Source organism: Podarcis raffonei, chromosome 5 (genome assembly GCF_027172205.1).
Source record: "Podarcis raffonei isolate rPodRaf1 chromosome 5, rPodRaf1.pri, whole genome shotgun sequence".
Classification (NCBI taxonomy): domain Eukaryota; kingdom Metazoa; phylum Chordata; class Lepidosauria; order Squamata; family Lacertidae; genus Podarcis; species Podarcis raffonei.
The window spans coordinates 73,760,063-73,881,958 of record NC_070606.1 but is presented as its reverse complement, the minus strand read 5'-3'; the positions used below and the strand labels follow the sequence as shown (position 1 = coordinate 73,881,958).

At 41.5% G+C, this 121,896-nt stretch overlaps 1 protein-coding gene across 1 annotated transcript; it reads left to right on the top strand.

Moving 5' to 3' along the window:
- The first annotated feature begins 360 nt into the window (after positions 1-360).
- On the top strand, positions 361-110,104 carry DNER (delta/notch like EGF repeat containing). Its single transcript, XM_053390130.1, has 13 exons — positions 361-765; positions 55,916-56,212; positions 59,042-59,136; positions 62,393-62,559; positions 69,069-69,214; positions 76,601-76,754; positions 79,782-79,895; positions 91,044-91,268; positions 99,295-99,417; positions 101,145-101,258; positions 105,037-105,168; positions 107,682-107,928; positions 109,031-110,104. Exons 1-13 carry the CDS (start codon positions 502-504, stop codon positions 109,140-109,142), a joined length of 2,190 nt encoding a protein of 729 aa, XP_053246105.1. The 5' UTR covers positions 361-501; the 3' UTR covers positions 109,143-110,104.
- The last annotated feature ends 11,792 nt before the right edge of the window (positions 110,105-121,896 follow it).

Genomic DNA, 121,896 nt, shown 5'->3' with positions numbered 1-121,896 from the left:
TTCATTATTCTGCCCTCCCTCCACCGGGCTCAAAACAGCTTACATGGGTTTTCCCCCTTCCCGCCCTACCCCATCGTCACAACCACCCTGTGAGGTGGACTCTGGCTCCAAGGTCACCCAACAAGCTGGCTGAGGATTTGAATCCTGCCCAGCTGGCCCTTTCGTCCTATTACCCCTCAGTGGCCTAATGGCGCCCAGGAGGTGAACTCTCCCACCAAGGACCCAGCTTGCGCGCGCGCGCGCGCGCGCCCCCGCCCTGCGCCCCTCTTAGCGCCAGTGCGCTCTTCGCGGCGCGGCGCTCGGCGGGAGCGCCCTCTTCCGGCTGCCGCCGCCGCTTCTCCATGCCGGCCACTCCCTCCCCAGTCTCCGCCCGCGCGTTGCCAGAGCCGGGCAGCAGCTGAAGCGTCTCCTGCGCCTCGACTTCTTCTCGCCGGGAGCCGGAGAACCGAGACCCGGGCTCTCTTCTCGCCTTCGCCCCGGGAGCCCGCGGGAGCCGCCACCATGCCCCGCGCCGCCCCGCTCCTCCTGCTGCTCCTCAGCCTGGCCCAGCGCCAAGCCTGTCTCGCCGGGCCGACCGCCGCCGCCGCGCCCCTCGACAGCCCCGCCGACCCCTGCCTCAGCCAGCCCTGCCGGAACAACGGCACCTGCTCCTCGGCGCTGGCTAAGCTGCCTGCCGTGCCTCACCGCCTGCCGCTGCTTTTCCTCTCGCCTCAGCCTGCCTATAGCTGCGCCTGCCCGCCGGGGGTCACCGGCAGCGACTGCCAGGTAAGCCCGGCGCGGAGACGTGCCTCGCCTGCGCCTTGCTGGCCGCCCGTCCGAGCCCTTCGGAGGCGCCCCGCCTGGCGAGCCTCCGGCTGCCATGTCTCCTTATCCCCCTCGCGATCTTGCCTGCTCTTTCCGCCCGTCTCATCTCTCGCCCTCCCTTCTCCCACCCGTTTCCCTGGGTTTCCATCTGCTTGTGGATTCGCCGGATCCCCTCCTCCTCCCCTCGCCTCCCCTCTTATCTCTGTGCCATTTCCCCTCTTGGCACTCGCTTGAGGAGAGATCTCCCTCTCTCCCTCTCCCATCTGATTCGTGCAGTCACGTCTGGTTGCCTTATTAAGCCCCTCCATGCAGATCTCCTCCCTGACCTCCTCTCACTCCAATTTCCATGTCGATCTGGCGTTAAACAACTGCTTCGATGCCCCGGGCCGTTTCTCTCCAGCCCTCTCTAGTAGCGAGAGGGGTCCTCGGGCATCTTGTCTGCGCGCACCCGGGCAGACCAGACGGCTGGGGCTCCGTGCGCCTGTTCGTCACTGCGGATGCGGGTGGCGGCGCCGGGAACGAGGGCAAAATGCTCGAGGGCTCACGACGAAGGGCATGATGGGCACCTTGAGTAGGTGCGCCCCCCATGGCTTTCGCGTGTAGGTTATTAGGCTCGGTAAAGCTGAACTTGGTTTTCCCCTTCAGCGATGATGGGTTTTTGTGGTTGTCAGAATCGTAGGTCTCGTTGGGTGAACCTTTCAAGCATTCTGCTAACTGTTGGTTGACTTAAACCAGAGCGATGTTTCTGCTGTCCTCAAGGTTAAATCTGAATATTTTAGTGTTGCTTTCTCTCGCCCGCCCCCCTTCTTTTGGAGAGCAATTTCGGTACTTTTATTTACAGATCCTGCCCCTTTGCTTAATATACCAGTGGGTTTTTTTGCCACTGTTGTCAAGATCAGGGTTTGTTCTTAGACTTCAAGTCGTTTTGTGGTTTGACTACCCGTTTAGCGGAATCGTAATGGGTTGGTAAAATATAACTTGAGCAGCTGCGTTTTTAAAAAAACCAATTTCTTATTTATGAAGAATACAATGAAGGCTGAAAACTGCTTTGAAAGGCTTTACTAATAATCCCCATTTGCTCTGGTTTTTATTTTTTTTATTTTTAATATACAGCTTTTAATCATTTCCACTTTGGTAAAAAAAAAGAAGATTATTACTATGTAGACTTAAAAATGGTGTACTTGCATCCCTTCCATGGGGGGAGAAAGGAAAAGAAAAAGTCAGTTTGGTTTTCATTGGATACAATCGGTGGAAGCTTCAGTCCTGTTCATACTTACTTGGAAAGACTCACTGAGCTCTGCTTAAAACATGCTTGGACTATTATGGAGAGGACAAATTTTTCTGCATTTTTTTCTTCTTCATTTTAGGATGAATGGTAGAAGGGTCTGTGACCTTTCTTTTCTTTTTCCAGAGGGGTAGCTGTTGCAGTAAAAATATCAAGAGTGTCTTGTGACACCATAAAAACCAACTAATTTATTATGTTACATGCTTCTGTGTGAACTACCTTCCACTTCATCTGATACATGAAGGATTATCCTGAGACGGGTGCCATGATACTCTTTCTCATTTATTTATTTAGTTAAAAGAAACACACCAGCACCAAAGCTGTAGGATCTGTGGATGCAGGGAGGATGAAAGCGTTGGAGATTTAAAACAAACAACCCCCTGCAACGCAGATATTGCTTATTGAACTTATTAGGGAATAATTCTTGAGAGAGACTGAAAGAAAGTTATGCGTTTTGTTTTAGACAGCATCTCTTGCCTCTTTTCAGCCATGCAAGTCCACCACATTGTGTCAAATCAATTAGATTTAAGTGAATTAACTGGAGTATTGTTTTTTTTAACCTAGCTTAGCAGTCTCATTAACAAGAGTTTGACTGTTCACAGGGTGTCTTGTGTGCTAGGAGAGAGAGAGACCAGTGTGGTTGGTGCTGCCTGCTGATGGCTATATACTGTAATATGTGTGACACAGATAAATTGTTCTTCTAAATGCCAGAACAGCCTAATGCTGATTTGCAAAGGCCTGGAGCACGGCTGGCCCAAAACATTTTGGCACTGGAGGTGAACTGTGAAGAAGGAATGAGTGAAGATCTACAATGAGAACGGGTTGGGAATCAAAGCAACCTTACCTGACAGTTGAAGTGGGGATTGAAGTCCATCACTGCAGGGAAAGGGGCCTACTCTGAATCATGCCAGCTGGGTGCAGAGCCCAAGAGACTCCAGAGGGCATCCTCTAGTGTTGGGAAAAGACCAGCAGTGCCTGCTATTCACCAAGAGGTCTCTAGAGGTTTCATTGCACAGCAGCCTCTTGGCGAATAGGAGGTACTGCTGATGGTCTCTCCCTGGAGACAAGCAGCATCTCCTATTAGCCAAGAGGCCACTGTAGAGGCAGCATTGTGGAGCTGCCTAGGGGAAGCAGATCTGACCTCCAAGGATTGTGCCATAGCTGTCCTTGCCCCATTGCAGAGGCAGTAGCAGTGGGTGATTCGTTTTTTGGAGGCCTGATCTGTTGCCCACTTGCTTCCAAAGATGCTTGCAGCCTATTCAGAAGCGCTTGGATAAACATCACCATGCAGATGGAACATGGTATTCAGATGCTCACCTATTTCAACAGCATAAGTAATGCTTTTGCCTGTAGATCTCTCTTAAATGCTTTTAACTTTGGCTGTATAGGGTCCAATAAGTTGTTATGGTGTGTGTGTGTGTAGAAACATATCAGACAGCTTTTGTTTGCTCAGGCTAAGTTTGTCCATAACTAGTAAGCTGTAAATCCATAATTCAGTCATCATGATAGTTTACTTTTGAAGGTATTGATGGGACAGCAGAAATAATGACAAATTTTTATTTAGAAGAAGATGGAAACCCCAATATAGGAATTACAACCACATTGCAATAGTTAGATGGCATCTCTAGGACAGATAAATGCTTAAATGCACATCTCTCTTGTCCCACCACAATATCTGTAATAGTATCTGTAATAGTATCACAATAATTGTATCTGATTGCAGTTTACTTTTTGGGAACTGGGGTTCAGAGTAAGAGGCAATTTCATCTAAAAATTTTGGTAGCTAAAGCAAAACACTCTGCAGTAGGGTAGCCACAGTGTATAACAAATTTGGATGCATTTTATTTTTTTTTATAAATATTTTTATTACACAGTTTTTATAATCACACAAACAATACATAACAACAACAAATACATAAACAAACAATAACAAAAACAAAACAAAAGAAAAAACAAGTACCATTTCGTATCCTAATTTCTTAAACCTTTCTTCCTCGACTTCCTCATGCCTCCCTTTTCTGTATTCCAAATTCTAATCAATTACTCAGCAAATCTTCCCTTATTTTACTTTGAATTTAAGCTAGTCTTCCTTATTCTCCTTGTCTTAGCCATTGCTAATAGTAACCATTTACTTTCCAGTCCAACATCATTCTAACTTTCATTAATTTTGTAATATTTCTTTAGATAGTCCTTAAACTTTTTCCATTCTTCTTCCGCCGCTTCTCTTCCCTGGTTTCGGATTCTGCTCGTCATTTCTGCCAGGCCCATGTAGTCCATCACCTTCATCTGCCATTCTTCCAGTGTGGGTAGATCCTGTGTCTTCCAGTACTTTGCAATGAGTATTCTAGCTGCTGTTGTAGCGTACATAAAGAAAGTTATATCCGTCTTTAACACCCCTTGGCCGACAATGCCCAAGAGAAAGGCCTCTGGTTGGATGCATTTTACAGCACTGTTGGAAGGAGAAACAAGAATGATGACACAGTAGATGCATTCAATATATAAATATTTTAATAGAGATTGTTATTGGTTTTCAACAAATTATAATCACAACACAAAATTCTTCTTTGTACCTCCCCACTCCTTTCTGGGACAGATGATAAATTTATCATGTCCTGCCATAACCGTGTTTGTGAACTCTGTGTATGCCAGTTGCTGGAATGTTTGTTAGAAAATCCTATGAACGGCTACCATATATTTCAACAAAGTCATCTGCATCATGTGTGCTGTTCCAAGGTGTGCACCCTTTTTGTCAGTTTTTCTGATATAGCAATTGTCCATACAGTCCGTCTCCATCATGTGATTTGTAGATGTTCAAGTCCTTTCCAATTCTGTGTGCCATGTTGGGAGTCATGCTGCCACTGAAAGAAAAGTAGTAAGTTCCTTGTATTGTAAATTGAGCTGGTCTTCTTTGAATATTGCCAGTAAACCCAGACTTGGATTACAGTGTACCTGCTAGTTTGTAATATTGCTTATTTCTATAAATGCTCTCTCCCAGAATGGCTGCACGTGTTCACATATGTTCACACTTATGGAATGTCATACCAACTGTGCTACACCCTCTTCATCACATTGGCGAGGATGCTTTCTTAACAGAGTAAAATGACATCTATATATGAACTTAAAAGTGTGTTCATAATATTTAAAAAGTACGCAGCTCTTTTCTACCAGTATGGCCAATCTTGTCTGACTTTTTTAAAAAGTTGCAAGCAATCAGTTGCTGTGGCAACTGGTGTCTGTCTAGAGCAGAAGAAAATCCATGCAACTTGTTGCTGTGCATCTTTTTTTGGGGTACATGTATTAGGTAGTGTATCCTTTTTTTAGCTGTGTGCCATCAAGACAAATCCAGTAATCTATGCTTTTTAGGGGTGTGTGTGTTACTGTTTTTCTTTGTTATTCTGTGATACATTTTTGTATTTTTATGTTGTAAACTGCCTTGTGATCCTTGGATGAAGGACTGTATAGAAATTTAATGAATAATTAAATAAACATAAACCTATGTGTTACATGGTAACATGTGTGAGGAACAAAGCCACCATTTCCTGCTGTACCAAATTACAGTGGTACCTCGGTTTACAAACTTAATCTGTTCCGGAAGTCTGTTCTGAAACCAAAACCATTCTTAAACTGAGGCACACTTTCCCTAATGAGGCCTCCTGCTGCCGGTTCCCTTCCACCGTTCGGATTCCGTTTTTAGACTGAATCCACTTTTCCCGGTTTTGTGGAGTTTGTAAACCAAATTGTTCTTAAACCAGACTGTTCTTAAACCGAGGACCACTGAATATGCTTAAACTCCAGTGCAATTATTTACACGTATTTCCCTCAGGAGGAATGCTTTTAAAAAACTGCTGCTGTGCAGTTGAGATGAGCAGCCTTAGTGTAAAGGCTGTATCCTGGAGGGAAAAGGCTGTGCTTGAATTGGCCCTAAATGATCAAAAAAAGCAATTATTATATACAGCAGCTAGGCAGCTGTGCATGGAAGCCTTCCTGAGACCAGCCTTTCCAACTCATGGTGTATAGGACAGCAGTCTTAATGTGTTGAGTTGGGTGACCATGGCCAAATTAAAATGAGTTGCTTTTTCCTATTTCTGATTTCTTGAAATAACTCGATTAAAAAAATAATCATTCTGTTGCGGTTCATTTCAAACCCATCACTGAAACTTTCAGATTCATTTTCATGTAGCTGATTTATCAGTTGTGTTTTGATTTTATGCATAGAAATAGGATGCGCAATTAATTGACATCTTCAGCTTTGTTTTGCTGAATGCCTAAACCCTCTCTGCCTTCTGTGGTTTGGCATTGGTACAGACACTGAGGAACTTGCCTCCTGTTCTGTTTCAGAAATAATGAATTCCTGGAATGGCTTTCTGTGTCACCAGCACTTTTCTTTAGCGCTGTAGTCCTCCAACCACTTACTCCATGCCACTGAAGCTTGGCAATAATATTTCAAGTTAATGGATTTGAGTACTACCATGTATTACCATTCTTATGCCCCGCTGCAAAATGTGGCAGCCCCTGTTTCCTGTTTCATTCACTTCTATGTGCCATGTCCTACTGACAGATGCTATGCCATTTTTTTTTGTAGTGGAATGTGTGTTCTGCCTTGTGCTGTTTGTGAATAAGACTCATATACTACAAATGTACTTTTTTAAAAAAAGTTTTACGTTGCCAACCATTGCAAAAAAAGTTTTACGTTGCTAACCCAAAACACGGTACTCCAGGTTCAAATTCAAATTCTTTCTCCTGGACTTCCGGGTTGGCGCCATCGTCTAATGGCGGATTCCCTCCGAGCTCCGGAGGGAATCTGCTCAACAGGGGTCGGGTTCTGCCGCGGCGGCGACGCGGGGACCCTTAGAAACCACAGGCGCTGAAGCCTGTGGACCTGGTGACTCGGTGGGCACCATTTGCGCGCCCCCCGACCCGCAAAGAAGCCTTTTTAAAGGCTTCGGAACGGGGGACGGAGGGAGGTGTGGTGCTGAGAGTTCGACTGCTTCCCCTGCTGAGTGAAGCCGCATGCCATGGGCGGAGAGCGTTAACTTCTTCTTTTGAACTTTCGGATCAAAGTAACGACCCGTGAGTAACACGGTAATTGGACTTAAAAGGGAAAATTTTTTCTGGGAATTCGGCAAGATCGGGTAAGGTGCTAAAAAGGAAGTCAACCTGCCCGCCTTGTAAGCATTGTAAAGCAAGGATTTTATTACTAAGGTTGTGTGAATGTCTTTTGTTTTTTGTGGAAAAGCGCAATTAACTTTATATTGGGCCAATTTAAGTGACTGTGCTGGAGGATAAGAGAACGGATTTCACCCCTCCCCCAAAACCCGGGAGCGATCGGGCAGAGAGCCTGTGGAAGAGGTTTATAGACTTTGACAGCTGTCAAATTAGCTGTCAAAGCTGGAAAAAAAAAAGGAGAACTGTGTCTTTGCTGGTTACATTTGATACAATTTGGTAACAAATTGTTAAAAACAAAGAAGAAAAGGTTAATTTGTCATTAAGTAACTAGAATCCCTCTAGAGGGGGCTCAGGACATTACAAAAATGGCTGTAAGTGGAAAAATACTGGCTGAACTGGAAAAGACCTTTCGTCTTCTGGGAAATCTACAGAAGCAGACAGATGCTTTGACTATAAGTGTAAAAACAATGAAGGGAACAGTAAACAAAATTGCTGAACCTGGAAAGGATATGATTCAAGCTCCTGCAGATGAACAGGGAAGTGTTGCTGCTGATATAAAAATCCTTATAGCCAAACAGGAGAAAGAGTCTGAGTCATTTGAGATGATGGCTAAAGAGAGCCAGAGGCCTATTAAGTTGGAAACAACTGAAAATAAGATCATGACAATGGATGTTTGGCTGGAAGTGAAGAATGGAATCTGGAGAGATCTCCTTTTATGGGGATCGGAAGACATATGGAATATAAATATGGACAGTACAGAGTTTGGAGTCTTTGGGACATTTGAACTTATGAGAAGCAAGAAACAAGATTTTGGCTCCATTGTTAAATTTAAAGGGGGTAAAAATATGATTCTGTTTTAATTAAGTTGGCTTTTGCCACTAACATAAAAATGGGGAATTTGGGGAGAGATTTGGGGCCGACCTTAGCAAAAGATTATCAAAAATAAGTGTTTCGTGTATAAAGATTGGGATTTTTAAGTTTAAATAGGTTAATTAAATTGATGGAGGAATTTAGGGAAAGTATGTTAAGAATAAGTTTTGAAATATAAAGATAGAGGTTTAGAAGTTAAAATTTGTTTAAGATAATTGAAGTAGAGGAAATAAGGTAAAGTGGGGGGGATAAAAATTGCTGAGCTAAAAATTGGAATTGGAATACAAGAAGGGTAGGTGTGGGGAAGTCAAGGAAATTGGGTATGGAATATAATTATGGTAAACTTTTAAATTGCTGCTTTTCTTTTTCTTTTCTTTTTTCTTTTTTGCTTTTTTTTCTTTTCTGTTTTCTTTTGTATTCTTTTTTGAAAATTTTAATAAACATAATTAAAAAAACAAAAAAAATTTCTTTCTCCTGTTAGAACTGAAACATTGGTTATCTCTCATGTTGTCAGTAACGTGCTAAGTATCCGGCTGTGGTTGCCTTCCCATGGAATGCATTTCTGTTGGCAGTAGAGATCTTCTTTCCTTCCCTCCCACACAGGCCCCTGTGCACCAGGGAGAAGCATTCATGAGAAGAATGGGAAGTCCCATTGTGGAAGTCTGCTTGGACGATGCTTGAGGTCTCCCAATGTACTTAATGCACTGTATATTTAATTGTTTAATTCTCATTGCCACCCATAATGTGTTCTTCTGCTTTCGGGTTTTGATCCTTTCTGACTCCTGCTTTCAAGTGCTCGCATTTCCTCATAGGAACCTAAGTCCATCTAGGTCAGCATTGTCTATCCTGGATAGCAGTGGCTTCCCAGGGTTTCAGATGGGGACTATCTGGAGATGCTGGAGACTGAACCTTGGACCTTCTGCATATAATGTAGATGGTCTACCACTGAGCTACGCCCCTTCCCCTTCTTGACCATCAATACAGTGGTACCTCGGGTTACATACACTTCAGGTTACATACGCTTCAGGTTACAGACTCCGCTAACCCAGAAATAGTACCTCAGGTTAAGAACTTTGCTTCAGGATGAGAACAGAAATCGTGCTCCGGCGGCGCAGCGGCAGCAGGAGGCCCCATTAGCTAAAGTGGTGCTTCAGGTTAAGAACAGTTTCAGGTTAAGTACGGACCTCCAGAAAGAATTAAGTACTTAACCCGAGGTACCACCGTACTTTCTTTTTATTCTATGTTCCACATTTTCTTTTTTTTAAATATACATTTTTATTAGTTTTTACATATATTTTCCAACAAGAACATCTCATCTCATCTTATACAACATTTTGGCTATTTTAGCCTGAGATTTCCATCAACCGCGTCTAATGATTTTCAAACCTCATCTCTTAATCTTACATTTGTTATCCTAACTATTACTTTTAATAATCCATAACTTAAAATCCATTCTCATGAATCTTTTCTGCAATATTTCATATAGTTCTCCTTACAAAACTTCTTGTAGTCCCACAAGCGTAGTCAGTTGGTTACAATTGTCTTTCAAATAACTCATATATTTACTCCAATCTTTCAAGAATTTCTGGTCCCTCTAGTTTCGAATTCTCCCTGTCATCTTATCCAATTCTGCATAGTCCATCAATTTCATCTGCCATTCCTCTTTCGTTGGTAGTTCTTCCTGCTTCCATTTCTGTGCCAATAATACTCTTGCTGCAGTTGTCGCATATAAAAACAGTTTTTTATCTTGTATTTTGATGTCAGTGCCTATAATACCAAGTAAAAATGCTTCTGGTTTTTTTAATACATGTATATTTCAACATATTTTTCACTCATTATAAATCATTTCCCAGAAGCCTTTCAATTTCTTACATTCCCACCATAGATGATCAAAAGTGCTTTCCTTTTCCTTACGTTTCCAACATTTATTACTTATTTTATACATTTTAGCTAATTTCACTGCTGTAATATACCATCTATACATCATTTTCATTACATTTTCTTTCAAAGCATTGCATGCAGTAAATTTTGTTCCTTCTTTCCATAATTTCTCCCAGTCTTTTAGCTGTATATTATAACCAAATTCTTTGGCCCAATGTATCATAACCGACTTAGCCTCTTCATCTTTCAGATGCCATTCCAACAGCAATTTATACATTTTTGACAATGTTTTAAATTTGTTATTTAATATTTCCATTTCAAATTTCAACTTAGTGTAACCAGATCCATTTTTCTTTAAATCTTCTTTAAACATTTCATTAATTTGGCGATAGTCCAACCAATCATTTACATATTATTTTACCTCTTCATAAGGTTTAATTTTCCAATTATTTCCCTCTTCTATCACTAACCTTTCATATGTCCCCCAATTTTTACTCATATTTATCTTTTTTACACTCATTGCTTCCAAAGGTGACAACCACCATGGTGTTTTTACATTCTAATAGGTTTTTATACCTAGCCCATATTTCATATAGAGATCTTCAGAATATGTGGTTTCCAAATCCTTTATGCACTTTTGCTTTGTCATACCATAAATATGCGTGCCAACCAAACCTATTATCAAATCCTTGTTCCACCTTTTCTGTCAGTATCCTTTAACTCACCAACTCATAGGAACATGTTCTGTTTATAGTCATCATCCCTCCACTCTGTGTGTTCCATTCATATGCAATACTCTGTCTTCTGCCATATGGATGGCTTTATATTTGGGAAACTTCATTCCCAGGGGCTGAACACAGACCTCTCTATGCTGCCCCTTGGGATGTGCCCCTCCACCGGCCACAACTTCTCACTGGCTATGCTCCATGCCTTGCTTTTGCTTGGCTGGAATGTGTTCCTGAACTGGGATAATTCCTCTTGCTTGCTTGGATGGAAATTCGTGTGTGTGTGTATAGAAACTAACAGACTTGGTGGAGATGGCAAAATTAACATGTTTAATCAGAGAAAAGTAATTGTTAACTGTCAGGGAACTGCCATCGGAACTAGAGGAGGAGGCGAGGCTCCACAGCGATGCTGGAGAGGGGCCAAGCAGGGAGAGAGGAAGGTCTCCTGTTGGGGAAGAAAATCAGTGCAACACCAGGGATAGAGGGGGGCCAATGGGGGAAGCAGAGAGCAGGCTCCGGGACTCTTCACTGGACACCAGCAGGGAGAGCACAGGTCCTCCGCTACCCACGCCCTCCCTGCGCAGAAGACTTCTGTGCAGGGAGGCTAGGAGGAGACTGGGCGTCAAGCAACTTTTATGTTGGAAAAGGTTTAAGAAACGCCCACTGACGGATTCTGCCAGTGACTGAACAGCCACGGAGTGGATGGCTGTCCAGCGAGAAATGGTTTAACCAGCCAAACTAGCCCAGAGCGGCGGCAACTTACGCACAAGCAACCCCTAAAGCCATTACATTAACATTTGTTAAAGACTCGAAACCTCTCATAGATTTTTTTGTGTGAAGAAGAAAATGAAATAAAGGTATCTGGATTTGAGGATTAAAGATAATGTTTATTTATAGAAAGTGGCTTTGTTGGGTGTTGGATTGGATGAAGTGAATATTGTTTTTAAATAGCAGACAGATGAAGAAAAGGAAGTTCTTTACTTTCTGAATATTTTTTCTATCTTTCTCTTTTAACTTCTTTTCTACTCTTTCTTTCTCTCTCTCTCTCTCTCTCTCTCTCTCTCTCTCTCCCTTCCCCCTTTTATTGTATTTAGATAAAAGTCTTGGTTTGGTTAAAAATGGGAAACGATATTAAGTTTTGTATTTTTCTCTATAAACCTTAATAAAATTAATTTGTTTAAAAAGAAACCTCTGACCTCTTTCACATTGCTGCACCCACTTTTGCTTTGGGTTGCACCCACTTTTTGTATCTGGTTCCTCCCATCACTGGTATGTGGCCCTTTGAACATCAGCCAAAAGGGAACGCAACCTTTGGACTGAAAAGGTTTCTCAAGTGTTGGTTTAAAATCAAAGGTGTCCAAACTTTTTTCAAAGAGGGCCAGATTTGATGAAGTGAAGGGCCGACCAAAGGGCCGACCAAAGTTGTTGAGCTCTTTTTACATTTGAAATTGTTGAGGTTTTGTAGAATTTTACCCCAGGAAGTAGACTGCCACAGGGGACAGATTAAACCAGATTAGGCCCCCGAAATGGACTTTAGACATGCCTGGTTTAAATGAACACTGAAGACACAACTCTTTTCCCCTCAATGTTTCCCTCTTATCTCCTCCTCTATTTCTGTACCCTTTGTTACACCTTCCTAATTTCTGTCATCTTCACACTTTGAGCAGAGTATTTTATGTAAAATGTTTAGGTTTTTTAAATTAAAAAATAGTTATTGGTGGTTGTTTTTTTTAAAAAAAGAAGTAGTAGTACTGTATAAATCATCACATACTCTCCCCCTTCTATGGTTCGGTATTGCATCTAGAGATGATTTCTGATAGTGGAGTACTGTTTTCATTATAAACCCTAATTTAATTTTTGGATGATAATGGGCTTCATTTCTATTTGTACTTCAAGGTCAGATTGTATTCAAATATTTACACTCTTGGGCTATTCATGTAGAAACTTCTGCAGACTAATGTTCAAAACCCCTAATAATTTAATCTTATGAGAGAGAGAGAGAGAGAGAGAGAGAGTATTTCTGGATTACTCATGCTTTTCTATATATTATTGGACACATCACACTCCTACCAATTGAGAATAGGAAGGATTTAATTTCCTGTACTGCCAGACGGGCTGTAATCTAGGGGGCTGCTCATTTAACTCCATGGCACCAGCTTTTAAAATAATTTGCAATGCAGTACAAACAGCTGCTGCCAGTGGAAGAGTCAGAATACCCACCTTGCATATCTTAGCCCTTATGTATGACTGAAAAGAATCTCATGGCTTAAGAAATTTGACTACATTCCTTAACTTTGATGGCCCAATTCTCACTTTATCTTCCTCTGCTGAAAGACCATAGATTTATTCGAGCTGAAATGGGACCTCTTCTGTTGTTCAGTATCCAGCAGGTATTTCCTCATTAGGTCTTTTGCATTATTGAGACCTAAACTTAGTGGTGAAAAGCCAAAATTCCTCTTCTTCTTTCTCCTCCTCCTCTTCTTTGGCAATCACTCATAGCTGAGTAAGATTGTCTTCCATGAACACAGTTTTAACAATGAATCTGTAAGTGACTGGAGGCCAATTCTGGATCCACATGTCCTTCCACAGTGGGGACATAGGTTTCTGGGTGGGAGTTGATCACGGTGAGGGTTTGTCAAGCGTGCCTTCCTCTTAGCACGTTTCCAAAATAACATAAACTTAACCTCATGGCTTTTATTCAGTGGCTTTCATGTGAATCAAGCAAAACTACCAGCCAGCCAGTAGGGTCCAAACTGAACTGTAGCCAGGCCTGTGTGAAAATGGAGTGGAGACCAGCTTCAAAATGCAGAATAGCATTCAAAACACATCCCAGCACAGAGAAAAATTGTCTAAGGAATTTGCGTGTTCAGACCCAGAGACCTCCCCCCTAAATAAACACACATTTGACTCAAATTTTAGTTTTGATTTTTGCCAGAATTTAGGCCACAACTTTATTGATTACAGAAAAGTGAGTGATTGCATAGGCTCTGGTTCGACTAGCTCCCTGAACGCTTGCAGGTAGCGCTGACCCAGGGCACCAGTATAGGTCAGCCAAGGGTGAACACCTGAGGTAGGTGAAAAGCCCGGGAACAGACTATGTTCACTCCCCAGATGCTCCCCTGGACTCAGGCATGGGCACAACCCTCTCTCAGGGGTTGACCAAATCAAGTTGAGTCCCTGGATTCTTCTAACGGAATACCCTTCATATAGGGATGGCAAGACCGTTCTCCCATCCCTATCACCTGAACCAGTCCCTATCCACAACCTTACAAGTTGTGACGATTTGCTACGCGGCAGGCGAAACCCGAATGGCAACAGCCAATCAGCCGAGTGAGGAAAATTCCTGCCGTGCCCCTGTCCCAATGTCAGTTGGCATACGACGACATAGCAAGGTCAATCGTAAAATGCCCTAAATATAGGGAGAGGTGGGCGTGTGTTCTGATGCAGGAACCAAAAGAGGAAGCTCTGGGTCATGTTCATAGGTGTATATATAGGTTCCTCAGTCTGTTTAGACTGCACCCCATTGGCCATATTAAACCCAGCAACGAGGGACCTACCAATTGGGTGCTGTGGCTGTCCAATATACCCACCCACAACCTGGAGGTCAGTCTCCAGGTCTCACCGCAACACATGCCCTCTTTAGGGAGGACACGATTTAGATTAGATTACACAACTTCCAGTGGGCTTAAATTGGCATCAACCTAGATTTGAATCTTGTAAAACAATTGAGCTAAAATAATTGATCTTAAAAACTTTAGGCACACAGGTCTAAAACTATGCTCTTTTGCTTGGAAAAGGGACATTAAAATTGTGGTGCTTTACATAGTTATCCCCCCCCCCATTTTTTTATTAGTGAATCCAAAGTGTTGTGTAACACATGGATAGGAGACATGCTTCAAATAAAGTGCTCTGAAATGCTAGACCCGTGTGCCATCATAATGATTTGTGATTGTGATCTGCCAGATTGCAATTTTGATGAAAGGCTACTGGGTTTGTCACACTTTACCAGTACGTTGATCTCTGGCTTCCAAAGCACTCATTGTCTAGTGGTGCCAAGCTTAACAATTAGGTTTAAAATGTGATTCTGATACAGTACATTTACCAGTTCCAGCCCAACTTAGATTTAAGAAGAAACGCTGTAACTGTTGTGAAAAAATGTAATACAATTTTAAAGTAACATTCACTTAGGTTTTTTTCTCTTGGGAGCTCATTTTATCAGGCGTGCCCAGCATAAACTCAGTTCCTTAATTCTATTTATTAGTTTACATATTGTTTATTAAACTTATTAGTTGCTTGTCACCCAAAGGTGTGCATGCAACTTATATCAGAGAAAAAGATATGCAAATACATTATATCATTGGGGGGGGGAGCCAGGGGGAAGAAATCATTTAATATGTTAATATTCCATACAATGTATTGGGAAAATAAAAAGAGCACACCAGTTCCATAAACAGGTATAAGAAAAACGCTAGCAATATATAAAAACAAATACAATAATTCTCCCACTCATTAACTAGCAGATAAACAAAAATGCAGTGCCTCTCCCTAGCACTCAGGCCATTCACACTGACCTGACACGTCCCCACCTGACCCAAAGGTATGGTGTCAAGACCAGCTGCTCCAAATCAGTGGTGGATGGTGGTTCTAGGGTCCTTCAGGAATGCTCTAACATCTCTCTTCTCCCTTCAGCGGGGAGCAGCAGCAAAAGCAGAGCAGTAAGATGGTGACAAAAGTTTTACCTGCTCTGCAGTTGTATCTACTCAGTTCCATTAAGTTCACAATGTGGCTTACTCCCAGGTAGGTATGTAGGAACTGTCAGCTCTGTTCTTTAGATATTTTAGTGCAGCTTTCCCCAATCTGGTGCCCTCCAGTTGTTTTGGACCACAGCCATTATGTCTAATAATTAGGGATGATGGGAGTTATCGTCCAAAACATCTGGAAGCATCAGGTTGGTGAAGGCTGCTGTAGAGACTTTCCAGTCCTGTGGAACTATGGTTATATTTTAGTATTGCCTTTCATCTCTGGATAATATTGAATTTCTGTGAATTGTAGCAGTGGCATTTGCTTCAAACTCATTCAATTTTTGTTCAGATTTGTTATCTTACTCATTATTTATAGTTGTCTCAGTTCAGGAAGACCATTTCTGTCATTGAAAGATGGAATTCCCCCCCCCCCCCCCGTGCCTGATTAACTTTTAAATGCACCATTTAGAGGGGACAAATGTAACAACTTCTTTGTTTAAATAAATCACCATCTGATAGCACTGTCGATATCATTCCCCCCCCATGTCCATCCTTTGTCAAGGTGTGTTAATAGCTAAAGGAAAGCTGTGCCCCAGGTATGTACTTGCTTAGATTCCTACCCCACCTAGCTTGCAAGACTTAAAACAAAGAGTTAAAAAATAGGTTCTAAAAACACATTATTTTAAGTGCAAAAACTTAAATTTTCCCAAAAACACTTTGAACCGAACCATGGGTACCAAAAGTCAAAGCAGATTGATTTTATTATGCTCCCGAAGGATTATTGGGCTTGAACGATAGTGAAGAGAAGGAAATTTCAGCAATGAGGTACAACCATCAGGATCACCTCGTCTAGCATCACTTCTTCCTCATGTACTGAGTTTATTTGAGTGCATGTGTGCACGTGGTATGGACGAGGACAAATTTTCAGTTGGCTTTAGAGATCAAAACATGGCTTGGGTGAGAAGCAATGTCCTTTGGCTGTAATGCTCCAAACCTATTACAGCCCTGCCAGTCAAAACTGAGTTGTGCTGGGAAGAACACAAGAAGAGCTTGTTGAATCAAAAGCCCAACTTGCCCAGCATCCTGTTCCCACAATGCCTAAGCAGATGCCTGTGGGAAACCCGCAAAGAGCGCCTGAGCACAAGAGCACTCAACCCACCTGTGGTTTCCAGCAGCTGGTATTCAGAAACATTGCTTCATCCATTGGCAGAGTCAAAGCATAGTCATCATAGCTAGTAGTGATTGATAGCTTTGTTCTCCATGAATGTGTCTAATCCTCTTTTAAAGACACCCAGATTGATGGCCATCACAGCCTCTTGTTCCACAGATTAGCTATGAGCTGTGTTAAGAAGGACTTCGAAATATCTGTCCTGAATCTTTGAACATTCAGGTTCATTGGATATCCATGTTGTTCTAGTATGATGAGAGAGAGAAAATGTGTCTTTAGCTCCTTTCTCAATGCCATGCAGAATTATATAAGCTTACATCATGTCCTCTCTTCCTCACCTTTTCTCCAACTGAAGAGTCCCAAACTCCGCAATCTCCTTCCCCTTGATCATGGATTTGTGTAACTATGGTATCGGCAGTTTTATTTTCAATTTCTTTCCAAATGATCCCTTGCAGGGAATTGGCCTTTTTCACAGCAGCTGCACACTGGGTCAATAGATTCACTGAGCTATCTACTAAAGCCCCAAGGTCTTGTTCCTGGTCAGTCACCTCCCATTAAGACTACATGGGCCCTGAGATGCATCACTTTACACTTGGCTCAGATACAGATTAAATGTAGACACCTCTCCATTTTTAAGCAAAGTGTTTGAAGCGATATAAAAGGATTGCCAGTTAACCTGCCACAATCACAGAAGGCAGACCCTCACAATTAGCCTGTGACAAGGATGGAAGAATATAATTAATCAGTATTTTTACATATACCCCTGAGGTTCAAAAACCTGTATTCTTATTACAAAGCTTACCATTAAATTAACTTTGATTGAGAAAAAATATTCAGATAAGAGCAGCACCTCTTTATACGTGCTGCCCCCTAACAATTATACTCATAAATGATACCAAAAGAATGAATTTGTAAGCATTTGTGGCCATTCATTAGCTGGACAAGAGTCACTAAGGGCTCTTGAGGTTTTTTCCTATTTGATTTTGTAATGTTCATCATTGCTTAATAAATTCTACAAGGGTTGCATATCTATGAGCTAGATATGGTAAACGTGAGAAAGCAATAATTAACGGTATAGAAAATACAGTGCTTTTTTGTACTAGGGTAAATAGACTGTATCTTAATGATTAGCTAGAATTTGCCAGGCATAACAGATTTATCTAGACAAAGAAGGTTAAAGAATGGTTGTTTTTGTGGTCAGGGGGAACAAAGAGAATAGAGCTGAAATGGGCATTATTCCATATATTTATGGATTGATTCATGTTGGATTGAACCCTGTTCTGGAGGGTATCCTATATTCAGGAGTGGAAAATAAGCTTCGGCAATGTGAAACGGGAGAGAAATCAGAAAAGCTGTACAATTGAAAGTTTCATAGGAAGATGTCAGAAAAGGAAGTGAAAGGACCAACAATAGGTCCTTCCTACAATGGAAGGACTAATTTCTGCATAATTCAGTTTAAGTGCAACAGAAAGATTTAAGCATTGTTCTGACAGCTCAGTAAACCTGTCTTTGCTCTGAAGCAACAATTGTAAATGTAGTGTATATTTGAAATGATAAATATGTATTTATATGAGTCAATATTATACTGCTTAATGGCTTTAAATGAAGTCCTTTCTATATATAAAAAAATGTAGGGAAAGAGATGGACCAAAGGTGGGTCGTGAGGAGTACAGAGAAATATGCAAGACCATAAGACTAACCTATAGAAGGGATGCAAATTATGCAGTTTGCTGTAAGAATGCAGCAAATAATTAATGGTAGATTGACTAGTCCATATTGGTAGATGAGATTAAGTGGACCTGAAATGCAGTGAATTAAAAATAGCTTAACTTCTTTGTCTAGCCTATAAATCCATCTGTCAAGATGTTTAAAGCTGAAAGGTTAGTAAAAATAAACTCGGCTGAAGCTCAGGTTATACTTTTAATTTCATGTATCTGTCCTTTTGTCATGTTACTGCTGTTCTCTGGAACTCACTGCTTCCTGAAACATCAGCACCACTTCCTTGAAAACTAAATGACATTTGAAAATGTACCACCTTCTTATCTCTCTTCTGTCACTTCTCCTTCCACCCATTTCCTTTTATGTCCCCCCTTCTCAAGATTGTGAGGTTGCAGACAGGTTTGTTCTTTAATTAGTATTAAATGCTAAGCTTCTGGAGAAACATTATTATTATTCATGCTTAAAATTATAATTGGTAATTTAAGCATGCATGCATGCATGCATGAGTATCTTATACACATCTGATTCTTATTAATTAATATTTTCATTACAAAAATGAATTAAACACATATTCAAACCATAAGCCAATCACTTCTTCTAGTAGTTTTTATGAGAAAGCATCCTTATTTGTTTTTCTTTAAGAAACACAGAGGCCAAGTTCCCTTAGGCCCAGATTACAGAGGCCACACCGCCCTCCCTCTTTTGGACTGAAGGAATAAGAGTTTTCTAAAGGGTAGGCACCAGTTTGCAAGAGGAACACAGAGCAGATTTTAAAGGAATGTAGGGAGCTGTCTATGGTGCTGAAATAGTGCTGGGGTTCTGTTCTGTGAAGGAGGGAGCCACTTCTAACAGAGAATACTTATGTGCGCTCCAGCGCTGGGTATAGAGAAGAGTGCACAGCTTAGTACTAAAACTGTAAGCATTTAGAAAGGTTTGAAAGAGGAGGAATCCCACCAGCAGCTGAAACGGTGGCTCGCACTTTTGAGGAGTGTGTATGAGGAGTACAGAAGGAAGAGGGACTTAAACTGCTTAAAGAAGAGGAAGTTTAATTTGCAAGAAGTGATGTTCTACTTGGGGAGAAGGAAGTGTTTTGAAGTAGTTGGAGCTTGTGTGTTCCAGTATATCAAGATGTTATAGTTCTTGTTTTTGGATTGTAATTTCAAATGTGGTCCTAGCAATATGAAGCCTCTTGGACAACCCTAGTATTGTTGACTTTTTACCCAAAGAGAGTGCTTGTGCTTTCAGCAAGATGTGTATGAGATATTTCTTCAATTTCTGCCGCATTATGATGGGAAATACTTCTTAATTTATTCTGGCTCCTAGGCTGCTATAGGCACATATGCCCCTTTGGCTCAGCAGCAGGCAAATTTTAATCAACCCAGAGGTCTGAGAAACATTTCTGGTGGGCGAGAAGGAATTTTTGCACATTCCCCAATGTAGCAGAAGTAGAATCTTCCCCAAAAAGAAAATTGCCACATAAGGCATTGAGTTAAAAAATGAGCAAACCCCCCCCATAATATTAAAAAAGCTTATTGCAGAAATATTGTATATACCAGTTGGGAGCTTCACCTGAATGGTAATCTTATGAAAATATAGTAAATGCATGTGGAGATATTTCCCACCCAACTCCTGCAAAGCAATATCAGGAGAAAGGACAAACAGGCCAACTAGGAAATGTATGCCCTGGATTTCTGAATCCCTCGTTATGATAAACATGGCATACATTCATCTACTTGAGTCATCTTGATGTCCTAATCTTCACGTACCGTATCCTCCATCTGTTGCTCCTAGTGCTGACTCCTGCAGAGCGACATCCTATACACTAGAGGAAAAGGGGAAAAAAATATCAAAAGTCAGTAGCCAGTTGGGGAGCAGGTCTTACTGAAAAATACTTATTGACCCCTAGGATGATGATCAGTGACATTGAAGGTCCCTGAGAAGGATTAGCAGGGATTAGTACTGTAAATGTTTAGAGCTCTGTAAATGAGATTGCAACTGGTTCTCAGGGAGAAATAGAATCCAATTTGTGCTTTGTGATGAGTTCGCTTCTCAGTGCTAATATGGGTACAGGTCAGTGTAAACCTATGCCCATCATTCTGTTCAGCAAATGGGATTCAGTGTCAATAGTAAATAGATCTGCAGAGTAAGATGTACATTTTATGTGATTATTTTTCCAAAGAGATGTGCATATAAGGGGGGGGGGAGAAACTATTTTGTAAAGCAGACTCTTCAAAAGTCCACTCAGAGTTATGTTGCCTGAAAATTGGATGATGCTAGTTATGTAGTCACTGGAATGGACACATCTTTTAAAGATGGTCATCTACCTGAGGCTAAATTTACAGCCCCCCACATGAGCTATTGATAGAGGAAAATAGAAGGCTGGCATTTAAGATATGTGGGTTTTGATGGAGGCAGGCAGAGCAGTAGAACTCTGTGTGATCACGATGTAGACTGTTGGAAAGCCATGGAATTTGATGAGGCTTTCAACAGGGAGACTGCCGACTGCCAATAATATGACTAAGCTCCACCCTTTAGACCAGGCTCCATTCAGCTGGGAAAAGGCTGGAGGGAGTTTTCTGCTAGCAGCAGCAAAAGCAAGCACATGTTTTGGAAGAGCTGTGGTGTCTTGCTTGGTCAGCCAGCGTTGCCCATATAACTATCTATCGGTGGGGTTCAAAGAACCCTTGAATGTACTCCATATATGCAAATTCTACTCTTTCCATACTGATGTCCTAAGCAGTTCAGCTTGTTGTTTGCACGCTTTTAATAATTTATTGCATCTCAAACTAAGCTTTGTATATGTGGTCTCTAATTTGTAAATAAAATATGCAATGAAGATGGTTGTTGCATTGGAGAGGGAAACCATTATTTGGCTGTTCATGAATTTTAATAAGCAAGTTGCCCCTTAAGAATTGGGCAGCACTGTTAATCCTTCCACAAATACGCTATCATCCTTTCCTGCAGTATATGTAATTTTGAAAACAGGATATTTCTTTCCTTGTCTCAGATGGATCAATGTGGCAATAAAGTGTAATGAAAACAATTGGGTTTCTCTGTACTATTCCCTCTTTACATTTTTTTCTATTGCACTTGACAAATGAATAATAGATACCTTGCATTGTTGTCTTTATATGTTTCTTTGGGGAAATTACTAGTGTTAGCTAGCTTCATGGCTGAAAGCTTCTTTGATTTCTTTTTTTGTTTTTTTAAGTAGGGAATGATATTTTTTATAGTGGTTACAGACTAACAATGGCCAAACTTTCCATGTTAAGAGACCTGTGCCTTTAATAAATGCAGAACAGGGAATTTCAGTAGGTACAGCGTCTCATGTCAGTGTTGTCAGGATTTTGAAAAGAGTTTTCCTAACTTCCTCTACAGTTAGAGCCTTCACGGTGCAATGGTGGTGAAGTAGGATTTCTTCATGGCTATTACTGGCACATGGTATTCATGATCATGTGCTCCAACCTGCTTCAGCCAGCTTCACTGAGAGTTTTGCACCATTTGTGCTCCAGTCATCACCCAACTTCTTTTATTGCCTGAAGCTCACTGGGAAACCAGTGTGAATTCTAGTCTCTATAGCAATGGAGAGAGAACTTGGGAACAATCCTATTTATGTCCTTTTCATAGAACCATAGTATTGTAGAATTGGAAGGGACCACAGGGGCCATCTAGTCAAACCCCCAGCAATGCTGGAATGTTTTGCCCAATGTGGGGCTCGAACCCACTAGCCTGCTATTAAGAGTCTCATGCTGTAGGGAGACCAGGGCCGCTACAGCAGCTATACCATCTGTAAAATACCACAGATCATTCAGAAATCTACCAGGGCAGACTATTGCAATAGCCCCCACATTCCTACAAAGAGAAATGCCACCCAGTTAAAATATCACTGGAAAATGATCAACCATTTTTATGGAACTATGGAACCATTGCCACAACGCTCCATTCAAAAACCAGATCAAGTGTGTGCCCTGCAACAGCTATGTATCAGGCCAATGATGTACTGAGGCAGTCCCATGGTTGTCACCGAGACCAGATTCAGTGTGTTTAAGTCTCCCATTAAAATTGTTTTGGGGTCCTCCATCTCCACATTAAGGAACACCTAAACCAGCCCAGGCAAACAGGCTGTTGGGTAATGGGGTGGGCAGTGTGCAGCACACACAGGATCCCTGTTCTGCCTCTATAACCCAGCCACACCAATGGAACAAGATCATGAACATTTTTACTTACCTGTGTAACTACAAATGTGTTAGTCATCATGTGATGGCATGGAAGACAACGCACACTCTTCCAGTTAACAAAAACTACTTTGCCTGTTCATGTAGCAACATTCCTTGCTCTGAACATTCCTTGTTCAGACAACCTATTCTTGGGTGTGGGGTTCCATCTACTGGCCCTGCTTCAAGCCTCCACATGTTCATAACTTTTGGAGTTGTATCCACTGGCTCCATCTTGCACCATCCCATAATCAGGCTTTGTTCAGAAGTTGCAGTGAACGTGTTAAGGACTAGGATTTGTCTCCTCTTAGGCGTATTCATTGTTGTCTGAAGACTGCTTCTGTTATAGATTTCCTGAAAGCAGAAGAACACTTAAAAATGAAGTTTTGAAATGTTTCTCGCCATAAAATACTTTGAAGTGCTGGCATTATTTGTTGTGCATTGTTATTTAGTGCTAGACTATGGTTCTTAATCAGGACACTGGCTCTGCAAGCTATATATAGTTAAGATTTTTACTTGAACTAACAAGTTGAATGAGAACAGTATTGCTTTTATTTAAGTAGATTTCCTTTGGCATTTGTAGAGCAGGAAACAATGAGGAAGTCAAGTAAATAGGTTTAAAAACCCCACACAATTGTCTGTGACACAAACAGTATAATTAAAGTAGTTGGGTGCAGTTAACTAGAGGTGACAGTCTGCAGGTTTTGCAAATATGCTGAAGTTAATGTGAATTGAGCGGAGAAAGCATTTGTGCACATCTACATTAAGACACTGAAAGCTTGCAAACTGACAGTGAATATTGATGAATCAGTATACATTGCCTCCAAGTGAAGCTGGCGAATGGGATACATACAATGGTTTGGGTGCGTTGCTTGATCAGTAAGTATTGTCTCCAGTCAGAGATGATGCATATGACCGAGTGACATTCGAAATTCTGGTCTTATACAGTAAATTTGTACGCATTCTTCATGCTATCTCACACAATCACCACCATTTACACACTATCTTCATTCAACACACAGCAGCCATACAGCTTGCATTGCAGCTGGATCCCAAAGAAGAATGATTAATTTACCACGGGCCCCTTCATTGCTTGGAATTCCTATTGAATTCCCGTGTTTAATTGATTTTTCTTTTTTACACAAGGAGGCTTTCAAGATCTGGCATCTAGCTAAAATGCTGCAAAAGGCATTAGTCAGTTTTGAATGAAGGGCAACAACCTCCCTCCTTTTCTTGATTTTCCTCTCTTTTGGCACGCACAAGAACCTTGATGTCTCTGAACAGAGCCTATTAATTAATTGCTGGTTTTCAAACTGACTTATTAGTATTCAGAGAAAAGGCAAGTGATGGTGATCCTAAGGTGACTGGCTGCAATATAGGACACATCACCTTACATTTAATAGTTGCATATCGATTGTATGAAATGTATGAAAGTCTTAATTTCCCCTTCACTAGATTTGCATTCATTCCTTTTGATAGTTTGTAGGAGATGAAATTTCAGCAGCTGTAGCCTTTGTTACTGCAGTTCATTCTGACATGACCATCTTCAGTGTAAATTGTACCGAAAACTCTGAACAATGCAAAACACTAGGATTTGAGCTGTGCTTGAATACCAGGCAAGTACTTTCCCCTTTCATTTTATTCTAAGACATCACTGGTTGCTAAGCAACAGAGAGGCTGAGTTCTTAAACCTTCCCCTCCCCTCCTTCATGCTACAGCTACTGTCCCATGGGGACAGGAGAATCTTCAGAGAGATAAAAATATTACCAGACACATTTTGATGGTTACCAATTTTAGTGAATGTTAAGGAATAATTCCCGACTACTCAGCACTGGCAAAATATAGGAAGTGAAAGACAATTAGAAACATGCTTTTTCTTTTACTCAGCATGTAATTATACATGAATCGAAGATACAACGGTAAGATAAAAAGCAACTTTGTAAATTACAATGAATGTTGAAAGGCAGAAAATGGCAGCAGAAAAACAAAACTTTATTCACAATACAGCTCTGGAAGGACCTATGTTCTGACTTTATGTAAGACAGTTTCTCTCCCATATCATTTAGAGCTATCCTGCTGCTGGACTGAGAAACTTGACAGACAAGAGTGGTTGATTTCCTCAGAAATGTCTGCCCAGGTGGTAATAACACATGCCAGATCACTAAGTTATCCAAGGCCATAGCTCAGAGGTAGAGCATCTGCTTTGCATGTAAAGAAATTTCCAGGTAGAGCCAGGAACAGTTCCCTGTCTGAACCTTGGAAGGCTGCTGCCCATCAGCAAAGGCAGTGCTGAGCTTGATGGATTGTTGGTCTGATGTAGGATGAGACAGCGTCCTATGTTTCAGTTGCTGAAGACAGTTCAATCACACAGTTTCCTTCAGTGGCGCATTTCAATAGGTTGATTAACTGCTTCAGAGTTTACAGCATCTTGGTATATATTTTATACTGGCGATGGTGTGCTATGAAACCAAAGGGACTAAATGTCTACAGGCACATACAGGATGGCATTTTGCCCATAAAATCTGTTTCACACATGGACTGCTCGCCATGTAATTAGATACTGGGAGCTGATCTAAGAGAAGTAGATTGTACAGCAGTTTGCAAATGGTTTATAATGTACAGTCACATCTCATGTTGCGTTTGCTTCAGGTTGAGCGTTTTCAGGTTGCGTCCCGGAAGTACCGGATTGGGTTACTTCTGGGTTTCGCTGCTCGCGCATGCGCAGACGCTCAAAATGACGTCGAGAGCCAGCGTGGTGTAGTGGTTAAGAGCGATGGACTCGTAATCTGGTGAACCGGGTTCGCGTCCCCGCTCCTCCACATGTAGCTGCTGGGTGACCTTGGGCTAGTCACACTTCTCTGAAGTCTCTCAGCCCCACTCACCACACAGAGTGTTTGTTGTGGGGGAGGAAGGGAAAGGAGAATGTTAGCTGCTTTGAGACTCCTTCAGGTTGTGATAAAGCGGGATATCAAATCCAAACTCTTCTCCATTGCAACCTGCACACGCGCAGACACGGGTTGCATTCTGCTCATGTTGTGAACGGGGCTCCGGAACGGATCCCGTTCGCAACCAGAGGTACCACTGTATGTGAAGTTTGGCATTTCATAGGGGTTCCGTAGGGGATTGTATGACACTGCCAACATGGGCTACCATACGTCTGGATTGTCCTGGACATCTCACCCATTTCCACCTGGACACTGCTTGCGGTTGCAGTATTCTGGATATGTCTGGGAAATTACGGACATATGGCAACCCTAGATTAGTTTTGTATGGCATCACTTGGCAGGACTAAAAGCTTTTTCAGAACTAGAACGCTTGGAATCCTTATGCTGCCTTTTAACTTCTCTGTGTTGCTGTTGTTGCTTCTTTCACCATATAACGATAGCGACTGCGGGTTCAGCAGTAGATCTGAATAGATGTTCCAGAAATTGTGTCATGTTTACTAAAGAATATTTTAGCCTTGATAGACTGTGCACTGGGAAAGCGATGACGAGAGAGTTCTGTAAGTTAATTAGCTGAATAAACAATGTGAATAGCTGCAAGAACCTCAGGTGTTCTGGGTAGAATGAAAAGGGAATGCAACAAAAGACAAAATATTTAAATAGCTGGTAAGAAGTCTGGAGGAGCTTGTATCCTCTGCTGCAAAATGATTTGATTATTTCTGCAGCCAGATGCCTTTCCTAAGGTTATAGAAGTAAAATTTAAAATGGGATGGCTTTAATAAAAGGCAACTGAAACCGGGATGTTTTAGCAGTGACTTTACAGCAACTTTTGTTAACACTAGCTGGGTCATTTTTTTATTTTTATTTTAAAAAAGCAAATGTAAACCTGATTGCAAAGTAGTTCGGTGTGACATGGAATTCTGTTTTAGCAATATATTTAAGACCAAATCACACAAAGCTAATACAATATGCTGGTATAAAGTAGTATAAGGCTGTGTGAGCCAGTGTGATATAGTGGTTAAAGTGTCCGGATGGAAGCAGGAAGAACCTGGTTTTAAAGTACTGCTTAGCCGTGAAGCTAAACTTGATTTCTCTGTGTGGTTTTCAGCCATTGCCGAGTGTGTTAAGTGTAGTGGGTTGTTAACCTGATTTTACTTGAAGGGTGATAGGACATTTGGCCAGTGCCTACTGCCTACTCCCATATACAGAAATAGTTTATTAAATACAAGGTTGGCTTCATCCACAAAATATGGCTCCTGACCTGGGATGGAAATTTAAATGACTGAGTTAGGCTTGGATTGGACAGGCATTCTGGACCCTTTCAGATGGAAGTCATCATGTACCATCTACTGTTCAGCTAAGAGCATTTTCCATACCTCAGTACTGATAAACCTAGAATGCATCTCTGATTGCCAGGCATACAACTCATACCTAGTGCAACATCTTCTGCTTTCCTGAAAGTATTTTTCCTTTCTCTGGTCAGTTTCACCAATCCCCTAAGGACTGAGTTCTTTGCTATATTCCAAAGCTTCCATAAAACAGGATTAAGCCTATCACATTAATTGATGTAGATATAACTGAGTGAAAGACACTGGTTTAAATGAATAACCTTCTTGCAAAAGTGATAGCAGAAACTAAGAAGCAAGAGTGTGAAGCTCTCCTAAATTCATTTTACGTTGAACAATACTGTGTTGGAGTGTCTTATGGAGAGTACATTCTCATTTTGAGTTATGAGTGGTGTGATAAGATGTTAAATTAGGTTTCACTCCTTAAAAGCATATTTATAGTTGATGGTACTGTTGCTGATGACAACATTCTACATAGGAGGATGTTGTTGAAACACTACCTGCGCTTGTACAGTTTAAGAGCACTGTAATTAGAATCCATTTTTTCAGCAGATATAATAACTAGGGGAGTCATCTCAAGATACTGAGCTGGATTTTCTGCTTATCTTGTAAGCACAGTGCTGATAATTATTGTCACCACCCAAAGCTTACTTAGCACTGTGTGGGTTTTACAAAGAAGACAACTGCCACCAGTAGGTTTATGTTCTAAAAGACATGACACAAAAGGATTGGGGAGGGAAGAAGAAAATATGCAAACTCAGGGCACCAATTCCTAAAATTGCAGAGTTTTTATAATGAGTAGCTTGAATATAAGTGGGTCATGGGAGTGGGACAAACCCTGACTACTTTTGCCTATGCTTGACAAACTACAATATTTCTCGTCCATCACCTACAAACCTGTAGATAAATATGTGAAACTTTTTTCTTTCCTCCACTCTAGTCAGCCAGAATCATTTTCTGATTTTCCTCATAACTGCAGAACAACTCTTCCTGAGCAACCACATTTCTCTAAATTTAAAGCAACATTGTACATTACTGGCATAAATGGAATTGTTTCTCATGGCACTATTTCAGGTTGTGCTAACAGTGTAAATTAAACATTTAGAGGTCATTTCAGTACCTACTAGTGATAGGACCTTCGTGCCTTGAAGAGCTTTGCAAAAGACTTCCAAAATATCCAGCTTCAGATGTTGTCTCCCCCGCCTCTCAATACCCCATATAGCCATACATGTTTGGCTATTTTATTTTATTTTTTAGTTGTATAAGAATCTTAAAAACCAAGGATAAATACCTAAATAATATACTAGAAAATGGACAAAAGAGAGGCAGCAATGCTGTTTTATGCCATAGCCCAGTTATGGATTTTCATTTTTATTTAGAATAATTTTAAAGCCCCAATCAAAAATTCCTAAAGCGATGTGTATATAAAAATATACAACTAAAATCAATAATATACAAATGAAATCAGCAAGATTGAAAGACAAGTATATATAACTAGATTATATGTCCTGGCAGGCTTGTTGAAACAAATAGGTGTTTAGCAGGTACCTGAGACAGTACAGCAGTGGTGTCTGCCTGATAATGTTAATAGGCAGGGAGTTCCAAACCACAGGTGCTGTCTCACTGAAAGTTCGGCTCCTCACAGATGTGGAGCAAATCGGGTCCTCCCTTAAAGAGGGCATGTGTTGTGGTGGGACCTGGCAACCTAACCCTGTGTTGTGGGTGGGTACATTTGGATAGCCACAACACCCGATTAGTAGGTCCCTTGATGCAGGGTTCAATTGGGCCAATGGGACGCAGGCTAAACGGATCAAGGGACCTATATATACCTATGCACGTGACCCAGAGCTTCCTTTTTCGGTGTCTGCATCGGAACACCCGCCCACCTCTCCCTATATTTAGGGCTTGCGCACTTGACCTTGCTATGCCGTCGTCTGTCATCTGTTATTGGGACAGGGGCATGGCAGGAATTTTCCCCACTCGGCTGATTGGCTGTTGCCATTTGGGTTTCGCCTGCTGCATAGCAAATTGTCACAACTTGTAAGGTTGCGGATAGGCTCTGGTTCAGGTGATAGGGATGGGAGAACAGGGGGGGGGGATTCTCTTATCATGCATGGGAATGAACACCTAGACAGATTTTTAAATGACAGTGTGTGAGGGTGAGAGCCCATCAATCTGAAACTGTTACGATCCAGCCGCGTGCCTTGTCAGTTTCAGTTTTCCCTCCTTGTATCATGCTATGGACATGCTAGCAGTTATAAATATCTTTACATTAATTATTTGTTAAACAAATTTATTTATTTACCGTATTTTTTGCTCTATAAGACTCACTTTTTCCCTCCTAAAAAGTAAGGGGAAATGTGTGTACGTCTTATGGAGCGAATGCAGGCTGCGCAGCTATCCCAGAAGCCAGAACAGCAAGAGGGATTGCTGCTTTCACTGCGTAGCGATCCCTCTTGCTGTTCTGGCTTCTGAGATTCAGATTTTTTTCTTCTTCTTGTTTTCCTCCTCCAAAAACTAGGTGCATCTTTTGGTCTGGTGCATCTTATAGAGCGAAAAATACGGTACTTGGAATATGCCAGCAAACAGTTCAGTTTAATGACCCAATCTCCCAGTATCTTGAGAATAAGAGAAAGAGAAAGATTTTCTTTCTGTGCGGAACTCTTTTAAAAAATGCTATATTGTTCTACACACAACTCAAAGGGAGAATGAGTGCCTGTGATTTTAAAATGGAATCTTAAGATCTGTGCTATCTGGCACGGTGCAGATTTGAGGCAGGACCCTCCTTAACTGATAGGCCTTAAATAAACAAGGGAAAATAAATACAAGTTTACCTGTACTAATAATTACTGTTCAGAATCTCAAATCCATTCTGTAGAAGCCAGACACACAAATAGCTTGAAATTCATTGACAGTTGACCAAAAAAGTAATGAAAAATGTGTCTTGACTACCAAGGAGGAATGAAGGCTTTATAGATGGATATTTGGTTCTTACTGAGCAGTGATTTATTGAAGAATGAAATAGATGAAGTTTGTTAAATAAAGGAGAGCCTTTTTGTGAACTCCTACTGCTTAAGAAATGATTTTAAATGACAGAAATGTCTGTGGTGGGGAGCACACACACACATACACACAAACATATTGTTAAATTTTAAAACAATCTGACAGTATTGCTTAGATGGTAACTTAATCCAAAACGAATGGGTTTGTTCTTATTAACTATTTGGTTTTACTTTGTCTTGTGACTGCTTGGATTTTTATAATAATAATGATAATGATGATGATGATGATGATGATAATGATAATGATAATGATAATAATAATAATAATAATAATAATAATAATTATTATTATTTTATTTTTTTGTACCCTGCCCATAAACCGCTCTGGGTGGCTTCCAACAAAGATTAAAAATACATTAAAATGTCACACATTAAAAACTTCCCTAACCAGGGCTGCCTTCAGATGTCTTTTACAGTCTTTTAACTGTGTACACACCGTATACTTTAAACACTCACCCCAGGAATCCTGGGAATGGTAGTTTATTCCTCACAGAGCCACTTTAAATGTGCTTTAAATGTATGGTGTATACACAGCATATATCTGTGAGAGGGACAGATTTATGTAGAACAAGTTGTTCCTTTATGTATCCAAGTCATGCAGACCTTTAAAGTAAGCATTCTCTGAAGTGTATTCAGGAGAAGCAAAGGCAGCTCTTCATGTATAAATGTGAGATTATCCCAAGATCTGACCCCACTTACTTATATCAGCAGCTGCATTTAGCCAGCAAACAACATACACACTGCCTTGGGTTCAATGACAGAAGGAAGGCTGAATAGAAATGTACGGAAATAAGGTTTGTACTAATTTCAGTTTCTGGCAGTCTTCAAAATGAGCTCCACTAAGAGTTCAGTAGGTTTTGGGTAGGAGTTAATGGGGGTTGCAAGCTCCTCAAGGTGGTATAAGGATAGAAAGGTTAGTGTTTGTGGGTAAGTGATATGGGCTTCTGGAAATAATATGTCCAAAGCTTGAACTCTGAATAGTGAATAGGGTTATTGACATATGTAAGCTGTTTTGCTGTGAAATGTTGCTGTGAAACGTTTCTCTTGTTGGGGAGAAATAAATCCTATGATTGTGATTGAACTTAGTCGGATAGCTGTAAATGGAGTCTCATAGCTGTAAATGGAATCTTAGTTTGGGGCAGGTGACCTTGAAGTATATGAGTCAGTGAACAAATTGCATACAATACACAATTTTGTTTTGCTGCGTCTAAAATTATAAGCTATCTGGAAAGAACTTCTGCACTGTTAGAATACATTTGCTGCTACGCATGCACATGTGCTGATTCATAGTGGGATAGCAAAGGAGAGGAATACTACAAAACTGTTAATTTCAGGGCCAGGGATATGAAGGCAATCTCTTAGAAGTTGATGTCTTAGCTAGAGGTTGATAGAGCCATTGATTGGGTCATGCCATTTTCGTATCCACATAATTCCTAGCATGCTATCAAAGCAAAGTAGGGTGTCCCCCCCCCCATGTTGAGAGCTGTCTGAGAGATTTAAGTGATTCAGATATTTTGTATGGGTAGTAGCATAAGGTAGGGAAATAGAAGCCAATTTTAAAGCTTACCAATCTACTTCATGCTGGTATAGTAGGGTTTCACATTCTCAAACACTCTTTTCAAAGCCCTTAGAAAGGACACCCCATTCTTCTTGCCTTTGCACACAGGAACACATTTCTGGTCAGCTTTCAAACTTCAGGGTGCCTGATGCAGCTATAGTTTCTGTTTATCAATTAATTACACCCCCTGGGTGCTGTAGAATTCTGATAATGTGTCATTTCTACACCACAACCTAAAGAACAAAAATCAGACCTAAGTTAGCCTGGATCACATTTTGAAAAACACACTGAATATTTTTTGTCTGCAGGATGGAAATGGCAACATATGCTTACATTTGATGTCCAGTTGGCAGTACTTGGTACAATGCTTGCTCGGATGAAATGACATCAGGTCACTTGTTTCTGTTCTGCAGGAGCGCTGCCTTTTCACACACAGGAAAAACATACAGCACCTTTAATACATGAGATTTGGTTCCAGGCACCAGCTGTTCACATTAAGTACATGAAAAGGAATGCTGCTGGCTATTTCCAGGGAGCTTTTAAAACTGATTCTACCAAATATGGAAATACTGGCCATTATAGGAACACCCTGTAGGGAACTGATTTGGTGAACACAGAATGGATTTATATCCATATGCAGAAGTTTTAATCCCCGACCCTGACAGACTGGATATGATAGCCATGTTCAAATATATAAAAGGATGTCACATAGAGGAGGGAGAAAGGTTGTTTTCTGCTGCTCCAGAGAAGCGGACACGGAGCAATGGATACAAACTACAAGAAAGAAGATTCCACCTAAACATTAGGAAGAACTTCCTGACAGTAAGAGCTGTTCGACAGTGGAATTTGCTGCCAAGGAGTGTGGTGGAGTCTCCTTCTTTGGAGGTCTTTAAGCAGAGGCTTGACAACCATATGTCAGGAGTGCTCTGATGGTGTTTCCTGCTTGGCAGGGGGTTGGACTCGATGGCCCTTGTGGTCTCTTCCAACTCTATGATTCTATGATTCTATGATTCTATGATTCTATGGATAATGCTAATGCTTCATCCTTCAGTAACTCACTCAAGTGTTATTCAATCTATCTGTGGCTGTTTTCTCAGGATTCTTTCTAGCAGAGTTGTAGCATCTATAACTTCTGATAGGTTTGGGCTGGATTGTAAGCAGCTACACTCTCAATGCTCAGTTGCTTATTAATAAGGTTGATGGCCTTTTTAACAACGCAGTGAATATCTGCCGATGGTCCAGATGTGCCATCAGATTTTCTTATGAGCTACAGTATAGGGAAAGATAAGCTGTGTGCACCCATATGAAGAGCCTCTGCTAGATTAGGCCATTGACCCAACCAACCCAGCATCCTGTTCTCACAGTGGCCAACCACTTCTTTGACCCCCACCCAGTGGGGCTTAGTGGGAGAGTCTGAAGAGAGCCTCTGGCAAGGGAGTGATAGCCAAGTCTCTCTTCTCTGGAAGTTGGTTAGCCAAGCCAATGAGATATGTACATGTTTCAGGGGGGTACTGAACCAGTGCAAACAGGAATTGAGCTGAAAGAGGAAACAGTCTATCATGCATTGTGGATTTTTTATGGGGACATTTCATAGGCATAATGATGCTGGGCACACTGGTACCTGTGGGTACCACTATGGCGACTTCTGCAGTCGACTATTAGGCCACAAGAGTCAGGGACTGGACTTTCACCAATGTACAGAAGATAGTATGCAACCTTCATTTCTCCTTTGCATATGCCTACATACTACATGAAGACTTTTTGTTAGTTTTCCCTGACAATATTTTTTTAATTGTATAGATAGCATTCCATTTTGTTTGAATTCTTTTTCTTCCTACGTCTTTTTTAAAAATGCATGTTATTCTTCCAACCTTGCCTTCTCTTCTAATCCTGTTTTCTTTCAGCCGAGGCTTTCGCCCTCCTGAATATGATCACTATAGCTGTGTATGCAATATGATGGCTGGCTTTCCCTCTGGGTTAATATTGACTTTACAGAATGTTCTGTTTAATCCGATATTTCACTAGAGGAAGGAAAAGGGCAGTACTAGAAGCAAAACAGAGGCCAAGCTGATGGCTGTGCCTGAACCCATCATTGTCAAGCCCTTGCTGTTTTTCATAGATTTCCTGATCAGTCCATAAATTCTTTGGAAGAGCTACGCCACACGGCCTCTTGCTTCCTTGGGGAGCATCACTCATCATCTTTTATTGTTTGTTTGTTTTCTGTTTCATGCTATAGGGGTGTGATCTCTCATATCATTTATGGCTCAGAAGCCTTACTCCATGTGATTCTGAGTGTGTGGTAATGAAATGATGGCCCCAGGAGTGTCACTGAATCCGCAGATGTGACCATACTCTTTCATTGATACAAAAGGAAAAGTGAAAAAGGAATGTTTGGTGATGTAAGATTTGCCTTTGATCTGCAGCATCTGTTTCCGCCTTTTACACTGTGCTGTTCAGTTTCTCTTCTCTCCCCCAAATAAAAGTGTGATGGAAGTTCTATGAAGTCACTTTTCAAAGTTTGTTAGAGCTGCTGAAGCCAGTTCTAGAGCAGGATTGTGTAATAATGGAACATGTGCCTGAAGAATCAGAGTGGTAGTAAATGCTGTTCTTACACAGGTACACCCATTGAAATCAGTGGGCACAATTAACTTAGGTTCATTAATTTCAGTGGGTTGACTGTGAGTAGGACTTTGTTGAATGCATTCCATAGTGTCAATAAAGCTTCACTATAACTAAATGGAGTGTCATATTCTAAAAGAGGATCCATGTTTAATCTGTTTAAGCAAAAGAAAAAAGAAAAAGTAATGAGACTTAAAACATCTTAAAGGCTTGTTAATTTAGGCATCATCAAGCTGGTGCCTCTGAGTCCACTTGTGCCTGCCAAGGCCTTCTGTGGTGCCCATAGCAGCACCCTCCTCCCCTTGGGGGGAAAACCCTGTTGTAGCCAATGGAAGGTTTTGTTCAAGTTTCATTGAATGGACGGATCACAGCTGAGGTGGGAAGGGTTAACACACTCTTTCCAGCTGCATACCCTCTGCCATAAAAAATACTCCCCTCTGCCACAATGAGGTTTGCCCCTCCATCTCACATTTGCTGCAATAAATGGTTTCACCCAAGCATTATTACAAGGGGAGATGGGCAGAGTGGGGGTCGGTTCTGCAAATGGCTGTGTCAGCTTACTCATTCCAAGCTGTGCCCCCCACTGCCAAAAACTCTGCTTTTTACGCTTGAAAAAAATTGGTTGCAATATAAGGCTTTTTTTTTTAAAGCCTAAGGGTTCATAGCTAGGGGATGAAAAAGTTAGCTGTTGCCTCCCCAGTTGCAAATCCTGGAATTGCTGTTCTCTGGCTACAATTAGGCTTGGGAAAAAACACACATTGGCTACAATAGAATGTTTTTTTAAAAATCCTATTTGCTGGAGTAGGAAGTGTGGGTGGTGGAAATGCAGGGTGGGTAGTACCCATTATGGTTTATCAGATTTCCAAATGTACTGATGGGCCCAAAAAGGTTGCCTAATCAATTTTGTCATGAGCTATCATTGGTTGGGCCTACTTTTAATAGGCACAGACACTGAATGAAGTTAGAATATATGACCTTGAAATTAGCAGTTGTCACAGCAGTATTTGTTGTGCTTGCAACAAAAATACAATAAATGCATTATCCAATCTGCTGTTGCACATGAAGTCTCTACCCTGATTTTATTTAGATACACTGCCATTTTGTTGAATATTTTCACGCATTTTGATTCAGCAGTTCCATCTCCTATCAGTCCCCTGACATATTTTTGCTGGGAATAATAAAAAAAAGAGACTGAATTGTTCACCAGATAAGTTTTGTAAGTTGCCAATGTGTGGCTTGTGTCTATGACATTAATGTAGAAATGGACTTGGTTAACCTTATAAACTGGAGTAGATCATTGTGGCAGAAAATTGCATTTATGACCTTGAAGAATGTGCAGCTGAATTGAGAGTCTGGCTTTGAATCTCTTGAGCACAGTAAAAGGGTTGCCAGGATAGAAATATTGTCATAGGGATCCTCTCCAAATAAAGAAAGAAAAACCTGTCCAAGTTTAAGTAAAACAAGAAATAATATGGTTCAGCACATCTTGGCAGAAGTCCCAGGTGTACTCTTTCCAGGGACAAGTTGCATGAAAAGCAACAGAGAGCGGGCGGAGATGTCCAAAGGAGAGACGAGATTGACACTCCTCCCTAACTGAATCCGGCTCATGGAGCAGGTATATCACATCAGAGATTCCTGAAGAATCTAGCCTTCCACAAGCTATAACAAAGCACACCCAGCCACAGACTTAAGATATGCATATCATATACAATATTATTTCTTAATATTTTATGTCTCTGTTTTGTTTGTAAATTTGCATCTTCTTTATTTGGTGCTGATGAAAGCAAAACAAAAACAGTAGTATGCTGAGTTGGTCATTTTGTGTTAAGCCTCAAGTTGTTACCTGTAGAAGTATGTTTCCTCTGGGTGAATTAGGCCTACAGTTCTATAAACACTTAAGCTGGAAGTAAGTCCCATTGAGCTCAGTGAGGCTTACCTCGTGCTATAGGATTACACTGTTAAGCACACACAACTCTAAAGAGGGAAGTCAGCATTCTCAGGTGAAGGAGTTTTGTCCATGACAGGGTGGGGGTGGGGGAGGTGAATGCAGTTTGGAGGAGAGGATGGGAAATCTTTTTGCAAACTTCCTCACATTAGCTTATCAAAACCACTTGTTCTATTTTGTTCTAGTGTCAAACCAATATGGAACATGCTTTAATCTTTTATTATAAATTAGGCACCTAGTTTGGATACTGAAAATTCCTGTTTTCAGTCTCCTAATTCCTCACATTGCCTTGTCACCCTTAGGTCTTTCTCCTTTTCTTGGTTATTTAATTAATGTTTTCATTGGTGTTATTATAGTTATTTTATATTTTCATTTACTTATTTTCCTTATTTGCTCTTCATATTGCCAGTAGTTGACATTGTCATGTAAACATCTTCAAATAAAACAAAATAAGCCCGCTAGTCTGAGTTCTGACTAATGACATGTTGGGAAACTGTGCTAACTGGGTGTTTGAGATGCATTCCAACTGAGAATGTGGGAAAGCTATCAGAGGCTTGAAGTACATATACAAACCTTGTTTTGCTAAGCCAGTGGGAGTGAACTTTAATTTGCATGGAGAGGCTACAACTTCTGATAAAGAGCTGTATTAATGAGGGAACATGCAACATGTCTGTCTGTCTGTGTGTAGGTTACACAAGTTAAAACATTTATTTGTAGTCAAACATAATTTTCTCTGCATGGATAAAAATGTAACAAAATCAACTGACTTTGGGATTCCATAACACAGTGATAATCTTTATGGATTTACAGTCGCACCTTGGAAGTCAAACGGAATCCGTTCTGGAAGTCCTTTCGACTTCCAAAACGTTCAAAAACCAAAGTGTGGCTTTTGATTGGCTGTAGGAAGCTCCTGCAGCCAATTGGAAGCCCCGGAATCTCCGTCGGACATTAGGCTTCCAAAAGAACGTTCCAAAACCGGAACAGTCACTTCCGGGTTTCAATCATTCGGGAGCCAAAACGTTTAAGAACTAGGCTGTTTGACTTCCAAGGTACAACTGTACTAGGAATTGGCTCTATATAGTCTTTTTAAAAATTTGCTTTGTTTGATTTGGGTAACCTTACTTTTAATATTTCAGAAATGTCCAACAAGGTATTAAGGGCTCATTTGGCCTTTGAAATATTCACTACTTAGATAAGATTTATTTACAGAAATGTGTTTCTGTCCTTTTCAACTGAAATACTTACTTGCACTTAATTGTGCAGCTGTAGCTCATCTGCATCTTAGTATCACCAACCATTCTTCCCCAAAAAAAGAAATCAGAGAAACATAATGCCTCTAGAGCTAGATAAGCTGGTTTCAATTTGTGTTTCATTCTTGTTTTATACTGGGAAAATGTTATATTTTATCCTTTAGTATTACTAATCATCGAGCTACTATTTTAGGCTCATTAAAAGTTGCTGAAGCAATAAGCTCATTTTTATCTTGATGCGGATATGCAAAAAGTGACTATGAAAGTTTAGGCAGAAGCGTGACTGTCAAGGTTGGCCTGCCCATGAGGCGAGGTGATACAGCTGCCTCAGGCGTGCTCTTTTGCTCCCCTCCCCCCTCCCCCTGTGCCAAATGGGAGAAGGCCAGTTTGGCAGCAACATCTCAAATCTGCGAGGTGATGATAATTGACGCAACTAAGCTAGGGTGGCGCTGTGGTCTAAACCACAGAGCCTAGGGCTTGACAATCAGAAGGTCGGCGGTTTGAATCCCCGCGACGGAGTGAGCTCCCGTTGTTCAGTCCCAGCTCCTGCCCACCTAGCAGTTCGAAAGCACGTCAAAGTGCAAGTAGATAAATAGGTACCGCTCTGGTGGGAAGGCAAATGGCATTTCCATGTGCTGCTGTGGTTCACAGAAGTGGCTTAATCATGCTGGCCACATGACCCAGAAGCTGTCTGCAGACAAACGCCAACTCCCTCAGCCTATAGAACGAGATGAGCGCCGCAACCCCAGAGTCGTCCGCGACTGGACCTAATGGTCAGCAGTACCTGGGATGGTTATAGTTCTCCTTCATGTCTACAAATGCACTCGTCTGCTCCTAAACTTCCACTTGGCGTTTCTCCCAGTCCTTGCTCTGCCTTCCCCAGCTTCGCTTCCTGGGATCTCGAAACAGGAACCCACAAAAGTGCACAAGCCTCATCCCCTCATAAGCTTTCTCTCACTCACACAAACAACTCCCCTCTGGTGCTGGCAGGAGCTTGGGAGCACAGCAGCAGGCAACGTTTGGGTGATGTCAGTGGGCCCGCGTGGTTCAGACACCAATACCTTAAAAGGGTGTGCAGACTAAGATGCTGTTATGAAGAGCAGCATGCAAGCAGTGGCTCGGGCTACAGGAGCAGATGATAATGCCACAACAATCCCTGCAGCCAAAGTGCCAGTTCTGTGAGCAGTGGCAGGTGGTGCTGCTGTGGCCCAGGATGGCATTGTGTTAAAATGGGAGGTCCGTTTTGTGAACATTTCCCCTGCTTTTGGTGAACTTGTATACAATAAAAATGTTTGGGGATATCTTTGTAGAGCAAAAATACACCGCACATGCTCCTGCCCCTGAGCATCTTTTGAGCATCTAGGTATCTCCTTGGAACAAGGTATTGCAGCAGTGCTCTAGGCTGAACCCACTTGGCTGCTGCTTCAGCACAATTTTTTGTTTTGTTTTGAAATGGCTGCCTTCATAGCAATAGTATCCTGTAGCCAACCAGATTTGGTTGTATGAAGACATCATTGAGGGCAAGCAGAACTATTTCAGAGGGCATTGCTCTCATGCTGTTGGCCTTCAGCCAGATCTAAAGGACTAATACATGACAGCATAGTTCAGAGGAAGAAGGCTGCTTTGAAACACAACAAAATGGTGCAGAAGCAGCAGGGAACAGCAAACCAGCACAAAAACTAGTGAGGTTTTTGAGAATTTTTTGGGCTCCTGTTTCATACCCAAGGTAATCACTGCTGAATCTCTGATGCAACCCTACATAATATTCTAGTGAAAAGATTTAAAATTCTGGGCCTCAGGTATGCACATTAATCACCTGAAGGCTTTGCACATCAACTTGCATGTTTGAATTAGCCATGGCAGTTGTAGTGTTGCAGAAAGAATTTTAATGTCACCCAGTGTCACTTAGTTTGTCAACCTCATGGTCTGCTAAAACAGTAATGAGGAACTCAGCCAACTGAAATAAATTGACAGGGTATGTTTAAACTTGGATCAGATCAGTCACTTATAAAGTGATGGGTGACGTTTAGGATAGTATGCTCAGTAGTTGGAGTCCCCGAGTCTCCTGGGATGCGAAAAATCTTGCCACCTAAGACCAGTGTGTTTCTCTCCTTTTCAATTTAAGACTAACAGTGTAGTCTCAACCATATTTGTTCAGAATTCTGCTGAGATTAATGGAAATTGTGTGTTCTGAGTTGTGACCTTAAATGCCCTTTAAAAGTGTGTGTACTATGTATGTATCCCAGCGGAACCTGCATTTGTGGGTTGGCATCCTATGGATTTCTTAATTACCCATTACAAGTCCATTAGAGCTGGCTTAAGAAGGAATCAGATGTGAACAATTTAAATATGCTACTTTCCCAAAGAGCATTACTACTTCAGAGAGCATGCTCAGAGTAATATTGTTCATTTTTGTTTCGTTAAGGGAAGTAACATTAGCATTTAGTACCTGCTGTGCTGTGCTGTGCTGTGCTGTGCTGTGCTGGGTGGCGCTGTGGTCTAAACCACAGAGCCTAGGGCTTGCAGATCAGAAGGTTGGCGGTTCGAATCCCCGCGATGGGGTGAGCTCCCATTGCTCGGTCCCTGCTTCTGCCAACCTAGCAGTTCGAAAGCACGTCAAAGTGCAAGTAGATAAATAGGTACCGCTCCAGCGGGAAGGTAAACAGTGTTTCTGTGCACTGCTCTGGTTCACCAGAAGCGGCTTAGTCATGCTGGCCACATGACCCGGAAGCTGTACGCTGGCTCCCTCGGCCAATGAAGCAAGATGAGCACCGCAACCCCAGAGTCGTCTGCAACTGGACTTAATGGTCAGGGGTCCCTTTACCTTTACCGTGCCATTTTCTTAGGATGGAAATGATACACATCTAAGCCCCATTGTATTTCCGCTGTGACCTTTGTATTCAAATTCTAATTTTCAAGACTCATACTAGTCAGGGCTTGCTAGATAAATTGCATTGGTGGCATTGATAGACGTTCTCTATATCTGCAGCTGGACACAGTGGTTCTGGACCTCTGAAGGCAGGATTATGTAACACAAGCAGCCTTGACCTAGAGACTTCATGCTGCTTATACGTTCAATTCAGTGGCATCTTAAATACGCTATGCAGTCTTATGCAACACGATGTACAGGATATGCCACAACTAGGCTTGAAATGCTCTCCACTCCTTTTGGGAGGAAGGGTGGGGTAAGAATGTAATAAACAAACCAAGATTTCTGTTTTAAGAGCATGATTTCTTTTAAGAGATAAAAGAAGTTGCACTTTATGTGTTGCTTTCTATTCAGCCCTTTTCAGTTTTCGAAAAAGCATCTTTGATTTTGATCACCCCAAACAACTTTTGACGGTCGGTACCAGGATAAAATATTGATGCTGCACTCATGGATGTACTTTTCCATAGAATCTATAAATAGCTGAGTTCTGAGAGCATGAGCTGCATTATCACGTAGCCCTAAATCGTTCCAAGGTGTCCAGTCTGTATTTATTTTTGAAATCAGATGAGCCCAAGAGAGCCACTTTACTCTACAAAACGTACTGTCTTATGTGAACAAGGAGAAATTGTTATAATGGTTTAGACATCTCCAAATAGGTTGCCATCTTTCTGTCCTTGTGAAGCTAGAGTAAAAAGGCTAAGCTTTTGAATGATGAAGGTCACTTTCTGTAGAGCTATACTACTGACTGTGTTTTGGAGTTATTTGGTCTTATTCTTTTTAAACAGCCCTGTATGTGGTAGCGGTACAACAGAGAGGGGGAAATAAAAAGAAACAATATTAAAAGTCTTTCTGAAAGCATGCAAGCCCAGGTGGTATTTGCCCACAGTTTCTTCATAAGAACAATGGACTTCTGAGTGTGCAGTCAAGTGGATGCATTGCTACTCCAACATCCCATAAGCTGCTGCTTTCCCCAGTACAAGTGTATGATGAACAGAGATTTTGCAGATATTGGGGCACAGATTGATAAAGAACCTTGCCCTACCCCTGATGGAAAAAGCTCAACCTCTTTGTGCTGTAGTTTGGGATTATGTCTTATACAGAAGAGAGTCTCATACAAAAATGTGCAGGGTAAATTTGTCTACCTTAGGAAAAAAAGTTCTTAATAATTTGTATATTGCTTAATTGTAAAAACAACTAAGTGGTTTACATAAAATGCACATTAAAACTAAATAAAAAGTCAGAAGCTTAAATAAGCAGGCCTAAAAAATTCAAAACGTAAATGAAATCAGGTTTTAATTTTTTTTAAAAAAATGATTGTATTAATGGAGTCCGTAGCAGTTCCTTATAGCATGGCTGACTCTACCATTGGGTAATGTAGACTGACTGCCTCAGGCAGCTGGTTTTTGATGATATAAAAGGGCAGCAGATTGTTAGTTTTTTAGTTTATTATCATTGTATTTTTACTGCCAATGAGAGGGCAAGGTTCCTCGGGTGCCAAAATAACTTCATCCAGTCTCAAGTACTATGTGCCTTGACTTGGTGGTGGTGTCATCTGATGACCAAAAAAGTTTTGGGCCAGCCCTGCCTTGCTTGGCAGGATATTACCATGCATATTACCAGGGAGTGGTAGGTATTTGTGACCAAGAAATGCATTTGGACAACCCCACCTCAACATGTGGGCTCTGACCAAACATCAACCCAGACATAGAGGTCACCAAGGGTAAGGAATGGATTTAACACAAACCACCCCTCACCCACACAGTGTGTTCCTGTACATATAATTTAATTTATATAAATGAATTGCTGCCATTCATTCAGCATAATGAGAAGACCAATACCAACGTTTTACAAACAAGCTGGGCTGACTTAGGAGGCATGGACTTCTATTGGTCAGTTTTCATGTGAGGTGCACCACAGACATACCCATGTGAAGTAGAAGGCATTAAGAGTGAGTGATGTCCAGCAGCAGCCAGTTCTGGCTACGGTGCAACACAGGTAATAATAATAATAATAATAATAATAATAATAATAATAATAATAATATTTTTACCCCACACATCTAGCTGGATTTCCCCAGCCACTCTGGGCAGCTCCCAACTAAATATTAAAAACCCAATACAGCATTAAACATTAAAAACATCCCTAAACAGGACTGCCTTCAGATGTCTTTTAAAAGTAAGATAGTTGCTTATTGCCTTGACATCTGATGGGAGGGCGTTCCACAGGGCAGCCACTACTGCCAGGTTCCCTATAACCTCACATCTTGCAGTGAGAGAGCCACCAGAAAGCCCTTGGTGCTGGACCTCAGTGTCCAGGCTGAACGATGGGGGTGGAGACGCTCCTTCAAGTATACCTATCATAACTCTCTATTAGTGGTAACTCCTTTAGGCTTTCTTCTGTTTATCAAGTATATATTTTGTCATCTTTGACTGTCTCTTCTGAATTGCTCCAGTTCACGTGTCAGCCTTCTTAAAATATAAGCCAACTTGTGAGGGCCCAGGTGTGCTGAAAGGAGGGGTAAAATGTTTAAAACAAAAGCAAAAACTTGCAAATAGTTATAGTAGCATATTGTGTTTTCTTGGAAGTTTTGAATGGTCCATTAGACTCATTGATTAGGTCATAAGATTGATGGTTGCTGTTTGCTTTTGCTGAATCATACGTGTCTCCAGTAACGTTTGAGCCAGCATGGCAGAAGCCGCCCAGGTGGTTGCAATAGTAAAGGTGGCTAGTATAAGAAGAAAACATATAACCAGTCCCTCTTATATGATCTTCAGGTCCAGATATTACCAGACATGTGTAGGATTGTGCAAAAGGGTAGATGATAATCACATCATCCCTAGATGAGCCTTAAACTAATTCAGTGACGCTGTTCTTAGCAAAATAGTGGAGATTAGAATGGCACCGTTGACATCATGGATTCTTTTGCTAATCCCCCTGAAATTTCTATGATAGAAGAGGCTTAGGTCTAAGGTAATGAAGGCAGATGAATTGGTAAAAGCAAGTCGTGGCATTACTTGGAAGGGTAAGGAAATGATAATTCGGTCAAGGCGGTGTAGCAACCATTTGAAAGGAAATAAAATATATTTAAGTAAGTGAAATTAAGAAATTCTTCACAGCTAAGGTGTTACTAAGTCAAATGATTTAAGATAATAGAGGGGTAATTTTAAAACAAGTCTTCCAATTATGGATGGAAGGTCTCTGATAATATTTCTTAAGCATAAGAATGTACAAATCCTTAAGAAAGAAGATATTATGACCCAATTGGCAAGATTAGCAATTTTCAAAAGCATTATTCTACAGTGTAGCACAAATGCGGTATACATGAACGAGGGAGATATACCAGGAATCCAATTTTAAATGCTGTAAAACAATTGGATAAGTTGCAGCGTATTTTTAAAAAATAGACTCAGGAGTTCCTGTTTAAGGCTCATCTGCTGCACTACTGTAGGTCTCTCTTGTGCTATAAATGATGCTTCAATTGCAGTACAACAAAAAAGGTGATACATATACCTTTTAAAATGCTTTTCTAATTCCATTATCTGCATCTGAGAAATGGTTTTCTGCTTGAAGAATTGGGCATATCATATTTTGTTGGATCATGCAAATGGATTGTATTCAGGTGGGTCCATATACTCATGTGAGACTCTTTGCTCCAGTGGAGATGTTTGGGAATGGAAGAGGGAGGGAGATGATATTTTGCAAACTCCTCCTTCTTCCTGCAGTCTCCCATGCTGTTCCAAAGGGTCTCCAGGGAGGGATCTAGACACATCAAAGAAGAAATTCAGTTAAACGCATTGTAAACTCATACAGGGAAATCCAGTAAGGAAAGACAGGTCTCCACAGCGCCATCTGGTGTCACAGTGTTATATCGCATATGCAACACATATAAAACACCTTTTTTTTGCCAATCTAGCTGAGTCCCAGTTCTCTGAAGCAGATCTGGAGGGGTGCAGGGGGCTAGAAACATAGAAAGTTCCCTTATACTGAGTCAGACCATTGGCCCATTTTGTTCAGCATTAATGGATTGAAGAGCCTTTCTAAAATACAGTGGTACCTTGGTTCTCAAATTTAGTCCGTTTAACGGTTCAAAAATCAAGGCACGGCTTCCGATTGGCTTCAGGAGCTTCCTGCACTCAATTGGAAGCTGTGGAAGCTGTGTCGGATGTTCGGCTTGGCTCCCAAACAAATCGGCTTCCGAAAAACACTTCTGGGTTTGTGGTGTTTGGGAGCCGATTTGTTTGGGAGCCAAGCCATTTGCCTACCAAGGTACCACTGTAAAGGATACAATTGAACACATAGGGTTTGTCCCTATGTGTTTACTGTTGCCACATGCTGCTATGAAACTTACAGGGCTGTAGGTTCTGGGTACTGTTTTGCATTCATATTTGCACAAAAGTTCTTGAGGATTTTGATGTGTAAGTTGCATAAATATTTTTCTCTTACTTACAAACAATGGGGGGGGGGAATCCAGGAAAGTACATCCTGTTAGTGCAACAACATTTGCTTTGCAATGGAATTTATCCCTTCTATGTACCCCACACACTGCCCAAAATCTGTTTTGGCAGCAAGTTCCACTGGTAAGTGGTAGACTCACTTCTGAGTAAAAAGAAGTAAGTTTTAGCTGCAAGGGTTACTTCAAACCTGTGAAGACTTGGTTGCTCTGACTTTCTAGCTTGCTGATGTGAGATTTAAGAACAATCCTATACACGTCTATTCAGAAGTAAGCCCTGTTGAATTCAGTGCGACTTGCTCCCAGGTAATTGGTATAACATTGCAACCTCAATGAAGCAGAGCATTTTGCTTTACATGTGTTGAGAACTGATGTCACGCCAATAAATCCTTGTTCTCCCACCTCCTTGTCAACCATCCATATTGCCCTTGTGTCATGAGATTTAATTACAGTTTCTAAATATTTCATCCGCCCCTTTTTGTCTACAAGTCTAGAGACTTCTACTGATGTTAATATGGCACATGAAGTGAATGCAAACAACAATAGCCAAGCATACAAAACTATTTTTGGAAGGAAAACAAACATCTAGTAAACTTTAATAATTTCTTTCTTATTGGTGGCTGTGCAGTTTTGGAAACAACTATCTGGTGAGGCATACCATGCTCAGCATAAGGATTCAGAGGCATAAACACCCACCTCCCCATGTACTTTAAATGTAGGCGGTGGTACTCACTAGGGATGCCTGGGAAATTTCCTCTTTGTGAATTCCCCTATGAAATGACATGATCTGTACTTCTTGGACTTAATGTTCAGATAATTTAACTGGGTTTTGCACTTACCTGACTCTCATGACACAGTTATTTGCAATTTAAACACATCGCAAATGCATTTAAATAATATTTTGAGAGAAAATGCATATTTAAATAGTGCTGAGAAAAAATGCACATTTTAAATGACATATTTACATATTTTGAGAGGATTTTTTAATATAAAAATTGCAGATTAATGCAGAAATGGGATGGAATGAAATTATGGGCAAAAACTTACGACAGTGGCATGGACTGGATATAAGGATTTGTCTTTCCCTAATACCTTCTGCCGTCTGCTGTATTTTTCTAAGTCACTATCAAAACACTTGTCCTTATGACGGGAACAATATGAGTGAAGGGAAGAATCACACACGTTATGGAAATTACTGGGGATGTAATGTACATTCTGTGAACATAAAAAGACCCTTTTGGATCAGGCCAATGAGCCATTTAGTTGGGTATCCTGTTTTCATAGTGGCCAGTCAGATGCCACAATGGGAAACATGTAATCAGGACCCAAGCATAAGAGTACTCTCACCTCCTGCGGTTTCCAGCAACTAGCATTAAGAAGCATTACTGCCTTCACCTGTGGAGGAAGAGTATAGGCATTATGGCTAGTAGCCGCTGGTATCCTTATCCCCCATGAATTTGTCCAGTCCTCTTTTAAAGAAATTGAAATTGGTGGCCATCACTGCCTCCTGTGGGAGCAAGTTCCATAGTACAGAGAGAGGAGAGGGAGGGGAAGTTCTGTTTCAGAACGCTACCTCCATTGTTCAGCCCGGACACTGAGGTCCAGCTCCAAGGGCCTTGTGGCGGTTCCCTCACTGCAAGAAGTGAGGTTATAGGGAACCAGGTAGAGGGCCTTCTCAGTAGTGGCACCCGCCCTGTGGAATGCCCTCCCATCAGATATCAAAGAAATACAGTGGTACCTCAGGTTACGAACCGTGCTGCTTACGAACGCTTCAGGTTATGAACTCCACAAACCCGGAAGTAGGTGTTCTGGGTTGCAAACTTTGCCCCGGGATACAAACGCAATCTGCTTCCGGGGCCGCGGAAGGCCTATGTAGGGGATGCGGATCTTGGGTTAAGAATGCTTCGGGTTAAGAACAGACTTCTGGAAAGAATTAAGTTCGTAACCTGAGTTACCACTGTAAATAACTATCTGACTTTTAGAAGACATCTGAAGGCAACCTTGTTTAGGGAAGTTTTTCATGTTTGATGTTTTATCGTGTTTTTAATATTCTGTTGGGAGACACCCAGAGTGGCTGGGGAAACCCAGCCAGATGGGCAGGGTATGTATGTATGTATGTATGTATGTAAAGGTAAAGGGACCCCTGACCATTAGGTCCAGTCGTGGCTGACTCTGGGGTTGCGGCGCTCATCTCGCTTTATTGGCTGAGGGAGCCGGTGTACAGCTTCCAGGTCATGTGGCCAGCATGACTAAGCCGCTTCTGGCGAATCAGAGCAGTGCACAGAAACGCCGTTTATCTTCCCACCAGAGTGGTACCTATTTATCTACTTGCACTTTGACATGCTTTTGAACTGCTAGGTTGGCAGGAGCAGGGACCGAGCAATGGGAGCTCACCCCGTCACGGGGATTCGAACCGCCGAACTTTTGATCAGCAAGTCCTAGGCTCTGTGGTTTAACCCACAACGCCACCTGCGTCCCATGTATGTATGTATGTATGTATGTATGTATGTATGTATAAATAAATAAATATTATTCACAGCTTGAAGCCTTTGTGCTAGCAGAACTGCCTAGATGTATTTTTATATTGTTGTAACCCATCGTGGGACTTTATGGTGAAGACTGGGTAAGGAATCCAGTAGTCGTAGTAGTAATTTGGCTTGGGTGATTTAGGTGCTAAATAAATATAGATCCAAGGACTTATGTATCACTGAGCAAAGAAACATGGCAGTGAGCTTCTGAGCGCTTCCTCTGGAATAAGCACCTTTGTAGATCTGATCTTGGATGTCCAAATTTCTGCACAATTCTGTTTGCAAATTTCTGCGATACAGGATAAATTTAGATGGCATCCTTAATAAAAACCAGTGTTGATCAGTGTAAGAATGTTCAAGTGGGTCCAATTTTTTTTTTTTGAAAGCTCATGAGCTACGAAGAAAAAACTAGATGAAAATAGTTCACAGCTTAACTTGAGATTTGTTTTGGTTGTTTTTTTAATGAATGGATTTATGTATGCTAGTGCCTCAGATGTAGGCCATTGTGCTTTAGTTCTCAGTTAAATGGAACATTTCTTGAGGCACTTTTTGCTGCTTCACTAGAGTAAGGGAAATGCTTTATGTGCATCTATTACATTTCTGGCAGATTTTTTTTTTCATGGAATATTCAAAACTCGTAGAAGTGGAAGCACAGCCTGGAAAGAGCCCAGAGTAGTTGTCATATTCAGCTAAAATTGATGATTTAAATTATCTCATGGGATGTCGATCTTACACTGGATTAAGTTAGTTATTTTAGTTCTTAACAATCTTCAGTTATATAGTAGGAAGCTGATTTGATCCTTATTGTAAAAGGCACCATGATTAGGTTAGCAGGCTCAGTTGCACGCACATGCGTGTTTCAAGGCAGCTGTAATATATATGTTACACTGACATTCATGCAGCAATTGCAGTTGTCAACTATAATGTGTAGCTGCTAAAAATAATGTTTGGTTTAATACAATGCCAGTATTTTCCTTAAAGTACAATCTATTATACTCAGAAGTCAGCCACACTAAGTTCAAGCTGAAGATCAATATATATAGGACTGCAGTCTAAGAGGGTTTTTTGTGCAGTGAAATATAGGCAGGTTGCAAGATACAACATATGTCTATTGGAAAATGAACCTCTATTTATGGATGGAGATGGATATACAGGCAACAGCTGATTTACGCATGTCCAATGGACCAGTTAGATAGAAATGACTGGGGAGGGGTGAGGAACAGAGAGTGGGGCAAGGGTATAACAGGGTGGAGTGGGCTGATGTGTGCTTCGCTGTTGTGCACTGTGACGCAAAACACAACCCCTGTGCACATTAGGGGGCACACCCCTGGACAAGAGAGAGGTGATGGGTGATGTTGATCCCAAAGTGGTGGTTTATCATCATCATCATCATCAAATTTGTATATCACCCTTCATCAGAAGATCCCAGGGCAGTTCACAACAGAAAAATACAAAATGATAATCAGCCAAAGGCCTGGTTGAAGAGAAACATTTTTCCTTGGTGCCTAAAGATATATGATGAAGGCATCAGGCTCCCTGGGGAAAACTTTCCACAAACAGGGAGCCACTGCAGAGAAGACCTGTTCTCATGTTGCCACTCTTGGGACCTCTTGCGAAGGAAGCACATGAAGAAGGGCGTCATATGATTGCAGGGTCAGTCCTGAGCCATTTAAGGCTTTATAAAACCAGTATTTTGAATTGGGGCAGGAAACTACCGTATTTTTCCGTCTATAAGACGCACCCTATTTTTGAGGACTCAGATTTAAGAAAATGGGGGAGATGTATCCATGTATAAGACACCCCCTAATTTTTGACATTATTTTTTAGGGGGAGGAAACCTAGTCTTATACACGGAAAAATACGGTAATTGACAGGCAGTGCAGTCGGACCAGGATCAGTAGGACTGGAACCACTGCAAAGCGGTGTTATCCACCCCAACTCAGGAAGCTACTCCAGAAGGACACCATGGTTGATGGTACTGAAAGCCACTGAGAGGTCAAGGAGAATTAATAGGAACACATTTCCCACCTCTCTTCCAACAGGTGTTATCATACAAGGTGACCGAAGCAGTTTCTGTGCCAAAACCGGGCCTAAACCCTGATTGAAACAGATCTAGAAAATCAGCTTCCTTCAAGAGTGGCTGAATCTGGTTCGCAACCACCCACTCAAGAACCTTGCCCAAGAAGGGGAGACCCTCAGCAGCCTCTGCTTTTTCTAGCTCCAGTCAGTCTGGGCCCTGCCCTCCTGGACCAGGTGGAAGAGCCGACAAGCCAGGGATCAGGGCCTTCAGGATTCACAGCCAAGATGGTTTAGAGCAGTGATGGCCAAACTTGGCCCTCCAGCTGTTTTGGGACTACAACTCTCATCATCCCTAGCTGACAGGACCAGTGGTCAGGGATGATCGGAATTGTAGTTTAGAGCATTTTGGCCATCACTGGTTTAGAGCATTGTTGATTTCTTTTTTTAACATATATAGAATTCCTAGTTCTTTGTTAATGTAGAGAATTCCTACTTCTTTGTTAGGAGATATGGACTATTTAATAGCACTGCAGCAGCAAGGAAGTTTGTAGCATTGCACCTCTTCTTTTCCATTGCTGCACTGATTACCTGCCTTTATCTCACACCTGCTGAGAGGCAAAATTGAACTAGCTGGCTAAAGCAGGCAGGGGAGCAGAATGGACCAGAGGGATGGCAGAGCTTTTAAGAAGGCTGACTGACCATACATTTTTATAGGAAGGTTTGGCAGAAGGATTTTTTAAAAATTGATTTAGACTGGTCGTCATTATTCACAGGCAGAAATGGCTTTATAGTTGGTGTGTGTGTGGTTTATGTAATAGTAATGCTGGTTACTCTCTCTTGTTCTGGTTTTTTTTTTGGGTGGGGTGGGGGGTGGGGAGGTTAGCCAAACCCCAGACCCCACATAGAAGTGATGGAGGTAGCACTGATGTGACTCACTTTAGGTTGGGAGCTTTGGATTCTGACTCATGAGCTGAAGGCCAGGAGCTCAAAGAAAAATAACTTGAGAGTATTGGTTTACCACATTATAGGTGTGAACCAGCATAACTGCCTATTTACATCTTTTTTCATTTTATTAAAAATAGAAAGGGAGTGAGTTCACTTAAGACTTTTGGACCTGCTTATTGGTGATGGATCAGGAGTTTTCATTCATGGGAACTCCATTGAATTCAGGTTCCTTCTATCCTGGAAAGGGATCATTTTATGACTATAAGAGCATCTCTGGCTCCAACTCAGTGTGAATAGCTAGAGAAAATTGCTATAGGCAATGTAATTGTACTTTACTCCTTTTTTTTGCATTCTGTCCACCTTGGAAAAAGAACTTCTTGTGCAGTGTAAGGTCACATTGGTGTACATTTGTCTGCAAACCTCATATTAATTGGGGTGAAACTTGTCTTGTGATTCTTCCCCCATCCCAGTTCTTGCTTTGTCAGCTAGATTCTGCAGCTGCTGCCTTGTACCTCCGTATCTATTAAGTAGAACATGCAAGATGACAGTCAGATGACCCAGGGATAAATACAGAAACAGACAACAGAGCACATGCTGCATCTATTTGTACTTCTGAAAACTGTTACGTAGCTGGACTATACGAACATGATTTGCTAATACATTTTGCTCAAAATGTCTCACAAACCATGCCTTTTGCATATACTAGTGCGACATTGCCCACTTTGAAATGTTTTGAAATGAAAGTCTAAGCAGAGTTTCTAAATGAGCTGAGCTTTGTAATTGACTTGCTAGTTTGCTGGCATTGTGCACAAAGTCAGCCTTGCAAATAAACTAGTAGCCCAAATATTTGTAAACTATGCAGCCTGCCCCATACTTACCTACACATCAGTGACTTGTACCATATCTGTGTCCTAAAGGAACTGAAAACCCAGAAAAGTCAGTCTCAGAATACATCTCAGTAGCTTCTCTGCTTGCTTGCATGGAGGCTGTGCATGACCAGACTAGATAAAGAATAAATAACCTTGGCACAGGTTCATTTTACCAATGCCCTCCCCGCTCAAGTAAGTAAAGAGTTATGAATTAGAAGGATATGCTCTTTGCATCCTAGCAGACATTTAACTAAACAGAGGGCACAGTTGTGCTTTATCAGCTAGTAAAAACATTTTCTTTCCAGTAGGCTTTTGCCTGCTAAGGTCATTTTTACCTGAGATCACTGCCACTGGTGCTTTTAAGTGGATTTTCTCTGTTGTGTACTATATACGGTATATATTGGTCCCCCCCCCCTTTTTGTATTTTAACATTTTTTATTGTATTGTAATTTTAAATAGTTGTAAGCTGCTCTGAGTGGTGCATGGTAATATTATTATTATTATTATTATTATTATTATTATTATTTATACTCTGCCCATTTGGTTGGGTTTCCCCAGCCACTCTGGGTGGCTTACAGCACATATAAAAACATAGTAAAACGTCAAACATTAAAAACTTCCCCATCTTGTGATGCATGTCATCCTCTCACCCTTCTGTCTCCTTTCCAATGCTCATCAAATCACCCTAGGATCTCAGACACTAGCCTTAAGCCACAAGCCACCTGGACATACCCGATCAAAATGAATGGGAGTGGCTAAGAGCAGTCAAGTAAGCTCAGCAGCCAAAAGCACACCGACTCAGGCTTTAAGGACAGAAAAAGTTGCCTTGTCTGTCATATGGTGGAGAAGTGGGAAAGGGATATCAAGAGTCTGGTGTCATGGCTGGCTGATGGGTGGCAAATGCAAAGGTTGATATATATTCTTGTGTTTGGGGCTTGTGTGGCTGGTAAACGCTGTGCCCAAATGTGTTATACACATCTGGGCATCAGATTTTGAGGTGAAAGCAGAAAGAGGGCTGTGCCTCAGAGCACATGGGTTAGATGAGGACAAGAAGGGCAGGTGTGTGTGTGTGCCTGCGTGCGATGCTTGAAATGTATTTGGTCTACTTAAATTTGTGAAACGACAGGAAGTGTTTATATAGGCCATGAATAACTTTCTCATGACAAAAGGTGATGCGTTGGAGGGACAAAAACATAAGAAAAGCCCTGCTAGGTCAGGCCAAAGGCCAACCAGATGCCTTTGAGAAGCTGTAAGCTGGACGCGGGTGGCGCTGTGGGTTAAACCACAGAGCCTAGGACTTGCCGGTCAGAAGGTCGGCAGTTCGAATCCCCGCGACGGGGTGAGCTCCTGTTGCTTGGTCCCTGCTCCTGCCAACCTAGCAGTTCGAAAGCACGTCAGTGCAAGTAGATAAATAGGTACCGTTCCTGTGGGAAGGTAAACGGCGTTTCCGTGCGCTGTTCTGGTTCGCCAGAAGTGGCTTAGTCATGCTGGCCACATGACTCGGAAGCTGTACGCCGGCTCCCTCGGCCAATAAAGCGAGATGAGCGCTGCACTCCCAGAGTCGGTCATGACTGGACCTAATGGTCAGGGGTCCCTTTACCTTTAAGCAGGACCTGAGTGCAGCAATACTCTCTCTGCTTGTGATAACAGGCATTCAGAGACCTGCTGCGTCTGACTATGGAGATAGAACATAGCCCTCATGGCTAGTAGCTACTGGTGGTCTTATCCTCTGTGAATTTGACTAATCCTCTTTTGAAGCCATCTAGGAAATAGGATAGAGACTTGTGGATGATTCAGCTGTTACTTAATAACTGATTTGTGTTGAGAATAAACTGCTCAGGGGGATATGTGATTAATGCACAGCCATGCCAAAACAGGACCCTGGGTCACGTGACTTTGGAGGAGCATTGGGGTGCTACGTGCAAAGGAAGAAGGATGGCAAAGCAGTATGGAGAAGGTAGGGGATGCATTGCAGCTGGTAGAAATCCTCAGAAATGAGGCTGCCTTATACTAAGCAGCATTGGCAGAAACTGTACTATTTGAGAGAAGTACAGCTTATTATGAGGAGGCTTTAGGTGGACTGCCTAAGCATATTGTACCCTGTAAAGATCTGCAGCTCTTACATGAAGAAATAACATTATTCATTTTTTTCATATTCCAACAGATCATTTTCTTCCTGTAAAATTTAATTATTTTCTCCTTATCCTCTTTCTTAAGCTCCGTAGCCAGGCATAATATTTCCTAATGTTAGCATTTCTGTTGAAATATTATTTATCAACGTTTGTGAAATGCCCTGGTTCAAAAAGCCTTATCATAAGGATGTTAATGATAGAAGTTTCCAAAGTTTCATGCTTACGAGATGAAAGCTGCTGCCTCCTGAATCTGAATTTATCTGCTTTCTCTTGACATTTCCAACATTTATTACTAACTTTAAACATCTTTCCAAGTTTCACTGGAGTTATATACCATCTATATAGCATTTTCATCACATTTTCTTTTATCGTAGTACATGCGGTGAATTTCATTCCCTCTTTCCATAATTTTATCCACTCCTCTAATTGTATATTATAACCAAAATCTTTGGCCCATTGAATCATTACCGTTTTTACTTCCTCATCCTTTGTATGCCATTCCAGTAATAATTTATACATTTTTGACAATATTTTTACATCACTATTCAAAATTTCTTGATGAAACCTTGATTTTTTTCCTAGAAAACCTTTCTCTCGCATCTCTTTTTTAAACATTGCATTCAATTGAAAATAATGCAGCCAATCATACACCTTTTCTTTAACCTCTTCATATTTTATCACATGTGGTGGGAATGTAAGAAAGTGAAAAGCTTTTGGGAAATGATTTATAACGAGATGAAAAAAATGCTGAGATATACTTTTGTTAAGAAACCAGAAGCATTGTTACTAGGCATATTAGGTAATGATGTTGAAAAGAAAGATGTGAAGTTATTTAGATATGCAGTTGCAGCTGCCAGAATCTTGATGGCCCAAAAATGGAAACAGGAAGAAATGCCAACGAGGGAAGAATGGAGAATGAAATTGATGGAATACGCAGAAATGGACAAATTAACATGTAAAATTCGAAACCAACGCGATCAGAGATTCACCAAGGACTGGAACAAATTTACAGAGTATATCAAAACTGTGTGTGATCAGGAAATAACGCTTGTTGGATTTCAGGAAGCTCTGTGAAGAGAATAGATAGGAATGTCGCTTAAATGAAAAGATAAAATAAGGATTGTTAAAGTGCAACATAAATTTAAGGAATGTGAAAAGTTGTGAAAAATATGGAAATTGTCAGATAGGCTGATGGAAGTCTACAAGATGTATAAGTTAAATTGGATGTTAAATTGTAATTGGATTGGCTATTGGAAATTTGAATAAAAATTAATTATAAAAAAAAAGAATCTGAATTTATCTGCAAATTACTGAACCTGTTTCTGCTCACTGTGATTTTGTGATTTTTTTTTAATAAATAAAACTAAAGCAACAACATCTTGAAGTACTTACTGGATTATGATAAAAAGACAGAAGCAAACCACCTTCATAAATCTGGATTAGATCTCCTTTAACATTTTTTTGTTTGTTTGTTTTCTGCATAGCAATTACATGGTCTCCAGAACATTAAAGACAATGGCATCTGCTTGAACATTGCAAATTTGAACTTTTAAATCTCTTAAAAGAGATCTCATGTACACAGAAGCAAAGTTGCAATGTTGAACAGTTGAATTAGACTTTGGTTTCATTCATCAAGAGTTCCATTTATTTAATTATTTCAAAAAATTCATTGCGATGATAGAACGATTGAAAGAAAGGAAAGCTTTCACCTTTGATGTGAGTATGGAGAATGGATTAAGAGAAAGAGAGAGAGAGAGAGAGAGAGAGAGAGAGAGGGAGAGAGAGAGAGAGAGATTAGGATACGTGTATGTGGGTCCTACACAATGAGAGAAAGTGGGGGAAGGTACCAAAATAAAGCAATTGGTGGGATGATGCAGAATGGTGCACTGAAAACACTGAAAACAATTTCTTTGTTAATTGGTCCCAATGTATTTTGAGAGCTCTTCCTTAGGGATATGGTGCCCTATATTCTAAACATTACTAGTGAAATTGCTACACTATTTAGAAAGAAGTACATAGATGAATGGGTTTCTTGAAGTGTGTACTGGTGTTGATTCCACAAGAGGGATCAAGTGGCTTCATGACCTGTAAAAACATAGATGAATCAGCTAAATGTACAAGCATTATCCTTTCAGCTCTAAAAACAGCTTTTATTTTATTTTTTAAAAAATAGCTTTTTAAAACATAGCAGTGCTTTCCATAGAAAGAAATACGAAATTTAGCAATTGTTTCATCAGCACCAGTTTTGAAAATGAAATGCAACACAAGGCCATTATTTATTTATTGAATTTCACGCCAGGCAAGGCCGTAACTAGGGGCTGTGGAGGGGAGAGTATCAGTGACTCGGTAGAGTCATATCAGAAATATCACTGTGACCCTCAGTTAACTCAGCCAAGAGCGAGAGGGAAGGATACCTAGATGATTTTTCCTTTGGTTCATACAACCAGCACACTACATTTTTAGACATTGAAACCTTCCTAATAGTACACGATTCCACAGCATTCCTTTCTTAGGACTTTTCTACCTATCTTAGCCAAATCTTTGTTTGTTACTTTGCCTTATGGCACCCACTAGAATATGGCAATTGATTCACTGAAATGTGAACAAAGAACCATATGCAATCTCTAATGCAAAGCCTCTGAAGTCCTTTAGGCTACATAATGAGTATTAGTCAACTACCATTAGTGGTTGAACATGCAAAGCTGATGTTGTGGTATTAATTGATTCATTATATTGTTTCTCTTCAGTTTGTTTCAGATCCATGTGCCAGCAATCCCTGTCACCATGGCAACTGCAGCAGTAACGCTGGTGGATATCTCTGTGTTTGTAATGAAGGCTACGAAGGTACAAACTGTGAGCACTCGTTTTACAGTCCTCCCGTCTCTGGCTGGACAGAGTCAGAGGCACCAATCCAAAACAGGCCAGTATTGGCCACTGTTGAACCTGACATGGTCTTGCCGCGGTCGCAAGCAACAGTGATGCTGCCTACATGGGAACCAAAGGAAGGTCAGAAAGTTGTGGATCTAAAATGGAATGAAGTGGAGGTAAGACCTTTTATTTCAACAAAAAAACATGCCAAGTCGTTTTGGAAGTTGCATATAAATGACTTTGCATATGGAAAGAGTCTGGAAAGTAGCACAGAAAGCATCTTCTAATTAATTCATTTTAATGACCAGGACACTACCAAATGAATGGTTGTTAAGTTATGTATATATAAATTCCTTAGAATGTTTTGTTGCATTATATGAAGTCCAGAGTCTTGCCAGGCAAGTGATGGGCTAGGAGTCAAGCAACTTAATGCTCACAATGTCATATGGGTGCAAAGAGAGCGACTGGGACCAAGGGAAAGAGAAAATGCCATTCTACAGAAAATGCACACAGCTCTGATAGTTATTCATATTGTAATGGCAAAGGCCTGTACCTGATTCAAGTCCAATATATATCCAAGATCATGTACCTGATTTGAGTCCAGTATGTATAGAAGTTTTTCAAAAAGCAAATTAAAGGAAACCCAATTAAATTATCCTACCCCATTCTTAAATCTCTCCCTTGGTATAACCTATTGATACCGCATAGAGCAGTGGCTCCCAGTTAGCTAAGTACTGTCCCCCCCACCCCCATTTTTCAAAAGCTAAGCCACCTCCTACTTTTGAAAATGTGTTTTTGGGCGCCACAATCTGTACCATATTGCTACTACACCTACAATCTGATTGATCAGCTAGTTTTGTAAAATCGTTTTATGAGTAGACGGAGACTTTGGTAATCTTTAATCATATGGTGCCCCAAGACAGGAGCGAGCCAGCAGTAAATCACACCAAGCAAGTTGGAGTTACGTAACTCTTTATTAGCAAGAATAGATTCTGCACAGGAGTGTCGGACCTAATGAGCACAGCATCTCTGGCAGATCTTGCCCGACATGAAGCAGTTGCTGAGGCTGAAGGTCCTCACCTCCCCACAGGGTCCCCTCCTCTCCAGGGTTTCCCCCAAGCATTCTGAGACGGTGCTTGTGTGAAGCTAACTTCTCCTCTGCCCTCTTTATGCCTCTCCTGGTTCTGGGAGACAGGGGGAGGGGAGCTGATTGCAGCAGGAGAGGAAGACACCCAGGCCTCTTGGGCTCCCTCTTCTCCTGCTTCAGCTTTTGCCCCGGATTCTGGACTTCTCTCTGCCACAAACATTCCCTCCACCCACTCACTAAGCCCAGTTACCTCTTCAGATTCCCCGACACCTCCTTCCAGTCATAGAATCATAGATTGTAGAGTTGGAAGGGACCCTGAGGATGATCAAGTCCAATTCCCTGCAATTCAGGAATATGCAGCTGTCCCATACGGGGATCGAACCTACAACCTTGGTGTTATTCACACCTTGCTCTAACCAGCTGAGCTATCCCTTCTCCCTTCTCTCCCTCTGACCACTCATCATCATCATCCCACCACCAGTCCCCAGGCTCTGAGCCTTCTTTCCTTAGGGATTCCCCAGGTTCCTCATGCCATCTTCTGTATCCAACCAGTCCATGACACCCTGTGCAAGGTCAAAATTTTGTGTCCCCAAATGGATCTTCTCAATTATGGATCTTCTCAATTTTGCGCCCCACTTGGCTCAGCACCCTGTGCGGGGGAACCATCCGCATGCCCTAAATACAGTGCTGTTTGGAGGAACAGACTTTTGCCTGAAAACCTGCCTTGCAATGAGATGCACTCATAGGTCATGGATTTATTTCGTTGGCAGGTTCTCTTGGCTCCATTTTTTTCCCTGGTAGAAAGCTTTCTGTCGCTGGGAAAATGATAACAGGCTTCTTTGTTGCTGGGATCAGGTGGCAGAGCATAGCTATCTGTGATTTGTTGAAACTCTATGCGATAGTAAGCATAGCTGAGAGATGCTATCAGCTGTTCCTGCTACAGTTCCTGAAATCCCATGAGCTTCTATTACCTGCTGTTAAAAGGGCTGTGCTGCAATCTCTTTGGTATCTAGCGTATTACAATGTGAAAATCCATTTATGCTTTTCTAAAGGACTGACTGATACCTTATAAAGGCAAAGTTAAAGTTTAAAGGCAATCTGTTAAAGCACAGAACTTTAGACATTTTTTTTAAGGTAATATTTCAGGTGAAAATAGTAGTTTCCAGTAGGTAATTAAAACCCGCAGCCTTGCTTCTCTCCCATATCTATCTAGACACACACACAGAGAGACAGAAACAGACAGACAGACAGACAGACAGAGAGAGAGATGAATTATATTCACTCAGTTTCCATCACATCTATCTTGGCCCTTAGACCAGAGGTGGAGAGCTACTTTCAGTTAGGGCAGATGTAGAAGTGACCAGTCCTCCGCAGGCCACATTTACAATTGGGTGAGGTTAATCCTGTGACAGCATATGTCAGACATGGACTGACATGACTGGCATTTGGCAACAAATTTGAACTGCATCAAAGGCAAGTCACATCTGAAAGGGAAACGTTGGGGTAGACCATGCTCCTGATTGTTCTTCTTCAGCCGTATCTTCCATTCAGTGCTGTTTCCATTTGTTAATGAATGTGCACTGCACAAGGGACAACTGGGAATGCACAGAAAGGTTTCTACTTGTTCCTTTGCAGCTGCAGGTTTATCTGTCCCATGTCTGTAGTCACATGGTATCAGGTGAGTGGCTGGTGGGCATTGGCTGGCCAAATGGCCATGATGGCCAAATTGGGAAGGCTGGCAAACCTAATTAGGCCCATGGGGTGGAGATTCTCCATCACTCCCTTAAACTGTAAGACTTTGTTCAATTTGTTTATGTTAGTGAATACCAATTTCAGTTTTTCTTTGTATTATTTTTACTGTTTAAATAGCATTGGGCATATGAAAAGTCCTGATAAATACTCTTTCCCCCCCTTCCAGATAATCCCTGATGTGGCTTGTGGCAATGCTAGCTCCAATAATTCTGGTGGGGGGCGCCTAATCTCTTTTGAAGTTCCACAGAATACATCTATAAAGTAAGAAATTGCTGCACCTTAGAATTATTACACAGATATGCTTAAAGCAATTTTCATTGTCGAACTCATTACTCTCAGGTGTTTTATCCAGGAGTGGTAACAAGTAGGGGTTTTTTCCTAACTGTTTGATCAGAATGCTTGAATACCCTGCTTTATTTTTGAGGTGGGGGATGAGCAAGTGTTCTACTGCTATCAGTACTGCAAGATAAGGATATGTTGGAGGTAACAGGAAAATTCACAGAAATTTAGGGAGCAAGCTTTGTGGTATCTCTGATGTAACTGGTAATAGAAGACTTCTTGCTCACCCCCAGATTAAATTGCTCCAGTTAAATACTAAAAATAATTGTTGCTACTTGCTTGTCCCTGCTATCTCCCTTCTTGCTGAAGTCAGAAGATTCTCACTTCCGGGGAAGAGGGGAAGAGGTTGGTGGTAACAGAAAGTAGATAGCTCTCTTCCAGGCAGAAAAGAGCCAGTGTGGTGTAGTGGTTAGAGCGTTGGACTAGAACTTGTGAGACCAGGGTTCAAATTGCCAATTGGCCATGAAGCTTACTGGATGACCTTGAGCTAGTCAGTGCCTCTCAGCCTAACCTACCTCACAGGGTTTATTTTGAGGATTAAACGGGGAGGAGGAGGAGAACCACAAGCTCCTTAGGGGAAAAAAAGTGCGAGTTAAACACAGTGAATGAATGTATGTCTTTGTGGAGCACCTTCTCATCTGCAAATTACATGTTCCACTACTTTAAGAGGAAAGGAGGTGAGCAGGTTACAGAAGACATCATTTCTAGCTAGGGGTTATGGGATTTGTAGTCAACCAAAAAGGGAAAAGAAGATGGGATCAAGTCCCATGATACCCAGCAGTACTGTGCATGGGGAACTCTGCCATCTGTCCCCCCCTTTCCCAATGTAAGGGGTTTTTGTTTGTTTGTTTTGTTTTGGGAAGGGGGGAAAGGTGATGGAGGCAAGGTGCATTGTTAGAATTTGCTTGAAGTGGCTGGATCCTACTTGAATTAAGTCCTCCCAATTTGAGCAGGTGGGTTTCACCTTTTGTAGATTCTGCTTCTTGAGTACTTGTCCCACCTCTTAATTCTAACTGTGTTTGCAACAGAACCTTCCAAAATACTCACTGATGCACTCATTGTTGTGGAAAAAGTAGAGGAGGAAGGTGAAGTGAAAGAGACAGAGACCCATTGAAAATGAGGGGAATGATTTGATCAAGAATGTCTACAAAGCCCACTTGGCGTAAAAAGGCCGCTGGGTGATGAAAGAACGATCAGTTTGGAGAGGGAAGAATGATGAAAAGCAAAAACATTCTTTTCACAAGTGAGAAATTTGACCTTCAGGAAACCTAACAACAATGCAGATGAAGAGCGATTGCTTTTTATAAAAAAACCCATAAATGCTAAATATTTGCATTCAAGCCAAAACAGTATGATTTAATTAAAGCTGTGTTCTTAATCTGCTGTGATTGAGTGACTGTGGATATTACTGTGGCATACTATTGCTACTCCGGAAAAGATGGGCCATTAATTTTTCTGTGCTCCTCAGAAAGTAATTAATTAATTATTAATTGACAACTAGGAACTTAAAAGGAAACATTTGTCAAATTTAGCCCTCCTTCCTTCCTTCCTCTCCGGCTCTCTTGCCTACAGTCCTCATACTTCCAAAGCTTCCTTAACTTATTCATTAATTTCCTAAAAATAGCATACGGTCCTTCTGTACTTAGCCTGATGTGACTTCTCCCAGATTCTCCCCTTCTTTCTACTTGGCGCATGGAATTCATTGTAGCGCTAAGGAGATCTCGGTGCAAGCCTTGCTGCTTCCTCCTCTCCCTGAGTGCTGTTCCAGGGCTTCTTTTGACTCCCCCAATCCAATTTGGGGGCAGGGTGGGATAGGGAGGAAGGTGAAGCCCTGTTGCACTTTCAGGACTCAATATGTTAGCTGCCACATTGGTTGAAACCTGCCTCCCGGCCTTCTCCTTCATTGTCCAGGCCTTTGCTGCCTCTTTCCCCTGAAGATTCTGAAGGCTAGAATACATATTACATCATCCATGCTGCCTTTAAAGAGTGCACTTCAACTATTTTGAATAAATAAACAGCCGCAAGGCCTTAAACTGGAATGTGGTCCAGCTACAGTTCAGTTGCATGTTGAGTATCCACATTTTACTGTACACAGTACAGTGTGAGACTGTCTACATTGACTGGCAGTGGTTCTCCAGGGTTTCAGACAGGATTCTCTCCCATCCCTTACCTGGAGATTCTGGGAACTGGACCTTGGAGTTTCTGCATGCAGAACTGATGCTGTACCATTGAGCTGCAGTCCTTTCGGTGTAAGCTGCCCCTAGAGGTTTGGTTTACTGCAGACAGCACCTTTTGGGGAAAGTAGAAGCTGCCAGAGGCCACTTTGCAGCTGGAAACTGATGCAGCTGGACCCTGATCCAGTTGAACTGTGAACGATGGAACATGTAGTTTGGTACTAATTCTCAAATTAACTCCCATTGTCTCCCTCTTCTGTCAGCCTTTGTTTTAGCTCCTTATGCTGTTTGTTCATTCAGCTCCTTTAGCTCTATTTACCAGTAGGACCTCACTCACTCATTCGTTTGTTTATTACACTTATTTCCCAGCCTTCTTCAGAGGAGCTCAGGGCAGCTTAAAGCATCCAACCACTTCCAACATCCAAGAACCCTGTGTGGTAGGTTAGGGTGAGAGACAGTGATGGGCCCAAAATCATCCATTGAGCTTCCTGGCTGAGTGGGGCTATGAACCCTGTTTTCTAGCTAGTCCAGCACTCTAACCACTCACTCACTCTCTCTGTTGAAAGAAACCTTCCCGGGGCGTACTTTTTAAATAGTCCAATGCCCACACAAATGGGCCTATGATTAGAGCTGGCCTAGTTAATTCCCTTCCATTGGTTGGAACAGGAAGAAACATAAACAAAGGAATAAACTGGGTGGTTCACCACCCTATGGGCAAGCAAAGCTTTGGAGGCAGCAGCGACTCCTCTGTAGATCTTTCTCCTGCCTCCAAGTAGGTCGATTGCTCTGTTAATGTTTGCTTTGGTTTTCATCCTGACCTCTTTCAGGACTCAAATGCTTGGGGAAATGCATTACAAATACTTGTTGTATCAAGTTAGCCATCTTTTGATTCTGGATCATTATTGCCTTTTTATATTATTGAGTGATATACTGTAAGCGCAGACCCTTTTTTTTAATTCCATGTGTTTTATTTAGTGTTTTGACTCTTTTTCTCCTCTCTTTAGCATAAGACAAGATGCCACAGCTTCCCTTATCTTGTTATGGAAGGTCACAACAGAAAGATTCAAGCAGTGCTCCCTTATAGATGCCACAAGTGTCACTCTTCTGCAAGCAATGGGCGGACTTGTCCTGACAGAGGAAATGCTTGTGTTAGGAAACAACTATTTCATTGGTGAGTTTTGATAACACTGTAGATTTCATATCCCACCTTCTGATCTGCTCAGGATGGATTTCAATACAAATTAAAATAAGTACAGTGGTACCTCAGGTTTCATACACTTCAGGTTATGTATGCTTCAGGTTACAGACTCCGCTAACCCAGAAATAGTGCTTCATGTTAAGAACTTTGCTTCAGGATGAGAACAGAAATCGTGCTCCGGCGGTGCGGCAGCAGCGGGAGGCCCCATTAGCTAAAGTGGTGCTTCAGGTTAAGAACAGTTTCTGGTTAAGAACAGACCTCTGGAATGAATTAAGTACTTAACCCGAGGTACCACTGTATACACTAAAGCAATTAAAAAACCAAACCAAAACAGCACTAGCTGTCATCAAAAGGCTGTAGGCTGAATTCCTTGAGCGTCCCTTACAGACAAGGTGCATCATCTAAAGTTACAAATCCAAGTTATTTATGTTTATGCCAGTTTAAGGTGCTTTTTTAAAAAACATATTTTCTTTCTTAAATCCTTTCTCTCCCATATCATTTTTTTATTTGTGAAAGTGACATGGGCCAGAAACACATTGGTTTGCCCAGCTCTACTGCAGGTTATGAAGGTGGTCTTCTGTCTGACTCTTGGCCTGGGGGATGCTGCCTTTGGAATTTGAAGTTTGTTCCAAAGCTTGGAACCTGTGTACCTAATTTGCAGAGCCTGTGTACCTTTTACTCCAACAGATAAAGTGAACTCCTAAGAGGAAACTGTAGCTATTTCTGCTGACTATCAAAAGTCAGCATACCTGTAGTATTAGCTATGACGTTCATGGTTGCTCTGGTAGGTTGTGTTGTCGAAAATGAGTTCAGGTTATGGGTTCATACTATACCTTAGTCTCAGCCTATTGTGGCTCCCTCTCTGTTCCTTTATCCTCCTTTGCATGCTGCAGTATGCAGTATGGAGTTATGCACACATCAGCAAAGGGGGAAGAAGGCGGCTGCAGAAACTCTCATACGGCAGAGAACTAGAGCAACCTTTCAGCATAGGAGCTCATGGTATCTTTTAAAGTCCAGGAATAGCATAACCTTATTCAGGAACACAAGCCTCTGACCATATAAGAATGCAATTGCTCTACAGTTTTGGATCTCTGCCCTCTTCCAAAAAACGCACATAAAGGTGGCAATGAATGAAAAAACATATATTTTTCCTTAGCACAAATGAATTTTGAAAAGCATTTTGCAAGATTCTAACAGTAATTAGTTGATTGTGTAGGAACAGATTTTATTAGCTACTTTTAATCTTTCCCCTCATTGAAATGAGAAAGATGCAAGAGATTAATGCAGTTTTTTCTTTGATCATTGGCCTACATCATCTACTTTCTGATCTATTGCTGCAAAATTTAACCTTTTCAGTCTGATAACTCTTTTGCAAGTTCTTCCAAATAATTCTCGTGTGCCAAACACAAACCATTCAAGGAAGTAAATTATTTGCTTTAGTAGTGCCTCTTGGTATCTAATTAACTAAATTAGCAATTGCTTAAAGATGCTCAAACACCACTGCAAGAAATTCAACAGGCGTCTGCACCAAGATGGTAATTAGCCAATCAAGTGATTCAGTGCACAAATAGTATCTGTGTAGGAAATAATGTACTGCATCTAGAAATTACCAGCAAGCATCTTCTGATCTGGTCATGCAGCGTGAACATGTGCACATAACCCAGCTAAGCTACGTGTGAAGTTAGGAAAAGAAGGAAGGAGACCACAAACGTGAACAAGGTTATTATTAGTTTTAAGATTGAGCCCAACACATTTCAAATAAGTTCTTCCTCAGCGGTACTCATGAACAACCTGGTGGCATCTGCACACTGTCACAACTTAATTACAGCTTTTTTTGCTTTCTTTCCTCCCTATGCAAAACTGACACCCGTTGCTTGATCTTGGAACTTTTTGTCAGAATGAAGTACCGTTTGTACAACACCTGAATAGCCCCTTATCAGAAGATTAGGCTGTAAAAAACAATAGTTATGTCTATGCAGTGCTTCAAGTTTTAAAGATATGTATCTGGCTACACACGTCTTCAGATGAGGTAGCTTGTTTCAGTTCAGTAAGTCATAGTAATACGTTGTCACAATCTGGTGGCGATCGGTGCACATATCCCTAGCTAGATTGAAGATTGCAAACAGTTTTGCACTGGACAAACTATGCGTCTCCAGAGCTATATGTGAATAGCTCTATAAGAGAAATAGGAATTGTGCTTAATGAGGGTTTGGGAGCAGCCACAACTCAATGGAGGAGTGCATTCTTGCATGCAGAAGGTCCTATATGAGATTTTTGGAATTTCAAGGTGTGGGTGGAAAAAAACCCTGTCTGAAATCCTGGCAATCCACTGAGATGATACTTCAGAAATGGACCAATAGCTTGACTTGCTGAAAGCAAGACAGGCTGGGTCTGGTTATTTACTATTTACAACAAATACTTACATACCTCTATTCATAAAAAAACATTAAAGCAGTACACAATAACCATACATAAAAACATAGAATAAAAAACATATGTTTGAAATCAGAGATCAGCTATTATAAAAGGATATGTTCTTAATTAGGGATGCGGGTGGCGCTGTGGGTAAAAGCCTCAGCGCCTAGGGCTTGCCGATCGAAAGGTCGGCGGTTCGAATCCCCGCGGCGGGGTGCGCTCCCGCTGCTCGGTCCCAGCGCCTGCCAACCTAGCAGTTCGAAAGCACCCCCGGGTGCAAGTAGATAAATAGGGACCGCTTACCAGCGGGAAGGTAAAACGGCGTTCTGTGTGCTGCGCTGGCTCGCCAGATGCAGCTTTGTCACGCTGGCCACGTGACCCGGAAGTGTCTGCGGACAGCGCTGGCCCCCGGCCTCTTGAGTGAGATGGGCGCACAACCCCAGAGTCTGTCAAGACTGGCCCGTATGGGCAGGGGTACCTTTACCTTTACCTATGTTCTTAATTGCCATCATAAGCTTTGCAGCATAGGAAAGTTTTCAACAGGTGCTTAAAGGTTAAAATAGAAGATGCCCTCCTAACACTGAGGTCCACCTCCGAGGGCCTTCTGGTGGTTCCCTCACTGCGAGAAGTGAGGTTGCAGAGAACCAGTCAGAGGGCCTTCTCGGTAGTGGTGCATGCCCTGTGGAACGCCCTCCCATCAGATGTCAAGGAAACATCTGACTTTCAGAAGACATCTAAAGGCAGCCCTGTTTAGGGAAGTTTTTAATGTTTGAAGTTTTATTCTGTTTTTAGTGTTCTGTTGGAAGCTGCCCAGCCAGATCATCATCATCATTATCTCAATCTCAATTTGCAGACCAGGCTCAGTTTCTGGTTGCTAGTAAATGAGCAATGCCAACTTGGAGGATGAGCAATGGTTCTCCTGCAGATGACCTCAGTGATCAAGCTAGGATATAAAGGCTTAGGAGACCCTGAAGATACCCTGGACCTAAGTTGCTCAGGGCTTTGTGAATTAATACAACGACCTTGACTTTGACTTAGTAGTAGATGGGCAGACAGTGCAAATGTTTTAACAATAGTGCCACATGTTGTCAACTGTGTGACTCCATCAGCAGTCTAGCCACTCCATTCTGCATTAGCTGGAATGTCCAAACTAGGTCCCACATAGAGTGCATTGCAGTAATCCAGCCTTGAGGCTACCAATGCATGGACAACAGAGGTCAAGTTATCCCTGTCCAGAAACGACCATAGCTGGCGAACCAGACAAAGTTGGTAAAAATGTACTGATGACACCTTCTTCCAAAACTTCATTATCACTTGCACAGGCAGAAACTGCTGCTAAATTTTATTTTCTTTTTGGAGTAGCAGCAAACATGATATATAAAATATTAGATGAGGTATGGGAGTTCCCAATATAGCTTGGGACTAATAAGTTGTAAAATCTCTTCCACTCTGGTTCTGTCTAAGGGAGGGTGGATATATTTCCTTCCCCATCCCTCCTCCTCAAAATCCGACAGACTCAATCACATATTATTTTATGGGACTTCAAGTGTGCAGCCAGCACATATAGTTGGATCGGGGCCTATGTATAGAGTTTTAGCAATGAGAATTATTTTGTAGGTCACGTTTAAGGTCCTTAGTAATGCAAAGAATCTCATACTAATAACTCATGAACATTCCCCCTGGCAATGGGCTCTAGGCTAGTTTTGTAGTAAACGGTCTTAGGATAAATGATAGAGGCAGATAAAAAAGAGAAAGTGTGCGAATGGCATTTATTTGTTGAATTCAACGGGGCATTAACTGCAAAGTTAATAAAGCAAAGTAAAGGTAAAGGTAAAGGTACCCCTGCCTGTACGGGCCAGTCTTGACAGACTCTGGGGTTGTGCGCCCATCTCACTTAAGAGGCCAGGGGCCAGCGCTGTCCGGAGACACTTCCGGGTCACGTGGCCAGCGTGACAAAGCTGCATCTGGCGAGCCAGCGCAGCACACGGAAACGCCGTTTACCTTCCCGCTGGTAAGCGGTCCCTATTTATCTACTTGCACCTGGGGGTGCTTTCGAACTGCTAGGTTGGCAGGCGCTGGGACCGAGCAACGGGAGCGCACCCCGCCGCGGGGATTCGAACCGCCAACCTTTCGATCGGCAAGCCCTAGGCGCTGAGGCTTTTACCCACAGCGCCACCCGCGTCCCGTTAATAAAGCAAATAGTTGCTTTATTAAGTGAGTCAGGCGCAGAAGAAAGCATGTCATGGAAAGTAAGATGTATTAGCTTCTTTTTTCAGTTAAATGAATTGCCATTGTGGTCAGCCATATATTCCCACTATACACACACACACACCCCACACACCATGGGACTGAATCTGTATCATGACTTGTGATGTTCCCTTTGGGCATTGTGTTCTAAATTAAAAATTAAATGCTGCTGGGTTGCTGAGGACAGCCAAGCTACCTCTTGAAGTGGTGGCAAAGCTTCCCCACCCCCATTTAAAAACTGAGAGGGGATGGGCGAGAGGGAGAGGGGAACTTTCAGCCATCTTATCTAGAATGGCAGGTCCCTCCCTGATTTCTTAGACTTCAACACACATACCCTGACACCAGATCATAAATTTAAGCAGCCATTCTGTACTTGGAAGCCTGCCTGCTCATTTATCCTTCTCCTTGTCCTAGGATATGGCTATATATTGTGCTACATATTCATTACAGGCACCACAGCAAATACAATATTCCAGTTATGGAGCAGAATTTCCCAAGAAGTTGAAACATCTGAGAAAATATGGTCTAACTCTTTAAAAATGGAGGTGCATTTCCCATTAGAAAAGTTCAAGAATAATGGGGTTCAGGATTAGTTCTACTTACCTTACAAATGTTATTTCTTTGGGACAAAAGCAACATTGGGATTGAATTTAGAAGGGAAGCTAGGGTTTCCCACTCCTCTCATTCAAATGCCTCAGGAGGGGGGAAAAGTCCAGCTTATATATTTTTCTGTCTCACACTTTTCCGTAATTGTGGTGATTTGCATAAAAATGGAACATTTGTTTCCTTAGAGCACTGGCTGTTAAGTCTGAGAGAAAACTTAATCTCATATGCATTTCGGCGGTATTCAGCACTGCCAAGAGTTATGTTGCAAATAGGTTATAGCTTCAGGTGAGGAAAAACAGCGTGAGCAACAGAATTGCAAATTCCGCACTTGGTTTTCTTTAAATGTACACAGAAAGGGGAGAGAGCAAAGGAAACATATTCAGTATAAGCAGCATGATTGTTTTTCTCAGCATGGCTACTGACATCATGCCATCGTGGGCTTTTAAGAGTTGTGCTGGTGCAGCACAACTGATGTGCTAAGTTCTAAACTGTTCCAAGTCGCAGTGTAACACATTTCAAAATGTGTGTATTCTTGCTTCTAACGCATCTTGATTTCTGTTTGAGGAGCCATTCACCTCACACAGGGCAATCCACAGTTTCCCCCTTCCCACCCCAACCCCCCCGAAGACCAAGTGTGCTTAGTCTTCATTGGCCTGTTACTGTGTGTATATGAGAAATATTTATACTTCTGCAAACTTCTAGGGTTCCACCAAACATCCCTCTTGTTTATCAGTGATCCTCTTTCTTGAGGGTGTGTGTGTGTGTCATATTCCCTGGCATTCACCACCTCAGCTTGCTACTAGTGTGACTTCTAAGCACACATTTCACATTTGCTGGTATAAGAGAGCTTGGACCTAATCAACAGGGATCATAGGAAGATAGAAAACTGCTTTATACTGAGTCAGACTATTAGTTCATCTGGTGTTGTCTACACTGTGTGGCTGCAGCTCTCCAGGGCTTAACATGCATGCACTGAGCTCTAGGGGGTGCCATCTCAAAGCCTGGTAAAAGCAGCCATTGGAGGCCCCTGATTGTGTCATGGTGCAGGGAATTAACCCTTCCCCTGTACCTACACGACATCTTAAACACATGCCTCCCCCATGTCTGGTCTCCCTGGTCTAGTCACATGACAATGATTTGGCAAGTTATTATTTTAAAAAATAAAAATAAATCACAATATTTTAATAATAATGTATTTGGTCTCTTTTCCTTAGGTTTTGTGAATGATTCTGTCGCCAAATGCATTGTGGCTTTACGCTTGACTGTGATAGTAAAAGTCAGCACATGCTTGGCAGGAGAAAGCCCGTCAGATGACCTTCCGTGTTCAGGGAAAGGAAAATGTATCACAAGAGCGTCTGAGGTAAGAGGCATCATTATGCCTGCTGCATGGAGTGGGACAGCAGCTGGAGAGGGCTGAGGAAGGAAGGAAGGAAGGAAGGAAGGAAGGAAGGAAGGAAGGAAGGAAGATGGATCAGTATCCCACCTTGTCCATGAGAGGCTCATGGGGACTGATGGATGACTCACATTGGGCAGGTACTAGGCAACACAACTAAATGACTAAACAACAACAACAACAAAGGCCACAGGAAGTGGCAACTAGCTGGTGGATGAACTCCTAAAGGGCAGCTGGAGAGCAGCTATTGGGAGAAAACTAGTAGCAGAATACAGGATACCTGTTGGCAAGTTTATGGATAGTTCTGACCTCAGCCAGGATGAAACTGAGCCATTTATATAATTATCTAGGCTCCAGTGTCTGACGTGAACTCCCTTTTACCCTTGGTGAGAAGTGACCTGTTAGAGGAGCTGTGCTCTGGGCTTAGGATCCTTCACAGCTTCCATTCACTGTGATTTCTTGGGAACTACTCATCATGTCTGGCAAAAAGGACCAGGTAATTGGATGGACCTGTGTACTTGGGTTGGTTCCTCAGAGGCTCTGGGTGCCTGCCATGGGGCACTGGGCACTTGGTTTCAGGTATATTAGTACCATTTAATTCCTGACCTTCTGCTCCTGTTTGTGAAGCTGGTTTATTGCAGGATTGGGGGTCCTCTAATATTGCATCTCCCAGTTCTGCATTTGGATCGCCTATGAGTATTTTCTTCTTTATTTATTTTTCGGCAAGAGTTCTGCTAATTTTAAAGAGAAAAGAATGAGAAGAAGCCAGAAATTAAAGCCTTCCCTACCCAGACAAGAACAGAAACTGAAGGGAAAGATGTTGCAGCAGCTCTGCAAGTTGTTGGATGCCTTCAAGGCCTTCCACCACGAAGTCTGCCCTTAATATTGCTAATGGTTATGCTAATTGTGGATAGCGTAACCTCAGTAATGTGGAAGCAACTATAGTATTTCATTCTAGGAAGCTAATTTTACAAGCTGGTGGTGAATGAATTGTTAGAAAATCAGTATAGGGGCAGTCATGTTGCTGTACTCATCACAAAAATGTTTTATTAATTTTTCAGTTTTTGGAAGACACTTGAATATGCTCCGTGTTTTCCAGATAGTTTTGCGTGTTGTGTATGCTCCCTATTATTATGTTGTATTGTGTCAGGCCTGGTTCTGCTCCCAGACTTTGCACAGTTCAAAGCATTATACTTGGGATCTTAGGCTTAATCAAGTCAGATAAATGTTATGTGCTATCAGCCTTCCTTCGCACACTAGAAGGGGGAAAGGTGCTGTTATTAGTGCTCCTGTCACATAGAATAGTTCAGCTAGGATTCCTGGCACAGCAGGAGATTGCAGACATTTGAGGTCTTTGCAGTGACCTTGCCATGAGGATTGAAATTGTTAGATATTCAGAGGTGGTTTAGCCTTCAGTGTCAACATTTATTAGTTACCGAAACTACAAATCTATGAAATCCCCAAGTATTTGGGTAGAGGGGAAAAACCTAGCAACACATTCCTCATATGGGATTTACAAGGACATCTGTCACTTTGGATTTGGAAACTGAAAATGGGTCTTATTCTTAGATGCCAAAGAGATTGAAGCTGCACTTCTGTGTCGGCTTGCCTGAGGACACACTGAATTCAGTAAGACTTGCTTATGAGTAAGCATGCATAGGATTGCACTGTGATTCCGAACGGCAACTAGTTAATTCTGTTGAAAGCTAAGTCAGGCTCCTCCTGCAAGCAGCTGAATATTCCATCAGGCTATAGGAGAGTAAAAGAGATGGGACCACAAGGTCTCTTCATAGTTGTTCCTATGACTTGCATAGACCCCACTCTTGCAAATATTCATGCGCAAATTCATGCTACTGAAACCTCACTTTTGCCTGGGTTGTGTTCCTCCTGGGTCTTACACTTGACAACTAGTTACAAAGCCCTAGAGGAACAATAGCTCAACAAAACTGCTATTAGCAAAGAGCTCACAATATTGGTACTTGGAAATGTCATGTCATTCTTTCTGCCATCAAGATGTAACCAGTCTCCAGTCTCCTTTAAAGTACCTTTTGAGCTAGCATATAAAGAGGCTTGTTTAAGATGATCAGTTTTATAAGTGCCATCAAAGTACTGCTAGGTTAGCCACCCAATCGTAAGTTCGCATAGAGCTTAGATTGAATGTTAGTTTTGCCCAGGCTATTGTTTCCTTTTCCTTAGCAATTCCCCCCACAATTTTATTTTATTATTGTATTTTTTGGTCTGCTAGTTGCAGGGCAGAACTTTAAGCCAATAAAACTTGACGCAAACAGTGCAATTTAATCAGTTGGCTCATGGGAAGTGTAGGCTTAATTAGGTGTGAGATCTTTTGCCACTGTTTTTTTTCCACCTGGGGGGAGAGATGTCCAGAAATGGTAATTTTCCTACGTATTACAGCAGTTGGCTGCCCAAACAGTATGCTTAATGTGAATCATCCATAGCGTTGGGTTCCTTCTTTCTCTGATTTTATTCACAACCCCTTCTCAAATGCTAAGCATGTTCCTAAAAAAGAAAACCCAAAAGGCATTTTGCCATAAACAAGCATTGGTGGCAGTGGCTGGTGCTTCCGCTGCCAGAACAAAGATCATTTCTGGGATCATGATCTTTATAATTTTGGTTCAAAGGTATCAGAGTGCACAGTAACGGACCACCTCTAAGCTCTGTTTACCATTCCATAAACAACTGTGGTATTCTGTAATGCTGGAATGGTCAATAAAAGAATTGCTGGACTGCCTGTGATAAAACATTGCAAAATGTTAAAAAGGCAAAAAAATTAAATCCACGCCTATCCTTATACAGTTTTGTTTATTTCCTAAATTTATTTATCATTTAATACTAAGTCTCTTAAGTGGCTTCCAAAATAACGATCAAAACTGAAAAACCACAATGCAATGCAACGCAATATAAAACAATCAAATCCCCCCTAAACACAATATAAAACAATCAAATCCCCCCTAAACAAAAACACAAAACATTGTGAAAACATCTCAAGAGTCAATGATCCCTTCCTTCTTCAGCCATCCTCTTTCCTAGTCATATATTGACTCACAATATACTACACTCACCGCACTAACACCATGCCCACACTCAAATTCTGTTGTGGATCTATACAAATCGTGTAGTAGCTCCTCCTCCTCCAATACCACTCATTCTAATCTAGTCCCACATCTAACACACATCTGCCAATACACACAAATACATCATTCACCTAGCCACTCCAGTATCTTCCTCTCAGTCACCAATCTATTATCATTGATCACTCCTTCCACTGTATGAAAAATGCAATGCAATGTTTTTGTTATCTGCTCCTCAGGTGCATCAGTGTTGTTATATATACATTTAGTAATGTTACCTTGTGGTTTACAGTTTGCAATGTGTTGCCTGGATGGCCTTGCAAGGCTGAAGGAGATAAATAAATGCAGCATTCATTCATTCATTCATTCATTTATTTATTTTACAGATTGGTAAACCACTTCACTGCTGGAAGCTATCAAAGCAATGTACATTAAGATAATAAGAGTTAAATTACAAAAGATGCAGACTCTTAAAAAGTATTTAAACCATATTTGCAAATGTGCAATTAATATTCCATGAAATGATTGGCTCACACTTTAGAGAAAGCCTTAAACAAAAATTGACTTAAGTAGTTATCTAAATATCAATATACTAGGTGTCTGCCTAATTTTGTCTGGTAACTGATCCCATGAAACTGGAGAGGCAACTCTAAAATTCCAGTTTCTAGTGGAGGTGGGTTGTGGAACCTACATGAGCCCCACTTTGAAGTAGGCCTACTCAAGAGTGGGGAAGACTTCCTTTCCCTTGAATTTGGGCCTGCTAAATTTGAGGGAAGCTCATATTGTTGAGCCTCCCCTTTTTGAATATTCACACCATGCCTGTTAAAGGAAACATGAAAGTAGTAAGTAAATAGCTTTATAAATATTCAGTTATTTGTAAGCAGCTGTTCAGGTTGCCTTTTACAAAGGATTATGACAATCGGTAGTTTTCTTAATTCTTTGCTCTTCAAATAAATGAGTATATGTCACCATAAATGTTAACTCTGTGATGGGAGGAAGATGACAGCTGCTTAGCTAATAACTACTAATGGTACCTAATCATCTCTGCATAATAAGTTGTCTAAGTCCCAGTGCTATTACCTGTCTGAAATATTTCTCTGGAAGTGTTGAGACATGCTTCATTGTCAATATTTTCTTAAGAATAAATTGTTCTTTCCATTTCTTAGTAAATTCTTACAATGCATCATCTTTTGACAGGAGCACCGCCCTTTTTGTACATGTTGAATTGTCAAGCTAGTTTTGTTTCTTACCTTCTTTGTAGTTCTCTAATTTATATTTTACATCATCCTTAGCTTTAATTGGAACGAGTTCATATGCTATACTGGTACAGTAAAATAGGAAGCCTCTTTGAGATGTTGCTTAGAAGCAAATAATAATACAGTGGTGCCCCGCAAGACGAACGCTTCGCAAAACAAAAACTCGCAAGACGAAAGAGTTTTCTGTTTTGGAGGTGCTTTGCAAAATGAATTTCCCTATGGGCTTGCTTCGCAAGAAGAAAGCCCATAGGGAAATCTCCGCCGGCCTTCAGAAGAGGTCCTGGACCTCTTCTGAAGGCCGGCGGGGGGCAAAAGTCTTTACTCCCCCCCGCCTGCCTTCCCGGGATAGCGGAGAAGCGCAGCGCGTTTCTCCGCTATCCCGATGGCTTTTGAAGGCAGGCGGGGGGGAGCAAAGACTTTGGCCCACCGCCGGCCTTCAGAAGAGGTCCTGGACCTCTTCTGAAAGCCGGCGGGGGGCAAAAGTCTTTGCTCCCCCCGCCTGCCTTCCCGGGACAGCGGAGACTTCTCCGCTGTCCTGGGGCGATCTGAAAATGCTGGCGGGCGGCAGCGAAGGCTGCGCTGCCGCCCGCCAGCATTTTTAAAGCCCCCGGACAGCGGAGACTTCTCCGCTGTCCCGGGGCGATCTGAAAATACTGGCGGGCGGCAGCGAAGGCTGCGCTGCCGCCCGCCAGCATTTTAAAAGCCCCCGGACAGCGGAGACTTCTCCGCTGTCCCGGGGCGATCTGAAAATACTGGCGGGCGGCAGCGAAGGCTGCGCTGCCGCCCGCCAGCATTTTAAAAGCCCCCGGACAGCGGAGAAGTCTCCGCTGTCCGGGGGCTTTTAAAATGCTGGCGGTCGGCAGCGCAGCATTTTCAGATCGCCCCGGGACAGCGGAGAAGTCTCCGCTGTCCGGGGGCTTTTAAAATGCTGGCGGGCGGCAGCGCAGCGTTCGCTGCCCCCCGCCAGCATTTTCAGATCGCCCCGGGACAGCGGAGAAGTCTCCGCTGTCCCGGGAGCTTTTAAAATGCTGGAGGGCGGCAGCGAAGCGTTCGCTGCCGCCGGCCAGCATTTTCAGATCGCCCCGGGACAGCGGAGAAGTCTCCGCTGTCCGGGGGCTTTTAAAATGCTGGCGGGCGGCAGCACAGCGTTCGCTGCTGCCCACCAGCATTTTCAGATTGCCCCGGGACAGCGGAGAAGTCCTTGCCCCCCCCCCAGCCTTCAGAAGAGGTCGGGGGACAGACTGTCCCCGGACCTGGTCTGAAGGCGGTTTCCCTAGGAACGCATTGATTGATTTTCAATGCATTCCTATGGGAAACCGTGCTTCGCAAGACGAAAAACTCGCAAGAAGAAAAAACTTGCGGAACGAATTAATTTCGTCTTGCGAGGCACCACTGTAATAATAATAATAATAATAATAATAATAATAATAATAATGATATAGCAGTGCTATATTATCATGTCTACTAAAAAATAAGTCTGACTCAGCTCAGCGGGACTTATTCCACATCATTGGGTTTAGGATTTACAGCCTAAGTGGATAAGGCCATGGGTTTTCTCTATTTAGTTGGTTGCTTGTTAGCAGAAATCTGAAGAAATTATAGGTAGCATAGCCAATATGATGCCCTCCATGTATTATTGGACTTCAGCTCCCATCAGTCCTACTTTGCCTTGGCATGTTTTTTCTGTGGCACAGCAGGAGAGGGGAGAAGTGTTGCAGGAACTATTGAGCAGTGTGCTCTAGCACATTCCCACCAAACTATGGTTTGTTTCAAACTATGGTTTGATGTGATGAGTCGATTGGGCTGCTGTGTTTCCCCCTTTAAATAAGCACATATTTTAATACATGTTATGTCTTCTCAGAAAACTTTTTCCATTACCTAGTATTTCCCATCAAGAATAGTTTAAAGACTGAAGGAGAAATGTCTCTTTGATTTGCATAACGACCATTTCAACGTTTTTGTGAGGTAGCACAACAGAAGGACAATCCTTCTAATTCGGCAGTCAGAAAGACAGGTGGAAAGGATGAGAATTAAACATTGGGAAAATGTGACTAGAACAGGAAAATTAAAATAGTTTAATTTGAACTATTTTTTTTGACAAATGTGTATGATAGTTTCAGACAGGACCAAGAAACTGCTTTGGAAAGGCAGATGCTTCTCATGAGAAATAATCTATATATGCAAAATATAGGACACTCCTGTGATGTGAGTTTTTGCAAGCAAGGCTGGACATAACAAACACCTTATATTTAGCTTTTGGTTTATATAAATGCTTGATAAAGGCAAATGTACTGTGGAGATTTGTGTAACAGTTGCATAAAAAGCACTGCAGTTTCTAGGACAACAAAATAACTGTTGTGTAAGCTCCCCCACCCCCCCGCATTTCTAATAGTAGTGGAAATTATCACCAAGGTACCAAAGAATAAATGCTGAATATCTAACATACAGGTTCAAAATACGCCACTTACCAGAAGAGTATTTGTACAAGATTATTTTTGCTCTGCCTCTTTTGTATTTCTTCCACATCTCATAGGGCATCTCGTAGCCAAGAGCTGATGTGTTATTCTTTTTTTGCTTATGCTTTGCACTGCATCTTGTAATGTACAAAGAGAGTTTGCATAGGAAATATTTGTGCAGTTTCTTGGAAATAATCTCCACTGTATTCAGTGATGTTGTATCGAGGAATCATCAGCTGCATGAATGTGAAATTCTGGCCAAATAATTAGATTTGATTTTAAAAAAATGTGTTAATCCTATATTTCACTTTGAATTCTCTTCAGTCTTTGTGCAGTCTATGATAAAGCTTGTGTTAGGCTTAGTTGGCAGAAATCTTAAGTTCCGTAGCAGTTTTTCTTGTATAAGTACCTTTAATGTGTTATTTCCCCCCTGTAGATCTTTTAAGTTTTCTTAATTGATCATTCTCTGTAACCTTGATCAAGATCTTGGTTTCAAAAGAAGCTTTGAGGTTTCATTTTTATAAAGTTCGTTTTTTAATCTGTTTGTTCTAGGAAACTTTTTTCTGTGACTGTGAAAGTCAGTATTTGGGTGGTCTCTGTGAAGAATTTGATGCGTGTCAAAGCAATCCATGTCAGAACAATGGAAGCTGTGTGGACATCACAGAAAAGCATGATGGAAGCAATTTCACCTGTACTTGCCCTACTGGTATGTTTAACATTGTGCTTGGAATTGTGTCCTTTTGCATAGTGCAGAGGTTTTTCAACTTTTGAGTCCACAGCTCCCTTAACCAACCACATTCTTTCCGTGGCACCCCTGTGGGGCTCAAGAGCCCAGTTATGTCACCCCTTGCCTGCAGAGCTGGACGCCTCTCACCTTTTTCGAACACGCTCCCTTGTGGAGTGTTCCCTTAGCCCCCTCTCCTTGGGAGTCCTCTGGGCAGCTGCTGCTGCTGTCCCTGATCTCTGAGTTGCTCCTTTGCCCCGAAGAGAGGTGCCTTCCAGAGACACCATTCGTCTATGGAACTAATAATAATAATAATAATAATAATAATAATAATAATAATAATAATAATTTATTTATACCCCGCCCATCTGGCTGGGATTCCCCAGCCACTCTGGGGGGATTCCAACAGAATATTACAATAACCTATTAAACATTAAAAGCTTCCCTAAACAGGGCTGCCTTCAGATGTCTTCTAAAGTCTGGTGGTTGTTTTTCTCTTTGACATCTGGTGGGAGGTGCCACTACCGAGAAGGCCCTCTGCCAGGGCTGCTGCAATTAATAGCTGTGCAAGCCTTTGGGAGGCAGAGACGTGAGAGGGCATCAAAGGAGGTGGGGGAAGTAAGAGGGACAGAGGCCAGTGTTGCCTGAGGCACCCCTGACCATAGCACAATGGTTGAAAACCCCTGGCATAGTGTCTTTAAGCTTTGCTTTTCAGAACAAAGTCCTGTATTTTTTGAGAATGAGAGTCAACTACATGTTGCCTTAAACATGCACTGTGCAAGTCCATATGGCTTTTTAACTCAAAAGTAAGATCCCCTAATCAGGGCTCCCCTAATCAGGATTGTGGCATGTGTGTCTGGGGGTGGGGTGAGGTTTAATCCTGTCCACCCACATGGTTGCAAATAATAATATCACCAATCAAAATGCCAAATTTCAAAAGGAAAAGAAATGCCCTTATTGGTTCCAATAAGAGCATTTTCTTCTGCTGCTACTTGGCATTTTGGGGGGGAGGGTTTTTTTTGGTTTTACAAAGATTACAGTGAGAAGGTAACCTCTTCCCATGCTCTATGCTCCTAATCTATATCAGGCTCCTGAAACTCTCTCATATACAAGGAAGTAATTTCCTGGGGAAATTACTTACCTGGGCGTAGAACTGTATTACATCTGCAGCAAAGCCACAGTAGAAATCAGCAGGCATGGGTAGTGAAGTCATGCAGGATTGGTTAGACAGAAGAAGAGGTGACCTGTTCGATACATAGCTGTGGTAAAGATCTTCCCTTGCCCAAGACCAGCCTGTCTCTAATCCATTGCAACAGCATAAATGAACGGCACTCTAATATTATCTCCTCTTATCGGAAACTTCCCTTAGCCTTGTTGAGTGAAGGGACCACAATTTAAACATCATTAAATGTTGGAAGTGCAGAGCTACCTTTTGCATAAATGGCAGATATTTCATGTCCTGTAGGCTTGATATTTCTGTACTGCATTTCAATCCCCCACCTCCACTTTATAAATACAGACAAATAGTTTATATTAACATTTTGAACCTGAGTTAAACACTGGTGGTAGGAGGAAATTAACTCTCAATGCACGTATGTCTTAATCTGTTACATTTAATATAAATATGCAAATGCACCCAAGCATAGCCTTAACAAGAAAGATATGTAAATATAGTTAAGTAATGCTTTAAATTCTATTAACTGCAAAGTACATTTGAGGAGATAAATTAGTCTGTAATTGAACTTAAAGTAGAGTTCCTTGAATAAACTGTATAGTTAAGGTCATAAGTGAGTGAAATCTGTTCATTCAGTGGACATGAATATAGCTTGACCATAACAATATCTGAGAGAAAAATAAAAATGGAACACCACCTCAGTCATTTCAAGTGGGTTTTTCATTTTTGCTTCAGAAGCTATTGTGAACAAATCCGGACTTTAGTTTGAAAGTATCTGGAAGTGATAGTAGCATAATTCTCCTATTCTAGACTTCATATAGAAATTGGGGAGGCTGAACATGAGAGGCAAGTTTTTCCATGCCCAAACTTCCTCCATAAGGACAAAAGATGACCCTGCAGGATTAGATAAGTGGCCCACCCAGGCTAGCACCCTGTTCTCACTGTGGTCAACCAGATGGCTGTGGGAAAAGAGCGAGCATATAAACCCTCTTCCCTCCTGAGCACATAAACACTCTTTCCATTAACTGGTATTAATGATCATAGCCACCATGGCTAATGGGCACTGATAGCCTTACCAAAAGCCAAGCCAGGGTTGTAAACCATGGTTTGAAGTTGGATTGGTTCCCTAATCCATAGTTAAGGCAAGCGATTGCCAGTCCATGTCAGGTTCAATCCATTCACACGTAAGTTAATCCCCCCATGTGTTTATCTCTCTCTGAATTTAAATACAGTGATACCTCAGGTTAAGTATTTAATTCGTTCCGGAGGTCCGTTCTTAACCTGAAACTGTTCTTAACCAGAAGCACCACTTTAGCTAATGGGGCCTCCTGCTGCTGTCGTGCTGCCGGAGCCCGATTTCTGTTCTCATCCTGAAACAAAATTCTTAACCTGAAGCGCTATTTCTGGGTTAGTGGAGTCTGTAACCTGAAGCGTATGTAACCTGAAGCGTATGTAACCTGAGGTACCACTGTACTTATTTTATCACTATATATAAAAAGTATGGATTTTACCTCAGTGTGCACATTTCGAAACTTTTTCCCTAAATGCATGTCTCTCTCCCCCGCCCCGTATTTTGTTATTTTTCCTTTGGCCCAGAACTGTATCACAAAATTAGGAGAGGTTCAAAATCTGAAGGATAATTACAGTCCTGTCCAATTATTAGTGTGTGAGGTGTAAATCAGGTTGGCTTGTTTAAAAATGCAGACAGGATGAAATTTTCTATCCCTAGCTAAGACCACCTGTAGCATTCTGCTTGCGTTCAGACCTAACAATAAACTGCTTCCAATTTCTCCTTGTCTCTGTGTTTCAAAACAAACCATTCCATCATGCTGAAGGATATACTGGAGTCCTGTGTCAGTCAGAAATTGACTACTGCAGTCAACAGCCATGTCAAAATGGAGGTACCTGCATTTCTAATGTTGGCGGATTCAGCTGCCAGTGTCCGGAAGGTAAGCAATAAATGTTGGCATCTTTAAGAAGGCTTGTGTTCTCTGTTGGGGTATTTATGTCCCTATAGTCCGGTTTACTGACTCCTTAGAGTAATTAGGGAAAACCTGAAGCAGCACTTCAGGTTGCACTTTGTCACTCCTTGTCTAGAATTTAAAATCTTATGCTTAATGAATTTCACGGCATATCTTATCCAGCAAGTTGCAATTTATTATCATCAGTAAATACAGTATTTTTCAATGATATCCAATTGAATTTGATGCAGTGTGTTAGGAAAAGATGGGGAATGCTAGCAGGCTCATGAAGTATGTGGTTCCTAGGATCAGCGAATAGGCAGGATAATAGGACTGTGAATAACTCCACAGCGAATGAGTAACTGATCTCCTCTGGGATGGTCTTCCCTGGAAAGGTCTGCCTGGTTGGTGTAATATATGTGTGCCCTGTACACATGCTTGCTTGCTTATTTATTTATTATTCATTCATGCATTTTATTTTATTCTGTTAGATTTATTATCAACCTTTTCTCATAAGATCCCAGGATGGGTTATAATGATGAAATACACAATTGTTTATTTCTTCGTTAAATTTATATACAACCTTTCCTCCCAAACAAGCCCAGGGCAGCAAACAACAATAAAACAATAAAAACATCTTAGAATACAGATGCAGACTGGGAAAGATCTCAACTTTCTCAGTTATAGAACAGTGGCAGCCGTAAAACACACACACACACCACACACACACACACACACACACACACACACACATATATATATATATATCTCCCTCCCCTCTACTGAATCAGACTAGGATAAAGTTCTCCACGTAAAAGTTTAATTGAAAGAAAAAGGTATTCTATATACACTGAAAAACAGCAGAGATGGTGACTGTTGAATATTGTCATGGGAGCGAATTTCAAAGGGCAGGTGCCACCATACTTCAATAATTTTGCCATTGAAAATTGCAGTTTGATTACCTTCAGCAATGATTACAATTATGGCCATGTATCCAACTGAATATGATGCAGTGTGCTACAGAAATAAATAAATGCAGCAGACTCATGAAGCATATGTGTCCTGGGATCAAGAAATAGCCAAGTTAATAGGACCCTGACTAACTCAGGGCTAAAAAAGGCTTTTATGGGTATGTTCGTAGCAAAAGGAAGAACAAAGAAACAGTGGGGTCACTCAGAGGAGAAGATGGTGAAATGCAAACAGGGGACACAGAAAGGGCTGAACTCCTCAATGCATTCTTTTCCTCAGTCTTCTCCGATAAAGAAAACAATGCCCGACCTGAAGAATTTGGAGCAAATGATTCAGCAGAGGAAACACAGCCCTGAATAACTAAGGAGATAGTACAAGAATACTTGGCTAGTTTAGATGTATTCAAGTCTCCAGGGCCAGATGAACTGCATCCAAGAGTACTAAAAGAACTGGCAGATGTGATCTCAGAACCACTGGCAGTCATCTTTGAGAATTCCTGGAGAACAGGCGAAGTCCCGGCAGACTGGAGGAGGGCAAATGTTGTGCCTATTTTCAAAAAGGGGAAAAGAGAGGACCCAAATAATTACCGCCCAGTCAGTCTGACATCAATAGCAGGGAAGATTCTGGAGCAGATCATTAAGCAAACAGTCTGTGAGCACCTAGAAAGGAATGCTGTGATCACCAATAGTCAGCATGGATTTCTGAAAAATAAGTCATGTCAGACTAACCTGATCTCATTTTTTGACAGAATTACAACCCTGGTAGATGAAGGGAACGCAGTGGATGTAGCCTACCTTGATTTCAGCAAGGCACTTGACAAGGTGCCCCATGATATTCTTGTAAAGAAGCTGGTAAAATGCGGTCTTGACTATGCTACCACTCAGTGGATTTGTAACTGGCTGACTGACCAAACCCAAAGGGTGCTCATCAATGGTTCCTCTTCATCCTGGAGAAGAGTGATTAGTGGGGTGCCACAGGGTTCTGTCTTAGGCCCGGTCTTATTCAACATCTTTATCAACGACTTGGATGATGGACTCAAGGGCATCCTGATCAAATTTGCAGATGACACCAAACTGGGAGGGGTGGCTAACACCCCAGAGGACAGGATCACACTTCAAAAACGACCTTGACAGATTAGAGAACTGGGCCAAAACAAACAAGATGAATTTTAACAGGGAGAAATGTAAAGTATTGCACTTGGGCAAAAAAATGAGAGGCACAAATACAAGATGGGTGACACCTAGCTTGAGAGCAGTACATGTGAAAAGGATCTAGGAGTCTTGGTTGACCACAAACTTGACATGAGCCAACAGTGTGACGCGGCAGCTAAAAAAGCCAATGCAATTATGGGCTGCATCAATAGGAGTATAGCATCTAGATCAAGGGAAGTAATAGTGCCACTGTATTCTGCTCTGGTCAGACCTCACCTGGAGTACTGTGTCCAGTTCTGGGCACCACAGTTCAAGAAGGACACTGACAAACTGGAACGTGTCCAGAGGAGGGCAACCAAAATGGTCAAAGGCCTGGAAACGATGCCTTATGAGGAATGGCTAAGGGAGCTGGGCATGTTTAGCCTGGAGAAGAGGAGGTTAAGGGGTGATATGATAGCCATGTTCAAATATATAAAAGGATGTCACATAGAGGAGGGAGAAAGGTTGTTTTCTGCTGCTCCAGAGAAGCGGACACGGAGCAATGGATCCAAACTACAAGAAAGAAGATTCCACCTAAACATTAGGAAGAACTTCCTGACAGTAAGAGCTGTTCGACAGTGGAATTTGCTGCCAAGGAGTGTGGTGGAGTCTCCTTCTTTGGAGGTCTTTAAGCAGAGGCTTGACAACCATATGTCAGGAGTGCTCTGATGGTGTTTCCTGCTTGGCAGGGGGTTGGACTCGATGGCCCTTGTGGTCTCTTCCAACTCTATGATTCTATGATTCTATGATTCTAATTCTACAGCCAGCTGCTACACACCATTAGTAGTATCTCCAGACAACACAGATCTTCACTGACATGGTGTGCTATTTTGCCCTGCCTGGTTGGTGTGATGTGCATGCGCACACTTGCACTGGATACATGGACAGCCTACGGTCTCTGTGTTGAGTAGTGTGGGATTGCTGCCATGAAGTGAGTAACCTCATGGTTCATAGATGGCGGTGGGGTTGCTACATATGTGGGTTCGTCTATCAGTGTTGCTGTATTGGCTTCTGTTTCTATACAACAATTGTGGAGTTGACTGTGCCATTACAAGTACAGGGGATTGTGATGTAAGCTTTGTCAATGTTAGCCTTTATGTAGGAGCTGTCTAGCAAAGCAGGGCCCTAGGATCACCCAGCAGATTTCATCTTCCTAAATTCATGCCAGAGATGTGTCAAATGGGAACATTGTGTGATGGCAGGAAGCATAATTTTTTTTGTAGCTTGTTTCTGCCTGGAAATGCCTGTTGTGTAAGTTGATTTGCTCTCAGCTTTTATGGAAGCTTTCAATAATAAAGCCTTCGCATTAGTCATCGGTGCTAAAATGTTGATTCAGAATTTCACCCAAGGCTAAAGACATTGCTGTTTCCAGTCTGTTCCTTTTATCAAAGCACAGCATTATTTCTTGTATACCTGGGCTGTATTGTGGATCAAGACTTCTCTTCTCTTTTTATACCATATCCTGGCCTAACAATTAAAGTGTTCTTTAATAGCTTAACACTGGACTCTTATCTCTTGTTGGAGTAAAATGGGTGACCCACTTAATAGCTAGGCAGAGACCTATAAACTGACACAAGGTCAGCAGTTTATATCTGGCATTTTGAATTATTTTTGTGCCTCTGCTTCCCCCAGTGAATATATAAATAGTAACAGCACTTGGTGAGACAATCGGATATTGGCGCTTAGCCAAACCTGAATTGGCTTCCTAAAGCTATTCGCTCCAAATTTATTTTAACAAAATATATGTTTGTGTTATTACAAAAGAAAATTGGATATACAATTTTTGACCTCATTCAAGGTGGGCTGTGTTCCCCACCCCCTCCAGTTCTACTCAAGGAAGCATCCCTTCTTGACTTATTGTGGATTTTTTTTTATAGACCATGTCATCCAGATCCCAGTTAGCTCTGGGGCTTGGTAATGCTGAGAGGGCAGCTGGTGAACAGCACAGCACTTGCAGGTCGGCAAAACCACTGACAAAAGAATTTCAGAAGGTTCTATCACCTTGGCTCAAACCATTTCCTTTGTTGTTAGAATGACTGTGAGCTAAAAGATACCTAGCTGCACAGAGCAAATCAAAGTTTAAGTTTCTTGGTGGAAACCATCTATTAGCACAAGCAAGATTGTATCTTCACCTCATTATTCAGGTAGTGTAGGATCTCAGGAGACCATTAATATCAAACTTCAGTCAAGCATCACTGTATCACATTACTACTGACTTTGAGAAACCTGAGATCTTAGGTACTTCTTTCTGCAAGTCAAGATGACCCTCTCTTGTTAAGCAATATTTTTGCAGTCACCTTTTGAGGACCTCCCCACTCTTTTCTAAGCTTTTAACACTAAAACCTATAGTTGTCTTAGAATACCAGAGTTCCCTAGAATTTCTTTTCCTTTCCTGAATTCATTATTGCCTTCCATAGGGCCTCCTTCTCTACAAGCTTCGCTGGCATCCTGTTTCCCCTCCCTTTGTCTCTCCTCCTCTTCCTGTGAGCACTCTGTTGTCTTAACTAAATTATTACCCATGGTGTATTGAGGCCGGTGGTTTTTAATTTGACCTGGAGTGAGCAGTGAGGTGGCCAAGTTTGCTGACGATGCCAGATTATTTAGGGTTACACAGATAAGAAAATGGCTTCTACAGTTATGTTCTGCTTGCGGGCTTTCCACAGGAATTTGGCTAGCCGAACCCAAACCAAGACTGTATTCCAGGGTTGCAGTGGGAAACAATTCCCCCCAGGTCAGAAGCAGATAATGTGCTTTCCAGAAGCTGCTGGACTACAACTCCCATCATCCCTGACCAACGCCTTAGTAGCTGGGGCCGATGAGAGTTTTGATACAGCAACACGTGGAGAACACCAGTTTTTCATGTTCCTGATGTGTTTATTCCTTTTCAATGGATCTGCAGACATGTTTAAAGACATTTTCCCAAGCAAACATTGTAACAGCTGCCAGTCATTATTGATTTGCAACAAAATTTTCTTGCAGAGGTCTGGGGCATAGCATTTTTTGTGTTATGGCAGTTACCTGTACAATAGAATGGTGCCACAGGTCTCCTGTTAGCTGCTCTAAATATGTTGCCTAATTGACCTTATACTGCAAAATAGCCTAAGCATAGTAGTCTAGTGCTGATAACTGCTAGAAGATAATAATTTGGCAAAGAAAACAATGCATTCAATCGTTCACACTGGGGGGGAAAATCACATCAATTTAGTTTATCCCCTTTTCACCTCTCGTGAGAATTAGCTTTCTCTTGCATGCCATCACCCACTCCATTGCCTTTATTTTGAGGCTTGGGGTGGGAAGTGAGATTAAAATACAGACACATTGCATTTGTCTGAGAGATAGCAGCTTGGAAAAGCAGGTGTGTTAAGTTGCACATATGGCTATTTTTAGACTGCCCTGAAATTTTCAGGGAAAAGGAGCCCTTCTCTGGGGAAAATCTTGCTTTCCTTCATTGCGCTTAATTGTAGCTACATGCTGAGAAGAGATTGTGCACTCTGAAATGCTAATTTTCGGCTCCCTGGGAAAACATAGACCATGGGCTAGAATACACTAAAAAGCCCTGGAGTTTGGGAGAAGCAATGTACAGTAACTATAAAATAAAATGAAGCAATGGTGGAAATACATAACTTTGGGAGAAAGGGAAAAAGAGGAAGGAGGTGCTGTGAGTTTGACTGTCAGGTTACTGTGACTTGATTCCTATAAATGAGTCTCTTACTATAATTTGCATGATCGGCAGTTGAGGACTTGACAAAATAAGATTAGTGGTGCTCAGTTACTGCTGGGCAATTTGTTTGCAGATGTGGGGTCTGGGACATGTGTTTGACAGGGAATTAATGATGAACAACCAGGCTGCGGCGGCGGCTGCTGCTGCTACGTCTCCTTCTTCTTCTTCTTCTGCTTCTGCTTCTGCTTCTGCTTCTACTTCCTTGAATTTAGTTAGGAGGAGGGAAGTAGAGAGATGTGGAAGTATAGCTGCAGTTAGGTAGAACTGGATGTATAGCTTTCTCGGAACCTGATACAAGGTAAGTGGATTTGCTTCCAACTGAAGGCACCTCCCGATTCCACCACCCCTACTGTAGCCCAGCCACGGCCTTCCAATGTCTTTAAAAAAATAGTGGCTAAGGGAGCCATTATAGGATGTAGGGAGACTTGTCTGTTTCCCCCACCATCCTTTAATTCAAATTCTGGTTCTCAGTATCTCATCTAAAATAAACCAGAGCTGCCCCCCCTGCTTGGGGAAGTGCAGCACGTAATAGAAGCATGAAATATGTGGTGAGAACAGATGATAAAGGGAGCTAATAAAGAAGTTTTAGTGCATGACCCATTTGCATCATAAAGATCAGATCTGTGGGCAAGGTGCCAAACTCTTGAGCTGCAGGAAATGAGGAAGGCAAGATTCTTAAGCAATTAATGTAGAGAAGGCATTGGAGAGCATTGGAGAATGATAAAAAAGAATTGGTAAAGATAAGTTTCAGATTTAGCAACTCATGCTTAAATACTTCTGTAATTCCTGTTGAGCATCGTGTTTCAGTTGTATAATATATTAAGGAGACTAGCTGCATTCATTTCACTTTGAATTTCACTTCTAATTTCTGCTGTTCCATATTTGACCTCCAAGCCGAGCAAGGCTTAGATTTGAATGTGAACTTCATTTTTTAAAATAGTTTTCCACCTGCCATGTTTGATTAGCTAAAATCTCAGGTTAATGAGAGAAACCCTTATGAAAGTGGTTGAGATGATTTATGGGCAAATTAATAGTGCTCTCTCTCTCAGGATGCTAGAATGCAGGAACCTCCTGAGTGGATTCCATTGGTTTTGAGCCTTTACAAAATGGGATTCCCTCTGTTTATGATCAGTTATCTTCAAGGTTATTCTATATCTGTGTGTGCTTGAAATAATGTCCACTTTGTTGCTGCAGCATTTACTACAGCCCTTTAATTTTAGATTACCGTTTGTTATGTGGTCGCCACTTGAATGGCTTTAAAAGATTATTATTATTATTTTATAGCATAAGATTTATCTCCGGCTTCATTGTAATAAAACCTTTTAAAAATAATAACTAATTTAGACAAGCTCATTGAGAAAAAGGCTGTAAGTGATAACTAGCCATGATGGATTAAGATCCATGGTTTTCCATCTTCAATATGAGCTACCTTCTCAGGTTGACGAACATGGCTTGATTTAAACTCTAGGCACATATGGGCAGCTCTGAAGTGTCAGTTGCACACAGACCATTGAATGTTACTAAAGAAAAAGCAACCAGTTCAACAATGGGCACAGTACTCAAGAAGGCCAGCAGTGCCAGATTTAGAGATTTAGGGTGGTGCAGGCAGATCACCTTGCCAACAAAGGTCCGTATGGTAAAAGCTATGGTTTTCCCAGTAGTGATGTATGGAAGTGAGAGCTGGACCATAAAGAAGGCTGATCGCCAAAGAATTGATGCTTTTGAATTATGGTGCTGGAGGAGACGCTTGAGAGTCCCATGGACTGCAAGAAGATCAAACGCATCCATTCTTAAGGAAATCAGCCCTGAGTGCTCACTGGAAGGACAGATCGTGAAGCTGAGGCTCCAATACTTTGGCCACCTCATGAAAAGAGAAGACTCCCTGGAAAAGACCCTGATGTTGGGAAAGATGGAGGGCACAAGGAGAAGGGGACGACAGAGGATGAGATGGTTGGATGGTGTTCTTGAAGCTACCAGCATGAGTTTGATCAAACTGCGGGAGGCAGTGGAGGACAGAAGTGCCTGGCGTGCTCTGGTCCATGGGGTCACGAAGAGTCGGACACGACTAAACGACTAAACAACAGCAACAAGGCAGTTCCTCCGCAGAGGACGTCAAAACAAGGGAGTGCAAAATCACCATCATCTGTATTTATATGAGTAGCTGCTGAGAAGACCCATAAAAAAGCAACTGGACCAAAAAGAGTTATTGTGAAAATAAGAAGTAATTGGTGGGGCACCAAATTTTGTCCTCACTCTGGGTGCCGTATTACCAAAGTCCGTCCCTGAGCCTAGAGTGAATCAGGATTTAGATTCAGACAAGCAAACTTTCTTAATGTTTTGAGTTTTGCATTCACTATGGGAATCAGGTGAAATTATTTCCATAAAGTCTTTCATGCTATCGTTTGGGCTAGTTACAAGAGCTTGCAAAAATATGATCCAGTGAATATTATCTATGGAGTCCATATATTAGAAATTGGTCAGAAAAAGACTAGTTCTGTTTGATTGCCAGTCCTCTGTGATTCAGAAATAAAAATTCAACACCATGTTGGGTAAAGCTTTCCACCAGTATGCATCCAGTGTCTTCTCACTGCTTAAAGGGAACAGGCAGCTTGCTCATAGCTCAGCAAATTGTCAGTCTGCCCCTGCAGCAATCAGCCATTAATATCCCCCTTCTAACTCAGTTATCCATCTGTTCCTAATGTACTGCAGGCATAACCTGCTGCATACCAGAATTAGAAAATGCAACATTCTTATAAGCTCCCTGAAACAACTTGTGAATAAACAGTATTTGCAGAACACATTTGTATTAGCTAATAATTTACTACTGTTGAAACTCCTCTGTTGTTGTTGTTTTAATCATTATTATTCGTTTATATTCTATCTTGTAATTGATTGGTTTGGGGCCCATGGAACCCGGATTCAAATTCCTGCTTTACCATGAGGTTCACTGCATTAAATAGGATAACCTTATGAAGGAAGTGTGGCATGCAAATGTAATTTTTTTAAAAAGATAAAATATCGGTTTCATCTGGGGTGTATAAGTCTATTCTTTGTTGCTGAAACACATTATCTAGATTGGCCTCTGTTTTTCCTTTTAGACCTGGTTCTTGCAAATTTTTGTTCCGGTTTTGATTACTTCTTTCCTGTAATGTGAATTTTGTGTTTCCCTTTGACTTTTGTAAAGGAAAAATAAAAACCATTTGTCTTGTTTGCTTGTTTGATGTACCCAACTGTGCGTTTCTTACCTGAATATTTTATAATCACTAATCCTAAATACTAGCATCATTTATCATGTGTGGCTATATGTTTCTAGGATTAAATATCCAGTGTGATCACCAGACACTTAACAAAGCAATGCTGCACTGTCTCTAAAAATGCAGTACGGTGAATGATTCCCTCCCAAGGCTATTAACTGCTATTGACCATTACCAAGCCAAATAATTAAGCCCCTTCTTGATAATGAATCTGTACTCATTATGGTGCTATCTAATCTGTAAAACATTTCCTGGATTCACTTTAGTAACAGTCTCTTGCTGCACTGCTGCTGGATTAGGGTATCACCTTATTCAGTTATTTTACTGATTTCTCCACATATTGCAACTTTAATTCAAATGTCATATCAGCAAAAAAAAAATTCTTAATATTTCTTGAACAATGATATTTATATTTGTTGTTATTTTGCCTTTTCCTGTTTGTTCCTTGCCAGTGGTAGATTTGCAGTCTCATTAAACCTTAGTGAGCTTCAAGCTTTCATCACACTTCTTATTACCAATAATATTCTTATCCTGAAGGCTTCCTCTCTCCCTCCTTCAATTTTGTTGGTGAAGGAACTGTAAATATCAAAAACTGCTAATAAATGCAGTGCTTAAATGTGGTTTTTTCCTGCAGTTTTTCATGTTTGAACTGTGAGGTTATTCCACCTGAGCATTTATTTTTTCATTGGCTTGACTTGTCTTGAAATCTACTGTTAATTAATTAATGGTTTACTTTCCACCAAACATTAACAATAAAAGCATATAAGTTTCTAATCCAATACAGATACAGGCTGGTTTTTAATACTGGTTTTAAATCCACCTGTGGGAGCTTTTGTGGCAACATTGCCAACAAATAGGTATTTCTGTAAATACCTAATCAGTGCATTTATTTATAGTTCAATAAGGCTTAGAAGGAACATCGGTGGCAAAGATGGCGGCCAGCATCAAAGAGCATAAGAAAATAACACAGGTCCTATTACAGTATTGCATCATATTCTCCACTATTAATATTGTTCCTAGTTCAAATGATAGCACAAGAAACACAGTTTTTTTCTTGATGTTCCGCAGCGAACTGAAAGCATATGGGAATCACTGTGTTAATACATCAGAGGGAAGAGTGAATGGATAATTCAAGAAAGAATAGCTGAATTCTACCATGAAGTTCAGGAGCACTTAGGGGAGGAGGCCATATTTAGTAGCAGATACATCATTGTGCGGAGAATAAAGAAACTTATCTGAAACTATGATCAGCAGTAGAATAGCCTGAGGGTTTTATCATGGGTGTAATGTAAGCATATTACACTTAGAGTTAGAATCATGGGCATAATGTAAGTATACCGGTATTTTAATAAATATTTCAGATGAAGGGCATACTGTGGAAAATTCCATGAACACGCATCCCTATGAAGCTAATAAATGTATTTGATGTCCTTAGCTGAGAGGAGAGAGTGTTAGCTGTGAACCCTCCCTTTACATTTAGGTTGTGTGGATATTATTATTTATTACATTTGTATACCTTTATCTGAAGATCACAGGGTGTAAAAATACAAAACGAGAACACAAAATACAAAATAAAACAAAAACAAACCAATAACTTCCCTTCCACAAACACATTTAAAATACCATAGAATGTTAATCAGCCCAAGTCATGGTAATAGAGAAACACTTTCGCCTATTCAGTGAAGGCACCAGGCGGGCCTTCCTTTGGGAGAGCATTCCACAAATGGGGAGCCACCACACAAAAGGCCCGTTCTCATGTTGCTCCTCTCTGGACCTCTTGTGGAGGAGGCACATGAAGAAGAACCTCAGATGATGATTTCAGGGTCCAAGTCTGTTTATATGGGGAGAGGCAGTCCTTGTATCTGTATCTAAGCATGTGTTAGGATAACTCTAGCAAAAAAATAATAATCTGTTTTTAAATGGTGTCAAGGCTCCATGCTTTGACAAAGGTTTGGTAAATGAAATGCGTGCATGCAAATAAGTTCCACTTGTTTTGTTTTAGGGTACCTGGGAACATCTTGTGAGGAAAAAGTAGACGCCTGTGCTTCATTTCCTTGCAAGAACAATGGGACCTGTTACACAGACCGGCTTTCCTATTCTTGCAGTTGCAGCCCAGGATTTACAGGACCTACCTGTGCCCAGCTGATCGACTTCTGCGCTCTGAATCCTTGTGCCCATGGCATCTGCCGCAGTGTCGGAACAAGTTACAAATGTCTTTGTATCCCAGGTTTGTATGGCCCTCCTGCATTCCGTCAGATGCTCTTGGCATCGAGAAACATGTAGGTGGAAATTGCTTCCTTTTTCCTCTTTAGTATATGCATGCCGGCAATACATTAGTTTCAGTGTGCTATAATGATAGGTATTGATGCATTCTATATTGAATTTAAAAAACCCCACACAGAATGAACATGCAAATTGTTTTCTGTATAGCTTGTCTGGTATCTGATCTGACATTTTAACAATACTGTTCCAGGATACCAATTTTAAAGTGATAACACTAAATTAAGTAGCAATATGATTTGAAAACCCACACCAAAACATCTTACTTTTACAGATATAGGTTTTACTCATCACAGGAGGAAAAATAGCTGGATGAGGTGATTACAGCTGTATGTTATTTGTATTTGCAGAAAATTGAAAAAAACACGCTTTATAATATGACTATTTTGCACAGTACCCATGAAATAGCAGGTTTTACAACCATTTTGACATGAGAGGCCATGCATTGTAAAGAACATATTGTTGCACACCATCCCAATCTCTGTGCAGTGCGAGATTCCAGACACTTAGCCAGGTTTTGGTTTCCTTGGAATGTGAGACAGCAGAGATGGTGATGCCTTTATGATATGTGGTTTATTTACACATATTTACAGTCTGAGCCTAATATGGATGGTCTCACAGCATTAACAACCCCCCCGCCCAAAGGTCTTGCTTTTGTCATAGTCACAGCCTTGGAATACAGTGGTACCTCAGGTTACATATGCTTCAGGTTACAGACTCCGCTAACCCAGAAATAGTGCTTCAGGTTAAGAACTTTGCTTCAGGATGAGAACAGAAATTGTGCTCTGGTGGCGCAGTGGCAGCAGGAGGCCCCATTAGCTAAAGTGGTGCTTCAGGTTAAGAACAGTTTCAGGTTAGGAATGGACCTCTGGAATGAATTAAATACTTAACCCGAGGTACCACTGTATAGCAGAAATCAAGCATAGTTCTGTCTCTCTGGCTGCTGCCTACTTTTAGCCCTGCTTACACACCACCATCTTGGCTATTGTCCTCCCAAGTATCAGCCAGGTGAGGAGGGGAAAAGGCCCATCCGTTTGCTCGGAGGACAAAGAGCAGCCTCTTTTGTTATACAGGCAACTCCCTGTTTATGCGATGGTTATGCTCCAAGGCACCATGCATTTAAGTGAAATTGTGTGCATTTGAAACACAATTGAAAACGCCTGCAAAAACCCATTCTGCCACTGCCTCCCCCCCCCCCCTTATTTGTCATTTTCAGGTCACTTCTGGGTTTGGTGCAATGTGTAGTCACGCACATATCTGACGCACGTAAAATAGTCTCTACCCATACTATATTCTTTTTTTAGATGGTCCTTAGGACCCTTAACTCCCAAAGAAACTTGCCTGACTAGTGCAACAACGGTTCCCTTCATTAGATTTTAGCCCTTGCTAGATCCAGGACCCCAGGAATTAGAAGAAATTCATGCATCAATGCAGACTAACTTCCCGCACTCACAACAATATAGGGTAAAGGTGGTGGAAACATGCTGATTCATTGTCTATATACTATATATGGCTTTTTCTGTTCTGTATTCAGCTAAAAAAAGCCACAGTGACAAAATAGTAAAGGTTGGAGCTCTCACAGCAGTTCTACATAGTGTAAAGGGCTATTTTCTAAACCAGCATCCTACTTTTCCCTTTCAGGCTTTAGCAGGGATGGAAGAACTTGATTCTGTGATCTTTGTGGTACTGCTGCCGATCAAATGCTTCCCTTGCTCTCTTTCGCCTTTTAGGATCTGTGGTGCTCTTGCTCCCGGGTCACTGAGGACCGTTGGAGTAAAGTGATGAAAAGCAGAACAAATGATGAGTGCATTTGTGTCGATGCTGATCATAGTGCAGACTTAAGGAAGAGAGTTGGAACTGACCAAATTCGGTGTGACTTTTAAACTCAGTATCAAGTCAAGAGTGTAGAGTTTCAGCTTAAAAGGGCAGCCAGTTATCAAATTGCGCCTTTAATTTATTTGAAATGCGCGTTGGTGTATGGGTTTTCCAGGGGCATGCATAGTAGCAATTTGAATAATATCTCTTGCAACATATATATTTCCTCCTAGCTGCGGAATATTTCTGAGTTTATATTTGTGCTCCTTTTGCGTGTTTCTAGTCACTTTGCTTCTTATGCCCATGCTAAGTGTCCCTTCCCCATAAAATAGGTCCAGTGATAATTATTGGGGTGGGGGGAGAGCTTTCTGAGCAGGAATGGTGCTCAGAATGGTATAACAACAACAACAACAACTTATTTATACCCCACCCACCATAAAATACAATAACCTATTAAACATTAAAAACTACCCTAAACAGGGCTGCCTTCAGATGTCTTCTAAAAGTCTGGTAGTTGTTTTTCTCTTTGACATCTGGTGGGAGGTCCAGTGCCACTACCAAGAAGGCCCTTTGCCTGGTTCCCTGTAATTTGGCTTTCGCAGCGAGGGAACCACCAGAAGGCCCTCGGCACTCGACCTCAGTGTCCAGGCAGAACGATGGGGGTGGAGTATACCTTCAGGTATACTGGACCAAGGCCATTTAGGGCTTTAAAGGTCAGCACCAACACTTTGAATTGTGCTCGGAAACGTACTGGGAGCCAGTGTAGGTCTTTCAGTGTGACTCTTAATTGTTCTCTCCCCTTCCACACTCTCAACATATTTTTCACAGTTTTGCCCTTCTGTAACTTTCATTAAGAGAATATTTGATGGATGGAATAAAGAGTGTCAGGCTAAGTGGCTGCAGGTGCCCCCGGAAAGCAGTGGTTTCACACAAGCCTCACCCGTTCTCTCAGAAATTCAGGCCACGCTGGAGTGGCCCTGATCACCACCTGCATGTGGCTCTCAGAAACTTGGCCATGGGGGAAATACAGCCCTCAGGCTGAAAAAGGCTCCCACATAGGAACCTGCCTCATATTGCGTCAGACCATTAGTCCATCCTGTTCAGTATTTTCTACTCTGCCTGCCAGCAGCTCTCTTGGGTTCCAGGTGTGCCTCTCCCAGTCCTACCTGGAGATGCTGAGAACTGATGCTGGGACCTCCTGCATGCAAAGCAGATGCTCTACCAATCTTCCACACCCCATAACAGAAAATAATTATTTGCTAATGGTGTTCCCAAATAGTGTCTTTGAAAAGGCTTTTCATGGGACAGCTGGCTAAGATGTATTGCCTGTGCCGTTTATCATGGATGAATCAGGGAAGAAAGAAACCTATAAATTCTGTTTAGTTCTGGTAATCAAAGAACCCTCCATCCCTCCTGCAAATCTACAGCAAGGTATTTTAGCATGATGGAAATAGTGTTCAGTTGCCTGCTGGCTAGCAGTCAGACTGGTATTTTCTAGGCAGCAAGCAATGGGAAAGAAAGGTGGCAGCATGGCTTTTGTTTCTTTTAGTGTGCAACACACAGCGTCAAGGCTGCCAAGAGAGCAGCTTCTGAGCTTCCTGATGCAACTGTGGTTTCGGAGTTTTTTTGTGCGTGCTTTGGGATAATCTCTGATCTATAAGCAGTTCTTCATGCATAAAGGAAAAAGGTACATGTGCTCTAAAGGTACCTTGGAGCTACTGATAATATGAAATAGTATACAGGGCTCTGAGTTACATATGCAGAGGATTTAAGAGGGAGATGTGTTGAGCATCAAAAAGCTCCATTGTTTGGAGATAGAGGAGAAAAAGCAGAAAAGCAAATTCATGAGGTCATTTCCTCTTTTTTACTGCAAAGATGCCACTGTCAAAGAGGCCTGTGCATTGTTCCCCTCCCCCCTTGTAGCCTTCCCTCTTATGCATATTCAAATACTCAGATAACCACTTGCTAAGAAACACTTAGCACGTGCTCAATTTGCAAAAATGCTCGATTTGCAAAGATGTCTACAGTCCTTTCAAGCTCTATTGAAATTATGTTCAGAGGTTGGCAGGGGCAATGAGACGCAGTCTTTCCGAAACATGTCTTACATGTGATTCTGTTCTGCCAGTGATGACATCAGTGTTTGAGAGCTGGCAATCAGGGACTCCGTATTGCAGCTAAAATCCTGGTTCAGCAGGCTATACCCCCGGACAGTCATTAATTTTAAACCAAAGTCTGGTTTTGAACGTAAAACATGTGACATGGTTTCCGCTGCTTGATGTCACCCTTTTGTGGCAAAGACAAAGGACTCCAGCCTCTTGTTCCTGAACATGGAACAGGGTTTTTGGGACCATTTTACATGAAAAGCAGATGCTGTACCACTGAGCTGCAGCTCTTCTACATAAATAGTTAAATGCTCACGGCATTTTGCAGATGGCCTTGTGGAATTATTCACATGGAGAGATGTGCCTCAAGCCACCACACCTACGGTACCAAATAAGCAGGCAAACTTGCAAGGTTTGCGGGCTATGCTGACTTCTGCATATTTACCTAATTATTATGGATTCATTACGGGGTGGAATTGGTAATATTTAGCTATGTAGCACTTTCCACAAATGAAATACATTTTGCAAGTCTGAAAATGGGATTCATATTTTGGCAGGGCTTTCAGGGATCGTAAGATGAGATGCAGGAAAAAAAGCTGATGTGTGAATTTTTACAGGTGGTTAGCTCAACATTGGTTGGAGGCAGAATGTCGGTCGTTCCGAATAGTGATCAGGTCACTCATGCTTCTGAATTAATGTGTTGCCTGAAAGCACTAAACTGCGATAATTCACAGAAAGGAAGTGAGATGAACGAGATGAAGGTGAAGGGGATCCATATTAGGAGACATTAACCCTGTTTTCATTTCCAGTTGTGTGTGTGTGTTCGTTGAACCAAATGAAATGGGAAATGGGTTCACTGGCTCAGCTCATTCATTCAGTGTAAAAGCTTCTCTGTACGCATACACAGCTGTTTGTGCATAAGTCCTTCCATGTGGTGAGAATCCCCTCTGTGATCAGGCTGTTACACTATATACAACTGCACACAGGACCCATTTCACATATTCCACTGTGAAGACCCAGCCAGTGGGTGCACTTTTGTTCCCTTTCTTAACACGGGATCAAAAGTAAAAACAGTGCTCTTTGGATCCATCCTTTCCTGCTTGCAAATGTTTCTGTACTAGCAACCCCTTCCCCCAAATACAGTTGCATTTTATACCCAGAAGTGCATTTTATACCCGGTTATTTATTAATCTGACATATCACGTGAGAATCATCAACCCCTGTATATAAGTCACCTCTCCTAGTATCATGTCCATAACTTGAGGTTGTATCACTTTCTCACTTTTTCCAAGCCTCTGGTTAATGGGTTAGTTACTCTCGTACCCTTGCTCATAGCATAACTGGTTTTCCTGGCGGCTGCTATGCAGGGAAGGGAACTAATCGTTTCATTTGTGTGTTAAAAACCTATTCCGAACTTGCATTTAAAAAAGAAAGTTACAGAATATAAAAACTTTTTGTTTGTTAATTTAGAGGTGACTTGCACATGGGAGAAGACTCTCCTTTGCCTTTATAGAGCTTCATCTTATTCTTATAAATAGCAATTTTTTCGGCTGACATCAGGAGAGGTGGAATTGACATTTTTCTAACTAGCTGAATGAAAATGCGGTGTCCTCCCTTCTTGAAATTTAAGAAGTGTGGTAGGTGGAAGCCACCCTCTAGTGGAGACAAATGGTATTTTCAGCACAGACTTGCAGCCTTCAACTGGTTGACCTATAGAACAGGTTGATACTCATTTGTAAAACAAGTCATTAATTTAACATGTAAATCAGAGTGTTTCCTCACAGCCAAGGCTGTTTGGGGGAAAGGGGGGGGGGACTTTTTCAGTCAGATATAATTCAGAGGTATGCATATATTGAGAGTTACATGAATTTATTTACAAGAGCATTTTCTTGGTGTTGTTTTATTTTATATATAAGAATTCAAGTTAAGCCTGCATATGGCAGTTTTCTAGTGCCTGCTCCATTAAAGAATGGCCACAAAGTAATGGCAGTTTATCCCTTAAGAGGACATGAAATCATGTGAAATCCAATTGATTTCAGGACTCTAGTGAAATAATGAGTAAGCCTTTTGTTTCTATGGCACAAAGGGCTGGATCCAGCCTCAGTCATACTTGGAGTAAACCCACTGGGAGTCAATTAGTCATGATTAATAACCAATTTCAATAGGTTTGCTCTTGAGTATGACTAAGTCTTGCTTATTATTTGACCAGATCCCTTAAAAAACTCATTTGGATTTCTCTTGAGTAATATATACAGTGTTCACAGAGCATGTTTGCCATTCAAAATTTTACTTGATCTTTCATGCAGTGAAAAAGCCTGTGCTGCTGTTTAATTTTTTTAATTAAATAAATGGGCCGCCCCATTTATATTTTCCTCAGAGGAAACGAGACCAAGGTAGTAAAAAATAAGATTAAAATGAAAACAATTTCTAGAAAAGCCTGTTCTGCTCTTTCAATAGTATCACTTCCAACTTCAAGCTAACAAATTGAAAGGAAATAGGTTTTAGTCTGAACTCTCAACTGGCAGGCAAAGACAACAACAAATAAAGCAAATACATAATGATGGTTATAATAGATAAATTAACGGTTAGTGACTAACAGCAGCTTGGACCCAAGGATGTTGCTGTGTAAGTGGGAGACACTTCTGCACATGGGGAAGTCCCCACCCCCCTGATTTTCCCCAAAAGCTGCTCTAGAGGGTCCCCTGATCTTCATGGACACAAGAAACTCGTTTGTGTGTGTATGTGTGTGTGTGTAATCAGTGAGCCTTGCTGTGCGCATGTAGCAATTCTTGCACAAAGGGACCTTTGGGTCCAAGCCACTCTTACTGAAGAATAATAAAAACAATAATAGCATATATATATTTGCTGCTGGTTATTTTATATTTTGGCCTCCCTGTTATCAAAAAGTCCACACCAAAATTTGCAACCTTTGAATCCAAGCCAAGATTTCTGTTTGCCTGAATTAGTGAATTAGAACCTGATGGACAAGCTTAGGATGTTTTTGGATGATGCAAATATATGGAAGGTGAAAGGTCTCCCTGGTTTAACAAGAGTAGTAGTGGATGCCTAGTGTTCTAATAAGGAAAATAATGGCTACAATTCACCAGTCATAGTTGCTGCACCTTCTGATTTGAACGAATAAGGCTTAAAAGGATACTGTATGCCAATCTGATGCAGTTAAATGAAGGTGGGGCAGCTGCAGTGATTACTCAGTGGCTTCCATGTATAATAAAAGTTTGCTAGAAGCATAGCAGTAGAAGTAAAGAATACATAATTCCTCATTTATTTACATATGCATCGAACTGCAGCTCTGTAGAACACAGTAGAATAACTGATAATGCTTAATCCATGCTGTATTCTATGAAACTGTTGCTTTGTGTAATAATAAAAGGGCACAATGTAAGCTGTGCCAAAATTTTGCTGAGCAGATTGGTAGCACTTACTGTTCGTTTACATGTGAAATGGTGTTCCGTCCCTGTTTTACCAGCTTGAATCAACCAAGTATGCTTCTCTGTCTTCAGACTGCCCTATCTTTACCCACTTCAGACAAGTGACAGCTACTCTACATCCTGCAGTTTGCTATTTGAGTTACACTTCAGAGTTGTGCTGGAGCGAGATCTAGTTTCGTTATATAAAGTGGCACTATACATCACTAAGATTTCTGCTTGTTTTAGCCCAGTAAACCCACCTAATAAATGTGATCTACAGCCGTGCAAAAAATGAATTCTGAAAATACAGTCCATTCGCTTCAGTACTTCTATCGTGCTCCTGGCTTGCTTAGATTTCTAATGAGGTCATTTGGCTGCCTTCTTAGCAGGCAAAAGTGTTTCTGATTGTTCAACGTATGAAATGTATAAGGAGGTCTTGATTCCAGCATAAACTGAGCTCCAAATCCTTTCATGTACATTACGTGACAAAATAGCTTTAAAGGTGCATCCTCACATTGTTATTTTCAGCTACTAGTCATCTCTGTCCCATCCACGATTGTGAAGCTTTTGCCATATGCTGAGACACATTTTCAGGGTATGTTGTGTTTTCTTTGTTACATGTTTTCAGGTTACCACGGACTCTATTGTGAGGAGGAATATAATGAGTGCCTTTCAGCCCCTTGCCAGAATGGAGCTACCTGCAGAGACCTTGTCAATAGCTACGACTGTGTGTGTCTTGCTGAATATGAAGGTAAGAGATGCTTTGCTTTAACATAGGTGGGGTTGTGATTCAAGGACCCGCCACCCGCTTGGGGATAAAAAAGACACATGGACACAGTATATTAGATTAATGGGCTAAAAAAGACCACAACTTTATTGATTACAGCATGTGAGAGGTATTGGCTTAGGCACTGGATAAAACAACAGAGTGTGACTCCACCCCCTCAGGGAGGGGTGAGTCTACCAAGGGTTAACCACCAGTGGGAGGAGCCTATTGATGCAACTACAACTGAAAGCTCCCCCTGATGTCACCGGGGGTCGTGCCATGGCCCTAGCCACCAGCAAGGGCGTCGGACAGGATCCACGACCGCCGGATTCCTTTACAGGAATACCCATAAAGTGGAGGGGTAGGCAATGGCCACACCCTGCCCTCCAATACACAAACATATTCCAATGCCTAACCACCACCCAACCCAAAAGAATATGAAGGTAGCAGATGCTTTGCTTTAACATAGGTGGGGTTACTGTAAATCTGCCTAATAAACGTGATCTGCATCATTTAAGTTTCATTGTCTTTGAGGCAAGCCTTTTGGAACCAACATTGTGAAGCTTATCTGTAGTATGACGTGCTACTTTTCTGACATCTCTAAAAGGTGCAGCTGAATCTTACTTTGGATTTACAGTTTTCCCCCTTGCACTACCATGGCAGTAGGACACAGAGAACTATCTTGCTTCAGGGGAAAAAAAGCTTTTTCTCCCAATTATAGCCACCCAACCTCATTTAATAAAAGTCAGTGAAGTCGTGATATCTGACAAAAATTATTGTCAGAGCTAGAGAATTTTACTCCAAATGGAAAGAGTTAATTGGTTATGCGAAGGTGCAGAAGAAGCAGGGCATGCTATTAAAATATATATTAAAAAAAGAAATGGTTGGAGTGGTTATCATTGTTTTCAGGGGCAGCATGATAAAAAGAGGGTATACATATGTATGCACATATCTTTTACCCATGAAAAAAGAACAACAGCCTTAAGGAGGGAGGGTGTGTTATCCATGAAGTCACAGTGAGTATCCAATAGAGGCCTGCAGTACTTGTACATGTATTTATTAAAGAACCATTGGTTGTGCTCATGGGGATATGAAAGTAAATATCATTCTGCTGTGGGCTGCCAGTACCAGGTTCATGTATCCTATAACACAAGGTTTAGGTGCTGAGTGCTTTAGCTAGATCAAGGTATCTGTACAGACTACCTCCACTTGTCTTGTCTTTTAGCTAACCCTTTATTAAGCTCTGAGAAGGGTCTACCTGGCTGTGAACAGGCCTTGGTGGTACAAAAAGGTTCAGTGGTCCCATCCAGATTTAGTTCATGGATAATTCAAGTTAAACAAAGCTAATGCCAATGCTAATCACCACACCTTCAAAATGGCTCAAAATTGTCAGTAGGGGATGGGTGATTATTATTATTTATTCAATTTTGATGCCAGCCTTTAACCAAAGATCCCAGGGTGGTGATTCAGGATACACATTAATTACTTGGAGCCAATGAAATTTCCTTTTTTTTTTTTTTTGTATATCCCATCTTCTAATAATCAGGTTAAAATTATAGGAGTTGGCTGCCACTGATCATTTTGTTTCCATAGAATTCCCAAGCAACGCTGAGTATCAGGCTGCTAGTACTCTTTATATTCTGCTTCCACCTGCTCCAGCCCTTAAACAATGTACGATTCTAACATCATCTATTATCACTTAATATTCCCAGGAAGACACTGTGAATTATACAAAGATCCTTGTGTTAACATCAGCTGCCAGAATGGTGGTACTTGTGACAGTGAAGGGCTAAATGCTACATGTATCTGTGCACCTGGATTTACAGGCAAGTTACTTTGAAATTACATAATATGCATAATTATTAATCAGACTATACAGAAGAAGACAAATGTCAACTGAATGCATTTGCACCTGCTTTTCATCTTACTTTGCTGATGCCCAGTTTAGATACCAGATATTTTACTCTGCTTTTTTTTTAAAAAAAAAAATTATCACTAATGATATTCATTGCCTTTCTGACAAAGCAGGAGAAGCAGAGAAGGTATTGTATAAAAATGAACCTGGCTCTCTTTATACATGTCTTTCTTCCTAGGCTTGCAGGCTTAAGTGCCTGTCCCCTTTTCCCCCATTGAGGGCTGCATTCTTTAGGGATGAGCTGTCAGGAGCTCCGTTCTGGTGGCAGGCAGAGCCAGAACCAATGTTTGGTGGAGCCAAAGACAAATGTTCTGGACTAACAACTCCTGAATAAAGACAAATCGAAATAAACTAACCCAGAATGAAAGCATAAATTTATTTTTCGCAAATAAAACAGTTGCCCTTCCAGTTTGTTCTGAAATTACATAGAATGGGGAAAGGGAGTAGAATGGTTATTTTTATTTATTGAATTTATGTACCCGCAGGTCTCAGGGCAGTTCACAGAGTAAAACCAGAATATAAAACCACAAAATACATTTAAAAACTGGGGGTGGGGATGGAGGAAATGAAGAAGGAAGGGAGGATGTCTGGGTGGTATGGAAGAATGTGGCAGCTTCAGGAGGTGATTGTCATGGCTGCTGGTTGCTCACCTGTGCTTTAGGTAATGGAAATATACTCTGGAGCAGTGCTGTTTTTCTAGAAAAAGAGGTGCCAGAACTCACCGTGAAAACCTCCCTCGTTCTCTTATAATGGCAATGGCGCCCACCCACCTGAAAGGTGCTGTAACTGAGTTCCATCTGGGGGAAAAGCCCTGCCCTGGAAGCTGCTGGGACCAGTAATCATTTCATGGTGGCAGAAATGACAATCCACATCTTGAAACTTGGACAGGAGGAGAGGGTTTCTTATATCTCCCTGGCCATGTTGGTTAGAAGAGATGCTTCTTCAGACTCTCAACAGCTTGATCACGAGGAGCCTGTGAAGCTTGAGGCGCTGGCTATTGCTGTTCCACAGTGTGTGAATCTCTTTCCAGCTAGAAAGACATATTAAGATCAGGTGCCCTAAAGCGTGACCTGAGTTCACAGAGCTGCTGTACTATTTCCTCAGCTCAAGCCCAGAAAGTAGTGTCTGAAAACCCACTGCTGAAATGTATATGCTCATCGATGACAACCTAACAGAGACTACATATTTCAAACAATTTACAGGTTGCTGTTGTTTTTTCTCTCCTTCAGGCTTCCATTTAATAAGCACTCTCTTTAAAAACACAAAGATAAGGACCAATGTATGATAAGATAGTAAGTTTCAGCTCTACACTGTAGCAAGCTGAGAACAAGACCTGCAGGATTTAAAACAGATACAGGAATCATATGGAAGAGGATGGGGGAAGATATTGCCATGTATTCATTCTAATTTTAAGACCGCATATATAATGCACCACTTAATACAGTTTGTTTCTCATATATTATATCTCCCTTGCAGGCTGTATCCCCTTCATTCAAGGTGAAAAATGTATAACACTACTGCAATCTGGAATAAATGCCATACTGTGATTCTGTTATCACTACAATGAATTAGAAGTGCTCTATGTCTAGAAAACACATTCCATGATCTCTTAGTACAGAATAGGGAGTCTTAATGTATACTGCAAATGTTCTCATTTGTTCACACCATCTAAGTATCTAAAGCATGATAAAATAGAATATTTTCCACAGCGGAACAGCTCTTTTTAGCCATTTATTCTTGCAATCCTGTCTTAATCCATAAATTTTACATTAGATTAATGGCCTTGCGTGTTTTTCACAATCTCAGTAACAAAGCAAGAGAAACAGGTTTCTCAGAATCCCTCTGTTGCTTTTACAGGACGGCATTCCTGCCATTAGTGGGGGAGAATTTGCTGAAAGAGACTTGGGATAGACTCATCCAAGTGGGAATGAGAAGGTGAACATGAGTTAAAGGAGAACTTTGACAATGGTCCATTTAGTAGGCAAGCAGTTTAGGATCATCTTGTGAGCACGAATGTATAGCAAGAGAGTATGCCCCAATTAATTTGGGTGCTGTTGAATTTAGCTTTGACAGAAGAGCTGTTAATATTGGTTAGCAGTGATTTGATATTATGACTTTCAGAAGTAAAATGTGTAGCTAATTAGAACTTGGCAAGGTAAACAGCTGCTAAACCATTACTTAATATCTTTCTGAAACAATATGCTATTTGAAAACAATATTTGAAAAGGCAACATGCTAATTGAATGGTGCTAAGTAAACCAGGTTAGCGTCATGTAATCTGTACCGGTTTCCCTCATTGCGAGAAGTAAGGTTACAGGGAACCAGACAGAGGGCCTTCTTGGTAGTGGCACCCACCCTGTGGAATACCCTCCCTTCAGATGCGAAGGAAATAAGTAGCTATCCTATCTTTAAAAGACACCTGAAGGCAGCCCTGTTCAGGGAAGTTTTTAATATTCAACACTGTATTGTTTTTAATACTTGATTGGGAGCCGCCCAGAGTGGCTGGGGAAACTCAGCCAGATGGGCGGGGTATAAATAATAAATTATTATTATTATTATACCAGTAAAGTGAAGACATTTCACTCTCCTTGCTTTTTCTGATAGTTGTATGAATGCCTTGAAGGGATAGCCAGCTTTGGGATTCTTGCAAGCCAATTTATTCTCCAGAAGTGGTTTGGGGGCCAGAAATGTATTCTGCTGCACAAAGAGTGGTATATAAAGATAGGCTGTCAAGGACAGCTGGGGCATTACATTCAAAACCGAAAAATGAATGTTTATTACATGCAAAACCCAAAGAGAAGTGTGGAATACCTCTCTTCTGCATTGCTTTTTGCAAAACCTTTTCTTTTCCTTACAAGTGACAAACAGGGCATTCTTTAAAGGTCAAATATCCCATGTCCCATCATGAGTTCCCAATTAGTCCAGCCCTTCGGTGCTTAAATTGTTTCTGCAGATAGAAGCCCCACACTTCACCCCTTCTCCCTAAGTCACCCCATGAGTCTGATACTTTCCTTTCTTAACAGCCCTGTTTTTTATCACTAAGAAGTCTATAGTATCAAATTGTGTTTTCATAAAAGCAAGAGTAAACAAAGGGTTTACCCACTACTAGTTCATACTTCACCCAGGGATCACCAGCTTTAAAGTGGCCCTACTTGTTAGATATTATTTCTCTAGGATTTTATTCTATAGACGTGTAAGAGCATTTTTGAAGTCCCAGGTGTTTCTAATCTTAAGAAAACACGAGCATCTTCAACTCCATGTTCAGAGTTCCAGTAGCAAGAGATTTCTTTGATTCATGTGGTTGCAATGATCTAATTCCATTGTATATTCCAGCCACTTCTTGCTGAAGTTTGATTGCTGCCCTGCATCAGTCTGTGTTCTGATTGCTTTTTAAATACTGTTCATTCCTGTGCAACCCTGAAGAGACCTCATTCCATTGTTTTAATAATAAGTAGCATGCAGTGAGTGTGGTTGCAGTTAAGAACTCCTTGCAGAAAAATGTAATTTTCTCCTTACAAAGAGCCCATTATCTGTTGTATCATAGATAAAATGACTGCTTAAATTAATCTTTTGAGAGTAAGTTACACTAACATGTTGATTATTGAGTGTCTGCAGTCGAAAGGGATGAAGGCGTTCCATTTTGCTTTCATATCTGCAACACATAACTATATTTCCTTCCTTGTTTTAAGGTGAAGAGTGTGACATTAATATAAATGACTGTGAGAGTAACCCCTGTCATCATGGAGGAATGTGCATAGACCAACCCAATGGGTATACTTGCCATTGTCCACGTGGATGGGTTGGGGCAAATTGCGAAATACGTAAGTATTTATTACCATTTGGTTTTCTTAATTAACCAAGTCTAAAATGGTCATTGTTTACCACAGGACATGTTAATTATTATAGTCTCTGGTCAAATTGCCTTTGAAAGTTTTTGCAATTTTTGAATTATATTGGCTTGGGTCCTAAGGTAAGTTAAAGCAGTTAACAGAACAAAAGTATTATCCCCACCTGCTCCTCCCTGAAGCAGCCCGTACACCTATCCCGCATTACTCTGGAAAGCCCTATAACCCTCCAGAATCTCTTCAGGGCTCACAGGTGACTGAAAGAAGGACGAAGGAATGGGAAACTTTCATTCTATCCATTTCCTCAACATCATAATCCTGTGCATGTCTGTTCAAAGTGGGTCCTATTAAATTCAGTGGGATTTACTCCCACGTAAGAGCATATAGGATTACAGCCTTAACTATCTTAGAATACAAGCCATTATTTTAAAATGTACTGGAAATAATCAAGAGGATATTTATTTTTTTTAGTTGAAAAACAGGATGCTAAATATCTAAATAAAATAAAGGCATAAGGTCTGCTGAAAGGAGAAAATAGTAATGACTAAAATAGGCATGCATACTTAATTGAGGGAACAATCCATGTGTGAGTGACAGCCTCTTTAGGTGGTAGACAATAGGCTGTCTGGCAGATGGATTTAATATCCTGAGACATGCAGTAATCCTTTAGAAATGCATTCCATGCAGTGCCTACATATTATAATAATATGTAATTTAATGGCTTTCTATGAAAAGCCTAGATTGTTGGAACCATATGCTTTTATTACTTGCTGTCGATTATGTGGTATGATAACAAATATCTCAGAATGATTGTTTGATTCCAGAATTGTAAAGGAGCTTGGCTGCATTTGCATGTTATAAACAATGGTGGAATATAGCACTCCTAGCACCAAGCTGTCACCTTAGTTCTGACACACAAAAAGAACAAGTGAAATTTGAGCAAAATATATTTCAGTTTATGCTTGTTTGAAGAAGCCCACATCTGTGACAGGGACGGGGAACTTGTGGCCCTCCAGATGTTGGTGAACTCCAGCTTCCATCAGCCCCAGCCAGAGATGTTGGGAGTTGTAGTCTAGCAACATCTAGAGTGCCACAGGTTCCTCATCCCTGCATAAAGGAAATGTATTCACCATCCTGAGGGACCCAAAAACAGAGGAAACCATTGACTGGTACCAAAGGATAGCATGGAACCTCTTTATGGATTAATGTAATGTAAGGTTACCAGACGTCCCCGTTTCCCGGGACAGTCCCCGGATTTACAAATCAGTCCCCATACAAAATCCATTGAAGTTGAAAAGTGTCCCCGGATTCATTGAAAAAAATCTGGTAAGCTTAATGTAATGGACAGTATGAGCTAATAACAAATCACGTAAACTAAACAAATGTTGATAAAATTTAGGGTGGGAACTGGTTTAATAATATAAGATGCCATTCTAGTGTTAAACATTTGGGTTTGAGAAATAGTTCAGACTTGCAAGACTGGTGTAAGATTGATCATATTACTTTACAGAAACAAATGCAAAATCAAGAGATGGGAGAGTGCTTCCAGTTCACTGCTTGGGAGAATAAATATTATAAAAATTAACATGCTCTTCAGGGTTTTATTTGTATTTCAGAATTTGTTAGTGCCAAAGTGGTGGTGGCATAATTGTGAAAGAAAATAGATACTTTTCTTTGGCAAGGAAAGAATCCATGAGTATCCCAGGTGAGGCCTGGGTATTCCAGATATACATTGTTACATTGAAACATTGGGAATAATTTAGTGCATGGTTTGATATAAAACAAAGCTATAGCAGGCCAATGGAAGAGCATTGTAAAGGTGAATATTAACTTTCAATGGATGCGTAAGGGAGTCAGGAAAAAAGTTATATGGGGGGGGGGTGATTGCTGTATAATTAACATCTGTTTGGAAACCTAGAATCGTTGTCAGCATGTTTTAGCACCCAAAACACCTTCATTAGCTTTTGGAATAGAAGACAAAAGGTTTAACTCGGAGGGGTGACTGAAATTTCCAACTGTGGAAGGAAAATCAGCTAGAAACCTCTCAGGATTGGCAGCAAATACAAACGTTTGAGCATGTGAAATGCAAAATGAAGAAAGTGCCATCTTTCTTGATCAGTAGAGAATACAGGAAACACTTGGAGGCAGAGGCAGAAGGAACTTTTGAAAATGAAACCTTTTGTGGCCGGCTGGAAGGGGAGCTAACTTTCCTTCAGCTTCTAGTTCTGCCTCTGCTACCAGCAAGTTAAAAGAGGCAGGCACTTTGCTTCTGTATCTCTGCACCTTTCTGTGTCTGCTCTGTCGGGAATAACCATTGGGAATGGGAATCAAGTGTGGGGTTAATGGTAGAAAGGATCTGTTTTGCAATAGTTTCACACCTTCTAACTTCAATCTTCATGCGACTCCATTAAAAGTACAAATATATATGGTGGGAGTGAATGTGTCATGTACAATTCATCAACAATGTCCATTATATTTCTTGCTTTTAGATTTACAGTGGAAGTCTGGGCACATGGCAGAGAGCCTGACAAACATGCCACGGCACTCTCTCTACATCATAATCGGAGCCCTATGCGTTGCGTTTGTCCTGATGCTGATCATCCTAATTGTGGGGATTTGTCGCATCAGTCGGATTGAATATCAAGGCTCATCCAGGCCAGCGTACGAGGAATTCTACAACTGCAGGAGCATTGACAGTGAATTCAGCAGTGCTATTGCCTCCATCAGGCATGCCAGGTTGGTTTGGAGTAAAGGGGGAAATACAGGCCTGGTTGTAACCTAGAGATGTAATAAGGCATGGGTAGGCAAACTAAGGCCTGGGGCTTGGATCCGGCCCAATCACCTTCTAAATATGGCCCACGCATGGTCCTGGAATCAGCGTGTTTTTACATGAGTAGAATGTGTTCTTTTATTTAAAATGCATCTCTGGGTTATTTGTGGGGCATAGGAATTTGTTCATTTTTTTTTTTTCAAAATATAGTCCGGCCCCCCACAAGGTCTGAGGGACAATGGACCGGCCCCCTGATGAAAAAAATTGCTGACCCCTGTAATAAGGCATTGATTTCCAATCTGTCCTGTGTTTGTTGCATGCAGCACTGCTGCTGCTGTGCCAGTTTCCTTCCTTCCTTCCTTCCTTCCTTCCTTCCTTCCTTCCTTCCTTCCTTCCTTTCTGCAATGTAGGAAGATAGGAGCTTAGCTGTATGTTGCCAGTTTATAGGAAGGTTACCAGATTTTTTTCAAATAATCCAGGGACACTTTTCAACTTCAAAGGATTTTGTATGGGGACTGATTTGTAAATCCGGGGACTGTCCCTGATAAACGGGGACGTCTGGTGACCTTAGTTTATATAGTCAACAGTAGCCTAGTAGCAAAACCTGTCCTGGATTGTACCATATCAGACTGCAGGTGGAGAGTTGTGCATTAGAATGGTCTCCCACAAAGAAGGATTTCCCCCCTATCCATAGGAAAATGCCCTACCATTTTCAGCGAAGCTGAAACCTCATCTTTAATGTACTTTTTTTTGTATGCATAGGGACTAAAGGAAGGGTATTAAGACATTCAGTAATTCCCAGTCCTACCTGTGAGCAGAAGTGTTACCATCTAGGAAAAACGTCACCATCTGGTGGTTCTGCTGATTGCATAAGTTTGCATTCTACCAGTTCACTAGATTTAGGTCCTTATTTCATGAATACTTGGCACTTGACTACATATTTCAAATGAAGCTTGAAGTTTCTTTGATATTCTCTTGGGACAGTGGGTTACTGCTACAAGTGTAAATGTTCAACCAATCTGCAATTCCACTAAATCCTTCTTTTCCTTTTTTTTGTGGTGGAGTTAGGTTTGGAAAGAAATCTCGACCTGCGATGTATGATGCAACTCCAATTGCTTATGAAGATTACAGTCCTGACGACAAACCCTTGGTCACACTGATTAAAACAAAAGATTTGTAATCTACTTCAGGTCTTTTCTTCTTTTTTGGATTATTTTTCAAAAGGATGGGCTACCGAATTAATTCAAATATTTTTAAGACAAAGAAAGTGTAAGAAATTTAAAATGTTTAGCAGCTCCAGAATTTTCTGTAGATTATTTAAGAACAAGTTTTCTGCAGCTTTTAGTTGGGGAAAAATATTTTAAAACTGAATTTGTGAAGTTCATGGTTTTCCTTTTAATGTACTTTCAGCTTTAGAAAACTCTAATCTTAACAATAGTGTGTGCTTTTACCAAACTCAGATGATGAACCTCTGTGGTTATTACAGACAGAATGCAATATGTTAAGCAATGACATAACAGTGCCAGCATTCTCAGTAGACTTAGGAAAAATGTAAAACTTGATATATCCATTACTGAAAAAAATGAAGTCTAAAATGTTTGTGTTTGTGAAAAGGAATCTAGTAAAAAATATTATTCTTAAACTGAATGAATTAGCTTTCTCCCTGTTTTGTGCATGGATAACTAACCTATTTCTGCATTATGTTCCTGAAACTTTTGCTGAAACATTCTCTTGAGTTGATGTTTGTCATTTTTTGTAATAGTATTCAAGGTAAGCTTTGTAAAAACGATCAATTGAAGTGCCTATTAAGGCAAACAAAGGATTGATCCTGCTGCCTTTGAAGTGAGCAGTTGATATAATTTCCATTGATTTCACAGTGTTCAGGATCAGGCCTTTATATTGGATCTATATTTTTCTTTAAAAAGTCAAGTTTTTTATAGTGCGAGTAAGCAAACCCTAATTTGAACTGTTTGTCTCTCAAATGTTGTTACTGTACAGTATTATTTTTGTTTCAATATTGTGCATTTCACATAGTGTATCTTATTTATACGTGTGCGTGTTTTTGTGGCTCTATTTGATTGCTGATGTGCTACAAAATTCTTGCTTATTTTGAAGAATATTGAATAAATGTGATCAATTCAAGGTGGCAGCTGATCTTGTTTTGCCTTCAGCTGATGTTAAAGGATGGAGTTCTTTTAACCACTTTCTGAGGAGTGCCCTTGAATCTGAGCCATGACCATAATATAAACCTGCTGTGGCATTTCTAGAATCTGCAGTGCTTTATTTACACCCTTGGAGTGCTTTCACATGTGACACTTAAGAACGCTTTTGTATGGTGTTGATGCGGTTGGTGTGGCTTATTGTATGACAGCAGCCACATGACACAAATCCTATCTTCTCAAAGGCATTCATTACAGATGGACAACTGTCATTTTCTGCCATAGTGTCCAGCTTTCCTCCTTGTACATGATGCGCTGAACTGTGGGGATAGTCTTTTGTAAGGGCACCAATATATGTACCATTCGCCGTATTCATATATTAAAAGTAGTTGGGCTCAGGTTTGTCATGACTGGAGGACCTTGGAGGTAGCTGAAGGCTTGTTCCCACCCTCCTGCTGCCTTTATTGCTTCAGATTCATACTCTCCTGCTCTCTGAAGGGGAAATTAAGCATCTGAGATGGGGGCATCAACAATGGCCACTTGATTAGATGAAACCTTCTCAGGGCGAACCGTGGGAATGCTAGACAACAGCACTTTCTGCGGTGCACTTTCAGTCTGCTGAGGTTGAAAGAATGTGAAAGTGTTGGATTAAGAGGACCTGAGTTCAGCAATCAAGTTCGTGTGATGGCTTTCACCTAGTCATTGACTCTGTCTTCCAGGGCCTAGCTATATGTGACACTTAAAAAATACTATCCCCACAGTTCAGTGCATTATGTACACCAGGGATAGTGATGGGAGTCCAACTCCCATCAGCCCCAGCTAGCATGGCCAATGGATAGGGATGATGGGAGTTGTAGGGGGCTGGAGGTTCATTGCTTTTCAGGAAGGATTTTGAAACAAAACTAATCCATATTTCACCTAAAGTGAAAAATCTTACAGGAAATTAATATGGAAAAACAAGCAGCATTGGGCTTGTTCCCTGGTGCAAGAGACTTGGGGCTCATCCAGACTTCCTTTTGTGCCATATTTCTAGGCACAGCTCTGCTCTTTAAGGCTCCATGTCTGAACATTTTTTTATTATTTTATTATTTTTGTCCTGGAGTTTTCCCTGGGAAAATCCATGTTATACCTCTGAATCAGAGCCAAGAACTATTGGGTTGTCTGCAGATAGCCATTTTCTCTGATTTGGCAGTAAAATTCAATGAAGACATGGAGCTTTAAAGTGCCGACCGGTGCCTGGAAAGTGTGGCACAAAAAAGTATGCATGAGCCTCCCTCTGGAAAGGAGTTGGGAAATCTGTTGGGTTTAAGCAACTTTGCATGCCTCCAGTCAGCAGAGGGCAGGGTTGAGACTAATAGGGAGAAACACACTTTGTGGTTTCCTGCCAAAGCCCAAAGTTCCATCCCGACACCTTCATTGCCTTCACCCTCTTCCCTCTCTCCTGCTTGAGGCAGCCATGAGAACTAGTTTAGAATCTAACTAGGTTAGAATCCTTGTAGATATGAAGAAGCTCTTCATAATATCTTCATAAATGACTCTTTTCCTTTACCATGGAGACCAACTATTTTTTTGTTTTACTCTTTTAAATTATGCTAGCGATGTGTGAATGAGACAGAAAGAGTAGCGGTGGGACTGGGTAACTCCAGGTAGCCCCAGCTTCCAAGCTATTAACTCCGCTATGAATACCAAGAATCTTTATGTTAATCCTGCTGTTGCATTTCCATGTTTGGGAAGTTGAGCCGAGCAGCCACCTAGAGCAGAGCAGAGCCACTCTGCTTCAAAAACAGAGCGGTGATTATTCTGTGGGAAAGCATCTTGTTCCTTTCTGACCTTGGACAGAGATGTTCTGAGACTTCCTTTTGATGAGCCCCAAAGCCATTCACAGCGATGCCATTTCATCCCCTTGGTGTGCTGAGCCTGAAAGCAACGTGTGGCTTCTGCTTTGTGTGTTTTTCTTTTCACAGCATGAACAGGATGCTTGATATCACAGCAGCCAGATAGCCTGTGAATTCTGTAGCAGAACAAACAAGCCCTGAAATCCCACTCTCTGCCTTTCTTCTTCCTTGTTCTTTTCATATATGTTCCTCCAAAATATGTAAGGCATAGCCTTCGGGTTATCAAAGGACACCCACCCACACCCCTCATTGCGAAGACACAGGTGATCTAGTGCTGCACTGAATTTTCATGAAGTTCCATTTTCACTGCAAAAGTTGATGTTGCTTGTGTAAAAATACTTGCCGTTCCCCTTCAGCTCTTTTGTACTGTTGTTCCCCAGATTAAGGTATGGGAAGCCTTTACCCTCCAGGACCCTCCAGATGTTGCTAAACTCCCATCAGGCCCCAGAAAGCATGGTCAGTGGCCAGGGATGATGGATGGGAGTTGTAGTTCAGTAACATCTGGAGGGCCACCAGTTTCCTGCTACTACTGTAAGCCTACATCTCCTTCAGTGCAATTTTTAAAAACAATAAATGGATTCTATCTTGCATGATATTAGATAGGGCATTTTTGTTCAGTTGCTTTATTTTTCAAGTGGGTATGGCAAATTCCACTGCCATATTTGTCAGGAGATCACTGTGAACAGAACAGTGGTTCTTTCCTTCCTTTTGAAAACATGCCGTCTCAAATGTTTTGTGTCACCCACAATGCTCTGGATGCAGCATTTGGGGGGCAATCTCTGCCAGTTCCAATCTGTTGTCAATACTCCAATGTGTAGTAATAACGAAAAGGGGGCATTCTGAGGGCACATTGGGAGAACCCTTGGTTCAGCAGCCTCCCTATTCTGCTATGCCACCAGAATGGAGGGAAATACGCAAGCACTGGAACTGGCACTCTTATTTTCCTTCCGGCTTCCCAACCCCCTTTCACCATGGGAAAAGGTGCCTGACTGAGAACAGGCTGCGTTTGCAGCACCACACAGCTGATCTGTAGATGTGTCGCTTCCGGTTCAGAGTCTCCGTATCACAAGCACTTTGTGGGCAAGAGCTGCAGAATGACAATGGTTGCCTTGTTTTGGAATTCTCTGTAGCCACAGTTATGTCCTAAACTGACCTATGCCCTCATATGACGCTCACTGGTAGAACACACGTATTGCATACAGTAATTTTCAGGTTCACTCTCTGGCAGCACCAGCAAGGGCTGGGAGAGGCCCCTGTCCAAAACTCAAGAGAGCCACTGCCAGTCAGTAGACAAAACTGCTGGAGAGGCCAGTGGTTTGGGTTGAAATAAATCAGTTTGCTTTATTTCTAGATAATTCTGCCCCAAATTTACAAACTGAACTGCCTAAGTTTAACAAAATATGTGAGTAACTTGCTATATTTATAAAGGTGGTTGTTGCAGGGCTGTCACTTAAAAACCAGATATTACAGCTGCTCATTCTGACTGCTGATAGAATTATGACATTTCCCCCAAATGATTTAAAACCTAGCTGTTCAGCAGGCAATTCAGCATTCAAGATACAGACAAAGCTTAGGTCAAGATCATCGGCAGCCCTGCATCTTCTCTATTCAGTCGTTTCCCCATTCATTAATACTGCTGCCATATGCAATTCACATGGTGTTTATTAATCACTTAAATCAAGAGAGATAGCCAGGCTCAAGCTGTTTGCCCTTGAAATCTTTTCTCCTCTTCCAAAATGACTGGGAGCTTACTGTACTTATTCAAGAGTAAAAAAGTAAGGACCTAGGACCTTCGTAACTGACTGAGGGATTTATTAGTTGGTGTTTTTATTACATTGCCAGGGCTGAAGCCTAGAATTATAAACAGGTTGCAAAGCCAAGCCCTGAACCCATCACAAAGCGTGTGTGGGTATTATAGATGTATGTGTGTATTACACACAGAGAGAGAAACACATACGCAGTATTCAATTAAGGAACAAGATACCTTGTAAGGAGGCAGTAGAGACAGAGGGAGGAGACAACCATTCTACCCATTAGTTAAGTTCAATAAAAATGCCTGAGTTGTTTTTTTTAAACTTAATAGCCACTCTGAAACTAAGCAAAGAGGTGCCCATTATGGGAAGAAGTAAGTGTACTACTTCTATTAGTAAGATTGCCAAGTTCTTGCTCCAGGAGGGTGCATTTACTCAGAGGCATCAATGGAGGGTACAGAGGCAAAGCACCCTTCTGAAATGTGCCCTTCTTTTATTATTTTATTTATTAAATCTGTATATTGCCCTTTGTCTGTAAATCTCAGGGCAGGTCACAACATATAATTACAAGATAAAAACATAAAATACGTAATGGAAACAAGAACAAGAACAACAACACCCCAATAAACCACCCTCCTCAATAACTGAAACCGTCTTTATATAGTTTGGCTATTCCTGTCTGTACACCAGCTGTGAAGTGAGAAGGTTTGGAAAGATCAAAGTTAGGAAACTGAAATTAAATAAATTGTGTCCTTCTAAAATAGCTTTTCACCTGTGTTGTTAATTTCTGCATCTGCTGCTGATGAACATGCCGCATACATTGTTAATTTAGTATAAATAATTACTCCTACAGTATTGCTACTATTAAATGTAATATTTCTGCCTACCTGTGATTGAAACCATTAGTTTGCTGGAAAATAAATTATTACTTACTGGGATTGGATCTTCTCTTTCCATGGAATGCCTGAGTCATGATTGTGTCGCCTTGTCTCTGCTGTTGAAGATAATCTCATTTCAGCCTGCCATTCACAGGTGGTACTTAATGCTTTTAAAAACATATTGACAAACTGTTCTGTTAATTGATGCAACCTACAAGTTGCCTTTCTATTAAAAAAATGCTAAAAATGAAGTGTAATTGAAACATGCATATTAAAACAATACAAATGGGAAGAATGAACAAAACAACTCTGAAGAAAATAGTGGAGAGAAAGAAACAGAGAACATCCATAGCAGCCATGAGGAATGTTCAGTTAAAATGCATTTCTGAAACTCTGCAAAGGAAACCTGCAAGACCTCTTTAGGAAGACGGAGCTGCAGCAACAGTGATTCCACTGAGAAGCTCTGCCCTTTCTTGAAAGTAGCTAGAACAAAGCCTCCTCAGCAAACATCAAAAATCAAGATGGTCCACATCAAGGATGGAGAATCTGTGGCCTTCCAGATGTTGAACACAGCCAGCCTAGCCAATGGTCTTGGATTCTGGAAGTGGTACTCTCAACAACATCTGGAGTATCATAGGTTTTCCCGTTACTGGTCTACATTAAGTGAAATATTTCTGCAGCAATTCTAGGCTCAGTTTTTAAACTTTAAACTTGAGTACATTACTAGAAGCTGGACAATGTAGTTCATACCCACTCTCCTTTGCTTAGCATGCTTAATGAACGTGCCTGATCTGAGTAATTTGCTATCTGTGAATTCTAAACCAAAATGACATGATCCACATGTCTCAGACCAATGTGTGGGTTGGAGTTTACTTACCCACTGGATTTTGTTATTTTCCAAATGTGATGCAGCTTAAAAACACAATGCAATATGCAATTAAAGGGACAGATTGGGCTCGTCAACCTGAGAAGGTAGCCCACCTAGGAGAAGGAAAACTCTGGCCATAAAACTCTGCTGTCTTGCGGGATATTTTCAGGAGAAGATTAGGCTAAGGAGTAAACCCTACACAAATCCAGAGCGGAGTCCCTAAAGTGATTGGATGTACCTTGTATGCCTCCTTCCAGGAACTCCTGCTGCCAAGTTGGTGCTACATCAGTGAGGCCAAAGGGGAATCTCTTCATCTGGACAACCCAGTTCCTTCATACACAGTGCCCTGGCTTGCACACCATGGAAGGTCGTTTGGTGCTGCTAGTGCCATGGTTTGGCTTCACCCCCAGAGGCACACTCCATTGTCTCAAGACAGACAGATGCCAACAACACAGATTAATGGGCAAATGAATCAGAATTGTGGCAAAAACATTCAAAACAGATGCAGGATGGAAAAAGAGACAGGTCAGAAACTCACGGATTTGCCCATCCTACTATAACCCTTGGTTATGGATAGGTTGAGGCTAATGGTTAGTACCAAGTGGAATATCTCAAAGTACGGAGGCATTACTAATGCAGCCAAGCCTGTGTGCCTGTTGACACAGCCATCTGGATGCCACCAACATTTATAACACATGGCAGCTTTTCAACTTTGTTGCCTTCTGTCATCTGCAGGATTCAGCCAGCAAGCACAAATCATGTTGCAGAATCATAACCTCTTAAGACTTTCCCCCAGATGGTGTAGTATCCCCAGTGCTATTTGTCTTCAGCTGTCTTTATTTACACACACGCACATGCACCAACAGATATATTTTTAGAACTGGAATGATTTAAGCATGTACATGCAAGGTCCTGATTACTCTACCTTGTGGGCTGCATGCTGTGAAATAAATCTGGCACAAACAATTGAAAACATCTTACAAATTAGGAACACAATGAAGGCTGACTTTCTGGTTTCTTCTCGTCTGGTATTCTATATTTAAATTGTTAGAGCACTGGAATCGTGGTTAGCAAATATGTCTAAGCCTTTCACATCTTAGCTTCTTACCAAACAAGATAAATGAATTAGTAGAGAAAGATAAAGCTTGGATGAGATGTTTTCAAAGGCGACAATAACTGTGCTGTTTATCAGCTTTGCCTTCACCATTCAAAAGCATCTGTTTAATTTTCACACACAGAATAGTTAATGCATGCACTGAGATGACACACCCCTGATGTTTGGAAGGGTTTTGTTTTTCTTTTTGGCATGTGCAGGATTTAAATTTTGTGATGAGCTAGTTGTTGATTGAGCTTTCAATCAAAATGTCTTCCAGCAGCTCGCTGCAGCTAAATTACTTGCACTGAGAACTCCACGTCATTTATTTTGGAAAGGTTTCCTTAGAAATAGCCCCCATAAATAGTGCATCATTTTGAAGGCTTTGCAATTTCTTGCCGCAAATTAGAAAAGGTGCAAACTATTAAAGTGTCAAAGATTAAGCGCAAAATTATTTTGCATCAAGCAAACAACTTCTATATACAACTGACTCTGAGGACCCTTCCAGCTGCCCTTTTTATTGTACGTTCACAATTATTTGTGTTCATGATGCTAAAGGATGGTGATACGTGATTCCACTTTCAATACTGTTTGTGCCTGTAAAAGTTTGGGAGAGGTCACACCGCTTCATTTCCAATCAGTGCATATCCTGCTGAAATCCCATAACTTGTTTATAGCACAAAACATTTGCTTTTGTCCCACTTTTGTTGCACTAAAGCCCCTCCAGAATACAGTAGTAGCATTAAAGATGCATCACATAACAAACTAAAACAGAATCAAATAATATGCACTTGTCTATTTTTCATGCTTTGAAAGGAAATAGTTGGATGATTTCCATTGTTCCATGTTACCGAATTGTGTATCTACTGTTGACTCAGGTACATGCTGGACATTGCCCCTAGAGTGAGTCTCTATCTCACCACTGTGTTAATACTCATTTGCTTTACTTACACAATCCTGGGTTTCCCCCCTCCCCCACACCAGCAAAGGACAGGGCTCATTTGACATTTTGTAAATACAGATTGGGATCCTTCACAAGCATGAAGATAAACAGAGTATCAAACATGCAAAATTTTGGTTTTTTTTTAATCACTGCCACAGCACTCTCGTTATTTTGCATCTCTGGTCAGCTTTCAAATTCATGCTTCTGAAGGATACTTCACAGGGAAAGATAGAAATTAGTAGGCCCTGTGGCATTCCTGAATAAAACAGGATTCCAGCTGAATGGATACTTGAAACATAAACTCTTTTGGCACAAAGATGGGTCACTGAGGGATACCTGGTTGCTGTAGCAACTCAGCCTATGATAATGGGAAATAAGAGTGCACAAGGGTTCTGTGAGTTATATTCTGCAGCCCTAATGTAAGTGCTGTACAAACTACACAGAAGGCTGTGTGTCTCTAGGTGTTTTGAGAGCTGCACCTCTGCCTCCGTTTCACAAGTCCTTAGCAATGTGTTCTTCATGCATGAGAAAGCTACTTTTCCGTTTTAAGGACTCTGACCCAATTTAAACAGTACACTCATCATCACCATCATTTATCTGCATGCTGCCTTTCCATACTAAACTATGCTCAAGATGGCTCACAACACTGAAATGTCTTACATATTTCACCAATGGCTGCGGGACAAAATGAAATTTCACCCATTCAATTTACTACACTCAATAGACTAGAAATAAAACAAATACATACTGTTCCCCTGAATTTCAGAGTGAAACAGATTCAAAAGTGTGACTTAATGGCAGCTACACAGAGGTATGGTCACCTCTAGACAGTCCCGCGGAGATAGCCCTTCCAGATTTACATGACAAGTTTTTCTCCCGTTTTCACTCCTACTGACAAAATGCAGTCATTGTCAGTGGCATCCTTAGGATTTTATGTTCCATCAAGTGGAAATAGAGTTGACGTTCTTGGTAATTTGGTCAATAAAGGACCAATCGAATGCTGTCAAACTCCAGCATAAAAATTACAAAACAAAAGAATGCCTTCTATAGATTCTACCTACTTCTGAGGAAAGAGGGGTGCCATCATATCTGCTACAAAACATCTGGGATGGGAAAACATTGACTTTGGCCAGAGTTCAAGCTCTGTGCAATAGGTAATAATAACATGCAGATTCCAGAAGGAAGTAGCTAACTGGAAAGGATCAAAACCACAGAGCCTAGGACTTGCCGATCAGAAGGTTGGCGGTTCGAACCCCTGCAACAGGGTGAGCTCCCGTTGCTTGGTCCCTGCTCCTGCCAACCTAGCAGTTCGAAAGCACGTCAAAGTAGATAAATAGGTACCGCTCCAGCGGGAAGGTAAAAGGCGTTTCCGTGCGCTGCTCTGGTTCGCCGGAAGTGGCTTAGTCATGCTGGCCACATGACCTGGAAGCTGTATGCCAGCCCCCTCGGTCATGAAAGCGAGATGAGTGCCGCAACCCCAGAGTCGGACACGTCTGGACCTAATGGTCAGTGGTCCCTTTACCTTTACCTAAGAGAACAAGAAACATTTTCAGGGCAAGTTCCAGTACCTTTTTTTTTCTAGAAAAAGAGCACTGGTAGAAGATACTGAAGAAGCAAGATGAACAAGTTGCACGTGAACAACCCAGAATAACTTGAAAAGAGAAGTTTAAAGTTCTTTGCTTTACCAAGGTAGTAGCATTACCATGTCCCATTCAAAGAAAAAGAAAATACGATGTCCAATATGGGCAGCTTTTGGGTAACAAGCTTTGTCCCAACAATGCAATAAATATGTTCACAGCCCTGCTTCCATTTTGAACATAAAGCTCTTTAGTAATGGCTGCCAACCAAGCTCTTATCTCAAAAGGGCACTGCCCCATTTCCAAGAATAGAGCTGCGTCAGGAGCCCATCCTGGGATCTGCAGAAGGGCGTTGTTTGAACCAATCAAAATAGCAGCTCCATAAAGAAACTGGGAAGTTATCCTAGCATTTAAAAAGTTTAATAGCTCCAGAGAGCTACTGACCCCCTTTGGTGTAAAAAAAAAAGAGGGAGCACAGCATAAACAAACTGCTTAGCTTGAGATTTCTGGGAAGCAAAAAATCTGTGATGTAGAGTATAGAACACCACCTCCAAGTACTAGAAGCTTTTAACATGTTCCAAAAGCACAGTTCAAAAGCTCAAAGATACATAACATAACAAACCATAACTCCCCCCACACCCAACCCAGTTTAAAAGTCTGTAGCATGCTTAATTAGCCCAAGGCCTGGGTGAAGAGGAATATTTTCACCTGGCACTTAAATATATGTAATGACGAGTGGCGCTGTGGTCTAAACCACTGAGCCTCTTGGGCTTTCTGATCAGAAGGTTGGCGGTTCGAATCCCCGCAACAGGGTGAGCTCCTGTTGCTCTGTCCTAGCTCCTGCCTACCTAGCAGTTTGAAAGCACACCAGTGCAAATAGATAAATAGGTACTGCTGTGGCGGGAAGTTAAACAGCATTTCTGTGCACTCTGGTTTCTGTCATGGTGTTCCGTTGCACCAGAAAGCTGTCAGTGGACAAACGCCGGCTCCCTTGGCCTGAAAGCGAGATGAGTGCTGCAACCCCATAGTCACTTTTGACTGGACTTCACCATCCAGGGGTCCTTTACCTTTTAATATGTAATGAAGGGGCCAGGTGAGCCTCTCTGGAGAGAGCATTCCGCAAATGGGGAGCCACTGCAGAAAAGGTCCATTCTCGTGTTGCCTTCCTCCAGACCTGGGAAACAGACAGAGTTGCCCACACTCTATCCCTAGTAACACCACATGGGTGTCTCACGCAGTCTCAATGTCACTTCTAAACTGGACCTGTTTCAAAGTAACTGCAAAGTTGAATTTCCTTCTAGCACTTGTGGAATCTATTTAAATCCATTCAAATACATTTACCACATGCTTGCTCTTTTTATTATTCTTTTCTTTTAAACCCTTCCTCCATAAACTAGAGCTGAGCTATTCCACTACTGTGGCTTCACTGGTGTAGAGTTATATTTCTCTCCTTCACCTTTCAGGTTTTATTCATAACTATTCTGATCGGAGGAACCAATACTGCCAGCTATTGAATAACTTGTGCTTCACTGCAGTCAAGTGTGATTAATAGACAAGGAACCGAATGACTTGATTATAGCATGTAGTGGAAGTGCTCCTCTTTGGAAATCAGTAAGGCACCTCACTTTTTGGAATTAAACACTGAGAACACCTGCTCTTCTTGAACTGCATGGCATCATTTAGTGCAGGGATGTCCAACTCCCAATAGACTGCGATCTACTCACAGTATTAAAAAAACTGGCAGTGATCTACCCATTGTCGTAAAAAGTTGTGGAGCTTTTTTTAGGAAGCCAAAGTTGGGTTTTGTTTTGTTTTTGTTTGTTTTTTTGGAAGGAGATTGCTGAGGCACCAGAGATCAACCAGGATCTACCAGGAACACCCTGCAAACTACTAGTAGACCACGATCTACCTGTTGGACATGCCTGATTTAGTGGCCCACCTACTTCTCTGCTTTGATAGATGCACAAAATCCTCAGGGATGCATGGAAGACAAAACTGATCCCAGGGAGAAGAGTAGGCAAGTAACAGAGAGCCAGTGACCAAGGACAAGAAGACTGCTGCAATGGGAGAAGGCAGCTCTCCATCGGCATGCTCTGAAGGCACTCCTATGTAGAATGGGGTAGGCAGGACACACGGACAGACAAGAAGCTCCAAATGCAGGGCATCATTAAGGAACCAGGTATACATCCACCCCTTGCAGCCAGGACAGTCACAGCCTTGGAACTACCTCCCCCCATCAATTATGAGGTGGACCCTACTCACCTTGGAGTGTTTTAGCCACTAGAAAAGGAATTTGGTACCCAGCCAGTGTAGTGGTCAGGGCAGTTTCTTCTGAAGCAAAGTGGGCTTGGTTGCATCTCACACAAAAAGATAATCAAGTACATTATTTGCATAAACCGATACCCAGCTAAACAAAAGCCAGTTTTCCTTGGTGGAAAAAAGATGGGTTAAATTTAGTTCAGAATGACTTAATTTTAGTACAGTGTATTTGCCTTTCTGTCTTTCTTTGCATCATGTTCCCCTCCTGTCTCTTTCCATCCTTTTCACTTGTCCACCTCTGGACTCAAAGCTACCCAGAGAAGAGATTTACTTTCATTCTTGTCATGAATTCTGATGGCGCATTAGAAGTAATCTTAGTAATAATTTGGTCTGTTGTCTATAGGACCTTGATTTGCTGATGGAACTGAAGCGGAAATGTGTGGAGTGTGATAGTGGCAGGATGAAGGATCTCACTAGAAAGGCACTCCAAAGAATGAATTATAGACTATGA

What these genes read in the sequence shown, in the direction of transcription:
- DNER (XM_053390130.1), top strand. Translation starts at nt 502, where the DNA reads ATGCCCCGCGCCGCCCCGCTCCTCCTGCTGCTCCTCAGCCTGGCCCAG. An exon ending in CCACAGAATACATCTATAAA is followed by an intron (nt 59,137 to 62,392) that starts GTAAGAAATTGC and finishes TCCTCTCTTTAG; the next exon opens with CATAAGACAAGATGCCACAG. An exon ending in CAGCTGCCAGTGTCCGGAAG is followed by an intron (nt 79,896 to 91,043) that starts GTAAGCAATAAA and finishes GTTTTGTTTTAG; the next exon opens with GGTACCTGGGAACATCTTGT.